The following is a 144179-nucleotide window of genomic DNA, read 5'->3' as shown; positions in this document are numbered from 1 at the left end:
GAAGTGAAGAACATATGAAGAGTTTGACTTTTATTTATCCCACACATCATTTGTTGGCCTACTTTGAAAAAAATGGTCATTATGGTATATAATTACAAAACTTCGATGTACTGAGAGAGTTTGATAACATTCAGATGTTGCTGTTTCAGATTCCTAATATTTCTCTCATATGTTAACTTTGTTAACTTAGACTAAAAGTCCAATAAAAGTCCAATATATAGAACCAAAGCATTTCAGTGGTGTTTAGTGTAGTGGTGTAGACAATGTAGAGGCTAGTCTGTTCACTTTTTTGTCCATGACATCCAAGGTTGGAATCCCAGCTAGATCTCTAGTGCGTTATTTCGTTTTATTTTTTTCCGTTCATACAGTATTTGTCGTATTGTTGTCAGCAATATCCATTATTTTGTCTCACTTGCAAACACTTCGTGAAAATGTGAGCCTCTGGCACTCGAGGGGCGGAGGCAGAGCAGAACGCAGGGCAGGGCCTTCTTGAATATTCACTGATTTTATGCAAATATCACCAGTTAACATGATCACCAGCTAAACTGGCACACCGGCGTCCTGGAGCTCTATAGCAGCTAAATACAACCAGCAACTGCTGCTCTGATTTTATCCTTCTATGGCACTATAGACTGTTCACGTTACAGTGCTTTACTTAGTTTAAAATACTTCTACTGTAGGTATATAATGGTCTATTGGTGAAGTAGATGATCACTTTGAGGGGGGGGATACATTTTGTCCCCACCGGGGATAAAAATAATTCAACATGTAGACCAGAAAGCTGGGGGAAATCCCACGCATCCCCCCCCGGCAAATCGCACCCTGGTACTACCTGTTTACACCTCTGTATATCAGAGTTTCTGCAGGTTTCACCAAGTCAAATTTCAGACTTTTTAAGACCTTTTTAAGATTATTATAAATGAAATTTAAGACCTATATCACAACATAAAAAAATTAAATAAAAAAAACGTCAGATGTTAGTGTGAAAACATCGTCTGAGACATTTCCCCAATTTCATGATTCGCATTGCAGGACTGGTGTCTATTCACCGTGTGGAGGAGCCAGAGGAGTTACAGGAGTTGCGGAGCTGTGTGGGTCTGGCCCAGGCAGTGTGGAGGTATTGCCTGGAGCTGCCAGATACATGGCAGAACTGGCTGTCATTAGCTGGAGACCCTCCACAGCAGTCAGATGTTTCTCACTTTTTGCGTGAGACCCTAGTACCTGTTAACCTACTGTTCCTAGGTGAACTGCTTTCTTGCATAAGAAGCAGCAGGCTTCAAATACCTTGTTAGCAACTGGCCTCAACTGAGCCCTACATTTAGTTTTTAAAAGCCAATTATCGTTAAACTTGCACTTTCCCAAAGCTGAAGAATAAAATCTGTTTTATGTCTGTGGTACAATCCCAAAGAGACTCGCGCCAATAACACAAAAGCTGATTGGCTGCAATATAAGTCACATGTTGGTCTCATTTGTAGTCGTAATACAGCAAATTATATTTGGACTAGCGGAGGAAAGAACTACAACACCGCTACAACACTACAACAACTACAACACCACAGAATACAAAAAAATATATATTCTAAAGCTCTGTGGGAGCATTTCAATGAGCATTAGTGGTAGTGTTACATGGACGTAGGAAAATTAAGACCTGTTTAAAATGATTTAAGACCTAGAACACAATACAATACACACAATACTCTCCAATGTTTCTCAGTTAGCCTTTTAAAATATTAGATTCGTAAACAGAATGGGCCTTTGGAACATTGGATGAATGGTTGCTGATAATGGGCAATGTAGATATTGCGTTAAAGATCAGCCACTTCTGTCTACATCAGTCGAGAACTCTTTTGCAATTATGTAAGCACATGATGTAATCTGAAAACTGCTGCCCTGATTAAAAAAAACAATGCAACTGATAGCTGGTATTCTGTCTGGAATGGAAATTTATAAGTGACCCCAAACTTTTGACCGGTAGTGTATATTAGATACATATATTAGATACATTGTGTTGACTTCGGGTCACACTGACCCGTTTTAAATTTTAGTAGAAATTATTATTATTTTTAGAAAATATGGGACGTAGTAAAATTTAAAACAATGGAAAAGGCAAAAACAAACTGTGAAAAAAAGGCGTCAAAAACGTTGAAAAAAAGTTATTTTTTTCAAGGTTGAAGGGAAGACAACACAAGGGTTAATATGTGTGCGTGCGTGTGTGCGTGTGCGTGTGCGTGTGCGTGTGTGTGTGTGTGTGTGTGTGTGCGTGCGTGCGTGCGTGCGTGTGTATGTGTGTTTGTGTTGTCTCTCCAGAAGCAGACCACCTTGCCACTGAGTGAAACCAGGGTCCAAAGACAATCTGAACGCTACAGTAAAGCCGTTCCTCAGCTGGCTGCGCTTGTAATTTGGGCTGAGGAAAGAACAAAGTCAACACCGTGTGTTTACCAGGACTTCAGCTCTGAGTCTGAGAGAGAAAAAGAGACACCAAAAGATGTGAATCCCTCCACCCTCATGCCAAGCCAGCATTATCGCAGAGCAGCAGCCTTCTGCGACTTTTACACCACTACTATTGCTATTACACAGGCTTATGCTGGCTCACACACACACACACACACACACACACACACACACACACACACACACACACACACTTTACACATTACTGTTCAATCAATATTGAGATCAGGATTATCTATCATGATTATTAATTTATTTTAGGGACATCATATTTTTATTACACTTTATCACATTTAAATAAACAGAGATCTGCTTTCGCTTCCATGTTGTGCTACATTCCTGCTAATGTTCAAATCTTTGCATCAATATAAGACTGGTCCTTATTCACAGTGTATCTCTTCGAAGGAAAATATAAATATTGCACCAAAACCTTTTACCCAGAATTCAATCAACAGAGCACTGTCACTCATTGCTTGTTTGCGTGTACTTCACTAGAAACACTATGATGTAGCAGGTTCAACCAATGAAAAACTGTAAACCCTGCAAACTGTACCTCAGTAGTTCACAGCAATTGAAAAATACTACTGCTGGAGCAGGGACTTTTCAGGGACCATGATGCATGGCACAGGAACTAAAAATGGAACGAATAATTAAGTTCCTAAAAAGATTCCTGTGTTCCTAGAAAAAAACAGGCAATACCTCCTTAAATACCGCATAGTAACAAATGTGTGTGAGAATCCTGTAAATTTCCCCTTCATTTTAAGTTTCAACATAACATTACCACAAATTAGTTAGAAATGTAATCACATACATAAAGATGTACTTTATGATGTACTTAACATGTCACTCAAAAAAAGTGCCAGTCAATGAAACAAAAGCGCATGCAGGGAGATGCACACTCAAACACACACACACACACACACACACACACACACACAATGCAAATCCCCAAGCATGCAGTGTTTCAGTATGTTATCAGCTGGACCAGCCCAGTGGCAGCAGGCTAAATCCAGTACATTCCAGGTCAGTTTACACAGCAGGGAGGCTTCCAAAACATCTGGACCTGGCTTCGACGTGGTCAGATTCACACATAAGGGCATGCACACACACTTATGCAAATGGGGAGAAACACACAAATGCTTTCACACACACACACACACACACACACACACACACACACACACCAGGGCTCAACGCTAACTTTTTAAAGTGGTTGCCGGCTTGGCAACCAGGCATCAGCTTTTGGTTGCCGAAATTACTGTCTATATTTGGAGCAATTAATTTTGAAACTATACCACACATTTTCATAATGAAACAATGAGATAATGGCTTGCAATGTAATTTCCCATCCCTCTCAAATAGGGGTGCAACGGATCACAAAAAAACTAACAGTTCGGATCACGGTTTTGAGTCACGGATCGGATCAATTTTTGGATCAGCACAAAAAAGTGGGGGATTTAATAATTCATTATTAAAAATGTTATAACAATAACTTTTAACAATAATTACTTCTTTCACCAGTAAATTGCTGTTAAACAACAAAAACAGATGAGAAAAGTGTATTTTACAATAACTTTGAATGCATCACGAGGTTTACCAGTTTACCAGTAAACGCAACATTTAGTCCTGTCTGTTGTTTTTCAGACAACAGCAGTGACCAGTGCTAATTTGTGTCTTTTAGCTCTTAGCTGCAGACTGTTCCCGCTGTGGGAATCCTCTACAGTGAAATACAGTCACACTACACCGTTTTAACCGTGTTTAATCCAGTTACTACAGTAGGTAGGCTAACCTAACCTGCTGCCAAGTGTAACGTGTTATTAGTGTTTACTAGCGTGACATGCTCCCTCTCTCTCGCTCTCTCAAAGCCAGAACACAGCTTTTAGTTTTGGCTGTAAATTGTGACTGTAATACTGGCTTCAAGCCCAAGGATAGTGCCCCCCCCCTACACACACACAAGCACACGCACACACGCACACACGCACACGCACACGCACACACACACACACACACACACACACACACACACACACACACACACACACAGTGCCATTCCCACTCCTCACTCCCTACTACGACTCTGCAGACAGGGGGAAGCTATTTATCAGCCTTACAGCAACATGTGGACACAATGAGATGGCTAACACTGAAACATTTGGGATGAATATGGAGAGTTCCATTTGTTTAGACTGTGAAGAGTGCAGCATTAAAGACCCACATTGATGTGTGTTTCACTTATTTACATAGATGTCCATACATCACCGCTGACCATTTTCCAAAGCCTACCTCTTTTTTGATTGATGAATGTAAGTTTCCTTCCTTGAAGGCAGCAATTGGTTTCTAAAATGTCAGGACTTAGTGAACATCAACTGACAGAGATTTGAAATGTGCTGCAGATGGATAATCCATCACATTTACTTGCCTCTAGGTTTTATCAATTCATTTTTTGAACATGTTAAGACATGCAAAAGCAGAACGGGATAAAACAATTAAGCTACTGAAGCAATTGGCATTTACACTGGCATATAATTGTAATACTCCTCCTAATGCACACGTTTTCTTTTTTCAATTTCACAGCATAAAAGATGCTTTTCAGTTTGATAGCCTGTTTTGACCTGTTGCCGTGTGTGTGTGTGTGTGTGTGTGTGTGTGTGTGTGTGTGTGTGTGTGTGTGTGTGTGTGTGTGTGTGTGTGTGATATCAGCCCAGACACAGAGCAGGGGAGAGGCTGCAGCGTGATGATAAATACTACAGTTTTTGCCTCGGGGCCCATTTAATACCGTGTTTCGGTACCCTTTACTAAATAAAATGATTTTCTTTATTCATGATTTACAGAGAGCTATCAAAGCCACTAAGAGACAAAACATGGTGCATGTGGGAGGGACTGCAGCCAATTACGGACTATAAATCTAAGACCAACTTGGTAACCAACACCTCTGCCTCGCTCACAGACAAACTTTACAGTTTTTATGCCTCCTTTGAATGCTCACAACTGTGTACTGTGTACCCCAAACTCAAGTGTAAAACTGGATACCACATGGATCGAAATACAACTCCACATATACAATAAAAAGGACAGAGTCCTCTTATCTCAGCTACTGTATTTGTGAAAACAGTTTCAGAAACAAATTATCTTTGGTGGCAGTGGGCAGCTAAATATAAAGCTAAGCATTTCTTAAAAACGGTGCTCGCTCAGTGAACCATTGCCAAATAAATCAAGATAAGAAAAAAACAAAAAACAAAAACAAAAACAAAACAAAAAACTCTGTGCTTACTGGATGAGAGGCTTGCAGCACAGCACCAGAGCGTCGTAGAGCATGCACACTCCGAACACGGTGATGCCTGTCTCCTTGACCAGCATGGCGCAGGTGCCCAGCAACAAACTGACGAGCAGACACCCTGCTGACACCGTGGAGGGCAGAGAGTCCTCAGAGACACACACACCCACACTCCTGAAACAGAGAGACAGAGACAGACGGTGATTTATAATGACAGATAATAACAGGCCTCAGTCCAGTCACAGCGAGAGGATGGCAGGAGGACAAGACACTTACTGTTCATTAGTATAATTGCCATGTTGTAGGATGATAAAATAAGTAAAATGAATTGCTTCATTAAGTTAATTAAGATCTGGGTCTAGGCTACAAATAAGAAATGTCACATTGAAATGTTCATATTCAGGGATCAGACAAAGTAACATAAGTACAATACAAGAAACCTAATCAGATACAAGCACTGCTACAAAGGTAGTCATATTAGGTCGAATGCCAATTAGCAGCAATTGTCAGAAATAAAAGAGGTCTAAGAGCTCTTTGATTACATGACTGCAGCTGTAACTTCTATTAAAACTATTAATTAACCTCATCAGTCCAACTACAATGTCGTCGTTCCAATTTATTGAAGACAATTTGCCGACATCCAAACTTTTACATCTGCTTGACATTTAACCAGACAGGACAGATCAGAAGGACTATTGGGTTTTATGGGGAGATATAACAGGGTATCACCAGTGTAACAATGAAATGCAACACCATGTCTACGCATGATGTGACCAAGGGGAAATAAGACTGGTCCTAAAATTGCACCCTGGGGCACTCCAAATGTTACTGGTGCTATAGAGAAGACTGTAGAAACAAAAAAACAATGGTCTGACAAACATGATAAAAACCACTGCAAGGCTGTATCAGATCAGGTTGTCCCCATTACTGTTCATACATATACCTACGAAAAGTAATACACTGTAAAAGCCATGCTCTACCACACCCTTCCCATGCACACACACACGCCGGCCCAGCTATTCTCTTAAAGAGATCGACGCACACAGCAACGCACAAGTATAAACTTCAGTCCACTTACGTAGGCTACGGCGAAAGCACCATAAATCAAACTTAATTTTTATGTAAGCCCCACATCACCATTTGTTGTAAGGCAGCGACTTCTAGTGTCTGTAGTAATTATGACCGGAGCAAAGAAGAAAATCAGGTGACATTATAAATAAATACATTTTCTCTTCACCTCCAACCTCGAAACTGTTGCTCATATAAAAGCCAAATTTTGAAATAATAAATGTCTTTCACCCTGGCTCAATGAAAACATCAGCAAGCTTAAGAGGTTGCTGACATCACATATTAAGCTGGTTAAGAATGTGCGAGAAAAATATCTTTCAGATTTAAGCACTGTCCCAGAACTATTTTTTAGTATTGTTGATTGTTCTTTATAACCCAATAACTTACAATCTAGTGATGAGTTTTGTAACTTTTTAAGCCCTTTTTACTGACAAAATTCAGGGTATCAGGTCCAAGATTTCTACTCCTGTTTCCGTCATAGACAGTTCCTGCCCCAATCGTCCTATGTTCACCCATTTCACCCCAATTTTTGTTAACAAACTAGTTGACATTTTGCTTACTTGAAACCCTGTTCTGGTCCTGCTGATATCAGAGAGCTCAACACACAGGGTGAAAAGAGGAGCTGCAGTAATGTGCAGTACAACAAAAATATGGTGGTTTTTGAAAATTAAACCACATAAAGCTATTCTGGTACAACCTCTAAATACAATTATGAACCTGAAAATGAGCATAATATGAGCACTTTAAGTCAGACTCAGTGGTGAGTCAAACCGAAGCAGAGGGACAGACACAGAGCTGTAGCCGAGACAAAGTAGAACACTTTTTAATTCATTAACTTGATCGGATATCAGGCAAATAAAAAGCCGATACAGATAATCTGCAAACTGCAAAAAAAACAGCCCGATAATCGACGAGGGACGATAATCGGTCTATCCCTAGTCAAAATCCCCACCGAAATTCATTCCAACGGATTTTTGATTGTCGAATCTTTGTATTGAACAGTCAAATCCTAAATATTATCATAAAAATGATAAGACAGTACATACTCACTGTAGTACAACAACAACAACAACAACAACACGATTTCACAACATTAAGACACATGAAGTGTGAAGTTGGTACATGATTGGCACACTTGAATTATTTATTAGTGTCAATTTCAGCAGATCTGGTTTCAGAGACGGTGGCCGAGAAAACAAAAGAACATTTCACAGCTGTTTTCTCATTAAAAATGCGAGAGGGGGGGGCGCCTTGGTAGGTCACCAGGTAGAGCACGCACCCATATACAGAGGCTCAGTCCTTGACGCAGCGGCCGCGGGTTCGATCACACCTGCGGCCCTTTGCTATTTAAAAAAAATGCTAGAGTGCACTAACAAGAGTAATTTGAAACAAAAAGATCAATTAAGTTGTTTGAGCGAACAGCCGAACCATGTGTAAACACTACTGTAAGTCAAGAGTGTGACCAGGGTTATGTGTTGGACCCAAAGTCAAGTCGAATTAATCTGTAATACACTGGAATTCAGAGAGATTCAGCCAGACGGTGAAAAAGTTAACCTCTTGATTGCTATTTGTTAAAATTTCAGAAAATAAAAACTGGAGAAACTGGACCAGAAAATGTTTGGCATTTTTGCTTAAACAATAAATAAAAACAATTATGACTCGATTAGCAGAATTGCGGTTAATTAATTTTCTACTGCTTGAGTAATTATTAGACTAAGACTATGAGGAAAATATGTGATACACGATAGCATTGCTGAATATCGCGATAACGATATTACTTGCGATAAATAAACAGATACTAAAGTGTGTTCAGTTCTGCATTTCTGCTGCTTTCAGTATTCTGCTTTAGTACAACAATCTGCTTGTTGAGTTTAAAACAAATGAAAGGAAATCAGTTCCAACATGTTTTTATTAGACAAATTGAACACTGAATTGAACATAAAGGCAGCACTAAAACAAGAACGAACCATTTAACGATTTTAAAGTGCAGTTTTCTAATGATATTTTCTTTCAACTAACACATAAAATATCTTAATGTCTTTCGCGATATGTCGCAGCCTTTTGCGATATGTATTTTGCGACAGATGATATAGCGATGACGATAAAAACAAAACGATAGTCGCATTATCCCCCCCAGCCCTTTGTCAGCCATTTTCGGCATTTCGTCTGACGCTGACCATCCACCAAAACATCTCTGCTAGCTTGGAGATTTATCCTGCTGGACCGGAAGCTTTCCAGCCCCCCCCCCCCCACCCCCCTTTACACACAACCGTTGGATTAGAGAGGTGCTCGACAATCTGAAGCTCGAGAAGCTTAGATCATCTTTGAAAGGCTCTATCTCAACATTCCTAGAGATATGGAACCCTTTCCTAGAACTCGTTGACCCCTCAGCTTATCTCCTGACTCGGAGGACTGAGCTCCTTCTGGACTACTCCATTTGACGCCAGCTGCCCCTTTTTTTTTGGTTCTCTCTCCTCTCTATCTCTTTTAATTTGTCTACCTTTTTTACTTTTATCTTTTGGATGTTGTGTGTGTGTGATGCTGTGTTTGTCAGTGTGTGTGGGTCTGTGTTGTGTGTCCCCGTGTCCCCCCCCCCGTAGGGGACTGGAGGGGAAGTGACATGCTGTTTTAACTATGCTTTGTTCACTCTGGCCTATGTTGTATGTCATTTATTGTTAAAATATAAATAAAAAAACAACTATATATTGTGCAGCCCTAATTATTACACTAAATGATAATCTGTTTTTTTGTCATCTTTTGTAACAACTTGGGTCTTTATTTTCGTAGTTTTGTCCATCATTTCTACCAGTGATAAGATTGTGGCAGGGAACACTGCAACATAAAATAAAGTCCAATGAGACAACAAACACAAAAAGTCAAATAATCACACCAAACCACTTAACCAGGAGGAAAAACTGAAAGTGAGCACACGTGACATTAATAATTCCTCATTTCACAGGAAAACTGTGTACACAACTACGAGAGTTCAGAGTAGGGGCAGGAAGTGGATCTGTAAACTGCCATTAATGTACACAACCACAGATTGGGTTGTAATTTCACCATTAACCTTCATTTTCTCTTCCAAATAAATTTGGCTAATCTGTTGGTTTGTTTAAAGCATGTCTCATTGTGTGACTGCTTGTGTTTATTGATCCGTCAAATGTATTGTTTTTTTAACAATCTCACCGTGCTCCCAGATCTCACTTATTACTTTGTTGAGTCTAATGTTCATTGTTACAGATACAAAGGATGCAAATAAGACCCAAGTAGTAATAAAGCAGAATTATCCTTTAATACAAAACAAAACCATGGCTTACTGTAAACCTGTACAACTATTTATATCTAGCTTCATTTGACAAACAGTTAGAACTAATAGGGACACAATGTTAAGTGTGCACTAAAGAGATGTTCTGATACCGATGGCAGTATCAGAAAAGCCTCCGAGACTGCCTAAAATGCTGGAGTATATCCACCGATACGATTTTATCTGCAATTTAGTCCTGAAGAATGTCTACTTTAAAAAAAAGTTTGTTCTTTTTCCATTATGACTGACATCAAAATGGATAATAAAACAAAGTTATATGGCATTCATTGTTTACATTTGTTCATGTTTCACAAAGAGTTTAACCTAAGCCAGGCCATCCAACAATGATATAAATCATATCACATCCATACAGGGATAGTAGTATACAGCTGTTAAAACATAGTAATATATATGACACACTAGATACGCAAGTTCAGGTTTCGGAATCGGTATCGGGAATCTTTAATTTTCTGTACTGTTGGATTTTGCCTTACATTTGCACTATTTAGAATGTATTACTGTTCAGTTGCTCTGTAGTATAGTAGTATGTCTGGCACATATTGCAGAATTGTCAATAAAGTTGACTTGACTTGAAGCAAACAACGATATCAGACCATCTCTAGTTGCTAACTTACACCTAATCTTATATGACCATCCTTTGTAGTTAAAGCTGTGTTCATAAAAAGTATATTGTTGTGTGTGTGTGTGTGTGTGTGTGTGTGTGTGTGTGTGTGTGTGTGTGTGTGTGTTATTAGTGTTTACTAGCGTGACATGCTCCCTCTCTCTCGCTCTCTCAAAGCCAGAACACAGCTTTTAGTTTTGGCTGTAAATTGTGACTGTAATACTGGCTTCAAGCCCAAGGATAGTGCCCCGCTTCACACACACACACGCACACACACACACACACACACACACACACACACACAGTGCCATTCCCACTCCTCACTCCCCACTACGACTCTGCAGACAGGGGGAAGCTATTTATCAGCCTTACAGCAACATGTGGACACAATGAGATGGCTAACACTGAAACATTTGGGATGAATATGGAGAGTTCCATTTGTTTAGACTGTGAAGAGTGCAGCATTAAAGACCCACATTGATGTGTGTTTCACTTATTTACATAGATGTCCATACATCACCGCTGACCATTTTCCAAAGCCTACCTCTTTTTTGATTGATGAATGTAAGTTTCCTTCCTTGAAGGCAGCAATTGGTTTCTAAAATGTCAGGACTTAGTGAACATCAACTGACAGAGATTTGAAATGTGCTGCAGATGGATAATCCATCACATTTACTTGCCTCTAGGTTTTATCAATTCATTTTTTGAACATGTTAAGACATGCAAAAGCAGAACGGGATAAAACAATTAAGCTACTGAAGCAATTGGCATTTACACTGGCATATAATTGTAATACTCCTCCTAATGCACACGTTTTCTTTTTTCAATTTCACAGCATAAAAGATGCTTTTCAGTTTGATAGCCTGTTTTGACCTGTTGCCATGTGTGTGTGTGTGTGTGTGTGTGTGTGTGTGTGTGTGTGTGTGTGCGTGCGTGCGTGCATGTGTGTGTGGTGCAGAGTCATATTACCTGATGTAGGAGAGGAACGTCAGCAAGAACAGCAGACAGGCCAAGACATCAGCCCTGCCCACGATACCAGACACCTGCAAAACACACACACACACACACACACACAGACACACACACACACACACACACACACACACACACACACACACACACACACACACACACACACAGATTTTAGAGATTACTCATGGGTCGGACAGCCCTGGTGAGGAAACAGTGCTGGATGTACCAAAACCTGATAGCAGAATTACTGTGATTATGGCTCAGACAGACATTATCACAGCCAAGAATCAGTATTTAAGCTTTTCTATGATGACTGTCCATGCATGTGCACTGTTTGGGTTGAAGTTTTTCTTTGAAGTTGAGTATGCATATCAATTGAAACTGGGAAAGAACATATGTAGATATCTGTTTACAGAGATTAGGCCAAATGCTGCTTGGCTCTGGCTGCCTGCTATGTGGGTCTGCTCTACCAGCCACCTTAGCAGCTGGGACATATTAGGATGTATTGCAGACTGTTGGGGAAAGTGGACAAAACTGTTAGCCTCCTGTCTGGCGAGTAATATACAGTATGTGTTGTATATCTTCTTTAATGCTGTGGTGTTTCTCCATAAAGTTGACCTACAGTAAGAGCCACAGGTCCATTCGGTGTTTTTTTGTGTATGGTGGAGCAGCAGTCAGCCAAAGCCTGGCAGGGGAGCAGTCAACATGTCGAGCAGACACTGATAAAGAGCAGGCTGGGAGGGGCATGAGGATGGAGGGCAGTGAACAGGAGACGAACATGGCAAGGAGAGAGGGAGGAGCAGGGGGGACTTTCATGTGATATCTGATTTAAAAAACAAAACAAAGGAACCTCAGCAGCTCGCACGCACACACACACACACACACACACACACACACACACACTGTGGCCCAAGGAGGGGGAAACAAAAGAACAGGCAAGACATATTAAACCACAACAGGGTCAAATTAGGCCTGGCTAGAATACTCAAAAGCCTTCATTGCCAAGGTGTTTAATGCCAAAATCTGTTGAACATGTAATTGGACATAACGTATTATGCATATGCGGAGCAGCTTCCACTTTATTCAATGAAACTAGCTACACCGGTTTGGCTGTCCTGCCGCCTGCGTGGCTGACGTACTGGCGTGCAGCGGTATAAGTTCCGTCATCTCCAGTTGATGCGTCTGTGTTGCTGACAGGGTCTTGCTTTGGTAGCTTGACGCAATTAATTTTGTCATGTTCTTCATAACAGCGGCTAATTGTCCTCTTTACATTTAAACCCACACTAGTTCACTCAAGCACTCTTAGCTCTCTCCTTCTTTAAGCGACTTTCACACTAATCCCACAGTTGTCTCACGCAATTCAGTTCTGTTAGCTACTTTAGCTTAGCCGTTGCAGTGGCTTCTCCCTCTCACTCTCTGGCTCTCTGTTGATCGACATGTTATATGTTTAGCTCTTCCTCTGCCTCCCAATGTGATAACTGCACATGTAATAACTGTTTCTTTGCCGTGCTGGAGGCGAGGCTCCGCATCAGGGAAACTCAATCGTTAACGTTAGCCACCGGTAGTCGGTGCTAAGCTAATGTAGCTCCTGTTAGCCGTCCTCTGGCAGCAGTCGGGAAGCCAGGGAGGCTGAGTGACTGTCCGAAAGAAGCATAGACCATTAGGGCTGTACAATATATCGTTTTATCGCAATATCAGCTGGTGCAATATACACATCGCAAAAGGCTGTGACACATCATGGAAGACACACAGATTTTTTTGTGTTAGTTGAATGAATCGGTAGAAAACTCTTTTAGTGGTGCCTTTTATATTTAATTTCATGTTCAGTTTGTTCCATAAAAGAATGCCTGCAAGTTATGTTAGTTCGTCTGCTGTTAACAGCGCTAGACCTTCCTCCACAACGCTGCGGAGGAGGGTCTGGCTAGTCCACACAGCATTCCTGGATGGGAGAAAAACGTGCTCTGGTTTATTGGCATTTCTTTAAACCAATCACAATAGTCTTGGGCGGCGCTGAGTGGAGCCACGGTGCCTCTGCAAAAATAGTCTCGGGAAGGAACTTGTTTTGGTGGAACATGTGTACGTTCAAAAGTAGTTTTAGTCGTGCAACAGCAAACTCAGATTGGACAGATAGTCTAGCTAGCTGTCTGGATTTACCCTGCAGAGATCTGAGGAGCAGTTAACCATAGTCCTCAGAAATCCACCGGCGTTTAAAATGTCTCCGGCCTAATTGAGTGAAATCCGACGGAATTTCCGTCGGCAATGGAGCAATCCCAAAAGGGGGACGTCGTGGATATAGACTAGCTGTGCTGTAGCTGCTGTACCAAACCAACAATCAATCGTGTAGACCATTGACCCATATAAAAAACATTTAAAAAAGAGCAAAAAATTACGAGCGCTATTTCGTATAGCGAAAGGCACTTGTTTACTTTGTTTGGTTTTGTGCTACCTCTACAAACATTTGAGATGCTTTCTTGGCAGGAGTTTACACTGAATATGTTGCTTTTAAGTAGTTATAGGTTGTTTACAAAATTAAAAGAAATTTAGCCAAAACTGGCTACTTGTTTGCACTTGTTGATTGAACGTTGAACGTAATTGTAAGATGACTCTGATTGAGGAAAACAGTGCTACTCTTAGTTTTCTTTTGCCAGTAAAAGAAAACAGTAGTTGCTGTGTTGACCAGTGGGGCATCTCATAATGTGTAATTGTAATGTGAGATCACAACAAAAACATTGTGCTGAATGTGCGGCATGATTTTTTTGTTATTTTATATGTTAATAAACTGTATTCTAAAGTGTAACTAAACCTCTGGTTTCTTCAGGCTTCAGTCAGGACCCACTTTGATTGAGCAGTATCAACAAAATCAATGTCAATATCAAAATGATATTGTGATAAATATCCCATAATAATAGTAGTTCCCATAAAAAATGGGAAAATATATCATGATTATATTTTTTGCCATATCGCCCCGTCCTAGTTGAATGTTGGGTTGTAGATGGATGTAGATGTGTGTGTGTGTGTGTGTGTGTGTGTGTGTGTGTGTGTGTGTGTGTGTGTGTGTGTGTGTGTGTGTGTGTGTGTGTGTCTATGTAAGTATGTGTGTTGCAAAATTAGTGTGTCTATTCTTAAGGGGCACACACACACACACTGTCTTAAACCTCTTGGAAGCAGTGAGATGAAAGGAGATTATTTACATCCTTAAGAAGTTGGTAGAGTGTAGAGTTGGAAGTGGTGTGTGTGTGTGTGTGTGTGTGTGTGTGTGTGTGTGTGTGTGTGTGTGTGTGTACTGAAAACACATTGCTTAGTCACCCACAAATACTTTGAGGGGCCGGGTTGGTCGGAGATGAAAGGGAGGAGAACAGAGTAGGAAATGAGGGATGAAGAGTGATCAAATGAGAGGTAGAGAGGTGCAAGATTAAAGGATGAGTTGGGGTGTGAGAGAGAGGACAGGGGAGACTTGTCTTTCTCTGCATGAATAAAATATTGGTGTGTGAAGACTCTCTCTCGATACACACACACACTAATAAAAAATAATAACTACCATGTTTGAAAAGAAAGCAGCGGTAAACAGATTACTTTGCCTAAAGCTAAGGAAGAAGAGCGGTGGTCAGAGTTGCTCTGTCCAGTTAGATACTGCACACTAGGGGTGTAAATCTTGTGGAATCTCACAATTCAACACAATTTCTTGGGGTCACAATTTGATTCAAAATCGATTCTCGATTCAGTACACAGGGGTGCTAATTTCAGGATCTACTGTAGTCCACTGTGCGTTAATAAAGGCGGTATGGCAAAGAAATGATGGCATGAAAGCAGAGTTAATTGAGTATACAATTATGGAGTTTTTAAATTTGAAAAGGTTAAGATTAAAGGTAAGGAGGAGGTGGTCTGGTCAATCTGATTGCATCATAGTTGCATTGTGTATCCGGATGAAATATCCAGATAAAGATCACACGTCAAAATGCAGGGTTGCTAACTATTTCCAATATACACTTTTTTATAGATAATTTGAAATTGTCTTTACACCCTGACAGCATCAAACAACTTATGGGCTCTGAAAAAGGAGTGAAAAAGATCCGTCATCTGTAGCTGCTGTAATCCTGTAAAAACGCCCATCAGTCACTGCCTTGCGGTCCGCTTGGAAAAGAACCAATGAAATGCCTCCTTGCCCCGCTCTGTGTACTCTACCCCTCCAGTGCACAAGCCTGAGCTCATTGCACGTCGTCGCTGTATAGCTTACAGTAGTCATGTTTGTTTTAAACATTGGGAATGATAACATTAGAGGTTTGCTAGTCTATATCCACAAGGTTCCACTTCCGGGATTGCTCTTGTTCTGCCGGAAATTCTGCTGGATGTCACTCTTGTCCGTTTTCGGATGCCCGTCCCCTTCCTCTTCCTTTCTGTTGGTGTTCTAACCTCTGGTGGATTTGTGAGGACTATGGTTAACTGCTCCTCAGATCTCTGCAGGGTAAATCCAGACAGCTAGCTAGACTATCTGTCCAATCTGAGTTTTCTGTTGCACGACTAAAACTACTTTTGAACGTACACATGTTCCACCAAAACAAGTTCCTTCCTGAGACTATTTTTGCAGAGACACCGTGGCTCCGCTCAGCGCCGCCCAAGACGATTGTGATTGGTTTAAAGAAATGCCAATAAAACTCCCATCCAGGAATGCTGTGTGGACTCGCCAGACCTTCCTTCGCAACGCTGTGGAGGAAGGATCCGGCAATGCAAGACTAGGGGTTTGCCTACCGGTGAATGAAGTCAAATCCTTTCTCCGCTCTGCTCTGAAGCAGCAACGCAGTGATGCTCGTGCACATCTGTGTGTGGGCGGAGCCCCGAGGGCAGGGGGAGGGGTTAGACGGAGCCCTGAGGAGATGCTGCTTTCAAATCTTGCTAGCTTTTCAACATTACCAACCCTGCCTCTAATACAAACAGTTTATTTTTTTTATTTTATTATTATTTATTTAGAGAAACAGGGACAGCGTACAATAAACATTAACCTCAAGAGGAGAGATGCATAGTACCAGGTTTTAGCTCAAGAGCTAATTTTCACCCGTAGTCCCTGGGCAGGCTGATCGTAGCTAAAATACATAATACATCATACATACATGAATAGTGAGATTTACATTGACCAAATAAATAATATAAAAAAGGTCATATTCAAACCTTTCATGTACTCAAATCTACTCTTTTAGACCTCAGAACACACACTTACACATACACATACACACACATACATATATCCGGTCACATGTGGGTACAAATTTGATTTGACAAAAGCCATGTCTTTGCCTGTCTTGCAAACGTGTAAAAGTTTGTGCTTCTTATCAGCTCTGTAGGCAACATATTCCACTGACGAGCGGCCACACAAGAAAAAGCATTTATTCCAAATGTTGTCCTGCGTTTAGAGATCCTACATTCACCTCGCACTGTAGATCTAGTTGCTCGAGTCGTTATTTCAGAGCCCAAAGATATGTATTCTTTTAGTGGGGAGCAGCGGTGTCATGAAGGATTTTATACATCAAGCACAGATTTGTGTGGATTATCAGATTTTCAAAGCTAAGAAATTTGTATTTTACAAGAATATGACAGTGATGGAATTGTCTGCCTTTCTTATCATGAATCTTTAGAGAGCTTTTATATAATGACCCAAGTGGCCTGAGGGCAGTTTTAGTAGCCTGTGACCAACTTGTCATACAGTAACGAAAATGTGAAACAATCATTGCATTTAGATAGGCCCCTGAGGCCTCAATTGTAAGGGAATTTCGAATGTATCTAAACTGTGCCATATTAAATCTAATTGTATTTGATAACTTTTTTATGTGTTTTTTAAAACCTAAAGTTGGTTCCAATATGACACCTAAATATTTTACCTGTTCTGGATTTGAAATTATTTGTCCATCAATTAAGATCTTAGGGCAATTTTGGTGAGAGTTCCTTCAATTTATGCATTAAAACAGTGTAATAATAATAATTATATGTGCATGATGGGGGTACACCAGGGGATACACAAGGCCAGCAGTCCTTCTTCCAGATCTCAATAGAAAGAAAAAGCTGTTACCCGGGTGTTTTGGATCTTTAATGATTCTCTAATGCTGTTGGGTGCACAATGGGAAGTGTAGTATCAACTGTTTTTTTATTTTTGACTTATACTAGGGACTAAAAGTCAGGATATCTCTGCTTTTGCTGCATAGATTTGGACCATTGTTCTTTTATCTATGCTCTTATTCTTGTATTATTATCATTATTCATAATGTGCACAGCTTATTTTTGCATTTACGCGTTAAACAAGTATAATGTGTATGGCTTATCCGTGCACTTTTCCAAGTATTTTTAAAATGTTACTGTATTTATTGTACTACATTACATCACATTATATGTCATTTAGCTGACGCTTTTATCCAAAGCTACTTCCAATTGCTATATATGTCAGAGGCTGCATGCCTCTGGAGCAACTAGGGGTTAAGTGTCTTGCTCAGGGACACATTGGTTGATGTATCGCAGTGGGAATTGAACCCAGATCTCCCACACCAAAGGCATGTGTCATATCCACTGCACCATCACCACCACTACTCTACATGCCTCTGCAAATTACAAATTGGATTGCACTTTCCCAGCTTTATAGAAGTGCAATAACATGTTCATTGGAATACCCCTTTAATTGTAATTCAGCTGCTTGTTTCATTATTAGTAGAATAAATGGCTCCATATGGATGTAGGCAGTGTGACAACGAGAGGAGGAGGAGGAGAGAAACATACCTATTTGTCTAACCCCTCTCTCTGTCTCTGTCTCTCTCTCTCGCTCTCTCTCTCTCTAATTTGGGTCTATTACATAATTATTCAGGAATCTGAGCTAGGCTGCAGCTGCGTCTCTGCATCCAAACCCCAGCACAGGGGGAGAGGAAGTGTGAAAGTACAGGCCGCTTAAACACAACCAAACACAAATACGGAGTGAGCGTGACTTTTTGCAAAAAGACTGTCAGAGTTGTGTGTCTCGAGTCTCCTATTCCTTTGCTTCATCCCAAGACAGCTTTGTGTGTGTGTGTGTGTGTGTGTGTGTGTGTGTGTGTGTGTGTGTGTGTGTGTGTGTGTGTGTGTGTGTGTGTAGCACACATATGGCTGACGGTGTCCACACGTGGTCAGCGGGCTATCAGCAGAGAGAGGACAGGAGATATGGATGAATGGAGGCTTTTCAGCTCGGAAAAAGGAGCCTCATTGACTGACTGCCAGACAGTGTAGACTGTCTGAAACCAGAGACACACTGATCCAGGTTCTATTTGCAACTTAACAACGATGAACGGAGGGGAAAAGGTGACATCAAACTGTGATGCTGAAGACCTTTCTTTCTGATGCTGCCTTTCTTTAAATAATTGTTCATTTCTCTTACTGCACTGTAACATTTATTCTCGTATTATATACGTTTTTATATTTTGAACTGTTTTGAACTGCTCTTTAATGTTTAATGTAGAGCACTTTGAATTGCCTTGTTGCTGAAATGTTCTATACAAATTAGGAATCGACCAATGATCGGATGATTATCGGGGCCGATATTTGGCAATTTGCAGATTATCTGTATCGGTGTTTTATTTGGCCGATAACCAATAAAGTTAATTAATTAAAAAGTTTGCTACTTTGGCTCCGCTACAGTCTGCAACACCTGCAAACAAACTGTTAGCACGTTACAACTTCAGGAAGCTATTTTTGATTTTATTTATTCATTTTTTGACTGTGTATTAAGTTTAAAGTTTCAGTTTTATTAAGCAATTGCTTAGAGTATTTAAACTAACTTTTGTGTTGGAGTTTGTAACATTCCAAATTGTTAATTTGGACTAAAATATTTTCTTTTTGTAAATGCATATCGGTTCCAAATATCGGTTTCATTAACTACTAATAATCTGTATTGGCCTTGAAAAACCAGTATCAGTTGAGCCCTAATACCAACAAAGCTGCCTTGCCTTGTGATACAAACAGCCCCAGGGGTCTTTGGAAGAAGAAGAGAAGAAGAAAAAAATTCCCTTGGGAAACTTCCAATCCAAAACCCAAAGATATTCAGTTTACTATGATATTACAACAAGTAAAAGTTGAGAGGCATTTGAGAGGCTGAAGCCATCCACTGTTTAGCATTTTCAGTTGTTAAATTACTTAAACCCTAAATCGATAAGTGGTTGCAGATTAATTTATTGTCGATAGACCTATCGTTGCAGCTCCACTCGGAATATTAGTTTCAGCTTTCTCAAAGAGGGAACAAACATGCTTCTCTGGGCTGCACATCAAACATGTGTGGCTGCCTGAGGTGTGTGTGTGAAACAACAGAATACAATGATTTGCAAATCTGTTTTCAACCAATTTCAAACCTCATTTTGATGCAAAACGTTCCAAAAAATCTGGGACAGGCGCATGTTTATCACTGTGTTACATCACCTTTCCTTTTAACAACACTCACTAAGCGTTTGGGAACTGAGGACACTAATTGTTGAAGATTTGTAAGTGGAATTATTTCCCATTCTTGGTCGACTTCAGTTGATCAACAGTCCGGGGTCTCCTTTGTCGTATTTTGCGCTTCATAATGCGCCACACATTTTCAATGGGAGACAGGTCTAGTACCTCTAGTACCTATACTATACTATACTATATATATATATATATATATATATATATATATATATATATATATATATATATATACACACACACATATACACACACACACACACACACTATCTGGACTGCAGGCAGGCCAGTCTAGTACCTATACTATACTATATATATATATATATATATATATATATATATATATATATATACACACATATACACACACACACACTATCTGGACTGCAGGCAGGCCAGTCTAGCACCTACACTCTTTTACTATGAAGCCACGCTGTTGTAACACGTGCAGAATGTGGCTTGGCATTGTCTTGCTGAAACAAACAGGGACGTCCCTGAAAAAGACATTGCTTGGATGGCAGCATATGTTACTCCAAAACCTGTATGTACCTTTCAGCATTAATGGTGCCTTCACAGATGTGCAAGTTACCCATGCCATGGGCACTAACACACCCCCACACCAGTCTTTTGTTGCCCCTGTCCCACCTTTTTTGGAACGTGTTGCAGGCATAAAATTCAAAATGAGTGAATATTCGCAAAAAAATTTTAGTTTATCAGTTTGAACATTAAATATCTTGTCTTTGTAGTGTTTCCAATTCGATATAGGTTGAAAAGGATTAGCAAATCATTGTATTCTGTTTTTATTTACGTTTTACACAACGTCCCAACTTCATTGGAATTGGGGTTTGTATATTGTATAAGAATTTAGTTTCATATTAACATGGGCCAAATGGATGGAAGGATATTTATACAGTCCTCCACAGCGTTGCGGAGGAGGGTCTGGCTAGTCCTCACAGCATTCCGGGATGGGAGAAAAACGTGCTCTGGTTTATTGGCATTTCTTTAAACCAATCACAATCGTCTTGGGCGGTGCTAAGCGCCGGACGAGGCCACAGTGCCTCTGCTAAATAGCCTCGGGAAGGAACTTGTTTAGGTGGAACGTGTATGTTCAAAAGTTGTTTTAGTCGTGGAACAGAAAACTCAGATTGGACAGATAGTCTAGCTAGCTGTCTGGATTTACCCTGCAGAGAATTTCCGGCGGCACTGGAGCAATCCCGGATATAGACTAAGAAATGTATAACCAAAACAAAAATGCTGAAAACCATGCCTAAATAGACTTGAATTTCATAAGTGGATTAATAAAATGCTTATAAACAGAAAGTAAACGTGACTCGTTTGAGGGTGTGTACACAAAGCCAGTAGCCAGCTCTCACTCCTCTCTCCCAGTCACATCCAGTCCCAAGTGTTTCTGCCTGTATTCTGGCAGTTTGATTGGCATGCTGGGAGATGAGCAGGGAAATCAAACTCTCTCCTACACCAGCCTGGAGACTTTGAGACCTTATTTCTGCCTCCTTCACGCTTCCTGCTCTCACTTTCTTTTCTGTCTCGTCGTCTTGCTTCCCTCACTCCCAGCTCGCTCTCTCTCCCTCTCTTCTGAACCTTCCCTTTGCTCTCTCCTCTCCTCCTCTTTGTGCCTTGGCGTCTCTCTGTGCAGGGAGTCAGTGGAGCGCCCTGGCAGGAGACCTGTCCTGCTACAACCCCTGCTGCTCTCTATTCATCTCTTCCTCGCTCGCTCCCTTTCTTCCTCCCTCTCCGCCTGCCCCTCGTTTCCTTTCATCGCCCTTCACCATATCTCATGCGTCTCTCTTTCTGCGCTCAACTCTTTCTCCATGCTGCACACACTCCTCTGATCCATTCATCTCCTGCCCTCCCCCTTGTGCACATTCCCATTCCAATTTCTGTACAGCGCTCGAGTAGTGAACATCTGAGCCTTGTATTGTCACCTTACCTGTTGGAGCAGGGAGAGGAATAATGATCTATCTGCCTAGTCACAGATGCCACAACTTGCACAACTTGACTCACCACCTTTCAGAGTCAGCTAACAGGAAACGTTTCCCCTATGGGAATCATATGGAAAGTAAAGCAGAGGTTCTAAATGGAAAGAGGTGTGTGAGAGCTAAATTACCTGACATATGGGAACACAGAGTAGTCACCCAGTTGTGGTATGTAACTAAGTACATTAACTCAAGTACTGTACTTAAGTCCAAATGTTGAGGTACTTGTACTTTACTTGAGTCTTTTCTTTTCATGCCACTTTCTACTTCTACTCCGCTACATTTCAGAGAGAAATATTGTACTTTTTACTCCACTACATTCATCTGACAGCTTAAGTTACTAGTTACTTTACACATTCAGATTTCTGCACACTAAACACAAATTTAGTTTATAAAATCTGATGTTTTATTATAAATTAATCTTCCCAACAATATAACTGCCTAAAAGTCCAGCTGAAATGATTAGCTGATAAAAACACTTAGTTGAACAGAACAGTTTGGAACGTTTCCAGTTTCTAAAATGTGAGAATTTAGTGTAGATTTTAGAGTAGTACTTTTATGTTTAATACTTTAAGTAGTTTGTCCTGATGATACTTACATACTTTTACTTAAGTAACATTTTCAATGCAGGACTTTTACTTGTAACAGAGTATTTTAGTTATGTTGACCGACAAATGGTGACTGTCCTGCAGCAACAACGGTTACATTTAGACACCAAAGCGACGATGGAGAATTTCAGTAGCAACACCCGCTAGCCATCGGACGTAAAAGTTATCCCATGGATGTAGACGTGTCCTCGGCCGCTGTGTACCTCCGATGCCGAGGCTTGGCCAGCCCCGAAGATACTCGGCGGCCAGCCCAAGCCGCGAAGTAGATATCGAATCAAGAAAACGTAATTATGTGGGTAAACTGCAGCTATTTTTTCAGAATGACATGAATAACAGTTACTAAACGTAACGTGGACAAAACTGTCCATCTGGGAACAGATATATTTTAATCGGCAATTGTGTTAAACAATGAAAACTCCCATAATCCCACGCCACTTCACGACGTCATCAAAAGTCCGTTTTTACATTCATTGTTTTGACTGAGAGACCCCTAGCGGCAGAAAATTACATATTGTACATTTAAGTTACTTTAAAAATTGTATTATATATAAACATATATTATATCATTATTGTTATATATTTTTTGTTTATGTATTTCTTAAGCTCGTTTAACTTTGTATGTTCAAGTTGAAAAATGCACATTTCAAAATTTGAGTATTTTTGTGCATTTTCCTATCAAAATCAAGCAAGTTGACCATCATGATACCATTACATCGCAATGTGACTCTATCTCAAAATGTGCAGCCCTAGTACACAAGCTTGTACCTTTGACTTTTTATTTAAGATCCAGCTATTTTCTAACACAGCTGAGTTTCATGCCAATCCAAGATGTAGAAGAGCTCCAACTGGGAGTCACGTGGCATTGTGAATACAAAAGATGAATGGGACTTCTGCTTTCCAGAACCGGAATTCCGGAATGTCTGCTTTTCTACATTTTTTGTAAGGGTTAATGCCCGACATTAACGGCATTAACCCCCTTATACCATGGTCATTTGCCAAATGATATTTTTTAACCATTAATTTATATTTTAATTTGTTTTATAATCAAAATCTTTAGGTTACTTAACGTAACCCCGGTTATTTGATAACAGAGTGAGGTGTTTCACTATGGGAATCGCCCCGGCGTGACCAACTAAGGAAGCTCCAATGACATCACATCTGTCCGTGACAGACAGGTCGAACTGTGCTAGGGCCACGCCCCCTCATATAATCACAGTCGACCAGCTCCTTACAAACCATTCTCGCTTTCTTCCCGTGAAGTAGAGTTTAGATTCTCGGCCCAAGCCCGAGCCCGAGCCCGACCCGAGCGGACCTCGGGTCGGGCTCAGGCCATTATTTTCCGCCGCATCCTCGGGCCGGGCCCAGGCCGGACCCTTGATCAAGCAATTTTTTTTTTTTTATCCATTACCTTATTATCCTATTTGGGTGGGGAGATAGCTATGCCATAATCAGAAATATTATAAATATATATAGGCTATATAAAAGTAACAAATGTGTACAAAAGTTAGGCTGCAGTTACAAAATGCAGCACTTCATGCGCGGAGTCTCCTCCTCTCACACGCATCACACTGGGAGCTTGAAGATGTAAAGAAAAAAAGAAAAACAGGAGAAGTGTGGAGGAAAGTCGGAGGTATGGAAGCAGTTTAAACAAGTCGTGGGCAGTGACAACAATATGTTGTTCATCATTGTTTCTCTTTTTTTTACGTTTCTTCATTCGGATCCACTTGCGATCTGTTCCATTCTAAACTAACAGCAGTTTACAGCTTCGTCCTTGTTGTATTCTTCTAAACAGATTTTGGCAGTTCAAACAACTCTGAATTTTAGTTGAGAACATCAGTTATAACGGCCCACGTATTAAAACATTGTCGGGTTTAAATCGGGCTCAGGCTCATAATTACAGTTAATGTGTCGGGCCGGGCTCGGACGCAACGTGCTCGGGCTCGGGCAGGTTCGGGCTTGATTTTTTGGGCCGATCTAAGCTCTACCGTGAAGAAACTATACTAAGCTCCCTCAGCCTTGACGCGGACACTGCTTCCACTGTGTAACCACAAGGTAAAAACTTCTTTCGAAGTACCTACTCAGCGAATCCAGACTGGGTCGGGAACTGCGTTCGGCAACGTAGTCCTTAACGGTCCGTCTGTGAACTGTAGCCAACCAAGCTAGCCCAGAAGCACAGAGGGAGCTTAGTATAGTTTCTTCACGGGAAGAAAGCGAGAATGGTTTGTAAGGAGCTGGTCGACTGTGATTATATGAGGGGGCGTGGCCCTAGCACAGTTCGACACCGGTGTCATTGGAGCGTCCTTAGTTGGTCACGCCGGGGCGATTCCCATAGTGAAACACCGAACGGAGTTAGAAAAAGAACAAGAAAAGAAAGTTAGAAAAGAAAAGTTTCCCTGGTTACACCTGAGAATTTGACTAATACCTGGAATAATCATTCCCATCCCATAAGGTTCTTGTGCAATGCAAACGTTCACTGCTCCAGGTAATAGGACGGACCTTAGATACGACTTGCCACGCTTAGCAACGGGAGATATTTGTAGTTAGTTAATCATTGTAAACTGAATGTCTTTCAGCTTTTGGAGTGTTGGTTGGACAAAACAAGATATTTGAAGACGACACCTTGGGCTTCAGAAAATTGTAATAGGCCATTACTTCACTCTTTTTATAGATCAAATTTTCAAAATGATTGGCTTGATAAAGAAACTAGTCTGCATTGTAATGGTTAGTGAGAATAATCCTTATTTGCAGCTATAGTGGATGTTTTCCAAGCACGTGAGACTAAATACACAGTTTGGTCACGACTAGTTAGGGAGGTACTTTTCCTTTTTTAATTTTGATAGAACTCCTCACAGTCACAGAAAAGAACTGCTGAATAGGTATGAGGTGGTCATGTTTTTCCAATAGGAAGCAGCAGCACAAGATAGTCAACTGGGACAGAACAAGCAGACCCCAAGGGGAATGTCGTCTGTTTTTAGGCTCTGAATAAATTCTGAATCAGCTTGAGCATAAATTCAGCCCCTGACTCTGCATCCCATTTGGCTGTCTTGCAGGAGGCTGCATTTTAAATAGAACAAATGATAAATAACTATAATTTATTAATAAAAAAGGAAATTTAATTCATAAACAAATCAGCAAGAGCATTTCCATGGCCAATCAATTTGCTCAAACATTATTCCACAATTCTTTTAACCAATCAGCCAACCACATGCTACAGGCTCCAGGATACATTACTGAATGTAATTATGCTCTAGTGAATTACAAAGGGTTTTCTGTTGGTTTCCACTGACTCCAGCTGAACTGAATTAATGAGACCTGGAGAGATGTTCCACTTCAATGGCTTTCCATTTAGACATGTAAAGGTTAGGTGCAACATAGACCTTTTTCACAGCAGACATGTTGACTTGTCATAGTAAGAAAAGCAATTGCGATAGCTCAGTTTCAATACAGCTATAGTGCATAGTTTCTGTCTCCCCCATGAGGATTTTTTAAGTAATGACAACAACACTGTGATGATCCACGTGATACAAGCCTTCCGTGATCACCCCCCTCACCCCTCCTCCATGCAGTTGCTAGTAGCCAAGGAGGACACGGAGGATTAAAAAAACCTGATGGACTCTTCAGAAGAGGTCATTATCTTCACTCGAGTTTCTGCGTGGGAAAGTCACCGGACACCACAATCTTCCGAACATAGCCATACTGAGTCTTAATTAGCTTTGTAGCAACTCATTTGGCAATGGCTTGAATGTAACAGACGTTCATTAATATAACATAAAAGGGTATTGTTTTAGCACTAGTATTGGAAAAAAAAACAAATGATACCCAACCCTGGACATGATGCAGTAGGCTTCATTAAGAATAAAAAGAACAAGTAACAAGTAAACACCAAGTTATTTGAAGGATAAACTAAATAACACAATATACTGACTTCATTTGAAATTGTGGGGCTCCTTTCTGCAGATCTGATCGACATGATGTGTGGTTCACTGTAGCTAAGGTTAGCCCAGCTGGACGGACAACAATACTGTTGCTCCGACTTTATCTCTCCATTTACTGCAACCGCTAAAATACATTTATACTCGGAGAAGGTGAGCGTCGTTAATACAGTTCATCAATCATTGACATATTACTTGGCATAAAGACTGGAAACAGGAAAGTGCTGTCCCACCTCAATTTGAAGGTAACAAAATCTGCCTACCATCACGTCTTGTTTCACAAGTTAGTAATTAACATAAGCAGTTTGCGGTTCAACTGGGGGTTGTGTGACAGACTATTTCTTGGCTGGGACCAGTTCTCAGGAAAAAGGGAAGAAACTCCAGGAAGTTATTGGTCCCAGCCAAGAAATAGTCCGGCATATAACTATTTCCCAAAACGTTGAAGTATCCCTTTGAAGTGCTCCTCAGGACCCGAGGTTGCTGGATGAGGGATTAGAGCTTGCAAAAGGGCTGGCAGTGCTGGTAAAGGTCAATGCTCTTATAGTAGCTATTTCAATGAAATGGGACATTGTGTGAAAGGTCAAAGTTTCAAATTAGATTGAGAAAATGTAAACCAATTTGTAATGTGTTCAAGATGTCAAGGTAGAACCCCGAGGGTTCAACTCTTGCATGAACTCCGCCCGGTTGTTGAAAGTCTGTGTGTCGCGTACTCACGGCCTCGGTGTGGACGGGGTGCACAGCGAAGAGCAGTGCTGTGACAAAGGCCAGGCGCCAGTCTTCAAACACGCAGCGCTCACACGTGTACATGAGCAGGCAGGTTACAGAGCAGTGCAAACACACGTTGATGATGTGGAAATAGAGAGGTGTCATGCCGCCCAGCAGGATGTTCAACCTGACAGACAGAGAGAGAAATATTCAGCACTGTGAGATGAGATGGGAGCTGTACTTGTGTTATCTCTGGCTGTGTGAAAGTTCATGCGTAAAAGATATCAGATGTGATTAAAACTCAAACAAAAAAAAACAGATACAGAGTGATGGATAAATAAGTACAGTCAATGCCATTCATTTTTCCATAAACCCTAACCACATACAGACAAAAAAATGGTCATCCTTCGCTCAGCGTTATACCGCAGTGGGATTATGGAGGGTATCTCCAAGGTAAATTAGCTTTTACATTTCCTGGATGAAGTGATTGTCTTATTATCCTGAACAGAATCTCAATCCATTTTCTGCAGTGCCATGAATTTCAAATAAAAGCATTGCTTGGAGAAAGACCAAATCACACCCTGCTTAAGAACTTCCAGCAGCTAATCCATCAGTGAAGAATAACAGTGAGATGCAATTTTCACTTGGTTTACCATAATTGGTATTACACTGTGACAATTCCCTTTCCACCCAACAGAATATCAACAACCTGATAAAAGCAAACTCTGAAAGCACTGCAGCGGTTTAGGATCCAGCACCATTCCATGATATTAGATTTTATTTTCTATCATATTAATATCATTTTATTTGATCAGTGAAGTAGGAGACATTTAAACTTCAGAAACAATATGTATGTACATATTCATAGATTGTGGATTTTCCAAGTGGGACAAGGAGTAGATAGATGTTAAGAATATTTACCCAGGTAATTGAAGGAGCAACATTTTTTGTTCAAAACCACAGCTTTATTTTAAACCCTAGTAGTGATCCCAAAGATGAATATCAAACTCAGGTTGAACACCACACAGCTTCAATGAGGAGTTAGACCAGGATTAGTCTATATGGAAGACATTTCATTTACGGGATGGTTCCGGAGGTTCTGCCGGATGGCCGTCACTAGGGATGGGTATCGGTAAGATTTTAATTATATTATTACTACTCTTACCAATACTGCTTATCGATACGGTACTTTAACTTGATTCTTATCAGTACATTTTTTAAGGAAAAAAGAAAGAAATTAACAACAGAATTGACGCTTCTTTATTTTCTCATATGTACTGTATATCAATTAACATTGTTGAGTAGCGAACTACAAAAGCATTGTTTTGAGCAGATTATAGAAACGTAAAATAAATAAAACAAACATTTTTACAGCAAAGGAAACAGCATTTTTTTAAACAAATCGTTATTTGACTCGGGTGAGACATGCAGATAGGCTGCAAAGAACTAACAGTTCTTAGCTGTTCTTCTGGAGAAAAGATCAACATGTTTGCCTTCTCTGGCTGAAGTCGGGACCTCTCCTGTCTTAGTGTTTCCTGCAGCTCGCTACCATTACACTTTCTGACCATTTCAGACTGAATTTATGAACGCGCCCACATTTTGCCCACAATTATAGTAAAGTGTAACCACACTTCTGAATGTTTAGTTCTCTCCACGCCATCACTAAATCAGGTTTTCGTGTGTGTATATGTGCACGCGCAGCACCGTGTGTAAGTGAGAGCTCAGCTGCCCCCGCCCCTCACACACGGGTTCTGAGAGAGGTAGAGATCTTTCTTTTGGATTGGGAATAGCAAAAATGCATTATAGACGAACGTCGTAAATCTAAATGAAATTGGAGTTGTGAGGAAATTATTATTGTTTTTATGTAGCAACAAATACATTTTTTTTTTCTCTCCGCAGCACTGTGGAGGAAGGTCTGGCAATGCAAGACTAGAACAAGATAAAAAAAAAACATGTCATACTGACAGAGTGGAATATGATTTTTCCTACCTTAACGCTACTGACAAGGGAAAAGGGCGAGCTGAACAGAGTAGGGCTTCACATCTGAACTCCTTATTTCTGATTGTAATCAGTTCTAATGGGGTCCTCTGTGAGCCCTCGTCCAGTGTATTATGTGATGAAGGAGACTCTGGCCTCCACTATCCCTCTTTTATTCATAATTCAATGAGGATGATATAAAAAGCTGCTTGAGCTTGCAGAGAGCACATTAACCCTCACCATTATCTCACCCTGCCCTTAGCTGATGCTGATCAGCTCTAATGCTGATGCTGAGATGAGTGTGGAGCAAGTGAAGGGCTCGGAGATAAATTTCCCAGAGGGCCGGCCAGGGTCTTCGACCATGTGAACGCTTCAGAGGAATTCAAATTTCTCATTTGAGGCATTTAGCTGATGTGCTTATCCAAAGAGTGTTACAATAAGGGCGCAGGTCAGGGTCCAGTGTCCCGCTCAAGGACATTTTGACGGGCTGCTGGAGGGATCTAATATGTGTTTTAGTGATGGGTCTGTATAACCACTTCTCTCAAACATGAATAACAATGAGCCTGACTGGGCCTGAATGATGATAATACACCTTATCATTAGGGATGGAACCGTTTGGTCCGCCAGTCACGGTTCGGGGTATGTATGTATTGTTCGGTTCATTTTAGCCTCACAGATTTCAGTCAAAAAGGCTTGTTCAGAATTCTTTTTCAAATGAAGTTACTGGGGTAAAAAAAAAAAAAAAAAGCCATAGTGAAACTGCAAAATATAAAAATCAAATAGGGATCCAGCCCTATTTCATTGTATTTGAGTCTGGTGCTGGTTGAGCTTATGCTTTACTTTAAGTTGATGACCTTGGTCTACGTATAATGTGGCCATGTTTAAATGAAACTAACAAAGCTGCATTTTTGTTTGTTTGGCCACCGCCAAACAAACAAAAATGCAGCTTTGTTAGCTTTGTTACTATATATATATATATATATATATATATATATATAATTTTTTTTAGATTATTAAATATTCTGGAGAGCATTACATCAGCAGTTAACAGATCCCTGCAATTTCAAATAAGCTGAATAAAACACTGCAGGCAGAGAGAGCAGACAACTGAGGGTAAAATGCTTAGATAAGTTTTGAATATGGGATAAACAAAGTCCATTTTCTGAAATAAAGGTTGGCACATTATGGGCGCCCAGATAGCTCAGTTGGTAGAGCGGGCGCCCATATATAGAGGTTTACTCCTTGACGCAGCGAGCCCGGGTTAGACTCCAACCTGCGGCCCTTTGCTGCATGTCATTGGTTGGCATAGTATATTTAAACGTCCTAGCTGACAGAATCACACCACGTCCCTAACTGGATCCTTGAACTTTAGGTAATAACTTTTTTTCTTCTGAAAGATATTAACAGCTTTTGGGAAATGAAGCTCTGGCATCATCTGAATCAGCTTCTCTCGGACTCCAACGCCACCGTCCATCACTTCCCTAACCTTCTTCTTTGTCACTTCTTATTTCTCACTCTTCATCTCCTACTCTTGTCTCTTTCTATTATCTGCTGTGTCCCTCTCCTCCTCCTCCTCCTACTCCTCTCCTCATTTATCAGAAGAGCATCCGTCACGTCTTCTTCCTTCCCTGTCTTGTGTCATCTGTCCTTGTGACTCTATTTTAATCACATGGCCTCTTGCTATCTCTATCTCTCGCCATTTATTTATTTCTCTCTCCCTATCTCCCTTGTTTTCTCACCACAATCACTGCTCAGTTCAGGACTCAGCTAGAAAAAAAGTGCCTTGAGGATGTGAGGATGTGTGTGTGTGTGTGTGTGTGTGTGTGTGTGTGTGTGTGTGTGTGTGTGTGTGTGTATTTAGAAATGTTGTGTGTCCTTCACCTTCATAGCATCCCAAAAGCCCTGCAGTGTTCACTGACGCGGAAAAGGCAATGCTGGCTACTCATTGGGTTCAGTTTGGTTCAGTATTGACTTAATCTCAGGTATGACCACGCCTTTCCTGCTGCGGCCCTTACACTGTCGAGCTGAAATGTTTTTAAATGTGCTTTATAAATAAATTTGACATGACATTCCCCATAGGTTTACCGCAGTAACATTTTATTATCATTTCTGACTCCTCGCTGCTTCGGTTTGCTGCTGGCTGGTGAGTGGTTAGTTACTAAAAGGAGAAAAGCTGGTCCACCTTAAGTAAGCTTAAGATTTTAAGATTTCTTGTTGGCATTTTTAGGCCTTTATTATTGACAGGACAACCCAGACCTGAAGGGGGAGAGAGAGGGGAAATGATATGCAGCAAAGTGCCGCAGGTCGGAAGCAAACCGCGGCCACTGCGGAGAGTACCGAGCCTCCATACCTGGGCGCGCGCTCCACCAAGTGAGCTACCCAGGCGCCCCTAACCCCATTACTTCAATCAGCAGGTGTAACTTGGCTTGGGTCTTGGAGTTGAAGGATTATTTTTTTTTTTGGACAAGCCTACTGCTTACTTCATACTCACCATGTCTCTCTCTCTCTCTCTCTCTCTCTCTCTCTCTCTCTCTCTCTCTCTCTCTCTCTCTCTCTTTAACTTTACACACAGCCTATGCACTGGCTTATTCTTCCTTAAAAGAGTTTGCTACTTGTATGAGACATTTTTTGTTCAGAAAAAAACATTTTAAAAATGCATTTAAAAAATTTCCTGATGGCCCACTGTGACTTTGACTTAGACCCAGTTTGCAGTACACCCTGCTGCACATGCTGTATATAAACACAGAGACAGACCTGCTTAATGTCAGGCCAATGAAAAAGTTTTGCGGCACGTTGACATATTTGGAGCCCTGAGATTCCTGGAATCTTTGCGTTCTATTTGCGTTTAACACAAGGCTTTTCATACTGTGAGGCACACCTCCCCAAGGGGCTGTGCAGGAGAGTTGAAGGGGAGGGGGCAGAGGGACAGACATGAGGACACTGTTTACTCTGCTGTCTGCATCCGTTTTGAAGTACATCAGAGCCTTATGTGATTAAGTTAAGCACTGAGCCTTTCTCAGTAGGTCTACTGAACTGACTCCAGTCTGTGATACAAAGCCAAAAATCTTCTTTATTTCCTCACATCCTTCTCACGCCCCGTTCCAGCTCCTTCCCTCGGGGAGGCACTACAGGTCACCGTCCACTAAAACCAAACAAGCAGTTGTCTTCCCTTAGCCATCAGGACTGTGAACTCTTTCCTGTAGCCCTCTGCTCACATAACACTGATGCATTCCCCTGATTGTCTCATGTTGTTCATACATGTATCTTGCTTATAGACTGTAAAGATGGTGGCGGTAGCAGCAGTGACGTCACCCATTGGTTTGTGGACTGCTGTTTAAGACTGGAGTTTGGCAATTTGGCCGTCGCCATCTTGGTTTTTTGAAACCGGACATGACGATTTTTAGACGAGAGGATAGAACTGGGGAGGATGACGTGCCTAAGCCAGTGGGGTTTATGGTTTCAATGGCACTGTGCTAAGCTAAACACTAAAAAGGGAAAGTTGTTTATTTTTAAGCAGATGAAGCGAGACACATGGCAGAGTTGTACCGGCGGGTAAACGCGGACCTCCGGGTACTGTCGCCATTCATCTTCATGTATGGCACTACACAGAAAACGTTGCTAATAAAACTATCTATACGAATAATAAACTATCTATCATTTTCTGTAATTTCTAAAAGTAATCATACATCATGCTGAAACAGCTGCAGCATAGAAAATGCCTGTGAGGGGATTTTTACTGAAACTTGGTATTCAAAAAGCAAAACTTGTCCTTACTATGACAGATGCAAAATATTACACATTAGCAAAACCATGTTGTCTGTCTTCAAAATGGCCTGGCCTTATCAATTATTTTCATATTTTCCATTTAATAAGCGGTGTCTGTTAATACTTTTAATATGCAAGTCTTGATAGCAGTTAGAGTTGAACTAGTCTATATCCACAACGTTCCACTTCTGGGATTGCTCCGTTGCCGACAGAAATCCCGGCGGATTTCACTCATTTAGGCCGGATATCCGCTGCCTTGGGCCTCCTTTGTGTTGGCGTTCTAACCTCTGGTGGATTTGTGAGGACTATGGTTAACTGCTCCTCAGATCTCTGCAGGGTAAATCCAGACAGCTAGCTAGACTATCTGTCCAATCTGAGTTTTCTGTTGCATGACTAAAACTACTTTTGAACGTACACATGTTCCACCAAAACAAGTTCCTTCCCGAGGGTATTTAGCAGAGGCATCATTGCTCCGTACAGCGCTTAACAGCCCGAGACGATTGTGATTGGTTTAAAGAAATGCCAATAAACCAGAGCAGGTTTTTCTCCCATCCCGGAATGCTGTGAGGACTAGCCAGACCCTCCTCCGCAGTGCTGTGGAGGAAGGTCTGGCAATGCGAGACTAGAGTTGAACAAATGCTGGTAAATTTCCACAAGGAGAGAAAGAGTGGAGAAAAAGGGCCTGGCATTCCCTGTGACCCGAATCACCCTTTCATCATTTCTTCACAGATCAAAGTGGAAATGCCTTTTCTCAGCTACACGGCAGCTGTGGCAGGTGAGAGTAAAGGATTGAAGTCTAAAGGCTATCTCACCAGATGAGGAAAAGAGTGTAGCTACACATCCATCCCCCAGGAGGGTCTGCCATGTGAACCAGCATCCTTCACATGACAAACTAACAAAGATGCAGTGGAGAAGCTGACTGCCAATCAGCCCTGGAAGCTACAACCCAAAGCATTGAACACCCTCCCCCCCCCCCGAATGAGCAATAGGGATAGACCGATTATCGGCCCTGGTCGATTATGGGCCTGTTTTTTTGCAGATCTGTATCAGTGTTTTATTTGCCTGATAACCGATCAAGTGAATGAATTAAAAAGTGTTGTACTTTGGCTCGGCTACAGCTCTGTGTCTGTCCCTCTGCTTCGGTTTGACTCACCACTGAGTCTGACTTCATGTCCCCCCCACAACTCTATCTGACTATCTGTTACTGGGGATTATGTTGAAAGTTTCTCATTTATTAAATAATTGCTTAAAGCATCTAAACAAAGTTTGTAACATTCCAAAATCTTAATTTTGAATAATAGATGGGCTGAACAATATATTGTTTTTGTTATTGTCATCGCAATATCAACTGGCACAATAACCATATCACGATAGGCTGCGACATATCGCGAAAGACACTTTCAAGGACAAGATTTTTGTGTTGGTTGAAAGAAAATATCAGCGGAAAACTGCACTTTAAAATGGAACTTTTATATTCAATTGAATCTTCAATTTGTTTAATAAAAGAATGTTGGAAATGATATTTCATTTGTTTTAAATTCAACAAGTAGTTTGTTGTATTTTAGCAGAATACTGAAAGCAGCAGAGCTGAGTAACTTTAAGTACACTGTTTATGTATCGCAAGTAATCGTTATCGCAACATTCAAAAACCTTATCGCATATTTTCCTCATATCGTACAGCCCTAATATTCTTAATAACCTCTTTGTTATCGGTTATAATCTGTATCGGCCTTAAAAAAACAGTATTGGTCGATCCCTAATGAGCAATGAGGCAACACCTGTCACTCCTAAAAGATCATCTTCCCCTCCATTGTATCTGGATAATACTGTAACTTAGGGCTGGGCAATAATTCAATATGATAATTTATCGTCTTTAATGGAATCGTGTCATTAACAAATCATATATTGAGATATCGTGACATACAATTACGTTGTCTAAATTGATAATAACAAAACATTTTGAGGGAATATCATTTGAAGAACTGAAGATGTGTTTTGACATCCCACTATTTTTGTCTATAATTTCACTTGAAACTGTTTACCACATTATTAAGGATTATTTATCTAAAATCTCACTGTAATAATTTTTTTATGAAAGCATCAATTGTCAACCCTGCAATATTGTCACAAAATCGACATTGATGTATTTGGTCAAGAATATCGTGATATCTGATATCTGATCTCTCACTCATCGTGTACTGCTGTTTATGTGTGTGTTTCTGAGAGCAGATGCTCCTGCAAAGCCGCAAGTCACACCGTCTGCTCTCAGGAGAAGCATTAAGGCGCCAATATCTCCTTCAACCACTGCCAGACGGAGGACTGGCGAGCAGCTGCTTGAGGGGTTTTACGCTGTTGGGTAATTAGACTGACATCATCAAACAGTGAAACCATCCTGCTGCCTGACCACACAAACACCAGGGTACCCACACTCATAGTCACACACTCGCAGTTTTAGTTTTCTTAAGTGCAGAGTGTGCTGATAGAGCTCCGCCTGGGGACACATTATGTGTGTCACGAGGGCAGCCATTCACATTCCACAACACTCTTCTAGGTTTCCCCCAAATGAATTCCCCTGAAAACTATTCCCAGAGCCAAAGTGGACAGAGCTGCAGGGTCTGGTTGTCGTTTTCTTAACATTAAAAGGAACAGTTCCAATCTGTAATAGATTTACTGTATTAAATCCAAAAATGACCACAATATGTCATCAGATATTAAGGAAACATGCTTTTCTGACAACAATGCTAAAGCCAGTATTTTTTACTCATTTAATTCTGTGACGGAATATCTGTTTGTTTGGGCCTGTGTGTTGTTGTTGTTAGGGATGTCACAATACCAAAAATCTAGTAGTCGGTACCGATGCCACCAGAAGTACACAATACTCGATACCAAAGTAGAAGAAAAAAAAAGTCATTGATTACACTACCAGTGAAATTTCATGATTATTGATAGCCAACTGGATTCTACTGTACATGTTTTATTATAATCAGTGTTTCCCATACATAGGTTCTGCTTAGTAGATAAAATCCAGAATTAAACTTTTTTCCAGTCAGCGATGTATTTTTATAGTGCACACAGACCAGCAGCCTCCAGCCCTTCCCCCTCGTAAAATGTTGCCCATGAGTGACACAGCGTCAACACCGACAACACGATTCACTTCAGGCTCAGAAGATGGTAGTAGCGCACACTGCTTGTGTTGTTGTGGCATGCCGTGGGATTAGTGTCCCGTTGCCGCTGGAAATTCAGCCGCATGTTTCCATAACCTAACGCTTCCTTTGTGTTGGTGTTCTAACCTCTGGTGGATTTGTGAGGACTATGGTTAACTGCTCCTCAGATCTCTGCAGGGTAAATCCAGACAGCTAGCTAGACTATCTGTCCAATCTGAACTAAACTAAACTAAAACTACTTTTGAACGTACACATGTTCCACCAAAACAAGTTCCTTCCTGAGACTATTTAGCAGAGGCACTGTGCCTCCGTCCAGCTCTTAGCACCACCCATGACGATTGTGATTGGTTTAAATAAATGCCAATAAACCAGAGCACGTTTTTCTCCCATTACCGAATGCTGTGTGGACTAGCCAGACCTTCCTCCGCAGCACTGTGGAGGAAGGTCTGGCAAAGCGGGACTACTGTGGGATTAACTGTGAAAGCGCCCCGAATGTCATTTATCAGAGTCTAGTTGTTCCCCGTAGCAGTGTGCTCCGCCAGTCGTTGTAATGGAGTTAACTGGAGCTAACGGTTGACCGGAGCTCACTGCTAACCGAGCCTGTTTTCGTTCTCTGTCTCCATGCCCGTACCCATTAAATGTATTATGGATCTGAGCCTGAATAAAAGCCTACATTTTATTAAGTTGGCTGTTATTACAAAAGTTTTAAACTACAATACAGAGTTGTCTGAATGAAAGAAATCTGTTCAGATGAGATGTAATATTAAGATCCTCACACTTTTAAAAATGTAGACAGTGTTTGAGCTCTTTTGTAATCCAAGGCTTGTTATTACCAAAGAGCAGTGCTTAATTTGTGGGAGGTCCCGGAGCGCAGAGGGGGGGTGGATCCGGCGACTTAAAACGGGGGTCGGAGGTAACGGAACAAAAAAAAAAATGACACTACCTACCTCTGACTAAAAAAACCTAAACAACGCTGTGTGTACATCAGGGTAATGTTTATTTTTATTTTAGAACGTGCACTGCATCGGTGAGAAATGTAAAAAAAATAAATAAATAGGCTACACTGCAACAATCGTTTTCACAAGCAGTAATTATCCATCGGACTATTAAATTAACCAAAAACCCACCGTGGTCTCCACATTCTTGATCGGCAGAAACGGTTTTTGCTTGTTTGGGATCCGACTGGCCAGCGTATTTGAAAAAGTTAAGCAAACTTTATTGTCTTTTTGACATTTTCCCCTGAAGCGCTTGTGTCACTTGCAGTGCAGCGCCGCGCTGTTGAAGTGCCTCCCCTCCCTCCCTCCCTCTCCCCCTCCGTCTTACCCTGAAAATTCACCTCAAAACGCATCGAAATTGCAAACATAAGATTTTTTTGGATCTTCAATGGGGAATAAAGACTAACAAGACAGACAATAACATTGAACACTACACCAAGTTTTTTTTTTTTTTTTCATTTAGGCGATTCATTTTTCATAGTGACACAGGAGGTGCCGGATCCAATAAAAAAGGTTCCGGATCCAACGTTGGAGGTGCCGGAACATGTTCCGGCGTGTTCCGGCTCAAATTAAGCCCTGCCAAAGAGCTTGACTTGTTTAGATGGAATCTGCACAGAATGATACATAAGAGCAGATGGACTCATTAAGTTTGTTCAAGTCACCATTGCAGGCCTCAAAGAACATTTCCCAGTCTGTGAGCTCAAAGCATCCCCTCAGCCTTTCTACAGATTCAGTATTGCAGACTTGGATGGTTTTTGTCTGAATCTTCTGTGTTTTTAATTGCTGTCTCAGGGCTCGACATTAAGGCTTGTCCGCTTGTCCGGGACAAGTGGATTTTTTGTAGGGCAAGTGGAAGAGAAATTTACTTGCCCTACTGGACAAGTTAAAACTCAAACTAAATAAAATGCCATGTTACTTCACGTTATGTGCCACTCATTACGTCTATGTTACCGATTTGAAACGATACATTTTTTCCCCCACAATCCGCGGCAGCGGACCCAGCGGTAGCCGGTCAGCGGGCCGCTAACGACCCAGCCAGAGTGATAGAGAAAGACAGAGAGGCGACACTCCCATTGGACTCCGTTGTACGCTTTTTGCCGCCTACTTCCGGGGTATGGAGTCTTGCATAGTTCCAAACAATCCATCGTTCATTTTCATTGCTGGCCGTCGAGTAACTTCTGAGATAAGTTGCTTAAATAGCTACCTCTTTTGAATTGTCAACTGTCTATATTTTATCAGAGGCCCTTTATGATACATATACTGATATTTATTTGTATGTGTGCACAGCGTAATTATATATATTTTTATCTTGGTAGCCGACCGATTGCCTGCTACTTTGTTAGCTCGTTAGCTTGATTATTAATGTTGATTAAGGACGGATTTTATTTAGGTTTTATCTGCTGAACCTGACGGTGTTAGCTACTACTACTGTGTGTCTAGAAATAAGGTTGCATTTGTTTAATTATACCCTTGAAAGGGCTGTTAGATTACATGTATGAATACAAATTATTCCACACAAAAAATATCATTAAGTGACATGACAATGACATAAGTTTAAATATGAAAAAGTATTAAGGCAAATTTCACAGTTGTGTTTTTTTTTTTACTGCTGATTTTCTTTAACTTTTTCCACTGTTTTTAAGTTCAATAATTGCAACATCTTTCCAGAAGTCAACGAGTAATCGTGTTAAATTATCGTGATTTCAATATTGACCGAAATAATTATGATCATATTTCTTTCCATATTCGAGCAGCCCTAGCTGGTGCTGGCGACGGCTGCTGGTGGCTGCTGGTGGTGGCTGCTGGTGGTGGCTGCTGGCTGCTGAAATAAGAGGCGACTGGAGGCTGCAGACGGTGTGCCGGGGATGGAGAGGCCAAATACATCCATGGCAACCAGTAAGGTGTTTGGCAGTGGACTAGATGTTATGACCTTAGGTGAGGAAGTCTGCTGGGTTGAAATTGCCTTCTTAGTCTGACTCTTGCTGCCAAGGTACCCCTTATCATGGTTGTTTACCTTCCTCTCAGCCCTGATGCACTTTGATTGAATCCTTAACCTCAGCCTGATATATGTGGAGGATATTTTTTGTTAATTAATCACTTATACTATTCCCCCCTGTTCCTTCACTTTGTTGTTGTTTTTCAAGTAAGATACACAGCACACCTGTTCACACATTTGTTGTTCTTTTTCCACTCATGACTAACATTTTTTTATTTATTGATACCCCCTGGCTCTACTTTGTTGCTCTTATTCATACTTGTTCCCACTTGTTTTTTATTCCACAAACCTCAGCCTGATATATGTGGAGAGGATTTGTTTTATTAAACACTCAGCATCTCAAACACTAACCCCCAAAACTCCTGGCTCCAGCTGTACATGCTGCATCCTCCTTTGCAGCGTGCGGATGTTAGGCAGAAGAATCTGCATTTGCTGAAGATTTTATAACCAGTGGTGCCAGCGGTAAATCTAATTGGTATTGCTTTTTTTTTAATTGTCTCCTTTCCCCACTGTATTCCTTTTTTTCTGTACTTGTTCTTGTTGTGTCACTCATTGTTTAATAAAAAATACATTTCATTTATTCATCCAAGTGTAATGAGTTGTTATTCTTTAATATATGTGATACTTTGTGTATGGCTTAGTCTTAAAATGATCATGGTTGTGTGGTCAACTTCTGCCTCATCAGAAGAAGTGGGCTGGACACTAAATGCTGAATGGACTGTTGCTCCTCTGCTTTCTCAATCGCTCTCTGACCACGGGTAGGTGAATCGGAATTACAAGCAAAATCAAGGAAAATACAATAGTCCAGATGTGCAAAAAAGAACATCTTGAATCATCTTTGATTTAAAAAAGAAAAAAAAAGATGTAGTAAGGTTAAGGTTAACCCTTGTGTTGTCCTTCGGGTCAGGTTTTTGCATTGGCCTGGCGTTGAGCTTCAGGTCCCCCGGTGACCCTTGCATACTATGTGATGTCATTTAACGTGAACTGGCACGGGGGGGGGGTCCCCAGACATGTCAGAACAAACGCGTTTGGACAGGCTAATACAAAATGTAAATAAACTAAACAAGCCCCCGTGACGAAGGATAATACAAGACAGTAGCCTAGTGCTACCCATGCTAACACGGACGTGAAGCTTTCCCTCCAAAACTTAAAAACGTATCTATACATAGCTTTCAGTTGTCACCCTACCACTCCAAATGTAAAACTGACATTTACAAATATGCAATAACAATCAAACAAGTACATGGGTATGTGTTTTTATTAGAGCCGTCAGCATTAACGCGTTAATTGCGATGCGATTAAGGGCCAAGCATAATGCGTTAATTTTTTTTAATCGTATTAATCGCATGCTGCCATTTATTAATTTATTTTCACTTCACTCGGCTTTGCGTCGTGCCTTACAGGCTACTATTTTTTGAGTGTCGCAACTCTTATTATCTCTATGGCTCTGGACCCAGCCCGCTGTTCAGACATTCTCTGTAAGCAATGCAGCCTGAAAGCACAGCGAGCCAGCCGGTGTTAGTTAGCTAACGTTAGCTTGCTAACTCCGCCTTACCGTTACCTCCTCGCCACATCGTTCACAGAAAACGAGCCAAATAAAGCTGTTACTCGTGGAGATAGCAATGTGCTTTGTGTGGATGAAGCATGAAGTTAATTTGACTGATTTAGCGGCTGGCTCTCTGCCTCGTAACGTTACTACTCCGCTGCTCGTTTGTCCGTCAGTTATTGTAAAACCTCAGCTCCGCGACTTGCCGGATTAAATATCAGCTAATAATCAACTGTATAGTAGCTACACCTTTTAAAGGATCCCTTGGTAAATCAGCCTCTGCCGGGTAGAAAGTGAAATAAAACAAAGTTAACACTAACATTTAGTGGCAAAATCCATTTTGTCTACAAAATTATTTTAGATATAGTACAAGTTCAAGTCACCACTACCTCTGGTCAAAATATTGACTTAGAATCTCAATATATTGGCTTAGTATCTCAATATATTGGCTTAGTATCTCAATATATTGACTTAGTATCTCAAAATATTGGCTCAGTATCTCAACATATTGACTAAGAATCTCAAAGCAATGAGAACATTTAAAATACTGACTTACAATCTCAATATATTGACTCAATATCTCAAAGTATCTCAATATATTGACTTAGTAACTTAGAATATTGACTAGGAATCTGAAAGTAATGAGAAACTTTAAAATAGTGACTTAGAATCTCAATATATTAACTTCTGCACACCGGCATGCAAAGTATAATTTGTATTATGGAGTCTGGAGATCCTTTTTTCTTGTTGAAGGGGAAATCTATTGTTGGGACACGTTTGTTTCTACTGTTTCAACTGAATTTTATTAATGTTGATAGAGTTTGGATGCGTTCAACGGTTTGTTCGAATTCTGCATTAGCAAGACACAATTTGTATTATAAAATGATAAATCTTTACCCGGACAAGTGAATTTTGTGCGTGGACAAGTGAAACGTAAATGTACTTGTCCAAAGGACAAGTGCCTCAAAAAGTTAATGTCAAGCCCTGCTGTCTGTATTTAGGCAGTAGTAATATCACATTATGATCTGACAGACCAAGGGCAGGACGGGGCTCGGATACATATGCACCTGGAATGTTTCCAAAACATAAATCCAGCATACTATCCAATCGCGTTGCTGATGTCACATACTGCTCTAATTGGGGGAGTAATGGGGTGACATCACAGCTGTTGAAGTCCCCAAACAAAAACACGGGCTGATCAGATGCCCTGGAGACGGCATTGTTGTGGCATTCTGAAATGCCACAACATTTCCTGCAAGTTCGTTGTCAGGGCCAGGTACATAAACAAGGATCACAGTTATTTGTTGGAATTCACGGGGTAGATAGTGGGGACGAAACGACACCACCATAATTTCATAGTGACGAGAGCAGTGCCTCTCACGAACAGTGTAGTTTGTTGCCCACCTGTCATTAACAGCCATGCAAAGACCGACCCCGAATGATTTCTCTGTTCTCTCCGTGTCCCGATCATAGCAAATTAATGTGAACCCATTAAGGTTTAGTGCAATGTCCACAGACAACCACGTTTCAGTGAAACAAAATAAAGTTGTGTTTCGATCTGAATCAAGCTTAACCAGTTCAGAAAGTTAATCCATCTTATTGCGCAGGAATCGCACATTGGACAGAGTGAAAGCAGGTAATGGGAGCTTACTTCCTCGTCTTCTTAACCTGTTCCTAATTCCTCCTCTCGACCCTCGTTTCCTCCTTATCCTTTTCCTCAACAGGATTTTCAGTATAAGATCCAGTTGGCCTGTTGTTACTGACTGGCAGGGTTGTAGCTTCAGAAGGTCCGCTCTGGCATAGATGCGTCTCGGTGATTTTTCGATTGAGATGGTCCCATCAAAACTCTCATAACTTGAGGCAGATTGGGTTTTAGCGTCTGCAAACGCATATTTGCAATTCTCCATATGCAATAGGCAATACAGTGTATCAGTGCTGGTTCCTCTAGATGCATGGAGACCAGCACCTCGCCTGCACAGCCCCACTTCTTACACAAGTCCTGGAGAATGGCCTTGTCAAGGTTTTGAAAGATTTTCCAGCTGGTACCAAAATCTACACCCTCAACTTCAGCCCACGTTCTTTCAAACAGACGGCTAATGGTGGCCTCTGGGTTTCCAATTGTCCATCTCACTTTTTCTTTTGTTAATATTCGCGAAACCAGCTTCTCTGTGAACACCTTGACGTACATTTTTCTAATGCTATCCTGTGCTGTTGCAACCTGTGTAGGTTCGCTACGTGTCTCCTCACATTCTGAGAGAGATGCTGCAGCAGTTACCACGGGCTCCTTGACGACATGGACCTCTGGTAACTGTGGGGTTGCCAGGGACTGATTTTTTAATATGGTGTTTAACACCTTTTCACTGTGGCTGTCGATCTGGGTGTTCAGCCACCACCCCATCAGTCCCAGGAAATTCCACACTTTGTTCTTTATGTCAGCGTACATGTCAGCATGTGAATGAGGATGAGTACATGCCTGTACCAATTAACTGTATTATGGATCTGAGCCTGAATAAAAGCCTACATTTTATTAAGTTGGCTGTTTTTATAAACGTTTTAAACTACAATCCAGAGTTGTCTGAATGACAGAAATCTGTTCAGATGAGATGTAATGAGTGCAACATGAACACATGAAAACAGTGTTTATTAAGATCCTAACACATTTAAAAAGCACAATGATCTAAAACAAAATAAACAAGAATTAACTTTGGCTAGCCTTAGTATAAAATGATTTAACAGTAGTTAGGAGGAGACATGCACATAGGGCTGGGATTGTTACCGCATTACCGCAATACCGCAGTCACGTGACGCCTACCGCGGGTCTGAGCACACTGCTGCGTCTGCCCTCAGTATTGTCGGCAAACTTCTTTTTTTTTTTTTTACTTTATTGACAAATTCTCAAGTTTCCAATTGACTGAAGAAATAATGTTGTTAATTAATGTTTTAAATTTGACAACGTAGTGTGGTACATTGCGAATAAAGATCAGATATTATATTGCATAAAAGTCTAGTCTAAAAATGAAATAGCAACCTGTGCTTTAAAAAAAAAAAAAGAAGTAAAAATCGAGAATCAAATCGAACCGTGACCTTAGAATCAAAAATGTAATCGAATCGAGGATTTGGAGAATCGTGACACCCTTACTGCCAAGTCGCCCTCTATGCTCTCCGTCTGCTCAGCTGCTAGACCGCTGTGCTGCGAAGTGTCTGCACTCGCCATTGTCAGCAAACAATTTCTTTTTTTTTTAACTTTATTGACAATAGAGCTTTCTGAACTGTCTGTGGAATAGATCAACGGAGAGGAGAGAAAGCAGAGGGCCGTAAATGACAGCAAGACACAGTAAAGACTCTCACATTGAGAGTCTATGACTGCAATATATTTTGTATGGTTTAAGCCGATGCTTTTTCAGGGTTGCGGTTAACCGCCACATACCACGGTGATATGTTGCTTCGTCACCACAGTAAGAAAAAAACTATACCATTACAGCCCTACATGCACAGTGATGATATTTATAATAACATGTAACTTTCTGTATGGATCATAGTATGGGTTTAAGTTAAGTTGTATATAACATGTGGGCTCGGGTAATCAGGTATTATATCTGCTTAACTAAACTTAGCACAAAAAGTAAGGAAATTTGTGTTTGGTAGATTATTTCTCTGTGGTAATAATGCTTTTTGGCAATAAATCTTATACCGTTGGTACCGTTTAATTCCCTTACAAATGGTGCCCCATTTGTAAGGAACATGCATTTGTGGGATGAGCAGCAGCGCTGAGTATGTGGGTTGCGCCCATGAACAATCTGCCAAATCTTCTCTGCCAATGCCAAACAGGTTATTTTGCTGTTGCTATTGAGACTTGTTTTGAGCTTCTGGTACCCCCAGGTGCTGCCAATCAGGTGCCTGATTGGCAGCACCTGTGAGCATGGGCCCTACTACTGTAAGTACAGCTACAGTCAGTAAGTGTCTGCTCCAAGAATCGGCATGCCGCGTTTGACTGATCTGGATAGGGCCCTTGCGATAGGGCAACTTCAAGCTAGTGTTCCGCAAAACCAAGTTGCGGCATTATTTGGAGTGAGCCCTAGTACCATCTCCGCAAAGTTGTCGTCCCAAGAAGACGACACCCCAAGAAGACCATTTCCTCACCCTGTCAGTACTTAGGTGCCGTAGGCTGTCTTCTACAGATTTGCAGTCAAGGTGTGCAGGACGATATGGCCGACAACTCTCTGCCCAGACAATCCGGAACAGACTGCACGCAGCCAATCTCCGGTCTCATAGGGCTGCCAGGAGTCCTGCCATGACTGCCCTTCACCGTCAGGCCCGTTTGCGCTGGTGTCGGCAACACGTGCACTGGAACCTGAACATGTGGAGGAACGTTATGTTCAGTGATGATTCCAGATTTTGCCTACGGCAGTTGGATCATAGGATCAAAGTGTGGAGAACATGCGGAGAACGCTATGCTGAGTGCTGCACCGATAGAGTAACACCTTTTGGTGGAGGCAGTGTGATGGTGTGGGGCGTCATCTCCCTCACTGGAAAAACGAGGCTTGTCATCATTGGAGGCAATCTCAATGCAGAGAGATATAGAGATGAGATTCTGCAACCAGTGGCAATCCCATATCTCCACAGTCTGGGACCGAACTCTATCCTCCAAGATGACAACGCTCGCCCCCACAGGGCGGGGTTTATCAGAGACTACCTCCAGAATGTGGGAGTGGAGAAGATGGAATGGCCTGCCAGCAGTCCTGACCTCAACCCCATTGAACACTTGTAGGATCAGCTTGGGCGTGCTGTTGGTGCCAGAATGACCAACACAACCACGTTGGCTGACTTGCGACAAATGCTGATTGAAGACACCAAACACCAAACCAGTCAATGGCAGAATAAGCTGTTTGGCATTGGCAAATTTTTCATGGGCGCAACCCACATACTCAGCGCTGCTGCTCATCCCACAAATGCATGTTCCTTACAATGGGGCACCATTTGAAATTGGTTGTATCGTTGTATCGCTCACGGTGTTTCCACACGGATGATTATTACTGTCACACAACAGGCTGACGCTACTGGCGGCACATGCCAGCGTAAATAGTGAGGGGCTAAGAGAAGAGACAGGCTGGAGAAAACGACAGAAAGTGTCCTAAGTTTGGAATCAGATCAAACGTAATTAAAACGAAAACTCTGTACAGTGTGTCTACTTGCAAAATGGAACTAGTTTACCACAATAATAGCACAACGTCAATGCTTCAGCATCACAACAGAAAACACTGAGTCTAACTTAATCATCCATTCCACGAAGCGGACCCGACAAAAGTAAATCACAGAGTCGTATGGACGATAAAACTACAAAAAACACACCAACTACCAAAAACAAAGACAAGAAAATACGTAGTGGTGACCAAAATTTGATCTAAAGAGCTGACTTGTTGACTACTATATTATTGCTCTTCAATAAAACAAAAGTATTTCTTATCCAATTACTCGATTAATCGATGGAATAATCAGTAGAATACTCGATTACTAAAATAATCGATAGCTGCAGCCCTAGTTACCACAGAGAAATAATCTACCAAACACAAATTTCCTTACTTTTTGTGCTAAGTTTATCCACAAGTTTCCAACGTCCCATGATGCTTTGCGTCAAAAGTGGGCGCGACTTCCGCTTTGATAGACGGCAGTAAACAAGCGGGAAGTGTTACTCATTCATTCATTTAAGAAATACCGATGAAACTTGCTAATGATGTGGGAACACAACCATAACGAGCTTAAAAAGGGTGAAACATCAGTACCTTTACCCTCTGCGGTAGATGGTTGGGAGGATGACGTGAAGAAGTGGCCTCGTATCACTTACGGTAGCATTTTTAGCTATTTTGTGGCTTCAGTAGCCTGTGATGGTATAGCGATGAGCAATTTGAAAAGCTCAGAGGCGTATCAATATCTTCACAGTGATAAAGTCGGTCGGGTGTTGTTTAAAGATGTCGGAAACGACCTGGTTTATCTAAAAGCGGACATTGAACCGAGCCAGAGCCTACACGTAGCACATCATAAGGCTTGGGTGCTAGCATCAGTGACAGGTGAAGTACAGACAGCAGGTTGCTCATGTATTGCAGGGCCAGGACGATCTTGTAGTCATGCAGCAGCACTTTTGTGGAAGGTCAGTAAAGTATGGACTATTAGGGGCACAGACATTGTTTATTGTATTGTGATATTAATAATAAATGTTACGTTACTAAACTGAAATGTTTACTGTGTCATTCATGTTCTGCATGTTGTTTCACTGTAGCCTTCAGTCAAATTCTTGAGTCTAAGATTGTAGGATGATGAGATTTAATTTCATTGGATTTAGGTCGAAAATGCAGTGAGGCAGGGCAAGACAGGGATGGCAAGCACTGATGTGCAAAGAAAGTGGAATTCTGGTGTAAAGAAGAATGTAGGTCTGAAGAAGGTTAAGCACATTAATTTTAACCATCACAGACCTAGCCACATATATCCAGGCCCATCACTACGTTCAATGCAAGAATTAACAACCTCCCCACAACTTTTTAAGAACCATAGAGAGTTCATAGCCCACAGCAATTCATCCGTGATGGCCCCACTGTTTAAGCTCCAGACAAATGGTCTTCTTCAGTTGAGTTACAGAGCAGATGTAGACAGCAGCAAGGCAGGCCTCAGCAAACATGATCTAGCCCACAATAACACACTCTGTCATACTGAACACAGCACAACCCTCACCTGTCCAAAGTGCACCAAGTTTTATGAGGACTGCATCAAAGTGTCCCATGTACAAGCAGATACACTGATGGAAGAAACCAGGATGCAAAGTTCTTCACAGTTATGGCATGATGCTAGAAAGCTGCGTATAACAGCCAGCACAGCAAAAAAAGTCCCAAAAAGGAGCACCACTGATCCCAGAAAATTTCTAAATGAGCATCTGTACCCAATGTTCACCGGCAATACAGCAACGCAGCATGGCAAAGAAAATGAGATCAAGGTCATCACACTCATGGAGAGCAGAGGGCATACTGTGGAGAAGAGAGGCCTGGTTGTGCACCCTGTCTATCCTTGGTTGGGAGCCAGTCCAGATGGGATCCTTGATTCAACACAGCTCGTTGAGATCAAGTGCCCCTTCAAGAGTTGCATGTCACTGACAGAATTTCTGGGACGGCCAAATGGTGACATCAAAAGATTAGGTGATGAACAGTACCTGATCCTTCCCAAAGGAAAGGATGGATACTACCTGCAGGTAAATAAAATGTTTTCAAGTAGATTAGCTCTATTATTAGCCAAACAATGTTTTTTATATCTATTTCAATGTTTGTTTTTTTCACCAACATGCACTAACAATCCTTATTTCAGACACAATTGACCATGATGTGTCTGGGCCTACAGAGCTGCAAGCTGGTCATCTGGACACCAAGTAAGGACATTGAAATGGACATTCCATTTGACAAAAACTACACAGATGCACAAGTTCAACAACTGCAGAATTTCTACTTTTCACACATGCTACCTAGATTGGCTGATGATTTTGCGGACAAGAAGATAAATCTCTGCCCAACATACCTGCAGATCTTTAATGAGTAGTTGAGGCAGGGTTTACACTGTATAATCAGTTTTATTGGTTGCATATTCTGAAGAAATATACCTACACAAAGACAGTGTAATGCTGTTTCACTAGTTTAAATAGAAAACAAAAGAATTTTTCAGTTCATTGACAGTTCCACTTTTATTGAAAGTTTTAAGGTGAAAGCCAGTTGTTTGAGCTGACAAAATAATTAAATATATTAAAGTTAACAAATAGTTACCTGTATAAACATTGTAAATACATTTTTGTAAATTAACTCAATTATATGAAATAACTTGTACATGTTAGTTAATTATAAGAATACATTAATGTGTCATTTGAATTTTTCTCTTCCACTTAGCGTTTCTACACATGACGTGACCTGCAGCACTCCCACAGACTGTTAATATTAAGCACTCCACACTCCACCGTTCTCTTAATACAGCCATGCACTCCACTTGAGGAGCAGTCGGCTCGGCAGCTCTCAAAATCTTTTAAACTGACCTTTGTCGATCAAAAAACAGACAGATTCAGCAACTGCATGGCCTATTTCTCTCTTAAAATGTTTTCAGAAACATGTTTTGGTGAACTATCTTCGTAAAATACGAGACCGTTTTCAGTAAGTGGTTATTACACATTAGCAGTGTACTGACGAAAAAAGTGTTTTTCCAACAAACAAACCATAAAACACTCATATCTCATAGTAGCAGCTAGATTCACCGATTATAATTTGGGTGGCTCAAACATGCCACCCATAAAAATTCCTGCATTCAAAAAGATGCTCCGCAAAATTATTGTTATTGTGTCTATTTGCTTGAAATAAGCTCCCCTCGCAGATTTACAAGTGCTGCACAGATCTTTAGTATTTTGTCAATTTTAGTGACAAAATGAATAGGCACAGTTTGTGAGAGGATCTTGTACACCTTAAGACGCCTGATAGCTCGCTCAATGTGTATGCGGACATTAGCAATGCGCCTTGTGCGAGTGACCTGCTCATTTGTCAGCTGGCTTTTCTTACGCGTAAAGGCTGGCGTGATCAAACGAACATTCCGTTCCTCCAGCAAATCCCTGATGGTGAAGCCACGGTCCCCCATCACTTCATCTCCAGCACGCAGATGGTCGAGAAACCCAGAGTTCTGTGTGATGAATCTATCACTACATTTGCCACCATAAGCTTCTGAAATGTACATAACAATTCCAGATGGAGCAGTTGCTACTAGGTACTTGACAGTATTGCTAGCATAGTAGTGACTATAAGATTCAGTTCGTGAGTCTAGATTTTTAGCCTTCTGAAGGACACTTTCTGTGCAGTCAATTATGCAGGTTGTGTTTGGAAAACTGTCCATAAAAGCCTTCGCAAAGTGGCCTTTATTGTTTCACGAGGCAGCCATGGAATGAGATCCTGGGTGTGCTCAGCAATCACATCTATCCAGAATTTCAGTGTTTCACTGACTTGACCAGGTGACATTTTGAAGCGTTTTGCTAAATCCGCAATAACAAAGTTCTGTCTAAGCTTCATCAATGTCAACAGGATTTGGTCCTCTGTTGGCAATGTTGATGATTTGGGGGCAAAATGTTGCAAGCAAGACACAAGTGTTTTAAATTCAAGTAGCGGAATCCCTGTGTACAGCAAACAGTCTGCATCATCTTTCAATGTTAACTCTGCAACAGGCAGCGAATCAGAAGACGGGGCAGTTGTCACACCACATGTGATAGTAGGTCCTTTGGAGTAGATGTGGTCCTCCATTGCTGGGTCTGACCACTGTGTTTGGGCATCATGGAAGGTCTGTGAAGTAGGGCCTGGCTCCCCAGAAACCTCCATCACATCAGGCTCATCTGCAGGGAATACATTAATTACATATTTATGTTACAACATGAGATTTATAACTGCAGTAGTATCAGTTCAGGTATATGGAAAGTACATAAGGATTGACTTAAATTAAATGTACAAATTTGAACCACAGTATTTAAATAAATTGATATTCATGTTTAGATTGTGATATTCTTTGTGAAGTACACAGAAAAGCATAACAAGAACTACTAACGTTACTACTTTTAAAAACATTAACGTGTCTGTGCCTTATTTGTTGCTGTTCTCAGACTTTTTTCCACTGCAAAATAAGCACTCTGGCTTAGTGACATCTAGACACATAGAGTGCGTTTAATAATCTCAAAACAGATATTCTGTAAATGTTAACTAAAAGAGGGAACGAAATTAACACCTGCCACAGTGTGCCAAGTGCAGGATAAAACTTTGTGCTAGGTTAAAATATCAGGCCATCTGTCTACCACCATGGCAGACAGTTTTTCTTATATTAATTTTAAGCATTTCAAGAACAGTTAAGGTATTAAAAAAACTGTATACGGAAAACTAACAAGCTAACGTTAGTGGACCTACCTGTGACATGTGGAGTCCTGGGTCGGCGTCTCTTCTCCGGTGGCTTCTCGTAACCGAGAAAAAGCGTTGGGTACGGGTTATCCTGTGTTGGCTTCTTGTCAATGAAGTGAAACGAGCACACAAACAGATGTTTGGGGGGTTCTTTTAGGTTTAAGTTCTTAAGCCATGTTCGTTTTGGTTCATCTTCTTGTGGGAGGCGATGAAAACTGTACCACCGTTGGCATGGACACTCGGCTTTAGTTTTTGGCTTGTGTTCATAACACTCACGTTTAAGCCACTGACTTAATTTTGTGCGGTTATTTGTACAACCCCGAACAGCACATGTTGTTCCTGAGCTCCTTAACGACATCTCAACCACTTTACAATAATAGTAAACGATCCGAAAACACCTAAAATATACTTAGCCTCTTTGCTAATTAGCTGACTCACAACCGTTGGAATGCTACTTCCGCTGTCTCACCGGAAGTTTCACCCACATTCTTTTTTACATTAGTGCCCCCCGGAAACAGGTGGATATAGGGTTGGGCATCGTTTGGATTTTAACAATTGTGATTCCAATTCCGATTCTTCCTTTCGATTCCGGTTCTTATCGATTCTTGATTCTGATTCTTTAAGGGTTTGAGTTGAAATGGGTCACATTTCCATAAGAGGAAAGCTTTATTTTGATTCAATGGTGGTTTGCAGTTTTACCGGGCTTTTTCAACGGAAAATAAAGCCACACTAGAGCGCTGCTTACTGTGCTCCAAGGCTGCAACACAACAAGAGCCTGGCCGCTTCGGAAACCAAAACTTGCGCTTATTAAATTGGGAAGCGATGATCGGATTTGAAACCAAATCCTCCAAACGATTCCAAACGATTCCAATAAAGAAACAATTCCACTGGAATCGTAATTTTTTAAACGATTCCAAGTAGGAATCGGTTCTCCATGCCCAATCCTAAATTTATAACGTTTATTTGACAAACCAACCACATTTAACCGACCAAAAACATCATACACTCCATCTGTATCTGTATCATCTTCTAGTCTAGTTTGTTTAATATGTAAATAGTTATTACTTTTTAAATGCGCCGTCACATCCTGTGCCACCCACTGCCACAAGTAAATTCTCAACCTGTGGGAAACACTGATAATATCTATAAGGACATGCTCTACAAATGCAAAGAAAAGAAAATGTCCAGACAGCATTACTTTTCTTAATTGATTACAGAAAATATAAATAATTCTAAGTTTCTGTTTAGCACAATTGATTAACTGGTTAATCCCCTTAGACCAATACCTGCCTAGCTCCACACTTGAGAGAAATGTAATGAATTTGCCTCTTTCTTTAATGACAAAATTTACAATATTAGGAATAATATTGTGGCTTCCTCTGCTGGTGGATGTAACCATTCCTCCTCCACTCAGTGCCATGTTGCTAGTACTCTCTCCAACTCCACCCCTATACAACACAGCAAGCTACAAGAAGTGATGCAGCAGTTGTTTTCAAAACAGTATAACATTTAGTATCTTCTATTAAAAAAAAAGAAGAAGAAAAAAGCCTAACAACAGCGTGGGTTGTCCCCCAGTACCGGGAATTGCAATTGCATGCAAAAAGCATAAAGAGATCCTCAAGTTTATATAAACAATACAGATGGCCAAAATACACAGAGCGACCTATAATTCAGAAGTCATATACAAAATGAGTACGTAGTTCCACTTACAGTTGAGTAGGTGTTCCCTAATGTGGCCCAGGACACATTAACCTACACACTGCTATAAGAATGTGGCCATATGCTTCCCATACCACCTCTGAATGTGGTCTGAGCGATCAGATCTCAATGTGTCCTCAATGTGCCCTGTGCGCGTTCACACTAGGGCTGCACGATATGAGGAAAATATGCAATATGCGTTGTTGAATATCGCGACAACGATAATAATGTGGTAAATAAAGAGAAGTGTACTAATTTCTGCTGCTTTCAGTATTGCTAAAATACAGCAAACTGTTCAAAAACAAATTAAAGGAAATCAGTTCTAACATTCTTCTATTGAACAATTAGAACATTGAATTGAATATAAAAGGCACCACTTAAAAAAGAATGAGAGATACATTTTAAAGTGCAGTTTTCTACTGATATTTTGAGTGTCTATTGCAATATGTTGCAGCCTTTTGCATTGTGTATATTGCACCAGTTGATACTGTGATGATGATTAAAAAACAATATATTGTGCAGCCCTAGTTCACACCTGTACTTAGAGCTGTCCCCTTGTGATCCGATCACTCAGGACGGATTTTAATGCCAGGTGTGAACAAGGCCATAGTCACAGCAATGCTTTGGGCATGTTCTGACCTGGTATTCAAAATCCGATCTGAGTGATCTGATCACAAGTGGACAGCTCTAGGTACGTGTGTTTTTCATCTCTAGAATGTGACTCCAAATGCTCAGTGACCACTTATGATCAGATCTTACTTCCCCGCCCTATATGCAAATAAACACGTACATCATTCCCGTTTGCATATAGGCTGGTTGTGTGTTTATAATGTCAGTTGTTACTTTCACATTAATCAAGTGAAAAAGAAAAAGTGCTGCCTACAGTTTGTGTGCCGACCATAGACTGTAGCATATATATATATATATATATATATATATATATATATATATATATATATATATATATATATATATTAGGGCTGCAACTAACAATTATTTTCATAGTCAATTAATCTGTTGATTATTTTCTCGATTAATCAATTAGTTGTTTGATCTATAAAAATGTCAAAACATGGTGAAAAATGTGGATCAGTGTTTCCCAAAGCCTAAGAGGACGTCCTCAAATGTCTTGTTTTGTCCAAAACTCAAAGATATTTAGTTTACTGTCACAAAGGAGAGAATAAACTAGAATATATTCACATTTAACAAGCTGGAATCAGAGAAATCTTATTTTTTTTTAATAAAAAAATGACTCAAACGATGAATCGATTATCAAAATAGTTGGTGATTAATTTAATAGTTGACAACTAATCGATTAATCGATTCATCGTTGCACCTCTAATGTATATATATATATATATATATATGTCACTAACCTTGACACTTTCTCTGTAGTCTACCGTTAGCTAGCTATCGTAAATGTAGGCTACTTTTTAAATGGCATATTTTCCCTCTGGGCTCACCAAAACGGACGTAAAGGCATATTAACCATTCACTGAACGTGATCGCTAGTAAACATATTATGCTCTGCTAGTCTATCGTTCAGGACAAGACCCTGTAGCCTGGTGGTATTGTCTGCCCTTTCAAACTCATACCCGTGTGTACAGGCCTCTTGGACACCACCTGAGAGAGTTTTCTCCTGTGCAGGACCTGCCATAAGTCAGGAGAGGTGTAGTATCTCACCAGAGAAGCAAATATGGTCATTTTTCTGCAAAAGAACTGCTAAAGTTTGAAGCTGGTTGGCATACCAACTCAACAACATTTATTTAGTTCTTACTTGTTAATAGTGTAACTGGTATTTGTTAAATTATTGTAGTTATGTGTTAGGTGTTGTAATTTCCCCTTGCGGGATTAATAAATCTCCTCTCCTGGAACCATCACCTTATCGTGGTGGAGAGGTTTGTGTGTCCCTATGAACCTGAGGGCTGTGTTGTCTGGAGCTTTGTGCTCCTGGTAGGGTCTCCCAAGGCAAAGTGGTCTCAGGGGAGGGGCCAGACAAAGAATGGTTCAAAAACCCTATGAAAAAACGAGGTAGAGATGGAGTGACCCTGCCCGGAGGAAGCCCGGGGCCCCCGTCTGGAGCCAGGCCCAGATGGAGGGCCTGTCAGCGAGCGCCTGGTGGCCGGGTTTGCCACGGAGCCCGGCCGGGCACAGCCCGAAAAAGCTACGTGGCACCTCTCTCTCCAACCCATGGGCCCACCACCTGTGGGAGGAACCGCTGGGGTCGGGTGCGCTGCCACATGGGTGGCAGTGAAGGTCAGGGGCCTTGACGGACCAGACCCGGGCAGCAGACGCTGGCTCTGGGGACATGGAACGTCACCTCTCTGTGGGGGAAGGAGCCGGAACTTGTGCGGGAGGTGGAGCGCTACCAGTTGGATCTGGTGGGGCTTACCTCTACGCACAGTCTCGGTTCTGGAACCATACTCCTGGATAGGGGTTGGACTCTTTTCTTCTCCGGAGTTGCCCAGGGTGTGAGGCGCCGGGCGGGTGTGGGGATACTCACAAGCCCCCGGCTGAGCGCCGCTACGTTGGAGTTTACCCCGGTGGACGAGAGGGTCGCCTCCCTACGCCTGCAGGTTGTGGGGGGAAAACTCTGACTGTTGTTTGTGCGTATGCACCAAACAAGAGCTCGGAGTATTCGGCCTTCTTGGAGACCTTGAATGGAGTCCTGTATGGGGCTCCAGTGGGGGACTCCATAGTTCTGCTGGGGGACTTCAACGCGCACGTGGGAAATGAATTTCCGGGATATGTTATCCCAGAGGACTCCGGAGGCAGTTGCAAGGTACCGAAGGGCCCGAAGGGCTGCAGCCTCTGCCGTGAAAGAGGCAAAGCAGCGGGTGTGGGAGAAGTTCGGAGAAGACATGGAGAAGGACTTTCGGTCGGCACCAAGGTGCTTCTGGAAAACCGTTCGCCACCTCAGGAGGGGGAAGCGGGGAACCATCCAAGCTATGTACAGTAAGGATGGGACGCTGTTGACCTCAACTGAGGAGGTAATAGGGCGGTGGAAGGAGCACTTTGAGGAACTCCTAAATCCGACTAATACGCCCTCTATGGTAGAGGCAGAGCTGGAGGATGATGGGGGATTGTCGTCAATTTCCCTGGTGGAAGTTGCTGAGGTAGTTAAACAACTCCACAGTGGCAAAGCCCCAGGGATTGATGAGATCCGTCCAGAAATGCTTAAAGCTCTGGGTGTGGAGGGGTTGTCTTGGTTGACACGCCTCTTCAACATTGCGTGGAAGTCAGGGACGGTGCCTAAGGAGTGGCAGACCGGGGTGGTGGTTCCCCTTTTCAAAAAGGGGGACCAGAGGGGGTGTGCCAATTACAGGGGTATCACACTTCTCAGCCTCCCTGGTAAAGTCTACTCCAAGGTGCTGGAAAGGAGGGTTCGGTCGATAGTCGAACCTCAGGTTGAAGAGGAACAATGCGGATTCCGTCCTGGTCGTGGAACAACGGACCAGATCTTTACTCTCGCAAGGATCCTGGAGGGAGCCTGGGAGTATGCCCAACCGGTCTACATGTGCTTTGTGGATCTGGAGAAGGCGTATGACCGGGTCCCCCGGGAGATACTGTGGGAGGTGCTGCGGGAGTATGGGGTGAGGGGGTCCCTTCTCAGGGCCATCCAATCTCTGTACGACCAAAGCGAGAGCTGTGTCCGGGTTCTCGGCAGTAAGTCGGACTCGTTTCAGGTGAGAGTTGGCCTCCGCCAGGGCTGCGCTTTGTCACCAATCCTGTTTGTAGTATTTATGGACAGGATATCGAGGCGTAGTCGGGGTGGAGAGGGGTTGCAGTTTGGTGAGCTGGGGATCTCATCGCTGCTTTTTGCGGATGATGTGGTCCTGATGGCATCGTCGGCCTGTGACCTTCAGCACTCACTGGATCAGTTCGCAGCCGAGTGTGAAGCGGCTGGGATGAGGATCAGCACCTCTAAATCTGAGGCTATGGTTCTCAGCAGGAAACCGATGTAGTGCCTTCTCCAGGTAGGGAATGAGTCTTTACCCCAAGTGAAGGAGTTCAAGTACCTTGGGGTATTGTTCGCGAGTGAGGGGACAATGGAGCGGGAGATTGGTCGGGAGATTGGTCGGAGACCGTTGTGACGAAAAGAGAGCTGAGCCAGAAGGCAAAGCTCTCAATCTACCGGTCAGTTTTCGTTCCTACCCTCACCTATGGTCATGAAGGCTGGGTCATGACCGAAAGAACAAGATCCAGGGTACAAGCGGCCGAAATGGGTTTCCTCAGGAGGGTGGCTGGCGTCTCCCTTAGAGATAGGGTGAGAAGCTCAGTCATCCGTGAGGAGCTCGGAGTAGAGCCGCTGCTCCTTCGCGTCGAAAGGAGCCAGTTGAGGTGGTTCGGGCATCTGGTAAGGATGCCCCCTGGGCGCCTCCCTAGGGAGGTGTTCCAGGCACGTCCAGCTGGGAGGAGGCCTCGGGGAAGACCCAGGACTAGGTGGAGGGATTATATCTCCAACCTGGCCTGGGAACGCCTCGGGATCCCCCAGTCGGAGCTGGTTAATGTGGCTCGGGAAAGGGAAGTTTGGGGTCCCCTGCTGGAGCTGCTACCCCCGCGACCCGTTACCGGATAAGCGGAAGAAGATGGATGGATGGATGGATGGATGGATGGATGGATGGATGGGATTAATAAAGTATACATTATTATTATTATTATTATTAGGTGACTTAGGTTTAATTATTATATATTTAAGTACTTTAAAACGTTAATGTATTGTTAAATTTAAATACTCCATAAAAGAGCCTTTCTTTGATGTCATTTTTCAGTTTTTCAAGAATCAGTTTAGGAATCGGTTAGGAATCGGAATCGTTTTAAAAGTACCGGTTTGGCATCGGAATCGTAAAAATCCAAACGGTACCCAACCCTAGACAGGACGTCATCACTCGTGAAGTCATGGCAACCAAATAAACAACAGGGCGAGTACTACTTGTCACTCAATCTTAGGCAAAGTGACAAACAGCGACGAAAGCCGCGACATGAAATCCGTACTCACGTGGGTCCCGTGAAATATGACAGCTACAGTTTATTAGAAAATAGCATTGTGGAATTTTATGAATTTACTGTTTATCAGACCCCAGATGAAGCTAACGTTAATGAACGCTGCGGTGACGGTCCCTCTGCCTTTGACTCCCCGCTGCAGGAGACGCTGTATTCCTCCGACACGCTGTATTAACGCAGGGCTCAACATAAAAAAAAAATCCCCACTGGCCCCCGGAGCCAGTAGATCAGAGTTTTGCTGGCCCCTTCTACATTTTTACTGGCCCTGAAAGAAATATCATAGGTGTGATTGGCAAAGGACAAAAAAGCAGGAAAATATACGCCGCAACAGCAGTTTGGCTACCTTAGGTTAGTCAATCCTACATTTTTCAATTTAGGAGCAAAACGTACTCCTTGGATAAAAAAATAAAGACGTTTTCAAGTCTTTGACGATCAAAATTTCCTGGGGGAGGATACCCAGACCCCCCCCCACACTTAATTTGTGTCCCCCCAAAGTCCCATTGTGAGCCAGGAAAAATCCTGTAAACATACCGCTTTTTATTTTTTTATTATACAATTGAAATGAAAAAAGGAAAGCTGACAATCCGTGTTTTTAATCTGTTTCAATGGTCTCTTGCATCAGGAAAGGATCACTCTGGCTCATTTCCCCTCATTTAGGAACACAGTGTGGGCTGCCCTCTTTTTCTCATGCAATCAGTGCAACATAATATCATTTATAACACAATCCCACCCTGTTCTGGATGCTCGCCTGGTTCCTTTGACAGAATTCCAGCGCCAAGCTGAGTGCAACCGATCCACCCTCCTGCAGCACAGCACAGACCGTGTTTTCCCATCCTCAGCCGCTGTTTCAGAACTTTTACATAACCTTCTTACATCCTTACCCACACTGCATCTCAAACTCCACTACCATGAAAGTGAAAGTCATACATAGCTGCCAACAACTTCCACATTAACTCTTTCTCTGTATTTCTGGCTCAGTGTCATCTGAATTCCATTAATCCTTAAACCTGAAGTGGCATTAAACCAGTGTTGTTGGCAGGAGGGCTGGGATGTGCTGGGACAAGTTAAATGTGAAACTAGCCAGTGGAGCTACTCTCTCTGCTCTAATTCATAATATAAATATTTAGAATGGGAGCAGAGGTTTGAAGGATGGAAATCTAATATTTAGGCTATATCATGCCCTTAATAAAGCTAAAAAGTCCTATAGGATTCCATAAGGAATTCCCTACTTGATTTTGGAAACACTCCTTTAGGATATAGTCCTATAGGACTCCTATTGGACTTCATCCTATAGGATATCTATATATGATTACCACTACAGAAATCGTACACAGTTTTCCTATCGGATTAAAAATCCAAACCCTAACTTCCTAGAATTCTAGGAAGTTTACATCCACCATCTTATATATATGGAGCCAGTACAACAAAGTGTTAAGGTTTAGCTTGTATTCTAAAGTTAACTACGAGGCTGCAACAGCTTCTTTCCATTATGGGACAGTTGTGTGACGTCAGCTTTAATAACATGTTTATATAGCTTTCATCCGTTAGTTAGCTAAATGATTCACACCTCGGGTTACTATCAATAACACTGTTAAACTAGCATACAGTGTTTGTTTTAAGAGCTCCAGGTGAGGGGGAAACAGCGGAGTTGAAGAGCCGGGAGAACTTACTTGAAGGTAAGGATGCATAGCGGTCTGTAAGACTTGTGGCTCGTGTTGTCCGCCATCCTCTTGCCCCAGAAGTCGTTGCTGAAGATGTTTCTGAGGCTGGAGCCCGGTCGGACGTCCGGGTTGTTAATGATAGCCCACACATCGTCGTGTACCAACTCCCCGTGGAGAGAGTTGCCGTAGCACAGGACGCACAGAGCGGCCAGCACTGCGTAGCGACCCGCAGCCCAAACCGCCTCGGGCCGGACGGTCAACCGCCGCTGCTGGCGGGCTTTCTTCTCCCGTCCCGGCGCTGTCATGTCGGGCCTGGCTTCTCCCGCGGCTTCGCTGCGCTGAGGATGAAGCGGGGAGCACTGGAGGATACTTCCATTCCGCCTTGCAGGTAGCGGCTGTGTGTGCTGTGGAGTGCGGAGACAGTGGTTGTGTTGTGCCGCCTTCAGGTGCAGTCGGTGAACGTCATACTCACGGCTTACTGGAGAGCACCGGTGTCTTATGTTACAGCCTACTGTTTTTCTTTCTATGTAAATAGAAAATGAGACATTTATTCTTCTTAACTGTATTTTATAATAACTGTATTTTTTTTTTTTTTATTTGGAATAGCCTATTATTTAACATGAATTGGTTTATTAAACAGATTAATTGGTTAACTTATATTTATTATTTAACACAGCCTAATCTTTTTTTGGCCTTAAAATACAAAATTATATGTGCGTGAAAGCTCATTCTTGAGCTCGAAAACAGTCGTTTAGAAAGAAAAACATCTGAACTCAATGTCCACTTGTCAGCTTTCTCAGATAGAAGAGCCAGTGGCTTTCTTTGGGGGAAAAAAGAAAAGATTCAAGAAAAAAGTTCTGGGGAAAAAAAACAGATATGATTGGATGGAATGGAAAGGGTGATTGTTTTCTTCTCAACCTAATGGGATGTGGCTAGATTACACATGACAGGCACAGAGGCATGCACAGAGGCATGCAAAACAAAGAACAGCAGAGATGAAAGACAATTAGGAACAGTTAACTTTTTGTGGGTGTCAGCAGACAGGTGGGAAGTAAATTGTATTGTATCTTAATAGCAGTGACATAGCTTTATGACACAAAAACTATAGAGTAAGAATAAATAGCTGCAAAAACATTGTTCTGAAGAAGGAAAATACAACTGAATAGCTCCAATTATGTTGTCTGTGAGTAGACACTTGACATAAAAAAGTCTAATGAAACTCCCACTTATGATTGGCACACATTTAAATACACTGGTATATAGGCTATGACTGGAAAATGTCTAATTATTTTAAGGCAAGCCCCTTGGAGTTTATGTGGGAATAATGAAAGGAAGGGAGGGGCGAATGTTTGTAGCAGGCTGTATAATAATATTTTAAATAGTATAGTGGACAAAAGGCATGGTTGAGCCACCAGTCTTGAATGTACGAGCTTATGTGGAGTTAAAGAACGCATCAGCACCGAGAGCCCGCCTCTGGACGCATGCGCACGAGGACGTTGCCTCGCAGACAGATACATCAGCTGCAGAAAAATCATTGAAGCTCAGCGGAAACTGTACGAGCGCATGATTGCAATGGCACACATCTTTCCTCCGCAGTCCGCGCACCACCAGACTCAGTATTTAACTATATATAGTAGTATAATATACAGTATATATAATAGTGACCGCAGAGCAAGGAGACACATTACAGGATGTTCCTGCAGGAGAGGTGCGAATATTAGAAATCCTTAGTTCATCTCTCAAAAGTAAATATCTGTGTCAATGAACATGTCAGTGCCATCATAATGACAAGTCCTTGTGTCATTGTGTACGGATAAGACAGTCAAATTGCTCAGTCATGTTGTCAGTATAACAGTGTACTCTGGAGGGATGTTCTGATGTAAACTATGGCTAAAGTTTTGATGACAATTATTGTAAATTGTAGTTTACACCTTAGTGTATGTGGGAGTTTGATTGCAAGAGACTGGACAAGATTCACATTTACACTTTTACTGTTTGTACTGTAATTTGTTGACAGACCATGTCATTGCGATACAGAAAGGAAAAGACAGCACTGCATAGCACAAAGAAAAAAAACAAAAAAACAAAAGTAGAAATGTGAACAGAGGACATCTCCTTAGGGAAAACTGTACATGCATTGCTGTAGGAATTACAGTGCAGTCTTCCTACACCTCCTGAGGTTCATTGTAACATTGTGTTGTGCTCCGGCTATATATATACTTGCCAGTTGATGGTTCGTGAGATGCACCTTTGTTAGAGAAAGTCAAGGTTCACCTGGGAGCAATTTACCAATTCAGGACAGATTTAGAAAAAAAGTCTAATGGAAATGTATAGAAATATGCTTGACATATTATGACAACTTGTGCAACCATTTTGCATGTAAAGACTTATGCTATGAACTAATGCCAAAATGTTGTGGGGGATGAGACTAACAGAGACCCATTATAATACATTTTGATCAACATACATAAGAAATTGTAGGAAACAGCAGAGAATTGTACATAATCATTTGCATGGATGTACCAAAGCATTTGCAACTTGTTCAAAGAAATGTGAAACTGCTTTTTTGATGTGCACAAGTGAGACAATTATGTGAAGATTGAACAGGTAATTTTGAGAATTTCAATTCTGATCTGAGAAATGTACCAAAGCGACTGAGAAAAACTGTAAAACTACCATCTTGCTTTTGCAGACGGGGTCTCAAAGGATCCGTGATTGTGGGCAAATCATTGTGATTGTGCAAAATCATAGCATTCCTTGAGAATGACTTATTTGAGACAGTGAAAGCTATTGCTTATCCTTGATTTGACCCAGTTTTCATTGCCCCCTGTGCCGTCTGTTATGTAGGAAATACTGCCTATGCATTACGCATTAGCCACTTTTGGTTACCAGGAAAAATGTAATGTATGCTCATCTTTACATAAAGTGATGTGGTAATGGATGGATGGATGGATGGACTAACCGACAGACAGAGACAGAGACAGACAGACAGATAGCTAGCTAGATAGATAGATAGATAGACAGACAGACAGACAGACAGATAGATAGATGCAGCTCCACTCAATTAGAGCACGCTACTTGGTCATCACAGTCATACTAAATATAATTATTTCTTAATCTATAATCTTCTGTCACAAAAGCCAATATCTCCTGTGCATTAGCCCACTACTTTGACTGGTCGATTGAAAATACCTGGAAAAGAGACATGACTAATAAAAATGAATACAAAGAGAGGAATATGTTTTGGAAAATGAACCCATCACGATATAATTATTAGGGTGGGAAATAAACGTGTTAATAACAAGTTAACGCAAATTCGCCAGTCATTTCTTTGACGTGCGATTGACGCACGTGCATTCTGTGATTTGGGCCTCGGACCGTTGCGTAGTTTGGGAAGTCATTAAGCGTTGCAGCAGTAACGTTGTGGATGGCTAGCAGGAAAACATGATGTGCTCCGTGATAACATCCAGAGGATCACTAAACCCGCCATGTGGCTCGCCGCGGTGGAGTGAAGCGCATCTCCAGTCTGATCTACGAGGAGACCCGCGGTGTGCTGAAGGTGTTCCTGGAGAATGTGTAAACGAGATGCCGTCACCTAACACCCAGCACGCCAAGAAGAAGGCGGTGAGCGCCATGGATGTGGTGTACGCTCTGAAGAGGCAGGCCGCACCCTGAACGGCTTCAGAGGTTAAATCTGATCCTGAATCACAAATAAAAGACTCTTTTAAGAGCCACACACTTCATCTAAAGAGAGACTACCCGCTCTGATAACAGGATTTTTAACTAAATCAATGATCATTTAAAAAAAAGCTCAAGACCCCCCAAAAAAGAGAGAGACTAAAGGGATAAAGGCGGAATTAGATTTTTCATAATATAAGATAATATCGCGTACATAGGAGAAAAACTTTGGTTTTGGCCAATATTTCTCAAAAAAACAAAAAAAAACACATTGCCGCTCAGGGCTTCCGTAATTCTGCCTAATTAAAAAATAGTAATATTTAAAAAGTTTAACTGCTGGACAGAACACGTCTTCTGCTTTTGGGAAAAGCCCATTCAGTGGAGATTTCAAGTTTCCTCACACCTGTAAGTTACATACTGGATCTTGATTAGCTCCAAACTAGATTTAAAGGTGAGCACAGAGAAACTCTCCCCCCTCAGCAGATGAATGGGAAATCAGCCCTCTGCAGGCCCACATACATCACTGTGAACAATGAAGCTCAAACAAGAAGCAAAACATATTTTGCCACTAGGAACTATAGCAGAAGAACTGTCATGCCATTTGAAATTATTTTAAAATTGATGCACTATTAATTATATAAAAGTGGTCATTGTTACTATATATTTGTCTTACAATTAAATGGTCAGTGTTTAGGTCCGTTTGGTGAATTTGGCAGTGATACTGTGCTACCACTTGCAGTGGCAGAAACTTGATGTTTCAACCATTTATACCATTTACATTTATGACTATTACTATCACTGTTAGACATGTCCAAAGGTTTTTACCATAACTTACTGTATTACTTACATACAGTACAGAACTGTATATTCCTTTTACAGTAACTAAGTGTTACCGTAATTTATATTACAGCAACTAAGTGTTACTGTAACATCACTGTAAAAACCTAGGTTAACTGTACAATACTGTAATTTATAAAATTATTATTTAATTTCAGATTTCTTTTTCAGACAAAATATCTCTTTCCACAACTCCTAATGCATTTTTGTTTTCCTGGGAATTGCAATTTTTTTAAGAGAGAGACAGAGAAAAAGTGTGTGTGTGTGTGAGAGAGAGAGCGAGAGAGAGAGAGAGAGAGAGAGAGAGAGAGAATGAGAGAGAACCTGAGGGCAGACAGCAGAGATTCAGTCAACAACATGCTGAACATCTGGTGTGTCCCCTTGCGGCCTGACCAACTCATTGCAATTCCTGTTGCGTGGTGGCCAGCTGGTCATTGAGCACTCAGCCTCCTGCTCTGAAACAGAGCTCGTTTGGCACTACAGCACACTGCAACAGGTACTCACACTGAAAACAAATTGACCTTCTTTCTTACAGCGGACCGACAGATGAAAGTGAGGCCAGTCTGTCATGGTGCATGTTAACACAGCTCCCAATTACCTGCATCTCTGACTGTTTGACTATGACTAGCCCTATATTGTAGAGCTTCTTTGCCTCTTTTACACTAACTTAACACTGATCACTGACACTGAACTGACCACCAATGCAGCTAAAGTCAGGACGGCAAAAATGGTTAGGTTTTTTTAGTCAGAGAAGCTACGTAGGTAGTGTAATTCTTTTTTTGTTCCGTTACCTCCAACCCCTGTTTTGAGTCACCAGATCCACCCCCCCTCTGCGCTCAGGGACCTCCCACTTCACAAATTAAGCACTGGTTGTGCTGTGTTAAACTGACTCACCCAGCCACTGTTTAATTTGTGTCCCGGAGCCGGCCCTGCTAGCTTCGGTGTCTACGCTGTAGGGAGCGACCTCTGCTCCGGGTCCGCTTTCCAGCGTTGTCGGTCGGCATCGGGACTCTGCAAGCCCGCTCTCCGTGTTGAAGTTTAGGTTTTAAAAGGTGTTTTTACAAAAAGTGGTGTGTTAAACAAATAGTCTCTTTCTTTCAGCATGTGGTTTGCAGCTCTCGTGTGTCTTGCCTGCTTGAAGCCTCGAGCTTCTCCTTTTTTTCCTCCTAAATGAATCCCCAATGAATCTCTCCCACCTGCCGCTTGGCCCGGATTAAATCACGCAAACATGCCCCCTCATGTGTCATATTTAATATCAGTTGACCCTTATCAAAAGGCTAACCATACCTACCCCCATAAAAGATCTAGACTGATATCATAACACTAAGTAGACCTGCCTGTGTGTATGTGTGTGTGTGTGTGTGTGTGTGTGTGTGTGTGTGTGTGGAGTCCCCCTGTGGATTAAAGCACGGTAATTCTTCTTTTTCTTCAAACAAATGTACCAACTGTGCAGGTGTTAGTTGCAGCTAGCTAGAATTACAACTGAGCCTTGGGATAAGCACAGTCTTGGGTAAAGTTAAAATATTTGCAACTTGCACAGAAGCGTATTTGCCTGCAGTTGTTTCTTTCCAATGACCTCTTAATACAATCAAGATCAGTGGTGTAACGAGTCAACACCGGGCCCCTAAACAGGATTATCAAGGCTGGCCCCCCTACTACAGCACGTGATGACGGCGCAATGTCCAGGAGTAGGCTACCATCAATAGGACAGGATAGGATCATAGAGACACAGCATATAAGAGATGAGATGACTGACAAAATCAGGAGTAGCCTACACGCACCACAACAACAAAAAAACACTGTTGAATGCACACCATAACACATGAAAAAACACACAAGGGCAGTCCCTCCAGTATTTTGTGGCCTTTTTTTGAGATTGTTGCGGCCCAAAATGCCTGATTTAGCGGGAGCTTTTGTAAAAAATTGCGATAAAAGTTGCGATGTCTTTTGTATGTTTGTTGCAATGAAGTTGCAGAAGACAGTGAAAGTTGCAAAAAAAGTTGAGTTTTTTTTGGTATAGTTCTTTAAAAATAAAAAGGAAACTTGTTTTGGGGAGAATAATAATTATTACTATTAATTAATTACCCTGGGCTGAGATTTCCTAGGAACCTTACCAAAAAGGCTCAGGGTGCTGCAAATGTTGGTATAATATGAAAATGGCTGGTGGATTTAAGACAGAAAAAATTATAATTTATTTATAAATTTTAACATATGTGTCACTGTCAGTGGCTTGTTGATCTTTACATTGTTAGTTCATTTCCTATCCTGGGCTGGGACACACATTCATACGGTTTAATAAAGTACTTATTGGACTTTAACTTATCATTGCACTTACAATATCGAGCGTAACTGTCCTCAATTTAGGTCATCCTGTACGTCTCATCTGCGTTTTTTCCTGCATCCACCGTGTGTGATTGTGTGTGTTTGTGTGTGTGTGTGTGCGCGCGCGCGTCAGTCGGCGGGGGAATGGAGCAGCAGCTTTCAGTGACTTTAGAGTGAAAAATCGTTACAGCATACATTGATGTTAAAATGTATACAGGTTGGCAGGACGGTCTGAAATGTTTTACACGGTCTTTTGCTGTACGTTTTGTTGGTAAATGTGAGATGTTCGAGTCACACACGTCTCGTCCGTGGATGTATTAAGAGAACGGTCTCGTTTTCATATCAGAAACAAGGAAATTAATTTGACCCGTTCTCACTCCCGCTTGGTCAGTGGCTCTCAGAGTGCATGTGGGACTGCTGGGATTGTCACGGATAATGAAAATGCGATAGGTTGCCCCGGCTGTCGATCAATATCTTCGAGTCAGGCGGTCCCCTGATTGGTCCGGGCCCGTAAGCAACCGCGTACCCTGCTTACCGATAGTTACGCGTCTGATCAAGATGCTGGTAAAATGACCTTGTGTTCAATCAAAACACATTTCTGGAAAAGGTCAACACAAGTTATTTTAAGTGTTTAAACAAATGACAGGGGCTGTCATTTTTCTCATGAGGACAGGTCCAAAGCTAGACAAGGGCTTAATCAAAGTGTTATCTTAAAATGGATGTTACAAGTAATGGAGCTATGTAGTTAGGTAACTGGTCTTAGGTAAGGTAGGGTTAGGCCTACCCTATCAGGGTAGGTAGTGTTAGGTAGGCTAGTAGTAGGTGTACAAGGAAGGAGAGAGGAAGACTTTTTTTTCGGGGGGAAGTCAGACAGAATGCTCTGATGAAAGAGCAGGAGACAGAGACCGGGTGGAGGAAGAAATGAAAGTGCAGACCAAAAGCCTTCAACACTCTTCTCCCCTCCTTTCATCTCCTTTCACTTCCCCCATCTGGCCTGTAGCACTCTTCCCAGCTTTCCTCATCAGCATCATCATTAGAGAAACCCTGCTCTTCTTCTGTTTGGCACTGCTTCCTCCCAGGGTTGGTCAGCCTTGCATTTCCCTTCAGCTGGCGGAGAGATACACCTGTAGCCAGGTAGCCCCGCGAGTCCTTATCAAGCTCTCGTCTGTACTCACAGCCTCTGTAATCACCACATCAGCTATTCAACGCTCTGTATGAATCATCAGAGGATAATAAAACACCTGCTCCCTCCATCTCCACCTCTCTTCTCTGCTCTCACAGCTTCCTGCTGATCTACAAGGGAAACTACCAGGAGGTATTATTCACCATAAGCTGTTTGAAATATGGGTGTCCCGCCGGAGCTGATTCCTGCATTTGTTGAGAGAGTTTGTACTTTGAATATCCCGTGTGCTGTTTGTTATAGCAGCTAAACACTGCCAGAAACTAGAAGAACACGCTCTGTTTGTTTTCTGAAGGATGACAATATTGTTAACAAATGCCTCATTTGTAAAAGTTATTCTACTTGACATTCTGAACATTAATAAAGCGGGAAACAAATATTTGCTATGTACAGATATAGGCTTCTCTGTTCTTTGTTCTCATAGCTGGTGAGGCTTTGCGTGCATTTTAGTGCATGTGAGTGCACATAAGATGCCGAGGGCCATGACAAATGTCGAAAGTTGTGGAACGGTTTGTGAGAGCCGTGTGGAGGCAATTCCACCCCTTTTTTTCCAGTATTTCGAGTACAGCTCCTTCAAGTTCTTTAAACTCTTTTTTTCACAAACCATTCGTACATAAAGCTATGAAAAGTAATGCACTGTAATTCGTATGCATTCTACATATTTTTTCTGTATACACCACATTGACAGCTGCTGTATTGGAACTCTGTGGACTCTGTTGGATGGGGAGTGTTTTAATCCAAACCACGATCTTTTTCCTAAACTTAACTAGTGGTTTTGGTGCCTAAACTTAACTGTTGTCACTGCATGACGCTCACTTTTTGTGGGCTAAACTCAACTGTAATGTCCGCTGATACGAGCGACAGCTCACGGAGCTCTGTAGCCGGCGTCACGTGACCAGCTGGCGGTCGCCTAATTTTGTAGGATATCATACGAATTGGTGTCCATAAATATTCATACGATATCATACGAACCCGTTCATGTTTGGTCATATGCACAACAACTTCAGTGAATTAGTTGTTGGCAATGGAGTTCTTTGTTCTCAGGCTCCCTCCAACAATGCTCATACATCATATGTATGAAAAAGGAAATCACGTAAGTAAAAATGACCAACCAACCCATGAAGATAAACTTAACAATAAAAATGTAGTAATAATATAGACTATATATAAAATAGAATAAAATTATATTAAACATAGTACTGCGGTAGCCTGGTGTACAGTAGTGATAGAATGAAAAAACTGTAGGCCTAATGTATACAGGTTGTGCAGTAATGTAGTAAATGTATATGAGTAATGACAACAGATTATGGGCAGTTAAGAACAGGTAATGCATATATATTGTTACAAACAGCTGAAGGTAACCTGGACTTGTTAAACAACAAACACTTAAGGTTAACCCAGCCGGTAACACTAATCCCCCCGTCTCACTCTCCCTATGTGTTGCATTCAACGTGGTGTATATTGGTTTGTTTAAAGAATCTGTGTTTGCCAAAGACAAAGAGCAGTGGGCCGACGATATATGGACTAAGCCAAAATTGCGTATTTTTGTGATGATAAAACCTGAATATGGCACAGAGAATTATGTTGTATATAATTTGTCTAAAAGCTAAAGATCTCTATGTGCTCCTTTGAGATCTGGTGTTTTACCTTTGACTATTGAAACAGGCTGTGGTTAAATTGGGCCAGGGCTCTCCGGGGCTCAGCCCCGCCACATAAGCCTGCTCGTTTGTGTCCAGATGTGTCTGCTTGCAGTCAGTTGCCTACTGGAAATATGTCACATACAATTTGATGAAAGTGATGCTTTTGAAAACATGATATTTCTGACAATAAATGAAAGATTTTTGAAATGGCATGTCTATTTTGTCTCGACGGAGATGAGATGAGAACAATCGGAACAATACAATACAATACAATATGTAATGAAGTGATGACTGATTAACAGTAATGTAAATGCTAAATGCCCTAATACCTGTTGATATTACAACAGTGTAAAGTATAGGCTCTTAACCTTGCAGTTTTGCACATATCATGTAAGACTCAATTTCTCCATTTCTTTGCACAAAACTCTCTAGAAAGTCCCATTTCATGGTTTATTTTTCAAGAAAACTTTGCGGACCCCTCTAGGGAGAGCCCCTCCACATAACAAATCCCAATTTAACCCCTGGAAACAGGGCGATATGTTAATGTAGATTATGACCATATTCTGGATATTATTTAACATGACATACAGAGAAATCAGGTTATTCATATCTCCGTACATGCTCACTGACAGCTGTCTGCTCTGAGCGCATCCACCTCTCTCTTGTCTACAACAAACTCATAATTATCCGTGCCTTGTTGTAAATTCGGCAAACGTAATACGTTAAGTTATTTCAGAGTGTTCGCTGCTGAGATGCCGCACAACACGCCGTTATCACTGACAGTTTGGGAAACACTGCTCTAGCCTATATCTTCTATTTTCATGCAGTTCTTTTGAATAAAACAGCTTTCATGGACACAATATATTGGTATAATTAGTAACTACAGATGTGTCTCCTACGTCTCACTACTTCCTTCTCCATAAGCATAAAAACAATAATCTGTAGCCTAGCAGGGTTTTACAAAATGCTTCCGCACAATATTTTCATGACCTGATCATCATGCTTTCATAAAAGTATGCTCTGTTGCACACTCTTTCATACATTAACTATGATAAAAACAGCTGAATTCAGTTTTGGCAGATTTCCGTCAGTAAACCGCTTCATCTACCTAATCACTGCTCCCCTTGGTTTGAGAAATACAATGTTTTGTTACATAAAACACAGAACTTGAGACATTAGTGGAATCAAATATTGTCATACTGAATAGCATTCAGGGGTCCGCTTGTCATTGCTCCTATAATTTGGCTATGTGAGAAAATATGGACTTACCATTTTGAATTAGTGCTGGGGCTGAAGTGGATACTTATACCATGGTTTGCAGTGTTTTCATTATCAGAAAAAACAACGTGTCTTCTGTGTAGAGAAAACGTAAAGAAAGAAGACTATCCGTATATATGTTTCAACCCTTGTACAAACCTGCTGGGAACTACGCAAAAATACTAGCTGTGTTTCCTTAGAGACCTAATTTGTGAATTTTGTCAAGGCCCAATAGGCTATTCATTCACCTCATCATCTTAAGTCATAAGAACCCATGATTGTAAGTTCTGAAATGGGTCTAAAAATGATATCTAGAACTTTAACCATACTGTTGTCCTCGGGTCAAATTTGACCCATTTAAAACATTTATATATATTAGAAATGTGTTTCTTTCAACCAAATTACCCAAACATAACATGGATGGTTCCAGGCAACGTTCTTTGCAGGTGAAATTAAGGATCACTTTCATTGAACTTGGGGTGTTTTATTCAATTTTATATAGCATTTGAAAAAAAACAATGAAATTGTTTCAAAACAGTATCCTGACTAAACTTTGACATAAGCCAGTGATTATCCACTCAACATCCTCTGATCTTAACTATTTGTCAAAACTCAAGATGTAGATATAATTTCATACAAATGAGGTTTATTGACCATGAATTTCAAAAATAAGTGTAAAACTAGTGGTAAGAAGTTGGTGTTAGTGGTGTATATACTGGAGGTAGTGGGTAAAAAAGTGCCAAAACCATTGAAAAAAACGATACAAACGTTGAAAAAAAGCATGAAAAACTTAGAAAAAAGCAACAGAAATGTAAAAAAAAAAATTCCATTTTCAAATTTGACAAGTTGCATAGTCGACGGTAAGACAACACAAGGGTCAAAAAGGTTATTTGACTTGAAATGACTAGGTACTAATGTATTGTCCTAAATGTGTCCGACTCCGGAGCAGTACTCGGTGTGTGAGTATTGAAATCTATTGAAAGCTGTTACCTCCTGCACCGATCAGTCTCTCCAATAAACACTCAGATGTTATTGCTTTTGCTTAACTCATTGCCCATAGACGTATTTTGTTACACTGGAAAAGTCACAAGTCTCCTCCTACCACATCCTGGCTGTCTGATTGGTCTTTTCAGGCATTAGAAAAGGTTAAATATAACCTGAAAGGCTCATCTGCTCAATTCTACATAAGATGACAGCCTGTCATTTCCTATGTTAACGCTCTTACCGCAACCAAGTTTTTTGAAGCACACATCCTAACTATCCTCTCTACGGTGTCCGTTTCAACTTTTTTTAAAAACATTCTCTGTATTTTTACTTGATTTTATATTTCTCATTTCTGTTCTGTTTTGTTTTATCTCTCTGGGGTTCGTGGCTGTTGTAAGGTGGTGTTATGTTCTATGTTCTACCACACCACAAAATGGCTGGCGGGGGGGGCCGATGCAAAAAACTACAATAACAAAAGCACTGGAACCTACTGTTAATCTGTACTGTGTATTCATATTTGTGCATCTCTGGTTTCCAATAAAATATACATATAAAAAAAAATGTCCCAATGTCTGGTGAGATTTGTAATCGTCTTCACTTATATATTTTTATAGTTCAAATACACATTTTGGAATCAAATTTTTTTTCAAACAATACTCAGTCCTAATTCACTGAATTCCAATATTACAGTGCAGCACTGCCTCAAGAGGGTCTTTCACTTCTAATGGTAAGGTACAGTACCACTAATCTTTGTAAATTTAGAGGCATCCTCATGGGGTGTAATAGATGCCCTCTGCTCCATTGATATTCGTCTGTCACAGTTAAATGGGACTCAAGGATGGATCAAACTTTCAAAGACTCCACATATCACCCAGACCAACATGTTTAGAGCGGCAGTGGAGCTGCAAATCAACCCAACCCTGGTCTATGTGACCTTCAACTTTGGAGATTGCTCCGTTGCTGCTGGAAATTCTGCCAGATGTCACTCTTCTCGCTGATGTCCGTCCCCTTCCTCTTCCTTTGTGTTGGCATTCTAACCTCTGGTGGATTTGTGAGGACTATGGTTAACTGCTCCTCAGATCTCTGCAGGGTAAATCCAGACAGCTAGCTAGACTATCTGTCCAATCTGAGTTTTCTGTTGCATGACTAAAACTACTCTTGAACGTACACGTTCCACCAAAACAAGTTCCTTCCTGAGACTATTTAGCAGAGACACCGTGGCTCCGTCCAGAGCTTAGCACCGCCCAAGACGATTGTGATTGGTTTAAAGAAATGCCAATAAACCAGAGCAGGTTTTTTTTTCATCCCAGAATGCTGTGTGGACTAGCTACCCTCCTCCACAGCGCTGTGGAGGAAGGTCTGGCGATGCAAGACTAACCCAACCCCTACAGTGGTGATTTTTCACTGCTCTTTACTTTCCCCTCTGCAAATCTCTTCTTGATAACAGCTCCTGTGTTTCTCCCTCCAGTTGTCTTCTCCTGGCGTGGAAATGCTCATTACTGCTGCAGCAGCATCCTCGGTTGGCCTAGATACGTCAGCCAAAAAACATCTTCCACCAGCCGCACTGTCATTCACATGCAGGACAAATTATTTTTAAGAGAGTGAGAGAGAGATGGGGAGGCAGAGATGGATTCTATACATTAATAGAACACTTTGACTGAACAGTTTGTAGTGTTCTCTGTTATTAATTAACATATGAATTCTTGAGTTAAAGGGTAACTACCTTTTTTTTTTAACCTGGACCCTATTTTCCTGTTTTTGTATCTAAGTGGCTGATGGGAACAACAATCTTTGACATTGGTCCAGTATTAAGGAAAATTGCTGCAGTCGGCAGCGGAGAAACAAGCTACAATGTAAGTTAATAGGTCAATTGTCCAGCTGTATTTACCTTCACAAAGTGCTCGCTTTGCCACGGACAGGCTCAGATTAATATTCTAAGTGTCTGACAACATTATGGAAAGGATTTCTAAGGAGGACGACTTTTCTGTTAAAGAGTAAGATCCTTTTTTTAAACATAAAAACAGCTGCAAAATTGCGTTCGCTAAACCCACCAGACTCCATGTAAATAAACAGTAATTTTAGCATTGTAAAACACTTAATTCAAAATCGACAGAAACAAAACTATGAAAAGCCGTTTTGGGTTGTCTTTCCACTGTTCCAACCATCACAACTCGGTTGAAATTTCACTTTTGGTTGAAATAAACACATAGTTTACCGATTTACATGTGAAAATATGTTGGCTCTATACACGCTAAAAGTATTGTTTTTTTAAATGGAGTCTGGTGGGTTTAGCGCTAGTGACTTCAGAGCTGTTTCTGGTTAAACAGAAAGGTCTTAAAGAGGTTTTAAAGGTCTATCTCTGAAGGGATCCTTTCTATAATGTTGTCAGACACTTAGAATAATAATCTGAGTCTGTCAGTGGCAAAACGAGAACTTTTGTGAAGGTAAATACAAGCTGGACAATTGACCTATTAACTTACATTGTAGCTTGTTTCTCCACTGCAGACTGCAGCGTTCTTGCTTAATACTGGACCAATCTCAAAGATTGTTGTTCCCATCAGTCACTTAGACACAAAAAACATAGGAAAATAGGGTTGAAAAAAAAACAGTAGTTACCCTTTTTTTTTATTTTTTTTTTAAAGATTATAATTTTCGGGCATTTTAGGCCTTTATTTCCACAGGACAGATAAAGACATGAAAGGGGAGAGAGCATGCAGCAAAGGGCTGCAAGTCGGAGTCTAACCCGCGGCCACTGCGTCGAGGAGCAAACCTCTATATATGTGCACCTGCTCCACCAACTGAGCTAACCGGGCCACCAGTAGTTACCCTTTAAGGCCAAAATTGTTTTGGGAGGTCAGAGTGAGATTGACCTATGACCACCAAAATCTAATCAGGTCATCCTTAAATCCAAGTGGACGTCTGTGCCAAATTTAAAAAAGTTCCCTCAAGATATTCCTGAGATATCGCATTCACGAGAATGGAATGGACAGACTGACCATAGACTATATATAAAGATGGACGTCTCATCTCCACTTCCTCCCACTTTAAAAAAATAAAGAAAATCCCGGATACGGGCGCCGTCATCTTGCGCAGGTGGCGTCATTTTGAGCCAGAGTCTGCATAGTAATGATTGGAGTTGGAGCCGGGGTAACGAAGTCCCGCCCATATACCCGCTGGACTAAATCGCCTGTCAATCATGACGTGACATTCTCTTTATAGCATCAAACAACTAATTAAAACCAAACGTATGAGAAAAATGTACACTTGAAAATACATCAGTGTGATAAGAACTACTTAAAATGACAGAAACCGTCTTGGGGGGAATGTATTTGGGATTTTCTGTTTGAGAGTAATATAGTACAGGAATCAGGTAAGATTCTCTCACTGAAAGTTACCAAAGATCTACTGTAGGCCTCTTCATACTGAGCTTAACTTACCTACCCTCTTCCATTCCATTGTTTTCTGGACAGGGGCTACATGGTAGGTTTGGGTGTGAGGTAAAGGAATACACTCAGTGCGTTTACGTGCCCAGCAGTAACGGGGTATGGTCTTAGTGAATAACCGCATTATGCCAGTTCTCCCCGTTTACATGATCGGGGCAGAATGGGTAAGAATGGCGGGAGTAACTCTACCTCCAGTACAGTAGGTGGTGTTTTGCCAATGCACAACTGTTTTTTTTTTACCCGGCTGACCTTTGTCAAAATTACACCAACGGACCACTAAACTAGTAAAATGTACCAACTTAATGTTTTAATTTACACACTCTTGTCACAGCGTAGGAAAGCACAGTGCTCTTGCCAGATGACTGACAGCTTGTTCGGCTCATTATATCTGTAAAGTGTTGCACACTGTCGGGTGGAATAAGAAAGCTAACTTCATTAGCTAACATTAACCAGCGGCCTCAGCGGGGGCTGCTCTGTCCCTCCAGCGTTGACAGGCCCAGAGATGGACAATCTGTTTAGCTGATGTCTGCTGAGAGTCACGTAAAACAGATGGACCGTAGGCTCTTTGCTGCCATTGGCCCGTTGATTTGGGCAACACTGTTTTATTGTATGGTATCTTAGCAACGACTACAATTCACAGCGCTGACAGTTCAAAAACCACTTCAGCGGAGTGGGGAGGGGCAGTGGGGCATGCGCAGATGCTTAACCCGACCACACTCCAGTTGAGGTGTATACATGCAGGAATACCCCGGTCAGTGTTTTCATGGCATTTGAGAAATTGGAGTAATGCCTTAACCCGAATAGAATCGTTTTTTTAAACTGCATGTTAACGCACGGAGTGGCAGGATTTGGGGATTTAGCCAAAATCGTGAGCTGACAGTCATGGGCTATGCAAGGTTATTTTAGCATACATGGTGTTTTTTATTTTTTAATCTCTGTGAGTGTAAAGGGCACGGTGTTGTTTAATTCCAAATGTAATGGTAAAAATTGACATTATAAAAAGAAAAACAAGACTCAAGAGTTTACACAGTAGTTGCTCTGTGAGACTGTACTTAGGCACAGTGCTCCTTGGAGCTAAATGCTAACATTCCCATGCTAACATTCTCACAATTGAATGCTAATGTTCGGCAAGTACATCTGTTAACATTTGCCAGTAAGCATTAACACAGAGGAAAGACGTTTAGTTAAAGGTAGGAAGGAAGGAGTAAAGGAGGTTGGATAACAACTCAAATGTTACATGAACTTTTATGATTTCTTTTTTTTTAAATTAGTTCTGAAAACCCTTACAAAAACAAAACCCAGGGACAAAGAGAAAGACAAATAACTGCTTCTCCCGAGATCCCTCTCCCATTTCACATTTCATGTGTGACATCATAGCTGGAGGCCACAAGTCTTTGACCTTCTCGTCCATCCGCAGTCTGTACACAAGGCACCCAGACAGAAACCGGGCTCTTCCTGCTCCCCGTCGGCCCTCGCTTCATAAGATGATAAAAAGTGTTCAAACTACAGAGAGACTAGGACAAACGCACATTCTGTGGTTTTATTTCTTACAGTTCCTCAATATCTCACACACACACACACACACACACACACACACGCTGCACTGTACAAGAACTTAAACTACTTTTGCTGGTCAAGGACATTTATATTTATAATGCAGAGCCTTATCTGGAGTCCACACACACACACACACACACACACACACACACACACACACACACACACACACACACACACACACACACACACACACACACACACACACACACACACAGGTCCTGTCCTGGTCATAGGAATATTCCAGTAGGGGCTCTTTACAGTGCACCAGGTCCAAACTGATATAATGGCGACTCAGCCCCTGCTCCTCCATCCATTTCTGATGGCACCCTGGGACCTGGTTTGGGTTGGATCCAATAAATCTGACATGGTCTGATCTGGACTGATTTCATCCAGATTAGACTGAAATTCACTTCAGGTCAGGTCAGACCAGCTCCTTTCTTCTTTGCCCCCCCCTCCTCTGATTCTGCAGTCTGTCTTGTCTCCTCGGCGCTCTGAAAACCCAAGATTCAGTTTCACTCAAGACTAAACAATACAGGATGTGTTTAAAAGCTTCTCAAGTCATTCTAGATGTCTGCTACACAACCCCAGAAGAGAAGGAGGTTTGGAAAATCTTAAACGGGGGGAAAAAGTCTGATCCCACCAAAGTTTTGCAAGATCTTACAAGACCTCCCAAGATTGACTTCAGAATAAAAGCCCCAAGCAATCGTTTTTAAAATTTTTGTAATTCTGTCATTTGTTATTTAATGGGTATTAATCATACCTACTAAGTGAGAATACAAGTTGGTATCAGAAACGTAATGTATATACATGGGTCATTTTTAGCTGTAAATTCTAATGGACTGCCAATATAACTACATATTAAAATGTAAAGGTACTTAATACAGTAAAAGTACAGTACAGAGTGATCTAGGAAAACTATTCCTTTAATATTATATGTTTGTAATTTTATTTACGTGATATTTTGAATAGTTTTTTGCTAATATGTTTTCCTGATCCAAACCCTCTTTATTCGTGTGAATTGAAGTATTCTGGTCAGTTAACGTTTGAGGAGATGCTTTTATGTGCTTTAATCCTGAAGAGTTTTGAACCACAGGTCTTGTGTTGGTGCTCATTATGGGTCATAAGATAAATATTTCTCGGGATAACTGAAGTTTTTTTTTTCGTTGTCCTCCTATTTGAAATATTTTCTTCCATGTCCCTTCTGGGTCTTTGTTGTTTGAATGAATGGGTGAATGAATAATGTCCTCATGCGGCGTTCCAAAAAGTTGGAAATCTCCACCTCATACTATGAAAACTGACTGTGACATTTTCCCCTTCCACTGTTAATGTCTCTAGATCTCTCTTTCTCTTTCCAAACTTAAAACCATAGACTGTAAAAAACTGGACAAAGCATCCGGATCTGAAGAGTGAAGCCGATGCTGAAGTGACTTTAAGCTGCATTCTATCTAATATCCAGCAGGGGGCGACTCCACTGGCTCCGAAAAGAAGTCTCTTTCTATAGAAGTCTATGAGAAAATGAGCCTACTCCTCCCTTGATTTATTACTTCAGTAAACATTTTCATAATACGTTTATGGTTTCAATAGCTAGTTTCAAGTCTTCTTCAATATGGCATGATATTCATTTAGTAAATTATGGTCCCATTGATTTTAAATATGGATGATAAACCAGGGGATGCTTTAGGGGCGTGGCTACGCGCCGACCTGCCAATCAGGACAGAGGCTTAGCAATGCTAACCAAGCTAACACTGTGGACATTAAAATAGACCTCAACTGGTTTTTGAGTGTTGGCCGTGTTTTCATCTTAAACTTTGTCTCACTGTGTGTTTTTATTTCATCAAAGTTAACTGGAACATATGGGTCGCCTTAAAATGTCTTGTTCAGTGTTATGCTAACCAAGCTAGCAAGCTACCACTAGTGTTAGCTGGTTACTTGAGGGAAAGTCTGCTGATTTTCTGTTCTGCTGTATGCAGGTGAATGTCTCCAGTACCCAGAGGTCTGTGTTTACTGGCCGGTAAAACTCCGCTGGATGACTCGCTTCAGAAGGGTTGAAAATCTGCAGCTTTCCCCCGCGTTTAGCTTAGCACCATTGCAACCATTAACAACACTGGCTTGGCCGTGTCATCCTCCCCAGCTCCACCCTCTCGTCAAAAATTAGGGATGTCCAGATCTGATCACGTGATCGGAAATCGGGCCCGATCACGTGGTTTCAGACTCGATCGGAATCGGACGTTACCTCCCGATCAGGACTCGGATATATATGTATATATATTCTCATTATTTTTTAACACATCTATAGTTATGCGGTGGCACAGAGTTAGACACTTTTGACTCCACACAGAAACAGCAACGCGTGCGGCATGACATCACTTTGTTGCAGAGACGCTATTGGTTAAATGCCAGCAAAATAGAACACGGAAGCAGCTTGTAGCGGAAAGCGCGAGTATGTCTGCGGTCTGGAGGTATTATAAAGTTTAATTATTATAGAAGTATCGGATCGGGACTCGGTATAGGTAGATACTCTAAATCAAATGACTCGGACTCAAGGGCAAAAAAACCTGATCGGGACATCCCTATCAAAAATCGTTACATTTGCAAGAAACCAAGATGGCGAATCCTGTATCGCCCAACTCAAGGCTTCAGAACGGCAGTCAACAAACCAATAGGTGACGCACGGGTGCTTCTTCCATTATTTTTACAGTCTAAGCTTAAAACTCATCATTTTTGCCATAACTTTCAATTCATTGCTAATTCTGTGATTATTCGGCTGCCGGGTCGGTCTCAGTCTTGTGTGGCTCAGGTTTTATCTGTTTGGAGAAACCTGGAAAGTTGCTTCACATCCTCCTGGATGCATTTTTTAATTTATGCTAACAATATATCTATAGTTTTATCATCCTGATTGTTTATACTGTAATTTTATAATGTTGGTATGAGTAAGACCCCTAAGAAAAATTTGTGATATTGGGTTTAAATAAAACTGACCTGACCTCTCTCTCTCTCCCTATCTGTATTCTACAGTGTGTGTGTGTGTGTGTGTGTGTGTGTGTGTGTGTGTGTGTGTGTTGCCTCTCACCACTGGCCCTTGGCAGCGGTGCTCCTCCTCTGCTGTGAGATGCTGTAGATCTCCTGCAGCTGTTTCTTCTGTTCGTCGCTGAGCGGAGCTGTCAAACACTGGTACCAGGCTGCATCAGTGTTCTGGACCCCTAACACACACACACACACCCAGACAGACAGACAGACAGACAGACATTTTAATAATTTATTTATGGTTTATGGTTTAAATGGTTTGATATGTCTTTCACTATGAGGTCTACTATTCTGTCATGACGTGCTATGTACATTCCTTTGTAGGCATGGCAGCCCCCCCCCCCCCACACACACACACACACTAAGGTTATAATGTAAGCGTTTTCATGCAGCTAGAGTCAACATGAAAAGATTATTGGATAAACTGATTTTGTGATATTTTATATAAGGACACACAGCCCCATACCAGGTAGAGAAAGGTAGTGATGTCCAAATGAAGCTCCATGAAGCATTTTCTTAATATTCTGAGCCCACTAGATGGCACTCTGTTCAACTAAGGGTTGGAAGCCCACTGAATTGCATTCTCTGAGCTTTTTTCTTTAAATCAAGAGCGCCATCTAGTGGGATCAACAAATACAACTAATGGTTCATGAAGCTTTATTTGGATAGCACTAGAGAAAAGGATTCTTAAATTAGGATTTATACTGTGTTGACATACTAAAAGATCCCCTCCACTCATTTGTAAAGCAAGCAGTTGGTACGTCACAGATTTCGAAATCCAATCGCTGTCTAATATGCAAAAGCTTGAAAAGAAACCTGAAACCTCCAGCGGAGAGCAGTACAGAGAGTGAAAACACACCAACATCGTACTGTAGCTGTCAGCCACTGCCAGTTACAAGCTAAAAAGCTAAGAAGCTAACAACATAAAGGAGGGGAACTTTCAGAGCCCTCAGAGAGGACCTGCGATATTCATCTATCCATCGCCATCTGCTTATCCAGGGCAGCAGCTTCAGCAGGGGACCCCAAACTTCCCTTTCCCGAGTCACATTAACCAGCTCTGCCAGGGGGATCCCGAGGCGTTCCCAGGCCAGGGTGGAGATATAATCTATCCACTTAGTCCTGGTTGGGGTTCTTCCTCGAGGCCTTGTCCCAGCTGGACCTGCCTGAAAAACCTCCCTTGTCCAGGGGGCATCCTTACTAGATACCCGAACCACCTCAACTGGCTCCCTTCGACGCAAAGAAGCAGCTCTACTCAGAGTTCCTCATGGATGACTGAGCTTCTCTCCCTATCTCTAAAAGGATGGTCTGGCAAAGCGAGACTATTTCAGTCATGACCCAGCCTTCATGACCATAGATGAGGGTAGGAATGAGAGAGATTCAAATAAAATAAAAATGTATAAAGTCATCCGTTCTAATTTTATCTCATCAGTAATTTGACAATCAACAATGTTTTTGAGGAAATAAAACCCTTCACGTTAAGTTGTTAAGTGTTAAATTAACTGTCGACATATCAGAATTCTGCTGCCTGCTGGGAAGAAGAGGTTATGCTTTCAGCTCTATGATTGGTGGATCATAGAGAACTCAGACTTTTATATATTATTTATATATGCGCGTTCATGAGCTTCTCTGTCGTGTCTCTTACAAGTGGCGAACTCATGAACTCGCCGTTTTCATTGTCTAAAATATTCACTAACGTTAAACACTGTGTTTTCGTTGTTCCCGATCGTTTACATGCTTAGCTAAATAAACAATAGATGTATTTAGCTAGACAACCAAGGAGATTTAATAATTATGTTGTGCTACTAGCTAGCTACCTACTAACTAGCGCTAGCTAGCTGTTAGCCTGCAGTTTCGTGAACAGAGCTCATCCATGTTACAAGCTTTACAGCATACAGCCCTCGGATGTATCATAAGAGAGAACCAAGGAGATGTAATCACTATGTTTGTAGTAACGTTATGTAGGCATATAGCTAGCTATGCATAGATCTTAATACAGCCATGCTAGCTACCCCTGATATTAGCAACTAGCTAGCTAGCCGATAGCCCGCCAGTTTGGGAAACGCTAATGACGTTACATCCACGTAGCTAACAGGCTTTACAGCAGCTACATACATACATCCCTGGGATGTATCATGACTTCATAAGATAATACCATGGACGTATTAATAGAACACATGGTGAATTACAACCATTAGCTATATCCATTATTACAGCTAGCTACATGAGCTAGGGAGAACAGTCATGTGAGCGGGCGGGCGCAGTCCCGCGGCTCTGCTCGCGTCCACTATGCGCGTTCATCATGCCAAATTTAATAATTCTGGATTCGCTTCTAGTGAATGTTAAAAATGTTAAAAACGTAATGTTTTAAACAAGGACCCTTTCAGTGTTCGGGCTGGTAAGTTGATATACCCAGAAACAAATTATCCGCTGAAATATAGATGTTTCTTTCGCCATGCAAAGTCTTTCTGGGCCATGGGGTGCAGTACCACCGTTATCCACTAAGCCCATGGTGGCTTTTAGACTCGGCGCTCTTCCTGGGGGCTTGGACCAAATAAGTAAATAAGACTGACCAAACATTCAATGCCAACTTTTGATACTCAAAAAAGTGCATCTAAAGTAAATGCATTAGAAAATGCATCAGAAAATATGAATTGTGTGTCAATTGTTGATAAATATAACTACTTATATAGATACACAAGTGGATGCCAAGCTTTAGAGTTGTGAACAGCTCTGGCAAAAATAAACCATTATCTAATAGAACATAGATAAGAAAAGAACAAAAAAAAATAATTTAAGCTGACACCTGGTTGGATATTGGAACGATGACTTACGGAGCAGGGCAGAGGTGAAGAAGCGATACTCGTCCTCTCCGTTGTCATAGTCCAAAGGCGTGCTGTATTCCTCCAGGGGGGTTCCCTCAAAGCCGTCGTCATCCCAGTAGTCATCTTCGTCTTCATCATCATCCTCACTGGCCTGGCCCGTCGCCATGCTGGACTGCTGCTGCATGTCGCTATGGTTCTCGTTCACCTCATCCTCATCGCTGGGAATCTCCTCTGCCCATACACAGAGTAATACAGCCGTTAGGATCAAAGCCTTAATAATGTATTGTATTGCGTTACTGCCATACTACTTAGACATCACATTGCACAAACTGTTTATTGACTCTATATAAGAGAAGATAAAACTTTATTGTCTGTTCACACAGAAAATGTTCTTGCATCGTCTGCTCCAACAGTCAACAGGTAACATTAAAAAACACACAAACATAAAAACAAGCATCTGGATGTTCACCCAACAATGTCTGACACACCTTCAGTCGCGTGCGCGCACACACACACACACGCACGCACACGCACAAGAATGCTGCAGTCGGCAGTGGTGAAACAAGCTACAATGTAAGTTAATAGGGCAATTGTCCAGCTTATATTTACCTTCACAAAAGTGCTCGTTTTGCCGCTGACAGACTCAGATTATTATTCTAAGTGTCTGACAACATTATAGAAAGGATCCCTTCAGAGATAGACCTTTAAAACCTCTTTGAGACCTTTCTGTTTAACCAGAAACAGCTCTGAAGTCGCTAGCGCTAAACCCACCAGACTCCATTTAAAAAAATAATAGTGTTAAATTTTAGCGTGCATATTTTCACATGTAAATCAATAAACTATGCGTTTATTTCAACCAAAACTAGAGTTGTGTATTTTATTTTACTAAAATTACTGTTTATTTACATGGAGTCTGGTACAATTTTGCGGCTGTTTTTAAGTTTAAAAAAAGGATCTTACTCTTTAACAGAAAGGTCGACCTCCTTAGAAATCCTTTCCATAATGTTGTCAGACACTTAGAATATTAATCTGAGTCTGTCAGCGACAAAACGAGCACTTTTGTGAAGGTAAATACAAGCTGGACATAAGGAAAAAAAAACATAGGAAAATAGGGTGGGTCCAGATTGAAAAAAACGGTAGTTACCCTTTAAGTAAAAGCGCTAAAACCACACTGTAAAAAATACTCTGTTACAAGTAAAAATACTGAATTGAAAATGGTACTTAAGTAAAAGTCTGTAAGTAACATCAGGAAAATGTACTCAATGCAGGGGCGATTCCAGGATCAGGTAGAAAATCTGCTTAGAAATAAATGAAATATTGGATAGTATAGAACTTCTATCTTATAATTGATGGCCTAACACAGGGGTGGTGAACCAATCATTTAAAAAAAATAAAATAATTATACTGCAGTTTTGAGGACAGATCCTGCAACCCGAGGAAAATAAGCGACCGCAGAGCAACTTACTCATTAACCCTTTCACTGCTGAATTAGATTGTTTAAAAGCCCTTTCAGTGACAAATGATCCCAGTTGTAGATGACTGAACTTTCTAAGGATGAGAGAGGAAACCAAAGAGAAAACAGTTCCCACAGACAGATATCCCAATTTTAAAACAGGCTGAACTCAAGCTAATGCCAATGTATGCATCAACTTATGTCTGTGAATCAGTGTTTGTCAGAGTTGCTACAACCCAGTACGAGCCAGACATGAAAAGGATTGTGGATAACAAAGACTGTCAGGTTTCCCACTTAGTCAATCTAGGTAAGAAAAAAACTATGAAAACTGCTATGTATTAGGACTGTCATTACATCTGGAAGTCACTGCTGCTGTTGTAGTGTGGACGTGCATGTGTTGTGTGGCTCTTTGCTATGGTGCTCTTTATGCTGAGCTGGTTGGCCACCCCTGGCTTAGTCCATATATAAAAAACTATCGGTCTGTCTACTGATTTCAAGAAAACAAAACTTGCTATATTGAGATCTACAATAACTTTTCATACTGTATACGGTCTTACTTCATTAGTACTCTTAAGGTGAATTTAAAACAAATACCTACAACACTAAAGCTTGGTTAGTTGATATTTGCTCCGTAACATTGTCCTTTCATATCCTTGACTGAGAGCAGATTTAAAACCTGAACACGTTCAACATTCGCTGGAAAAAAAGTAAGATTTCCTTTCAAGAATACACCATTCTGAACAATTTAATGCAGTGAAATCAATGCATTTTAGATACCAGGCTGCAGGAGAAACTCTTAGCTGCCACCGTAGCGATAAGTTAATTCATCAGTCTGCCCCACAAGCAGTAGACAAGGTTTGGAAATCTAATTCCTTTACGCTTGACTGAAGCAAAGTAAGAGCCTGTGGGGGAGAGAACGTAAATGTGGTGCAGTTAATTTGAGCTCAGCTCAGAGCTGAATGAAGATTTGAGTAGTGGAAGATCTGATGTTGGCAAAAAATGAAGAATCTCATTTCATTATCTTCGCTAAGCCTATTTCTTTTCTTCTCTCAAATTTCTTTCTGTCCGTAGTCATTCTACATTAGTCCCTTTGCCTCTGTCCTGCAATCCATCTTCCCAACTTTTCTTTCGTTCTTTTTTTTTTTACTTTCCTAACATCGTCCTTGTTCTGCGCGTGCCTGATCTTTTCTCACCGTTCTGGTCTTCTTCCTGTGCCCCTGCATGGGCCAGCAGGTCCGGTTTGTTGACGAGTCGGGAGGCGTAGAGGTGTTTGAGGCCCAGGAACAGGAGCAGGATGGAGGGGACAATCTGGGCGGCGACTCCCTCCAGCACTGCCGGCCGACTGGGCAGCTCCATCAGCACGCTCAGGCCGATGATGCACATCTTACGGTCATGGAGCCTAGGGGAATGAAAGAATGAATTAATGAATGAGGGCAACTGAAGCTATGGAGTCTTAAAGTGCTCATATTATGCTTTTTGGCTTTTTCCCTTTCCTTTATAGTGTTATATGTTTTTTGTGCACGTTATAGGTTTGCAAAGTGAAAAAGCCCAAAGTCCCCCCCAAAGGGACTTACCATCTCCAACAGAAAACACTGTTCACAAACTGCTCCAAACAGCTCTATTGTAGTCCAGCCTTTACTTCAGAGACAAACGTGGTCACTTTGGAACACACGTTATAATGCTCACCTAGCTGCTAGCATGGCACGCCCTCATACTCTACTTCTGACTGGCTAGTAGTCCTTACCTAGGTACTGTCAGGGCACCACCTCATACTCTGCTTCTGACTGGCTAGTAGTCCTTACCTAGGTACTGTCAGGGCACGCCCTCATACTCTGCTTCTGACTGGCTAGTAGTCCTTACCTAGGCACTGTGCATGTGCGACTTCCAACGAAGATGGAACAGAAGTGAGAGGTCTCACTCTGTAGATAAAACAGAGAGCTCAACACACAGGGTGAAAAGAGGAGTACAACAATGTGCAGTACAACATAATGTGCAGTACAACATAAATATGGTGTTTTTTGAAAATTAAACCATGTAAACCTATTCTGATATAACCTCTAAATACAATTATGAACCTGAAAATGAGCATAATATGAGCACTTTAAGTATTAAGTCTTTTTAAAGATTCCACAAAACATTGAGTGCTTGCTAACACACTTGTAATTCACCTGGAACTGAATTCATGATGGATTTTAACAACCCAAAAAAAGACACAAATCTGGCAAAAGAAGCATATTACAAAATAAACACAGCTAATTAATAAGTAAGAGTTAATGCCCAATGAGGTAGAGCTGGGCTAGTGTATATCGACGATGATTCATTTAGGGGATTGCTCCGTTGCCGCTGGAAGATCTGCCGGATGTCCCTCTATTTGGGCCGGATGTCCATCTCCTTCCTCTTCCTTTGTGTTGGCGTTCTAACCTCTGGTGGATTTGTGAGGACTATGGTTAACTGCTCCTCAGATCTCTGCAGGGTAAATCCAGACAGCTAGCTAGACTATCTGTCCAATCTGAGTTTTCTGTTGCACGACTAAAACTACTTTTGAACGTACACATGTTCCACCAAAACAAGTTCCTTCCTGAGACTATTTTGCAGCGGCACCGTTATTGCGTCCGGAACTTAGCGCCGCCCAAGACGATTGTGATTGGTTTAAAGAAATACCAATAAACCAGATGCAAGACTAGGGCTGGGACGACTAGATATCGTCTTAGATTTTGGAAATCGTCATATGGTAAGTGTTGTCTTTTCCTGGTTTTAAAGACTGCATTACAGTCAAGTGATGTAATGTTCTGAACTTACCAGACTGTTCTAGCTGTTCTTATTTGCCTTTACCCACCTAGCCATTATATCCACATTACTGATGATTATTTATCTAAAATCTCATTGTGAAAATATTTTATGAAAGCATCAATTGTCAACCCTACAATATCGTCGCAGTATCAACATTGAGGTATTTGGTCAAGAATATCCTGATATTTGATTTTCTTTCTCCAAATCGTCCAGCCCTACAACAAGGTGTCCATTATCAGGAATTAATGGACGACGGGGAGGCCAGAAGTGACGGACGCAGACTGGAGCACGTTCCAGGACTCCAGTGTAGATGTCACCAATGACACCAATAGATCCACTCAGTCTGTGGTAGATTTCATTTGTAAAACCAGTATCCAACTGCAAACTGAATGCAGCTTCCAGTTTGTCGTTTCAATTTTCGTCATTTAAGCATCAAACAAGTTGTCAGGTACACTTCTTTTCCAATACTGGTAATTCTCTTTTAAGGCTACATTTACATTGCTACGTTTTGGTTTAAAAACAAATATCTTTTGCTAACCCCTAAACCGGAGACATTAGGAAACACTTCTGACCCGTTTTGGTTTGGAATCTGCGGGGTTGTGTTGCATTCTCAACAGCCGCAAACGGAGACCTTTGGCAACACCGACACTGACGCCAATATTTCGGTTTTGGTTTTATCGGTCACGACGTCTCATTCTCTGAGACTAAAGCCACATGGCAACTACCAGCAACGGGTGGAGTATACATGCTGCCTCCTGTTTATGCCCAGTATACCAGAATGTTGATGAGATGTGCGGTTTGGACGTGTTTAAAGTTTAAACAGAGATCAGTTCTTCTACCGGAGCTAAAAACACTTGGTTGCGCGGAGATCACTTTTGGCTGAAAACTCTGCTTGAAAACCAAAACGTAGCAATGTAAATGTAGCCTAATACTTGTGATTTCTACCCTAACGAGTTCAAAACAACAGAGGCCTCCACCCTTACCCCAGGAAGAACTCTGTGTCATTCATCCACTGGTTGATGAAGTGGGCGGTGATGGGCTGAGGGTTGAGCTGGAAGTGCATGTTTTCCAGAGTGTGAATGAGCAGGGCTGGGTTGTAGTAAAGAGCAGCTATGGCCACCTGCAGGCACATGGTCCTCAGCTCACTGGACTTCACCCCCCGCATCAAACGCTCCAAAACTGCTTCCACAAAAAGAGGGATGCACTGCACGTAGGAAAAAAAACAGAGAAATTTGGCTGTGGGTACTCCTAAACTAACGTTTGGTTTTCCTTTTACCTTCACAACACCACACATACATTCAGCACTGCAACCACCACTGAGTTACAGACTACAGATTCATGTATTATGTTGTTTTTGTCTTAGTTTCCAATTAAATATTGTTTAACTGACTTCAACTCGTGTGGTTTCCCGCTTTTTTGAGTTCAGTGAGCCTGGGCTGTGACACGTCACAAACAAGGGTTTGAGAGTTCAGAATTTTTATAAAGGAGTATAAGGATTGGTCATATGTTTACAATCTTTCATTTCCCTACCAAGTTTAGAACACATGAACATTTTGAGAATAAAGGAAGAATGTTTATATTAAAAAAGACCAAGATCTGTGTTTCAGTGTGGCTTTTTTTTGCCACATATATTTGAATGCCAGTGTATTCACCTGGATAAGATAACGATAACGGATAAGATAACGAGATTCAAATAAAATAAGTTGTACTTTGAGAGCTGGTTGTGCTGTAAAATGATTCTAATTTCAAATGATAATAAATAAGGAAACCATTACTAGGAGTGAATTAACACTGACATACAGTAATTAGCTGTTTTGATTACTCAAACATATTAATTTCTCATAATTGAAAACCAAATGATTGTCCCTTCATGAGTAAGAGTTTTCTTTGTTCCATTAACCTTAGGAAAGGAATACTTACACACGCCACTGTCACACTAATCGAGTAGTGTATTTTGAAAAATGGTCAACTTTAAAAGGCATTCATAACATTTGAGTCATTGGCGCCTGGAGGACATACAACACCGGTGGACAACAGTGAGAAGTAAGACCTTGGACTTCACTGAGGAGCAGATATCCGTTTCTGCATCGAAGGGTTTGCACTGTTTTCATTTAAACATTCGCAGCTTACTGCCAAAGATCACAGAGGTATGTGAGCTGGCCAGGAAAATTAAGGCAAGCATACTATGTTTCTCAGAGACATGGTTAGATTCTCATATCACTGAATCCGAAGTTGAAATTGAAAACTTTGTTATTGTTCGCAAAGACCGGAACAGACAAGGGGACATATTTGTGAGGTCGGATATTGATTTTAATTTAAGACAGGACCTGGACAATGTCAACCTTGAAGCTGTGTGGATTGATATTTTACTTCCAAAAAGCAAACCAATATTGTTTGGTGTTGTTTATAGACCTCCAAATCAGAATGACTTCATCCAAACCTTGGAATGCGTTTGTGCAGGTTGTCATGATTTTTTAAACCAGGAAGTCATCTTAATGGCAGATAATAATATTGATGTTGATGTTAATTAGTGTTCCAACCAGAATAACTGAACATAGCCAAACTGCTATTAACCATATCATGGTATCTGACACATGTAAAATCCTACAAAGTGGTGTCATTGTGTATGGAATTAGTGACCATTTTTTAACCTACTGTACCAGGAAAGTTAAGAGCGCTCCGATTAAATGTCACAAATCTGTGAAGAGCAGAAGTTTAATAAAAGGGTATGATGTTAACAACTTTCAGGACATACTTAATATCAACTGGATGGAAATTACCAACATATGTGATGTTGATACATCATGGGATGGCTTTCAATCTATTTTCTTGGAAGTACTTGAGACCCGGATTAAACAGAGATCTCAGCCTGGGATAAATAATGATATCTTGGACACCATTTACTTGAGGAATACAATTTTAAGTGAGTTTAAAAGAACCAAACTGCTTTTTAAAGAATATAAAATACTTAGAAATAAGGTACAGCAAATGGTGGATGAGGAAAAAAAGGATTTTTTTTTATGTCTAAAATTGAGGAGCATAAAAAGGATCCCAAGAAATTGTGGGCAACTCTTAGGCCTTTGGGGTCGAAAGAGAACCCTAAGCAAAAACAAGGTAAAATAGGCCTAGATATTAATGGGTCAATATTGAATGAGAAAAAAATTCAATATGGTGTTTTTAGTGATCCACAGAGGGTGCATACGTTTTATGAAGAAAATGGAATCCAGCCAAACATTTTTTATTTCAAACAAGTAACAGAGGAGCTGGTACTACAAAAACTCAAAGGCCTGAATCCTTCCAAGGCTACCGGTTTTGACAACACCCCTCCCAGATTTCCAAGGGATGCTGCTGAATAATCGCTCTTATTAATTTATCCATTGAAAATAACCATTTTTCAAATAAATTTAAGGTGGCAAGAGCAATACCTTTATATAAAAAAGGGGCCCAAATCTGATCCTGGAAATTCCCGCCCTGTATCTATCTTGTGTTCAATATCAAAAATTGTTGAAAGGATCATTTATGAGCAAATAGACAGTTATTTAGCATAGCAGAACCTTCTATTTGACTTCCAATCAGGCTTTAGAAAAGCTCATCCCACTGATACCTGTCTGCTTTATCTTTCAGACTTTATTAGGAAAGAGGTAGAAAACAGGAACTTTTGTGGCAGGGTGTTAATAGACCTTCAAAAGGCCTTTCATACGGTTCTGTATGATATCCTTTTGAACAAACTCAAAGCTCTGGGATTTTCTCGTACATCTCTTCAGTGGGTGAGGTCATACCTGGTTGGCAGAGAACAGGTGGTAAATGTGGAAGGGACGTTGTCCTCACCACTTAAATTAACTTGTGGCGTTCCCCAGGGGAGCATTTTAGATCCTCTCTTTTTTTGGTTATATGTCAATGACATGCCGTCAGCCATAAATTGTAATTTGTTTTTATTTGCAGATGATTCAGCTATTCTAGTCTCTCATTAAGAGAAATCAGAGGTGGAAAGGTTGCTGAGTTTAGAGCTCCTTAACCTCAATGCTTGGTTAACAGACAAGCTGTCTCTCCACCTTGGCAAAACAGAGTCGATTCTTTTTGGGTCCAGAGTTAAACTGAAAACGTCTATGGGATTTAGGGTAGTTGTAGGTGATGTTGAAATTACAGCCAAGGAAGCGGTCACTTACTTGGGCTGTATACTGGACAACAAACTATCAGGGGAGTTTATGGCCCAAAAAATAATCTCAAAAAGTAAGCCAAAGGACTAAGTTCCTGGCAAGAATATCCAGCCTCTTAGATAGTAACACTTTGAAAAAACGATGCTCTTGTTCATTGCCATCTTGACTATGCCTGTACATCTTGGTACATGGGCACTACTAAAGGCCTCAAAGACAAGCTACAGATCTGTCAAAATAAACTGATCAGAGTGATACTTAAACCCCATCCTAGAACTCATCTTCTTCCTGACCATTTCTCCAGTCAAAAATATATCTGAGGTGGCTCAGAGTGGAGGAAAGATTTTCCCAACTTAAACTGTGTTTACTTTATAAGATAAGAAATAACCTGGAACCCAAGTATTTATGCAATTACTTTTCTAAAATTAGTGATACGCACAGCTATTCCACCAGGGGGAGTTCCACAGATTACAGGCCCTGCTGTTTTAAGAGCTGTATGGGAAAGTATTCTTTCCTATACTCAGCAGCTGTCTTGTGGAATGGCTTACCTTCCAACCTTAAACTGTTGAGCTCCTCCTACTTTAATTTTAAATCTTCAATAAAATAATGGTTATCAAACCCATAAACAAAATCAAAAGATCCTTGAAGTACTAGGAATATTGTACTGTCTGTGTGTCTGCTTGTCTGTCTGGGAATTTAGCCCTTGTTTTCTATTGTGTTTTTGATCTGTTTTACTTGTTGTTTTGATTATTTGATTATTAAAGCTTATAGTTAGGGAGTGAGGAGATCCAGAAATGCTTGGTACTAACCTAGCTCTGGGGAGTTTACTACCCGGAGTCCTTAGGTTTTTTCCCAGCATATTTCCTTGGATTAGGATGGCACCAAGATCTTGGTTGCAGCTGTCGCCGTGGTCCTGCTTCACTACACCCTGCTACACTCTGCGGTGCGTCCTGCTGAACCCTGCTGTGTCCTGCTACGTCCAGCTATGCTCTGCTGTGCCACGCTACATACTGTAACACCCTGCAGTGCCCCACTATGACATGAACTACTACGACTACCATTTTTTAGTCACTGTTACATTATCTTTATTGTGACTATTATTGGTCACTGTTCATCATATCCCCAACCAAGAGCCTGGGTCTGCCGAGGTTTCTTCCTAAAAGGGAGTTTTTCCTCGCCACTGTCGCACTATGCTTGCTCTTAGGGGAATTATTGGAATTACTAGAATTGTTGAGACTTTATAAATTATAGAGTGTGGTCTAGACCTACTCTATCTGTAAAGTGTCTCGGGATAACTCTTGTTATGATTTGATACTATAAATAAAATTGAATTGAAAAATTATTCGTGGACCCCTTTCCCCTTTGTCCTCAATGTTTTAGTCCATGTGGTGTTTCTCCCCTTCCATCTTAAGGACCACAATGGAAACAAGTCTTTGGGCTTTATTCTGTTTTTATCCTTTTGAACACCTCTTGTTGATTGTTGTTCAATAAAGTTTTCAATTCAATTCAATAAAGACACAGAAACGATCGCAGTGCGCGGGCTGATGCGGCCGCTCCGCACCCAGTATGAACGGACAGAATGAAAATAACTGCGCTACGTGGTGTGTTTTCACTGTTAGGCCCCTTTACCCCGTTTCCACTGACTTCCAAAAGGAGACAGTCCTGGATCAAAACATTCACTTATCATGCTGCTGCCCAGATTCGCCAAATCTGTAGAGACACAGAGTTGAAGTACTCCTCTGCCTGAGACAGGTTATGTGGTTATGTTGGACACTGACCTGAATGAGACCTGGTGCAGGAGTTCGTAAGCTGGAAATTGTACACAAAGTGTACACATATCCTATACAAGTTTGGCTGTAAAAAATAAACATATATATATAAAAATATTTGTGTCCCCCTGTCTGATAGATTCACCAGAGTACGACTGATTCCATGGAAATGAAGGTCTGTAGTGTGTGGGGCTGTTTCTGACCTGGTCGATGCCTCTGCCTCTGCACTGTAAGATGATGACCTCCAACAGTTTGGCAGCGTGACACTCTGCGTCCTCACCTGCATCGATGGTCAGCACCTACAACAGGTCAAAGGTTATAACAGTTGACCAGTCAACACTCAGCAGCAGCACTGGAAAAAACAGGATCCTTGTTCACATTTGATGGATCTGAGAACAGCAGGTGAAGACATTTATAGCCTGACCTTTTTGCACATGCTGTAGATGACCTCTAAGTGTTTAGGGTTGGACAGGAGCATGTCTGTATCCACGGTAACATAGTTGTGCAAAAGAGGCATCATATCTGTAACACAAACACAGACCTTCATTAACATTACAGACATTTGTTTTGGTTGATGTATTAAAGGGTAACTTCAATATTTCTAAACCTGGACACTATTTTCATATGTTTTTGTGTCTAAGTGACTAATATGAACAAAGATCTTTTGAAATTGGTCCAGTATAGGATCCCTACAGAGATAGACCTTTTTGTTAGAGAGTAATATCCTTTTTGTGTAACATTAAACAGCCCCGAAATCACTATCACCAACCCCACCAGACTCCATGTAAATAAACAATACTTTTGTGTGTGTTTAGAGCCAGCATATTTCCACATGTAAATGGGTGAATTAATGGAGTATTTCAACCAAACCAGAGTGGTGATTGTTGGAACAGTGGAAAGATAAACCAAGATGGCTTTTGGTAGTTTTATTTTGTTTCCGTTGTTAGAATATATTTTGTGAAAGTGTTAAGAAAAGGTTTTAGAGTTCATGGTGCTGACCTCAGTGCCTCTGTTTCCCTGGGTTATGAGAGGCCATCTAGTTTTACAGTGATTAGACATTATAAAGGAAGGGTGAGAAAGATTCTCTCTGATCGGGGGAGGGAACGAGGCAACATTGGTCAGCACTTTGCAAGCGCAGGAATTGTGACATTGTATGGAAATGACCTGGCTCTCATGAAAACTCCTTAAAGTTTGCAGGAGATTAAAACACAGGTGTTCAAAATCCAACAATAGCGGCTTGTTTCTTCTGAGCTGAGAATTGGAAGTCAAGGTCATGTTTTTATACAGTGTTACAAATTAGTTAGGAGCCGGCTGGAGCCAGAAGATCTGGACTGGATCCAAACTGATGAGAGCACCACCAGGGATGGGACAGAAATGGATAAATAGACAGTATCTTAACTTAGCAGGCACGGATGCTAGGGGAAACTCTCTTGGTCCGTTAGGAGATAGACTCTGCCTTGTATCAGATCCATGTACATGTACTTGTATTCTGCAATATCATTCACTAAACTTGTTATTAACTTTAACTGGACGAATTCTGGTCTTGATTTGATTCCTGAGTTTTATTTCTCTGATCTACTAGTAAACAAACACAAAATAGTGACCAAAGAATTGGAGTCAGATTAAGTCTGGCCTTTTTAGGGCCAGACCGGTCAAATCGGTCACATTTTAGATCAAAATCCTTCACCGTCGACCTTGAATGAAGAGTGTTTTATGATGATAAAATTACTGATTATTTACATGGAGTCTGGTGGGTTTGGGGAAAGCGATTTTGGAGACGTTTCATGTTAAACAAAAAGTTTATATTATATATTTATATATAAATAATGTCAGATAGAATAATAATAATCTGAGCATAATTTGCTTGGAGCAGGCAATGACCACTTGTGGTGACTTGGTTGCCTACTTGTAATGTGTAATATCTACTTGTGCCTCAGGAATTTAATTGCTTTGCTTGGGGCACCCGGTGACCACTTGGAGTAACTTGTGATCACATTATAATGCCTTTATTGTGAGGAGTTATGAATGCTTGTAGGTTGCAGCTTTAAAAAACAAAATTTTGTGAATTTGAAGCCAAATGCAGGTGCCTTATGTTAATCGACTCTCGCGGCTGAGATGACCATCCCAACAATCGCTGGGATAGTTTTATCAGCTGTGGGGAGGTGGTTTTTCAAACTCCATCGGAATGTTGCCAGTGTAGAAACCTACCACAGTGTGCTGGTGTTGCCTAGCAACAGTTGCTTAGCTGCAGTTGTTGTTGTTGGGTGGGTGGAGCTTTGATCTCTGACATCAGATTCTAAAAGGCTTTGATCCTTTGTGATGTAATACACATTTCTTTATCTATAGGACTCTAAAAGTAAAGTCATTCCATTTCAATTCATTAGAGCTGGAAAAAGGTTCTCATCATTCTCTCATCTTTCGAAAACGCTACAAAAGCCGTAAAAGAGTCCTTGGCACAGAAAACAGCATACTTTTTTTACGCAAAGTGCTGGTACATTAAAAGTCACAAAACAAAAACCAACAAGTTGGATTTTACAATTATCATGTCTACAACAGAAATATTACAGACAGAAGAAATGCCGGAGGTTTCAAAAGATACCGTTCGCCCACTGATCGAATCCTTTTTCAAAAGGATGACAGCAGAACAGTGGGAATCATTGAAATCCTGCACCCCCGATGATGCCACTAAAATCATGATGGCTGACCTGCTTTTGGACATCATAACAGCCTTGTCAAAAGTCTGGTTGAAGACTCTTTGGAGCGAAAATGTTTTAGCGTCTGAGGAATGTTTTGTTTCTGAGGAGCGTGTTCTGTCCAGTCTGCAAGACATACTTTATCGGAGTTTCGCAGGAGCTCTGAACGCTGAGGACCAAGTCGAGTGTGTCAGCTCACAGCGCTTGACAGGCTTAGTTGTTAAAGAGGTTGCACAAAATGTCAACTCGGCTCTCTCCACTACTATGTCCACTAGAGAGCCTGTAATTATTCAGCGCGTCACTTGCCCTCGCAGACTTAATGCTATGCTTCGTCAAGCCTTCAAAATGTTAAAAGCTTTCCCAGCAAAGGTGAAAATTGTGTGCCTTACTCAAACACGTAAGTGGACAACAAGTCAAACCAGACGTAGGCAGACAACCGGTCAGATCCCCTCCCAGGAAGAACTGACAGGACATATGGAGCCGGAAGACACTGAAGATCAGAGAAAACATGAGACAGAAGATATAGAGCCAGAAGAAACTGATGACTGCACTCACTCACCAGTCCCAAGTGTGGAAGTAGAAATTCCAGGGAACATCTCATCACAGGACAGTGTTATTGAGATTTCAACATTAACAGCTGTCGAAGAAATAATCATGGAGGAGGTGACTACGACCATCAATCCTCTTTTGGATGAAGTGCCAGACTCTAAGTATGAGCTGCTGCAAAGTGAATGCAATCGGGATATTGAAAATGTTGCAGAAGACATTTCTCGGTCAATTACCCAAATTAAGAGTTTGGGTGGGACACCATGTCAAAAGAAGCTCAAAGAGTTCATAAAAGCAATAGAGAGCAAGATCAAGATCTTTTTTGCAATGCGCTTGGCCAAAACATGGTTTCATCGTATATTGGAGGATCTGAAGACCAAATTCAACAAGGACTCCAATATTGAAAGCAAGCAGTCAATGCAAGAAGCCATAAAGAGCTTTGACGCTCTGCTTCAGACAATGGACAGTAAAAAACCACAAGTTGGAGATATGGTTAATGTGATTCCAAAGTTCAAGAATGTGTCCCTCGGTAAAAGGATGTTATTCACACAGAAACTTACCGATATCCTCTACAAGGACCTCATCCATGGGATGGCACCCGAGATGATTCCAGAACCAATAAGAAGGTCATGCAGTAGCGTGATTGTTCCTCATTCACATGCTGACATGTACGCTGACATAAAGAACAAAGTGTGGAATTTCCTGGGACTGATGGGGTGGTGGCTGAACACCCAGATCGACAGCCACAGTGAAAAGGTGTTAAACACCATATTAAAAAATCAGTCCCTGGCAACCCCACAGTTACCAGAGGTCCATGTCGTCAAGGAGCCCGTGGTAACTGCTGCAGCATCTCTCTCAGAATGTGAGGAGACACGTAGCAAACCTACACAGGTTGCAACAGCACAGGATAGCATTAGAAAAATGTACGTCAAGGTGTTCACAGAGAAGCTGGTTTCGCGAATATTAACAAAAGAAAAAGTGAGATGGACAATTGGAAACCCAGAGGCCACCATTAGCCGTCTGTTTGAAAGAACGTGGGCTGAAGTTGAGGGTGTAGATTTTGGTACCAGCTGGAAAATCTTTCAAAACCTTGACAAGGCCATTCCCCAGGACTTGTGTAAGAAGTGGGGCTGTGCAGGCGAGGTGCTGGTCTCCATGCATCTAGAGGAACCAGCACTGATACACTGTATTGCCTCCTTAGTCAAAGATCACCTGATGACACCACCAAAAAAGTTTAGCACCATCTCCAGGTTCTTCTCATCTGTGGGCAAAGCCATCTCCAACATCAGATGTAGAACCAGGTTTGGTTTTATTTAAGTGAAACGTGGTGTGTCTGCTACGTTATGGTTTTCTCCGGGCGCTCCGAGTATTTCTCCCACATTCAGTAAATGTAAAAAAACAACATTAGCAGTAAAGGGCTCCAGTCCTGCCTCACATCCATGTTACCGTCTCCTCCACCGGCCCCTGTCCTTAAAGGCACAGAGATCAATGGAGCAGGAGGCCACCTAGATGGGGGGCAGGACCCGAGCTCTCAGGGCCACCTCAGTGGTCAACAGCGTGAGCTCACAGCTAGAAGGCGAGGGTTCGGTGATCGGGCCTGAGCCTTTCTGAGTTTGTGTCTTGTCTACTGTGGCGGTATGTTTGGGTTTACCCCGGGTGCTCCGGTTTTCTCCCACATTCAGTCCATATAACATCAAATAACTAATTCAATAAAATATAAAAAGAAAATAAATACAATTGGTTTATGTCTTTTATCATTTGCTGTTTGAGCTGTAAATATTCAACTCAGAATGAAATTCTGCTGATTCTGTTAAATATATGAATTTCAAATACCATCCAATAAAAATCATGTTACATTTAAGTTTCACACACCAAATAAAATGGATGGATGGATGGATGGATGGACACCAAATAAAATAAAAAAATACTGCAGCAGACTTTATGTACCATCACTTTACATTTCCAGAAACCAACAGAGGGCATCTCCTGGACTACTGAGAGAGTCCATACGTGTTTGCACATTCATGTAAACAGACCTGTGAAGTAGTCGAAGCAGTCGTGCTGGAAGACCTCGTACAAGACGCCCAGAAGCTGCCACATCTGGGGGGAGATGGTCTGACAGGTGAGGCCGAACGCCAGCGACAAGATCTCCTCGTAGAACTCTGCAGAGGACGGGAAAGGAGAATATATTTTACATTTTTAATTATTTTTTATTTTTATTTTATTTAATTTTTCACTTTTGGAGCAAGGTGTGTGAATGGACTGCTTGACATGAAAAAGAAAGAAGAAAAAAAAAACGCTTTGAACCCTCAAAAAGAACAAAGATTTCCACTAAAGCAGAGATTTGCTGCAGGGGGGTCTAAAAATATACATTAACATGAATCCAACATATTAGTGAAGATAAATTTCTTTTCAATGTACAATGATGATAGTCTTGCTGGCCTATAGCTAAGGTAGCCATAAGGTAGCCATCCAAAAGACAGTTAAAAAATGGTGCCACATTTTAACATTAAAACATAATGTATGAATCTATTAATATGTCAATAATTATTATTTTAAAAGCATAATATTGTAGTATTGTATGATCACTTATAATCAGATGGAAATAAAAAGAATTACAAATCAACAAATCAAAGGCAGTTGTACTTTGTTCACCTTAAGTTGTATTGTTGTATTCTGACACTGAAGAGAGAAACCAGGATAAGAACAGTGTTTACTGCCCTCTACGGGTTGAAGATTTTAGTCTTTCACTGCCAGATCTGTCCCCACGCTACACTCTGTCAGCACAGGAGCAACAAACAGCTCAAAGAGGAGATACACACTGGTAGCAGTTGTGAATGAGTTGTAAAACCAGAGGAAGGTCTTAGTGTGGTTATGAAGGCTGCACTGATGTGTTCAGTCTAGGGCTGCATGATATTGAAAAAAAAAAATTACATTGCAACGCGTCACTCGCGTAGGGAAAAGTCCAACACAATTCAACTCTTGCAGCGTGTGCGTATGACGAGCACGAACCGGACAGTTTCACGGGATTGCGCCCGCTTGTCCTGAAGTGTAATTTGCTTGACATTTCTATCATTTAATTTGTTCATTATGACCCTCTCTTGCTGCTGTATCTGCCTCTGCCTGAACACAGCTTTCAGTTCTGCCAGCAGGAGATTATCAGTTAATCCATTCATTGACAAAGTGGGAAGGATGCAATCCTCTGCAAGGCAAACCGCTCCAATTACCAGGATTACACCCATACTTTACATGCCTCATCAACTCTCATTTCTTTCTTACATACACAAATTAGAGCATGCACTTTCTGTATACTGGCTATGTTACAGCAGTGTGCGTGTGTATGGGTGTAAGTGAGTGTGTTCATGTAAAAACACTGGACTGCCCGCTCACACACACCTGCCATACCTATGATGGGCTTCTGCAAGACCAGACCAATCACCTGCAAACAGATACCCTCCAGCTGCTGAGTGATCTGAGAGGCAGAATGCAAAAATATATAATATCAAACATCACAAACAATACAATACAGTGACAGCATGTTCAAGTATTTTCTGTGATGGCTGTGTGTGTCTGTGTGACCTCCTTGTGGTCCTCCATTACAGTGAGGATGGTGTCGATGGTGCTGAGGATGCCCAGGGCCATGACGGTCTTGTCCTCGCTCTCCTCGTACTCCTCACTCTGAAGGACCCTGGTGAAAATCTCCGCCTGACACACACACACACACACACACACACACACACACACACACACACACACACACACACACACACACACGATGTGCATGTTTGAAAAAACATTATTATTAACATGGATGAGTGTGTTATTATGGAACCCACACAACGTCTAGGCAAGACCCACCTTCAATAGCATTCACACGCTACTATTGGCCAGGTGTCCATGCTTACGCAAGGTAACTGAACAATTTTGTTGCCTAGAGGTTGCGTGGGATCCACAATAATGCAGATATGGTTACTGAACAGAGAGAGACATCCTGTTCCTTTCACTCGGCCACAACAAGGCAATAATGCATCTGCAAGTTTTAGTGAGCCAAATGAAGACGTTTTAAGGCTTTGCCAGACATTAAATTGTCAGAAATGCGTTAATGTGTTTTGTTCTCACCAGGTTCTGCGTCATGTCCACAGCGATGGCGGCCACCTCCTGGTTGTACTCGCAGATCATCTTCTGAATGACGTTGGTCAGGTCGTCGTTCTCCGTCTCTTTCACCACGTGCAGCAGCTCCTGCATGATGGGCCGGATGTACGGCCTGATGTACAGCTTGGCTACACACACACACAAACACAGAGCAAGCATGTGTGTAAAATCCTCCATCACAGCCATTTTATATCACATTATTACATGGCTAGGATTGGTCAATCACAGCATTCTACAGTCTGTTATTACTGTACAACAGACCGTTGCCATGGACAGAGATCTGATCATTATCTCTGACGGACTATTTTTAAATATCAGAAATCGTTTTCAAACTAAAAATGTGTGCTCACACGGAGCTCATACTGCTGATCGGCAGATCCCAAAGGGAGAGAGAGGGTGGAGGAAACAGGGAGCGCTAACAGCGCTAATGGCTACAGTGCAAACAGAGCATTAGTTAGCTCTATGTTAGCTCACTCACCGGTAAGGTTAACCTGTCACAACACGGCTCTGGGTTTTTAGTTGTCTCTCTCTTTTTCTGTTTTCAGTGTGTGTGTGTGTGTGTGTGTGTGTGTGTGTGTGTGTGTGTGTGTCTGTCTGTCTTTCGGGGTTGTAATTGGCAACAATGACCATACTTATATACAGTGTAAAAGTCATAATATTGACATATGGCCACACTTACCACACAGACATTAGATTGAAATCATTCGTCTCATCTTACTTTTGGAAAGCAAGAAAACAAGGGCTACGATGCAATGATAAAACCATTATCGATGCATCAAAGTTTTTGATTTCTATACATGATTTGTTTTTACTCACTGTGTGACTACTAGCTCATTTGAATGATTGATTCATAATTAAAATACAGTACATAGATGAATTTACTTTCATTATCTTTTAGTTTAGTTCTACACAACTTGCATTAGGGCTGTAAATGCACAGAATATATACATTTCTCCATTCAAAAAAGTGGCTCCATTCAAAAAAGCATCAAACTTCGAATAAAGTAATAAAAACTTTGAAAAAACAGACAAACTTGGAAAGAAAGACAGTAGAAAAAAGGAAAAGGCAAGAATAGGTCGGACAAAAAAGACAAAAACTTTAAAAAAAAGTGACAAACTTCAAAAAAAGCGACAAAAACTTCACAAAAAGCAACAAACTTGTAAAAACAAACGGTAGAAGGAAGGAAGACAAGAATCGGTCCATAGAAGGCGACTTCTCTGCATTGAGACATATGACACATCGTTCAAGAGAAAGAAAGGTACTTTTATCATCACATACACATACATGTAGCGAAATTCATCCTCTGCACTTTAACCCATCCCTCAAGGGAGCAGTGGGCAGCCACTTACAGCGCCCGGGGACCAACTCCAGATCTGGAGAACCTAGTCTACAGGTTTTGATGGTGGGGGGGAAGCAGAGCACCCGGAGGAAACCCACAAACTCCACACAGAAAGGAAGACGGGGATTCAAACCCAGAACCTTCTTGCTGTGAGGCCCAGTGGATAGCACTGCCCATGTGCTGCCCATCGATGCAATGTATCCCCCCCCCACCCCCACCTTTGAGTGCATATGCATTTCATGGTCATATTTGCACTTTTTGCATTCGCCATATTTCATCCATTAGTTTGCATCATCCTTTTGTTCTGTCATCTGTTTTTCTAACCGTAGTATCAGCTGACTGAAGTTAGAAAGTATTTCATTTTGGTGTGTCCTACCTTGTTCCTGGTTGCTGACCAGTGTCTGCAGAGCAATGGCGGCTTCCACCTTGACAGGCATCTCTTTGTCGTCGATCAGATCCTGTTTGACCAATTCCACGGCGTTCCTCAGCACCAGCTCGTCGTGGAAACGCAGAGGGCTGAAGCAGTGCAGCACCCAGCACGACTGCCACAATACAGAAGCACAGGTCAATACAACAGCAAGGCAAGTTTGAGCTTAGTCCATCCACAGTGTTCTTAGATCTCACAAACCACCGCTACAAGGCAGGGCTGTGAACCTTCTACTTCACTGGTCACTCACCCTGGCTCGCAGGTAACCCATAGCAGAGTTGAGCAGAGGGAAGACATAGTTTTGCAGCATCAGCTCCATCTGCTCCCTGTACATCCGCTTCTATAGGATGAGACATAATAAGTGTTGTTTTTTATGTTTTGGCATTTTAGGCTTTTATTCGATGAAAAGGACATGAAAGGGGAGAGAGAGAGGGGGACATGCAGCAAAGGGCCGAAGAACCAAACCCGCGGCCACTGCGGCGTGGACTGAGCCTCTGCATATATGGGCACTATACTCTACCAGGTGAGCTTCCCAGGCACCCATAATACATGTTTTTGATACAGCACCTTTTACAGACAAAGTCACAAAGTGCTTCACATGATACAACTGCTGAAATAAGACCCATAACAGTAAATTGAGCTGACAAAAAATACATAAAATACCAATGGAAATAAAAATTAAAAAGACTTAAAAACACAAAATTGCATGCATACACACATCCCAGCCTGGAGAAGATTAAAACACACGAGAGGCAGCAAGAGGATTAAAATAACTTTAAACCTTAAAAGGCTCTATCCGATCAGTTTGACCCGAAAATAAATGAAGTCACACACAGAGGCGTATCTGTATCTGTGGATGAGTGTACCTTCAGTAAGAGCTCGGCCAGAGCTCCGATGCAGTGCAGTGCCCCGTCCTTCCTGCGGGGGTCAGCGGAGGGGTCCATTAGTATCTGGTGGCAGAACTCCATCATCTGAGGAAGAACCTGCCAAGAAGAAAAACACAAAGGTTATACGTAGAAAACGTTGATGCGGAAATTAAAACTCATTGTCACTGTTTCAGTTGATTCACTGCTTATGCAACATACAGGGGTTTTTGGCGGCCCCAAAAGAGGTTTTAGCCAGCAAGGAAAATCACCAGCACCAAAATGATAAGTGACTGATGGGAACAACAACCTTTGAGATTGGTTCAGTATTAAGCGAGATCGCTGCAGTCGGCAGCGGAGAAACAAGCTACAATGTAAGTTAATAGGACAATTGTCCAGCTTGTATTTACCTTCACAAAAGTGCTTGTTTTGCCGCTGACAGACTCAGATTAATATTCTAAGTGTCTGATAACATTATGGAAAGGATCCCTACAGAGATAGACCTTTAAAACCTCTTTAAGACCTTTCTGTTTAACCAGAAACAGCTCTGAGGTCGCTAGCGCTAAACCCACCAGACTCCATTTAAAAAAGGAATACTTTTAGCGTGTATAGAGCCAACATATTTTCACATGTAAATCAGTAAACTATGTGTTTATTTCAACCAAAACTAGAGTTATGATTGTTGGAAAAGTGGAAAGACGACCCAAAATGGCTTTTCATAGTTTTATTTTGTTTCTATCGACTTTGAATGAAGTGTATTTTACGACGCTAAAATTACTGTTTATTTACATGGAGTCTGGTGGGTTTAGCAAATGCAATTTCGCGGCTGTTTTAAGGTTTAAAAAAAGGATCTTACTCTTTAACAGAAAGGTCGACCTCCTTAGAAATCCTACCCATAATGTTGTCAGACACTTCAGCCTGCCAGTGGCAAAACGAGCACTTTTGTGAAGGTAAATACAAGCTGGACAATTGTCCTATTAACTTACATTGTAGCTTGTTTCCGACTGCAGTGATCTCGCTTAATACTGGACCAATATCAAAGATTGTTGTTCCCATCAGTCACTTAGACACAAAAACAAAGGAAAATAGGGTCCAGGTTGAAAAAGACGATAGTTACCCTTCAAGAGCAATTTACCAAATGTTGAACAAGCAGAACAAAAAGCGCCAATCTCAGTTTTATCTCCAGAGTTAGGCTGTACCAGAGTCTCTTGAATATTAATATTATTTTTTTAACCAGTCTTGTTAATTGGGGCTTTATTTACTCTAGAATAATATACAGTTTGGTTTATCGATTTGTCAGAAATAACAGGTAAGTGCATAGATTTATTTCAAGGAAGGTAACACAGACTCATTTACTGTACGCGTAGCATGCTTACTGCCGTGCGTGGCATTAAAAGTAAAGAACAGCCCTGAGGCACAAGGTAATATCTTTGCTGTGATTTACATGTAAAATCACACACCCACCAGCAACAACAGCCATCAGACAAACTGTAGTGGAGTAAAAGTATAGTCACATAAAATTGATGTATTCATGCAAAGAGCAGGTGCCTAGAAACTGTGAAGAAGTGCCCTAGTTGAGTAAATGTACTCAGTTCCTCTTCTAAAATGCTCCTCCTTACCTCCTTCCTCTTGCGGGCAGCTTTACACAGGACGCTCTGGGCAGCGGTGGCTGGTAGGGCGTGGTCATCATAGAGGTCTGCAACAGAGACAAACACACACTCACTCATACAAAGATTGGGATCAAACAACATGGCGGAAACCCTTCCTCCACCACTTATTACAATCAAAGATTCTCTATTAGTGGTATGAAACGGTACACACTTCCTGTCTCCTAAATGGGCGTGGCCTCATTTGAAAGTGTAGTGAAAGTCGTGTGGATGGATGAAAAGTTATATTTGTATAATTTATCAATATTTTCCTTTGCTAACATTAGATATTTACACAGCTCAAAGACATATTTAGCATCACAGAGATTAGTTTTGTTAGGGCGTTCACCAACGTTAGCTGACGTTAGCTTCCCTGTGCTGCCAGATCTGGAGAGACTTTGGTCCTGAGACAGAAACAGGTCTCAAACTAAGTTAACTTTCTCCTGCCCCCTGAACACACCGTGAAAAAGCCTGGTCTCGGGAGACAACACAGGGGTCGTAAACGTCAAACAAGCACTAGAGGCACAGGCTGTGCACCAAAATACAACAAACCACGTTCCAGACAATCACCGACCAGATGGTTGGGGGAGGGGGTGGGGGTTAGTGTGCATGCACATAATTGGGGCAGTGAGAAGAGTTGATTGAGTAGCGCGAGTTGTATCTGAGATTAGCTACTGGAACGTGGTTTGTTGTATTTTAGTGCCTATCCTGTGCCTCTAGTGATTGTTTGACGTTTACGACCCCTGTGTTGTCTCCTGAGACCGGGCTTTTTCACGGTGTGTTCAGGGGGCAGGCATCTAGCGGATCAAGGAGAGATGACTACGATTTGAGACAAAAATGAAATTGCACTGAAACCATACAGGAACTCATAGTGCACCTTCAAAGATCACAACTACAAAGTGTGGTTCATTAACAAAAGCCCACTCACTTCCTGTGAGTTTTCCTGTGCTCTAATCATGTATTGTACATGACTGTCTAACAACTGCATGGTAATTAAAATCAACAGCATTTACAAAATGCTACCAAGACCTTTCTCCTACCAAGACATTTGCTGGCAGATATGGTGTGTTATCTGTTAGCCAACTGACAACCATCAAGTAGGCGAGATCTGGCTGAGCGAGTTTAGTGATTACCCGAGTGTTTGAGTACTCACTGAACTTCATGCGGATGTACTCATAAGGGTCTTCCTGCCAGAGCTTCTCATCCTCATCTTTGTAACACATGAGAGGGAAGATGACTTCCTGGCATATGGTCTGTAAAAGAGGATAGTTCTCATAAGCTCAGGAGGAGGAATACAGTGGCTCAAAACAACAATCAATGAGGAGGAAAGAAATGTAACACTAGTGATAGAGGAAACTTTGCATCCCTCTAAAGCCCACCTTTCAGGAACTGTGGACAGAGTGATGAAATTACGAAATGACTTGTCTGATCAGGTCTGGTTCTTTAGTACATAAAAAGAACAACTTTTAATCAACACTTTATTATACCTTTTGTTTTATTGGGATGGCATGGTGGCTCAGTGGTTGCCACTTTTGCTTGGGTTTGACTCCTATGCATATGTGCCTATGATAGACATGTGACCTGTCCAGGCTCTAACCCACAGACTGTATGACTGACTGTAATATTGGACTAAGCTCCTGGACCTGAAAAGTGAACAAAGAAGGCGGAAGGAAACGGAAAATACATGCATCCGGCGGAATTTCCAGCAGCACCGGAGCAATCCCGGAAGTGGAACACAAAGGATATAGACTAATGCCGAAGTGACTTTAAGCTGCATTCTATCTAATTTGCAGCAGGGGGCGACTCCACTGGCTCCAAAAAGAAGTTGTTTCTATAGAAGTCTATGAGAAAATGAGCCTACTTCTAACTTGATTTATTATCTCTGTAAACATTTTCATGACGAGTTTATGTTCTCAATCTCTAGTTTCAAGTCTTCTTTAATACAGCATGATGGTCCTTTTGTATTGTCCCATTTATTTCATTAAATTGAAATTAAATTGACGATAAACCAGGGGATGCTTTAGGGGCTTGGCTACATGCCGACCTGCCAATCAGGACAGAGGCTTAGCAATGCTAACCATGCTAACACTGTGGACATTAAAGCAGTTTTCATCTTAAACTTTGACCCTCTCAATGTGCATTTCAACATTTGATCGCCTAAAAATGTCTTGTTTAACGTTATGACAACCGAGCTAGCTAGCTACTGCTGCTAGTGTTAGCTGGTTACTTAAGGGAAAGATGGTAAATTTTCTGTGTACTGCCGTACATGGTGCCAGTACCCAGAGGTCGGCGTTTACCTGCCAATAAATCTCCGCTGAATAACTCGCTTCGGAAGGGTTAAAAAATAGGCAACTTTCCCTTTTTAGCGTTTAGCTTTGCTCCAGCGCCATTGCAACCATAAACACCACTGGCCTGGCCGCGTTATCCTCCCCAGCTCCACCCTCTCGTCAAAAGTCTTCACGTCTGGTTGCAAAAAACCAAGATGGCGACGCCCGTATTGCCAAATTCTTGGCTTCAAAACAGCAGTCCACATGGTCTACCCTTGTCCGTTGACAACATAATAAGTGGTTTAGAGAATAATGGATGTATTTTGTTTTCTATGAAGAAGCCATTTTCCCTTTGTGTACTCTCCAAATCCAACCTCAACCAAGTAGCTTAAAACCGGGCCTAAGCCTAAATCATTTCCATGCCTAAAAGGCAACCTTTGAAATGTTGGACTAAGTGCAATGGAGCAATGGAGATGATGAACACATGAGCAAATGCAAAACACATATTGCTGGTTTCACTCTATTACACTGCTTGGCAGAACAAAAACAGCAGCACAGGCAGGGAAGACAGCAAGCTAGTAGACACGGTGTAAACAATGCACAATTGTAATATTCTAAAAATTTGGCTTTGCAAATGTTTTGTGAACACAGTACTTAATTGACTGATCATTTCAGCAATAAAGGTTGCTTCATTGTGCAATCCTTATTTGCAAAAAATGCATTAATGAGTCCTACTTATAGAAAACAGAACTTCCACTTGCCACCAAACAGATATGACGATAAACTCAAAGAGTAACTTAAATACGACAGAAGCGGAGGTTTTAAATGCAATTTGAAGTAATACATTTGAATCACATTAAAAAGGTACCTAAAACTGTTCCATTTTAACACAACTTAATACAATAAATATATTGCAAATAGCTTAAAATTTAACTTAAAGTTGCAATCTCGAAGATCTTCGTTTAGTTTCCTTTGGCGGCACCTATGGCGATAAGCGGTAATTACAGGTGTGTTTTTGGATCTCGCTTCCCAGAGATCCAAACCGTGTTGCCTTAGTCAGTTGGCAGTTATTCTCACATTGCCAGACCTTCCTCCACGCGCTGCGGAGGAGGGTCTGGCTAGTCCACACAGCATTCCTGGATGGGAGAAAAACATGCTCTGGTTTATTGGCATTTCTTTAAACCAATCACAATCGTCTTTGGCGTGTTAAGTGCTGGACAGAGCAACGGTGCTTCTGCAAAATTGCCTCGGGAAGGAACATGTTTTGGTGGAACGTGTGCGTTCAAAAGTAGTTTTAGTCGTGCAACAGAAAACTCCGATTGGACAGATAGTCTAGTTAGCCGTCTGGATTTACCCTGCAGAGATCTGACCATATCCTCAGAAATCCACCAGAGGTTAGAACGCCAACACAAAGAAAGAGGAAGGTAACGAACATCCGGCTGAAAAGAGTGACATTCGGCAGAATTTCCGGCGGCATCAGAGCAATCCTAGAAGTGGAACGTCCTGGATATAGACTAGTTGGCAGTTGATGAGTGAGTCTGTCTGTTAGCTCCACCTACTCTCTCTGGCAAACCAACCACTGCTGTGTGACGGAAACTGTGCGCCGCCTGTGATTTTTCCCGAGAAGGACGCCCCAGACACTCAGTTCATAATACTGCTAATGCAAGGGCCTCATTCGTCGATAGATAGTGGCTTAACAGACCTTATCAAAATGAAAATCTCAGTGGTTAATACTTCAAGCTTATGCACTTCTAGTATAATTAAAATGTGATAAGTACATCTAAAAAAAAAGCACAACTTTTCTTTTTCACCTGGGGCAGGTGAAAAAGAAAAGGTTCTTCAAAAGGTTCTTGGACCTCTAGGAAAGTTCCCATGATAGAAACGCAACAAACAGTCGATAAACCCTGACCTGATGTGAGAGAACTAGAACCCTACCAAACCTGAACCCATTAGGTCTGGTCTGATCAGGTTTCGGACTAAGAATCAAAGATCTAGCCAGAACAGACTGCAGAGCTATACAGTATATCTATTTATGTGGCAGCAGCTAATGGTAAAATGCTTACCATGGAAAATCTAAAGTGAATGCGGATACTTAGATGCAAAATGTTAAGTATCCGGCTAATGTTAAAGCCATCTACACACTCACTCTGCATCAAACTCCTCCATGACTGTCCTACCTGCATATGTGGCTTCATCTGTTTCCAGGTCAGTGAGTGGGACAGGCCCTGGTTGAGGTAGTTGAGGCACTGCTGCAGGACGCGAGGAGTTACATACTGCTTCTGTCGGTGCTGGTCCAACACCTTCAGCAGGACCTGGACAGACAACACATCACACACAAAGACAGTCAAACCAAAACCATCAGAGCCTTAGCAACAAGTAAACAGGATAATCTAAACCTGGGATCAGCAACCTATGACACACAGGACAGCGTGGACATGCAAAGCCATTGTCAGTGGCACATGAGAAAGCAAATAAGTATACTACAAGACTGACATATGTCACTACTAGGGCTGCACGATATTTTGTTTGTTGTTAGTCCGACGGGGTGACAGTAGTGACTTGTTATGGGAAGTGAGGCTCTCTCGTGAGTAGAAAAGTACGGTAAGCGGCAGCTGCCGCTGACACAGTGATGCACATGCTTCTCCATGGGTAGTGAAGCTCCAGTAGTCAGTGTTTTATGTTCGATGCAAAGACAAACTAAATCACCTGATTAATGCAACGTCATCACGACATATACCGGCCATTTTTCACCGCAGAAAGCTGCTACCAGCCAGGCTAAAGCTAACATAGTTAGCCTAAAGAAACAAGGCGTCTGTCCCAACTAACGTTATAGTTCGGCGCTGCGATGCTGGAAACGTAACACTAATCTACAACAGCAGTCTGTTTCTGATATAACGTAATTTACACTGATTTAAGTGCTCTTGGATACAGTTTGTTGCTAGTGTGTGACATGCAGGCTCTGCATGCACAGCAAACCAACAATCATGATCAATTTTAATCAATTTATCAAACAACCAAAGCAGGCCCCGCTAGTCGACCACAACCTGAAATTTAGAGGAAGCAACATGCATGCATTATTAATATCATTCACTTTAGCCTGGATTGATATTATATGAATACAATGGTGTCATGTCAGTCAACCAGTGTATTTCTTTCTAATTTCCCTCTCCAAAATCACTTCAGAAGAGTAATCACAGCGCTTACTTGCTGTGGTTTTTGTAAAGCATTAAAGTTCAAAGACTGGTTCACATAAGAAAATTTCCTTTATTTTCTTTGTAGATGCACTCCCCTACAAAATCACCCCAGTAGTTGAGAATGATTTAGTATTTCTAAATGGGGCTATTTATGTCCTCCTTTTCATATCGCAATATATATCGCAGGGAGAAAAAAATATCGCAATGTAAGTTTTTTTCAATATCGTGCAGGCCTAGTCACTACTATGTTAAATATATCCTTAGTGCGGTCCCATGATTACAAATTGCTAAGCTACAACTCTATTGTTAGAAACAAGGTCAAACTTCCAATAATAATGTAACTAACTATCAGTGCATACATTGAAAATGTATTTCAAAAAAAAGGTTGCCGATCCCTGATCTAAACCAACATCCTCAAGTCTCAGTGACCCATGCTTACCTGCTGTATGCCCATTGCATATGTCTTCAGGAAAAAGTCTGCAAACTCGTAATACTCCTTTGTCACATTGCCAGGGCTTCCATATCTGTAATTCAAACCACAAGCATGTGAATGGAGGCTACCATCCCTCTGCTAACTACAAATATCTGCTTAGTCGTGGTGTAAGAGCAGCTCTGGACTCACCGTTCAAACAGTCTGGTGATGATGCGTAACGCCCACTTCTTACACTTCCACCACGCCAGCTCAGGACGGTCGTCCTCATCAACCTCCAACGTCTCCTGACACACACACACACACACACACACACACACACACACACACACACACACACACACACACACACACACACACACACACACACACACACACACACACACACACACACACACACACACACACTTTATGTTCAGTTTTTAGTAGGGCTGGGTATCGTTCAAAAAGTTTTAATACTGGTACCGATACCAATACCGTAACTTCGATACCGGAAATTACAATATTACTCATTAGTGAACAAATCTTTTTATTTATTTTTCAGCTTCTTCTACTCAAGCATAACGTAGAGTTTTTCCTGCGTGTTTCTACGACGTGTAACATTAGACAGCCAATCACAGACATTATTAGATCTTGGTAGAAGCATGCTGCATGCTGATTGGCTCACTGACGCTGATGAGATTTACTCCTTATGTACTGAAATTGGGTATTGAATGACAAGGCATTTTTTTCAATACTCGATGACATTGTGGATATCTGAAATTGAAAGCCCCATACACATGAATGGGAAAGGTGATGTCATTTGTACTAGTAAGAATGACGTTGTGGAATTCTGAAATGACAATTATAGATAGGAAGAATGTTGTTGTGGATATCTGAATTGTTCTTTTTGACTAGGAAGAGTTGAATGATGGATAACTGCAATACATATCCAGTCTAGCTATTAAATGTTCAAATGGCTTGCCATAGTAGCATATTGCTGGTGGTCTTGCAATGGGATTAACTGTACTAATAAAACCGTAGAAACAACGCGGCCATGCCGCTGTGAAAGCTCCCTGAACGTCATTTATCAGAGTCTGGTTGTTACCCCGAGCTGGCTAACCGGAGCTAACTGGAGCTAATGGTTGCTAACCGAGCCTTCAGTTCTTTGTGCCTGTATCCATTAACTGGATTTATGGACTCGAGCCCAAATAAAACCCTTAATTCTATTAAATTGTCTGTAAAAGTTTTAAACTACAACTCAGAGGTGTTTGAATGACATAATACTGCTCAGATGAGATCTAAATGAGTGCAACATGAACACATGTATAGTATAGTACAGAACAGCGTGTTTAAGATCCCCAAATCACAGATTAATACACTTCAAAAAATGAACAATGATCTAACCATCAAAATGAATAAGAATTCACTTTAGATAGCCGTAGTCTTATATGATTTAACAGGAGTTAGAAGGGAACAGTGTTGAGATTAATGATAACATAAAACACTTCTGCGAACAAGCATTTCTGACTGACCTGAACCTTGTAGCCTGGGAGAGCATTAACCTCATTCCGACAATGGAAGATGCCTGGATGTCATTCAAAACCGATTTCCTCTCTGTCCTAAATAAGCACGCCCCATTTAAAAGAGTTCAGAAACAAAAGTAGATATAGCCCCTGGTTCACCCAAGAGTTGACCGCCCTCAACCAACATAAAAATATCCTGTGGCGAACCGCATTAGCTTCAAGCAACCCCCATAATATGCAACTCTTTTAAGAAGCCAGGAACCGGTACACTCAGGCAGTTCGGGTAGCTAAGCCTCGCTATTTCAAATTGAAATTTGGCTCTTGCAGTACCAACTCAAAAAAGTTCTGGGACACTGTAAAAACTATGGAGAAGAAGAACACCTCCTCCCAGCTGCCCACTGCCTTGAAATCAGGTAATACTATCACTACCGACAAGCTTACGATCTTAGAAAACTTCAATAAGCACTTTGCTGAAGCAGGGCTCAACATTAAAAAAAAATCCCCACTGGCCCCTGGAGCCAGTAGATCAGAGTTTTCTACATTTTTACTGGCCCTGAAAGAAATATCATAGGTGTGATTGGCAAAGGACAAAAAAGCAGGAAAATACTGTATACGCCGCACCTACCATAAAGCTTCAGAAAATGGTTCTAACCCAGCTAGCCACTGCCACTGGATGTTGTGCCATTAGCAGTAAAGCTAGACCAGGGGTCATCAACTACATTTTTCCAAGGGCCAGAATTATTTTAAGCAGACACTCCGGGGGCCGGACTTTCAAATAAAGAAAATAAAATGTATTTATACCTAATACGCATATTCTTGTTTGATATTTCACTTTATTACTAAATTAATGCTATATATTTTTTTACATGTATTAGTGTAAGCAAACTCCTAAAAAACATGGAAAATCCATAATGATAACTAGATAGGCTACTTAACTAGAAAATGATTTTAGATTAGAGGGCAGTTCACTGAGGAGTGATGGTTCAAGTCTGTGATTAATTAAACGTTGTTGTGCAGTGTCCTGATTGGTGAATAATGCTTGCAGAAGGAAAGGCCTGTTGTCAGGTAAAAATGTCACTGTCAAAGAGCCTGAAGCAAAAAGTTGTGGAAAACAGCAGCTTTAATGATGAATTGACTGATAAGCAGGCTAGCACCTGTCCTGTATGCCTCATTTGAAATAAGACAATGCTGTTGCAAAAGAATACAACCAGCAACATCAAGAGTGAAGAACGCGGACATGATGATGGCGTCATTCACGTGCATATAAGTAGCCGCATGTATCTGTTTTGGTCTTATAATACATCCATAGGTTTACTGCTCCAGCGGAGAGGATGGTTCGTTAAGACAGCAGTTAAGTTTACAAGTTACAAGTTCCCAGTTATGTCATCATTTTGACTCATTTTATTGATGTAATGTAACCTGTCTGAATGTGTGCTAATGTGTTTCTTGTTTTATATTGTATATTGTTATATTCTTTTGTGTTGCATGATCTTGCATGTTATCGTTTTCCTGCCTCGGGACTACAGGTGAAAATTAGCATTTATGCTATGACCTGGCTCATTTACAGTCTGTACAGAAATGTTAGATTGTTCATTAATGTGCACTGTCCCGAATAAATAAATAAATAAATAAATAAATAAATAAATAAAAAAACAAGAGTTTGTCCAAAGTTCAAGATTCGTTGCAAACTAAGATAAACAGTTAGACTACAAACTGACATCTTTGATTTTAGCTTGTTAGCTGTGTTTGCACAGCATGGTGGACAAGAGGGGACAGTGCAGACAGAGCAGACTGAAATATTAGTTTCTACATGTTTAAGCCTGTAGAACAGGTAGGTGGGTATTGATAAGTATTGACTTTTTAATCATGGAGGTTTTATTGTAGGCTACTTACAGTAACCAGTGTAGCATTAGTTAATCTGTGCCAGTGGCAGTAAATAATCCTTGGTATTGTTTCCAGTCAGTTACATGTGCTGCGTGAAGTAACGCACACACCTCAGCTCTGCTGTGTGTGTGTGTGTGTGTGTGTGTGCGTGCGTGCGTGCGTGCGTGCGTGGGGGGGAACCATAGCAGAGGGACAGACAAGCAGCTACACATCCACACCCCCACCACGCTTCTCCTTCACCCCAATCCTGACTGCGGATGTGCTGAGGGAGTTGCAAAATCTGGACCCTTACAAATCAGCTGGGCTAGACAATCTAGACCTCTATTTCCTAAAATTATCTGCAAGTATTATTGCTTCCCCCATTACCAACCTGTTTCACCAATCTCTCGCATCTTCAGAAATTCCTGGAGATTGGAAATCTGCCGCAGTCATCCCTCTCTTCAAAAGGGGGAGACACCCTTGACCCAAACTGCTAAAGACCCATGTCTATCTTGCCCTGTCTCTCAAAAGTTTTCGAAAGCTTGGTCAATAAACAGATTACCAACCATCTCGAATCCCACTGTGTCCTTTCCGCTATGCAATCTGGCTTCCGTGCTGGTCACAGCTGTACCACCGCCACCCTCAAGGTCATAAACGACATCACGGTCCCCACTGACAAAAAGCATTACTGTGGAGCCATCTACATTGATCTGTCCAAGGCCTTTGACTCTGTTAACCATCATATTCTCATCGACAGACTCAATAACCTTGGGTTTTCCCATGACATTACTGGTTCAGTAACTACTTTTCTGACAGGGTCCAGTGTGTTAAATCTGAGGGCCTGTTGTCTGGACAAGGCTTGATTCTCGGGCCGACACTTTTCTCTCTTTACATCAATGACATGGCTCTTGCTGCCAGGCCCTCACAAATCCACCTCTACGCAGACGACACCATCCTGTACACATCCGGCCCCTCATTAGATAATGTGCTATCAAACCTCCAGGAGAGCTTCTATGCTATTCAGCACTCCTTCCGAAACCTCCAATTACTTCTAAACTCCGGCAAAACCAAGTTCATGCTTTTCAACCGATCACTGCCTACCCCTGCCCATCCGATCAGCATCACCACGCTCAATGGGCTGGAATTAGAAAATGTGACAGTATACAAATACTTAGGTGTCTGGCTAGACAGCTCCCTCACCTTGCAGCAACACATAATCCACCTTCAATCTAAAGTTAAGACCAGGATCGGTTTTCTACTCCGGAACAGGGCCTCCTTCAATCACGCTGCCAAATTCGCTTTGGTGAAAATGACAATTTTACAAATTCCATACGTTTTGTGATCAGAGCCCCTCTTAACACCCACCACTGCAGCCTCTATGCATTAGTTGGCTGGCCCTCACTACACACTCGACGCCTAACTCACTGGCACCAACTCATTTACAAGTCCGTGCTTGGCAAAGTCCCGCCATACCTAAGCTCACTGGTCACAATAGCCCTACCCACCTCCGCTCAAGTAGTTACATCTCCTTGGTCACCCCAAAAGCACACACCACCTTTGGCCGCCACTCCTTCCAGTTCTCAGCTGCAAATGACTGGAATGAACTACAAAAAACCCTGAAGCTCAAAACCCTTATCCCACTAACTACCTTTAAAGCATGTCTGACCAAGCTCCTGTCCGATCACTGCATCGCTAATTGTTCACAAGCCCCTTTGCACATTTGCATATATCTGTTTAGGCGCTTTTGCACTTCGCACCTCGCACTTGCATGCAAAACTGTATTTCTCCCCACCACTGTTGCAACACCTTATTGTCACACAATCTTTTTCTTTTTTGCACATCTACTACTCATTTCTACACCTACTTTGCTATTCAGACCACAACCTGCACTAACTATATATTGACTCTTCACTACATTTCAGAATTTAAATATTTGTCTATTTATATATATTGTGCTATGCTTGTTCAACATCACTATCTAGTCCACACTTTGCACATACTGTACATTGACTCTCTACTTCACATCTACATACATACTACATCTCTGCATTTAACATTCATATAGACTGTCTTTTCATGTATACTGTGTTATTCATGTTTCTATCTCACTACCTAGACAAATATTTGCACTAACTGTATATTGCCTTTTTACTATATTCAGCATTTTGACAGACTGTCTGTTCATGTTTACCGTGTTATTACTGATCCACATCACTAACTTGACTACATCTTGCAATAACTGTATATTGACTTCACTACTTCTCAGCATTCATATAGACTATCTATTTCTATATACGGCGTTATAACTGATCACTGGATCCACATCACTATCTTGCCCACAATTTAATTTTGCACTAACTGTATTCTGACTCTTTACTACATCTCAGCAATGTTGTAGATTGTCTATTTCATGTATATTATGTTATCACCATACCACTTTCGCATATTCATCGACTTACTTACACCTCACTTTGTGCCGGCTTGAACTGCCTACTTAATCTGTACCTTTGTAGCCTATTTTATTTTGTTTTCTTGTACTATGTTGACTGTGAAACTATATGTTGTCTTGTACACTTATGCTTTTCTTGGCCAGGTTGCCGTTGTAAATGAGAACCTGTTCTCAACGGCCTACCTTGTTAAATAAAGGTTAAATCTTTTTTTTTTTTTTTTTTTTTAAACATGTAACTTTCTGTATGGATCATAGTACAGTATTACAGGTATTTTATCTGCTGAACCATTAACATTTAGCACAAAAAAAACAGATTTAATTGACAAAGCACAACATGGCTACACTTTTTTGTCATTTGTATAAAATTTAACAAGCAATTTGTTGTAAAGCAGAAGAAATACAGAAATGAGTAGGCTAAATTTTAATATCTGTTTATTTATCACAAGTTATATCATATTATCACGATATTCAACAACGTTAGGGCATATCGCATATTTTCCTCATATCGTGCAGCCTTAATAACAACTATCTTAAAATTGTGTCAAATGCCGCATAGTGTCGCAATATTTTCATCTGTATCATCTTTTAGTCTAATTTGTTTAATATGTAAATATTTTTTTCTTTCTAAATTATCTGATAATGTTATATAGTCATTGTTTTAACCTTAGTTTGACTAGTTTATAACTGAATCCATTATTACTAAACCCAGCCATTATGCTCCGCGCCGTCACATCCTGTGCCACCCACCACCACAAGTAAATTCTCAACCTGGGGGAGACACTGAATATAACAGCCTACAAGTCCAGCTGAAATGATTAGACCATTAAACACTTGACAGAACTGTTTCCAGTTTCTAAAATGTGAGGATTGTTCTGCATTGAGTACTTTTACTGTTATTTCTTTTAATTCAAATTCAAATTTAGTACATTTTCCTGATGATACTTGTATACCTTTACTTACAGTAAGTAACATTTTCAATGCAGGACATTTACTTGTAACAGAGCATTATTACAGTATGGTATTAATACTTTTAATACCTTCTCGTTATTTTACAAAGCTGATGTATCTCGTCAAAACAGACATTTGTCTGTGGTCCGGCGGAGATGTAGGGGTGATGGTAGTGGTGGAGTGGCGTTACTTGGCACTGAATATTTTAGGTTATTCTGTTAGCTACATACATAGAAACATAGGCATATAGCCTCATCAGAGCACCTCCACACAGAACCCATACAGTACAGATATTCCTTTATTACTGGTTTGTTTAAGGGTTCAATTGTTGTATGAGGTATGAACTAATTGTGGCACATTTCATCTGATGTATTTGTGGAAGTCAGTGTAATTAATTGACAAGTCCAAGAAAATCATGCAAATCAGTGTGTGTGTGTGTGTGTGTGTGTGTGTGTGTGTGTGTGTGTGTGTGTGTGTGTGTGTGTGTGTGTGTGTGTGTGTGTGTGTGTGTGTGTGTGTGTGTGTGTGTGTGTGTGCGCGTCTCTTACAGCTGGGACGTCTCGGTCCATTATAGCTCTGAGGATTTCCATCCACTGAGTCATCACTGTGTTGTTGATCAGCTGGAGAGGCAGCGAGTACTGCAGGACAACGATAAGTTCAAAGCTGTCACCATCCTCATCATCATCACAGTCACTTCCGTAGTACATTTTCGTATACGTTATATATTTATTAATACAAGTTATCTGCAGGGTATTTCTTATGTCCCAGATGAAGGCAACAAGCTGACATGCGTCGGTCTGACAAAGTTGTTGTTTTAAAATTTCTGAATCCTGTGGTCACTGGCTTTTTAACACACAGACACAGACACACACACACACACACACACACACACACACACACACACCTGTACGAGAGCGTGGAAGATCTTGAGGATCTGTTTCTGGATGAGGACAGAGAAGATGGTGGCGTCGGGCAGCAGCTGGCTGATGAGCTGCTGAATCTTGGGCATGAAGATCTGCATGGCTGCCAGCAACGGCTCCCTCTCATCTGCCTTCCTGTACCTGAAGCACAACACATACCCATGAAGCCGGGTTAGAAATGGAATATCACAAAAACACACCCCCTCTCAACTACATACTAAGTTTGGCAATCAGGCAGAAATAAAAATACCACAGTATTTCAGGCGTAGTCATAGTTTACACCGGCTCACATGCAAAACACTCAGGAGTTGGTTTTGTGCAATCCTGCAATGGTGTTTATGCAGGTAAATGTGACCGGTCCTCCTAATTACAAGGATGTTTGTATGTGGAGTTTGAGGCTTGATGTGTACTAGGGATCAACCGATACTGGCTTTTCAAGGACGATACCGATATTGTTTATTAGTAGTTAATAAAAATGATATCCTATATTTAGAACGGATATGCATTTACAGAGAAAATGAAAATCTTTAAGTCAAAATTAAGATTTTGGAATGTTACAAACAGAAAACATAGTTAAAATGCTTTAAGCAATTATAGTCAGATAGTGTTGTGTGTGCGTGTGTGTGTGTGTGTGTGTGTGTGTGTGTGTGTGTGTGTGTGTGTGTGTGTGTGTGTGTGTGCGTGCGTGCGTGCGTGAACCATAGTAGAGGGACAGACACAGAGCTGTAGCCGAGCCAAAGTAGAACACTTTTTAATTCATCAACTTGATCGGTTATCAGGCACATAAAACGCTGATACAGATAATCTGCAAACAACATGCCCATAATTGGCCAGGGCCGATAATCGGTCTATCCCTAATTTGACTCAGGGTTTGCTTCCCGGAATTGATTCTTTTTGCTGTGTGTGGAAAATAACAGTGGGAGCCTACCAACCAGTCTGAACACTTTTTGTGGAAACATTGCAGGGATTTAAATACTGAGTTCAGAGTTATTCTCTCAGTCTTGTGTTTGTCTAGTAATAAGCCTTATGAAGTTTATCATTGAACCACCCTTATTGTAAATCTGTAGTCGTAATGTTCAGACAGTGAAGTGGAACCTGAACCGGTTACTCACTCGTATGTTTTGACCAGCTGGTAGAGAGCCAGCAGGCTGCCGTACCAGCTGCCGCTGTTCTGAGACTGCAGGTACATGCCAATCTTGTCCACTATGGCGGTCCAGCGGCCGGGGAAGTCATGCTTGATGATGGCTCGCAGACACATGGTCAGCTGGGCGCTACGGACAATACAAAAACATATAGAGTCATTTATTGTATCAGTCAGTAAGCAAGGTTATTCATTCAGTGTCTGCATACTAGGGATGGAACGGTTCAAGACAGTTTGGTCCACTAGTCACGGTACGGGGCATGCACTGTATGTATTGTTTGGTTCATTTTAAAGCTATAGTGCGTAGTTTCTGTCTCCCCCATGAGGAATTCTAAGTAATGACAACAACACTGTCGGCATGTCCACATGATACAAGCCTTCCATGATTGCACACCCCCCCCACCCCTCCTCCATCCAGTTGCTAGTAGCCAAGGAGGAAACGGAAGATTAAAAAAAAACATGATGGACTCTTCAGAAGAGGTCATTATCTTCACTCTAGTTTCTGCGCACAACATAATCTTTAGAACATAGTCATACTGAGAAATCCAGAGAGAGTTGTGTGGAGCTGATAGTCTTAATTAGCTTTGTAGCAACTCATTTGCCAATGGCTTGAATGTAACGGGCGTTTATTAATATCAAAAAGTTACGCACTAAAGCTTTAACCTCACCGATTTCAGTCAAAAAAGATTGTGCAGAAAAAAAAACTTTAAATTAAAAAAAAGGTATTGGGGCAAAAAAAAGCCCCGCAGTGAAACCGCAGTTGGCACGGACAAAGTGCAGCTGTCAGTCTCTGTCTGCTGTATGGGAGCATTTCGGATTTAGTGATAGCTGACAATGACGGAAAAAAAGTGATGGATAAAGCAGCGACTGTGTAAGAGCACTGTGCAACACGTGTTGCCTACGATAGCAGCAATACTTCCAATATGACGGTGCTTTTACGGAGGACAGACAAGGAGGAGAGAGTGGGGTAGGACAGAGCAACCCCTTCTTACACGTTTAAACAGCCTATCCATGCAGATTCAGACGGGACAATCCCATCCAGAACTAAAGCATTGGGCAGGTTAAAGCCATGCAGTCGTGGAGGACACAGGGTTTCAGCATTTGATTAAAGTAACAGTACTTGAGCCACTCACTATAATATCTGCTGACATTTGAGTAACACAGTGAATCCCTAACGGTATTTTGCTTGCAGGGGAACATGAAATAGAATGAACAGAGCAGTGTTGTTTCAAAGTGTACACTGTGTGTTTGGGTTATGTTGCACTAAATGTGTTTTTTTTTTTGGTTTGTTATTTAAATAACACCGTGGCAATTTTCCCTTTTGATCAAAACAATCTAGCCATATTCCTTTCATTGAATTTCAAATACTGCACTTTAATTTAAGTGGGAAATCTAATATTTCCATTAAGAACCGACATATTATAGGCTACTATTGTTTAAATAGGCCAGTGGCTTATGTTCATGGCCTTGGTCTATTATGTGGCCATTTTTTATATAAAAATCAATTTTTTTGATTGCACTAATTAGAAAACCTATTCTTTTAATACAGATTTGACAATGAAGACACGTTTATGTTCCTTATGTTCATAGCCTGAATTTTGTTATGGCAAATAAATGAAAAGCATGTTGATATTGGCAATGCCCCCCCCTCTGTACCAAATACGTACCACACTGAACCGAAAAACGTGACAAACCGTGATATGAACCGAACCTACTGCATATCCTTCAGGGTCCATAAAATATATAGGAAAGTTGAAAAACTTTGTCAATTGTCCTTTACATTTTAAAATATGGAGGTGTAAACAGGGACAGTAAAACAAGAGTTGCAGCAATTAGAGATGGAAACAGTTTGTGTAATCAGTATATGTACCGTATGGACTCTGGACAGCGGATGATGCCTTCCACTATGTGGTCTCTGATCTGCTGCCGGTCGTTCTCGTGGATGTTGAAGGGAAAGACCACCTCGCCCAGAGACGGCTCCCTGTCCTGCCAGTACTGACTCACCATGTTCTTCAAGTAGATGGCCGCTACACACAGGGAGTCACATACAGACATCATGTTGAACTTTATCTATCCAGTTGATCTTCAAATCACAGAGACTGGATTCAAAAGATAATTCTGGTGATATTTTATATTTCTGTTATCGTCAACATGCTCCATTGTTGTTAAAAACACATCACACACATCAAGGAGCCACACTGTTGCACTTGGGTGACATGTTACACACACACACACACACACACACACACACACACACACACTTAAATGAGGCGACAGCAAATGATGTCATCAATGCATGAAAATACATGCATGGCATGAAACACACCTCATATATTTTAAACACACTTGACTGAGTATGTTTCCATGCACACTAATATTCCACTACTATTCCGAATATGACAATATTCAAAAAAATCATATTTTGCACGGCTGCATGTAAATGGGAATATTCACTTTCATTAGCCATGTAAACAGCTTATTCTTTTTCAGAATACTCGGAATATGGAAACATACTCATTGATACCGTCAAGCAAGAAAGTACATAAAGTCTACAACCTGAGTGCTGAATTTTGTATTTTGCATTTTTTGATATTCAACTATACAGACTGATATAGCAATAAAAACTAAACTAAAGCTTTGAATCTGTGTCAGCATTACTTTTGTGTGAGCTAGACCCCTTCTATAAAATTCTTCTGGGATTTACACTGAGGTGTAATCTTGATATAATTTCCCTCGGTTTGTTGACATTCATAAAATGTATGAATGCCAGAAAACCTTCAAACTGACCACACAAGACAAGAATGAGCTTGATAAATAACTTTCCTCCTGAACAGGACCAAGGAGTGATTTCTTTGTAAACATTACTCAAAATTAATATTACATAGTGTAATTTACTTTGGCCAAAGCTATGTCAGTATTATCTTCATAACTACAGAACAATGTTTCAGACATTATACTAGGGGGGTAAATCACACGTTTTATCATGTACGGTATTATATTAATTCTTTGGACAACATACAATATTTACTGATATCTCAAAGTCTGCCATGATAAGATTTTGATCTTTCTAATTCAGGGGGCCTGCGACCAATACGAGATACATAAGCCCACTTAACACAATCAGTTACATATTAATATACATTTTAAAAAAAAAACTAACATATGATTTGACATTTTCATTGCTAGGCTCTTCAGGACATTTAACTTAAAAAACAAACTACTCTTTTTAATAAAAAGAATAAATACAAAGTGTGAATTTCAAAATAAAAGGCGCATATTTTTGTAACTACTGTTTTTTTTCAACCTTGTCCCTATGTTCCTATGTTTTTGTGTCTAAGTGACTGATGGGAACAACAATCTTTGACATTGGTCCAGTATTAAGAGAGATCGCTGCAGTCGGCAGTGGAGAAACAAGCTACAATGTAAGTTAATAGGACAATAGGACTTGTGTTTACCTTCACAAAAGTGCTTGTTTTGCCGCTGACAGACTCAGATTAATATTCTAAGTGTCTGACAACATTATAGAAAGGATCCCTTCAGAGATAGACCTTTAAAACCTCTGAGACCTTTCTGTTTAACCAGAAACAGCTCTGAGGTCGCTAGCACTAAACCCACCAGACTCCATTTAAAAAAGACAATACTTTTAGCGTGTATAGAGCCAACATATTTTCACATGTAAATCTGTAAACTATGTGTTTATTTCAATCAAAATTAGAGTTGTGATGGTTGGAAAAGTGGAAAGACGACCCAAAACGGCTTTTCATAGTTTAATTTTGCTTCTGTCGACTTTGAATGAAGTGTATTTTACGATGCTAAAATTACTGTTTATTTACATGGAGTCTGGTGGGTTTAGCAAACGTAATTTCGCAGATGTTTTTATGTTTAAAAAAAAGGATCTTACTCTTTAACAGAAAGGTCGACCTCCTTAGAAATCCTTTCCATAATGTTGTCAGACACTTAATATTAATCTGAGTTGTCAATGGAAAAACGAGCACTTTTGTGAAGGTAAATACAAGCTGGACAATTGTCCTATTAACTTACATAGTAGCTTGTTTCGCCACTGCAGACTGCAGCGATCTCGCTTAATACTGGACAAAAAAACGGTAGTTACCCTTTAAAGATGACGATATGTATCGATATTTTCACTTTGTATGGACGATATTGGATAGCTGAGGATTGGATCAATACGTCGATCCAGATTGATGTATCGTTACACCTGTACATTACACCAAAAAAAAAAAAAATGTCCGCAGTGAGCAAAGCAACAGTTGAGAGTCCTACCTGCCTGACGAACAGGGAACTCCACCTGCTCCGACACAATGATCTGAAGCAGCGTCGGAGCGAAGTTGATGATCTTGTACGACTGAAACACAGCAGACTCAGCATCAAACAACCAGCAGAGGACAGATGGACAGTTTATTAACAGTTTATTTTCCATTTGTGTGTGCATGATGTGACAAAAATACAAATTTCCATCGATTACCTCGTGTGCACAACATAGTAACCTGTGTTAAGGACCTAAAGAGAAAACATCAGTCACACTGCTTTTTTTTTTTTTTATAATAAATGTATAATTTGCATTCATGTAAATGTCAAATCAGAGAATCTGCTGTCTAGACACCAGAATTAGCACAATTATATAATTTTTTTCAATATACATCTTTCTCCACTAAGGTAATGTCTTTCCCACTGAGAGCACTTTCAGACAAAGAGATAATAATTGCACCTGTGGTATTTTTATGAACGCAACAACAATGAATTGATTATAAAAAATAGTTGCCAACAGATTTTTATCCTCGATTAGTTGGGTCTCAGAGTCAGATCTCATTTCAGCTAATTAGCGTTAGCTAAATCTGCCAGATTTGTGTCCCTTCTGATTAATTCAAAAGCAAACACAGACATAAATACATTCCCTCTCCGTTACATGATGGATCACTGTTGCGGTCCATTATTTAACCAGTACATTTTTTAGCGTTAGCTGACATGAGGTCAGAGAGATACTTGAGTATAACGTAACTTAACGTTATGGAGTTTTTGGAATATTTCACACCATTAACGTTACTCAGGGAGTTCTTTATTTCTTCACAACAGAAACTTCCGCAATATCTGATCAAATATGTATGAATAATGCCTGTCATTATTATGAATTGAACCCCTTCAGGGTAGTCTCGCTGTGCCAGACCCTCCTCCACAGCGCTGTGGAGGAGGGTCTGGCTAGTCCACACAGCATTCCTGGATGGGAGAACAACGGGCTCTGGTTTATTGGCATTTCTTTAAAGGAATACGCCACCGTTTGTTGAAAGGGTTATTCACCGTCTCCTCTATATTTATATAGGTGAGCAAACGCATTTTTGTCTCAGAGAATGCATTGTCTTACCTATATAAATATAGAGGAGACAGTGAATAACCCTATTTCAACAAACGGTGGCGTATTCCTTTGACCGGAGCTATCCCGCAAGTGGAACTTCCTGGATATAGACTACCTTCAGGGTGATGCAGGGCCCCCTCCCTACGTGTTCATGTCTCACTGGCTATGCCAGGCAGACACACAGCATGGTGCTCAGAGCAGCACAGTCCACGGGCCATGGCTCTTCTGCCAACAGCACGGGGTCTTTGTCCCTCTACTCAGCCAACACAACCACTAAGCTTAATGCAACTGATACGCGATGACGTCACTCGCAGATATGCAAATGAGTGTGTCACGTCACCTAACGACTTTTGGAGCTAGTGCTAGCTACTTTAATTGGAAAAGAGTTGGCAACACTGCGCTGTGGACTTGTGTCGGTCGCACAAGCGGTTCCAGGAAAGTGTCGGCATGTGTCCACGACATGCACGGAACATCGTGGCTGTGCGACCGGTACAACTCTGCAGCTGTCCATGGACAGTATGTCCGAGCCTCCCGGACAGGTGAAGTGGGACTTTGTCACCTGCTTCTCGGTTAACAGTTAGCAGTTAATGCACGAGAGTTGGCTATCAGTCGGCTATCGGTCAGAAAACAAACAAAAAAATCTAAATTGGCCTCCCTAGTTGTCGATGTTGGTATTGGCACTGGTAAAAGAGGAACTTAAAACATTTTTTCCAAAGTAAAACTATTAATACTGGGCTAAAACTATTGATACCACACAGTAAAAGTCATTCAAATGTTTACTTCAAGTGAAAGAGAGGCATTTTATCAGCACAATGTACTTATTAACGTCTGTTCAAACTTTCAACTCCAATATAATGAATAATAATTGCATCATATTTTAATTGTGATATTTTGTGAATAAAATCTGAATCTGCAATGTAACCACTAACGTTTCTCTGTCAGGTAAATGTAGTAGAAGAAGAAAGAGGTTGCCATTTAAAAGTGTGGAGACCAAGAGAGGAACGTGTCTGTACACACTGCCACCAGGACATCCAAACAGAATTGCATTTCTTATGTACTTGTCCCAAATATGAAGACTTAAGAATCAAATATTTTCAATAATTAAAAAAACACATACCAGGCTTCACTACCTACAGAGGACAAAAAGCTTCCTTTTTTATTAGGGGAAGATAAAAGCATGGCATGGCTAGCAGCTAAATCTGTCTTCTCCTGCCACAATATAAGGCTAAATAAGTGGAGAATTATATTATAATTATTATTATTATTTTGTGTTTTTTTCTCTTTTTTTGTAAATATTGTTTCAACATACCCTTTGAGGAGCATTCACAGAATGTGTTAATTATCTGCAATGATGTCATAATTATCCTGTTTACTTGTATTATTATATCAGATGTATTTACTCCTTGTTGTTGTTTATATGTATGTTTGTTCTTATGCTTTCGCAACCCAGATGTATTGGTTTTGTCATGGCAATAAAGCAAACTGAAATTGAAAATTGTAGCAGTATAATGTTTTCCTCTGAAGTAGAAGTACACAGTCAGTAGTATACAGTTGGGTTGCTTTGGGGTCCTTCTGTAAGTTATTTCTGAGTACAATGGAGAAAGCAGCAAGCAGCAATACCACAGGCCAAGCAATCTGGCTGCAGTAGGTCAACCTAATCTCTAACCTCTTATTTGAAAGGGAGATGGCATTACATTTGGATTGTTTACAGATGTCAAACTTACAGAACCATATTGCTGCCATGCCAGAAAAACAAATCAATTAGGTATTTAATCCCAATCGCGATGTCACTCTGTGCGATTACATAAGCGCAATAATTGTGCGATTAGGCTAAGGAAACAAAAAGATGTGCGTGACACTCTAGTCTCTGTGTGCACTGCAGTCGCCACGTTGTAACACCCTTCACTCTACCAACAGTATTAACAACAGATGTCAATGTCAATTTTATTACACGTAAACCCAAAGCGCTTTACATTTAGAACAAAGCATGAGAAATAGAAATAAGAATACACAACAAGACCACACACACACACACACACACACACACACTAAACAAATGCCTGAGAAAATAAGGTTTTGAATGTGGACACAGTAGTGATGGCCCTCAGATCATCAGGCAGCTTGTTCCAGAGACCACAGTAACTGAAGGCCCCCTCACCTGACTTGGATCTAATTCTTTGTACAGCTACAGTAGAAGGCCTCTGCCTGATGACCTGAGAGGCCTGATGGGGTTGTGATCAGTGAGCAAGTCAGACATATACTGAGGCGATAAACCATTCAGTTGCTTTACAGACTATAAGCAGGATTTTGAAAGTGATTCTGTATTGTACCGGGAGCCAATGAAGTGATTTGAGTACCTGAGTAATGTGTTCAAAAGTAAATGTAGGCTACAGCAGATGGCGACTACATCATCTGTTCCAGCAAAACAGAGCAAAAGCAGAAAATGCTGAAAATCCATATTACTTCTTTACAAATGAAATAAATGTCAGACTGACTGACTTCTGATATGCATTCTTTTTAGAAAAACAATTAGTTTTTAGAAATGTCTCATGATATATTGTCTCTAGAAGTGTATTATTCAACTTTAGTTTTTGTTAAAGAAATGAAAATCGCAATAGAAATCAAATCGGCACCCATGTATCATGAAAGAATCGAATCAAAGCATAGATAGATAGATAGATAGACAGATAGATAGATAGATATTGTCTGGATACATAATTCAGCAGCAGGGCTCTATTAAAGTGTTTGTGTGAACTCCAGTGTTGACGTGAGAAAGTTTGGATAGCCACCATAGCTCCTGATGGTTGGTGATGGCTGTCAGATCTGACTCCTATTGTTCGTCGACAACAGTCGTGTGTGTAGGGAGAACTACAGTCTGTGGTGGGGAACAGTTATTCCAGGCCTGATATAACCCCCCTTAATGCAGGGTTAAAGAATCACCAGGCCAAAGCCGAGCTCAATCACCAAAACACGGCCTTCCATCCTCCAAACACTGGCATCATTTCCTTGCCACAACGGTCCGCTCTCTAATGCAATGTCCCTCTGAAAAAACAAAACAAAAACCAACCGACTACTTTAGCTCACCCACCTGATTGAGTTCATTCTCCGCCGCTATCCTCAAATTGGGGTCGATAGTCCCTTTCAGAGCCTGGATTATGCGGTTAGGATCCATATGTGTTCAATTCCACGGTTCCTTCTGTGTTGTTAGTATCACATACATGTAGTTAGCTTACCTTTCTGCCTTATATTTAAGCTAACGTTAAGCGTTCACTGTGGCCAAAACAGGGTCAAACCTCCGAGTTACATATACAAGTCCCGGTCACTATACATTCAAAATAAATGGCTCATCAGCGGAAGACTCCAAATGTCTTTTAAACAGCGGTGGTGCGTTTATTCTGAAGGCAGAATTGCTTTTCTTTCTGTAAAACTCTGGCTAGCTTGACAGAGAACGATGGCCCTGCCCCGTTTTACCGGCAACAACCCGTGGACGTAAAGCAAAGTAAACAGACAATTTACGGGCTTCCTCCTCTTCTCTGTCAGCGGTACGTTGGGACTGTTGCTGCCACCCTGAGTGCTGGCGCTGTTGTTGCCAGAAACTAGCAAGGAATACGTTGTTTTTGTTTTGTTTTTTTTTTGTTTTTTTTTGGGGGGGGGGGGCCCCCCCCGGGCGTATAACGACTAACGCCTTTGTCCATGTGCCCAATGGTTGGCGTAGAGGGTGGGAGAGGGTTGTTCTTGTTCAATTGTGTTTGTCTGTTCTGTATGTTTTAAAAATATAAAACCAATAAAAAATTGATCTTAAAAAAAATAAAAACAACTTAATCAGTCTATATCTGAATCTAAATGTATTTCATCCATATATAAGTTTTTAAGTTACGTTTCTAAGCATGACAGAGTGTTGGAGAAGACTTCGGTTACACAGAGCAGTTGACGAGTTTTGGTGTTAGCTTCACACGCTAACGGCGAAGCTAACAGCTAACGACGGAGCTAACAGCTAATAGCAGAGCTAACAGCTAATAGCAGAGCAAAGCAAAGGGCCTGGAGGCATAGACAGTATACAATAGTTATATACAGCCTATGCGTATAACGTGCATTGCCGCCACCTTCAGTTTTGGAGTGTGTTTCAGGGATTATATCATATCCGCTAATCTTGTTTCTATGAGAAAATTATGAATACAAAAAGATGCACTGGTTGCTCCAGTTGGCACGTTTTCAGTAAAAAAGTATGACTCCAGCCTTTTTTTAGATCTTCTTGCATCCTTGCCTTAGATTGATGAGCTATGGCGTTATATTTGTGCCCCATTCCTGATCGAGCAATTGTATATTTTGAGCACAGAGAAATATATTTTGCAAGCACAAACATTACAGTTTGATGATAAATTATAGACTAAACAAGCAAAATATAATTCCGTCTGAGCAAAAAAAAAATGTATTCCGTGCTCAATAATTTTATTTGCATGTTTGCTAGGCTACTATCCATATTAAAGGGTAACTACTGTTTTTTCAACCTGGAAGCAAGAATGCTGCAGTCGGCAGCGGCAAAACAAGCTACAATGTAAGTTAATAGGGCAATTGTCCAGCTTGTATTTACCTTCACAAAAGTGCTCGTTTTGCCACTGACAGGCTCAGATTAATATTCTAAGTGTCTGACATTATGGAAAGGATCCCTTCAGAGATAGACCTTTAAAACCTCTTTAAGACCTTTCTGTTTAACCAGAAACAGCTCTGAAGTCGCGAGCACTAAACCCACCAGACTCCATTTAAAAAAGCAATACTTTTAGCGTGTAGAGAGCCAACATATAAACATGTAAATCGATAAACTATGTGTTTATTTCAACCAAAACTAGAGTTGTGATAGTTGTAAAAGTGGAAACACGACCCAAAATGGCTTTTTTTATATATAGATATTTTATTTCTGTCGATGTAGAATGAAGTGTATTTTATGATGCTAAAATTACTGTTTATTTACATGGAGTATGATGGGTTTAGCGAACGCAATTTTGCGACTGTTTTGCTGCAGCGATCTTGGAATCGGAATTTCATTTTATTCAACATCAAATAATAAATACATAAATTAAAAATATGCTTATGAACCAGGGACAAGGACTACAGATTAGCCAACGGCTAGAAGTCCCACATACTTTTCATCGGTTGCACTTTAGATGTAACATATGTATTGTCCCAGAAATAAACTAATAAAATAAAATAAAAAAAATACACCCTGAAATAAATAAAAGAGGCAATAAATAAATAAATCAATGTAAATATACATACATAAACTGGATAATATAGTCCAATAAATAAATAGATTTTTTATTTTAAAAAGCCTGTTTTTCAAATTATTTATTTATTTCAGGGGACTTTAATTTCATAAGTAGCCTACACATTTATTTATTTCAGGGGACTTTTATTTTATTAGTCCTCACGTAGTCGAATCACGAGCGCTGTGTTTGAGCTATGTTATTGGTTACTGGTTGCATGGCATTCGTGGTTCGACTGCTCATGACTGTTTTCCAAGATGGCGGCCGAATGTAAACATGAACGCTACATATATTTATCTATCTTTATAATCTATCTTTTTAATAAACTGTCTATACACTTACAAAGTTATCAATGCTTCGGTTTGCATGTAGGGATCCTCATTATGCTACCGTTTAAGTGTGGTGCTATTTTGAGCCTTGTTAGTGGTATAAAATAGTGATTTACCAAGTGCCCTGAAAGCTAGCATTAGCAGCTAACCACCTGTTTTACGGTAGCTTGTTAAAAGCTAGAGACGCATTTGATTAGCATGAAAACAGATCCCAGAGAACGTTCGACTCGGTACACGTGTTATTAACACTTTCATTTTACGCCGGTATTGTCCTTTAAAGTAGCTAGCACTAGCTCCAAAAGCCGGTAAAAGCCATCAGATGACATCATACACTCATTTTCATATTGGTCACATCATCATTTGCATTAAAGCTTGGCGGCTGGGTCAGGTGATTGCTTGATGCCCCCGGTGCTAGAGGAGAGAGAGAGAGAGAGAGAGAGAGAGAGAGAGAGAGAGAGACCCCGTGCTGTAGAGCTCAACAGTGTGGTTCCGGAAGTGAAAATCCCATTAATTTTCTCTATAAGGATTTAGATTATCAGCCATAATGTCTAAACCATCCGAGGTAGACTGACCACGAGCTCCGAGGTTTCGCTGGATTTCACTCATTTAGGGCAGATATCCAGTTAACTGCTCCTCAGATCTCTGCAGGGTAAATCCAGACAGCTAGCTAGACTATCTGTCCAATCTGAGATTTCTGTTGCACGACTAAAACTACTTTTGAAGGTACACATGTTCCACCAAAACAAGTTCCTTCATGAGACTATTTTGCAGAGACACCGTTGCTCCGTCCAGTTCTTAGCACCCCCAAGACGATTGTGATTGGTTGAACCCTTGTGTTGTCCTTCGTGTCACAGGGACTTGTTTAGTTTATGTAATGTCCTACTACCCTGGCATTGTGCTTCGGGTCCCCGGGACCCTTTTCGTGTGTGTGTGTGTGTGTGTGTGTGTGTGTGTGTGTGCGTGTGTGTGTGTGTGTAACATCATCTCACATCTCACACAGCAGACACATGCCAAAGGGTTTTTATTCAAAAGATTTTCAACAGTGTTGTTCATGTTACTTTGTTACACCTGTTCACATCTCAATAGTGTTCATCTGCTCGTTGTTGTGCAGAGCAAAGCCCAAGCCCAAACCGGCGCCGTCCGAGCCAAGAGGCTACAGTCCGCGCACACATTCCGTGCAGTAGAGCTGCGTGCATCTCCCGCAGATGTATCTCTTGCAGGCCCCGCACACGGTGTATGTCTTGCGGTCCTTTGTCTTTGGACAGAGCTGACACCTCTTCCTCCTGCTGGCCACTCTGGGCGCGGTCGGTTCCGCATCGTTGTCAACCTCTCTGTGCTCGCGAGCGGCCGCGGCCCTGCTCGGGAGACGCGAGCGTGTCTTGATGAGCGGAGTCACGAGCGCCCTGCCCAGCTGTTCCAGGAACACGCGCCTCCTGTAGAGCTTGCCGCGCATCCATTGGGGCCTGAGCTCTCGCCAGAGCACAAAGGCGTTGTAGGCGGACACGTCAAGGATGTTGTGGAACACGGCGAGGGGCCGGGCCAGCTCGTAGGAGGTGAAAAAGTTGTCGCACGTCACGTTGCGCGGACCCTGCAGGCCCTTGGTCACGTCCAGCACCACCCGCGCGCCCAGATTCCTCTCGGGCTCGCCGCTCGCCGACTTGCCCGTGTACATCTGCATGTTCCATGCATAGCTGGACGCGGCGTCGCAGGCCACCCAGGACTTGAGTCCGTACCTGGCGGGCTTGCTGGGCATGTACTGACGGAAGGATCATCGACCTTGGGTGGACGACGAGAATGGGAAAAGAGTGAAGATGACACAAAAATGACAAAAACACACACACACGCACACACGCACACACACACACACACACACACACACACACACACACACACACACACACACACACACACACACACACACACACACACAGCGAAAGGGAACCAGCTGCTCGTCCACAGTCACGTCGTGGCCCGGGTTGTAGAGGCGAGGCAGCCGCTGCGCCCAGGAGTCCCACACGTCTCGTATGGCGGCGAGTTTGTCCGTGGCTCGTCTGGCGGCTCTCGTCTCGCGGTCGTCGAATCGCAGCAGTCGCGAGAACGCGTGGAACCGCTTGAGCAGCATCGTGGCGCGGAAAATGGCCCTGCTGCTCTCCTTGTGCCACAGGCTCTCCAGGGCCTCGTTTCGGGACCTGTACATGCCGGCGAGGAGCAGCAGCCCGAGGTAGCCGTGCTGGTCCGTGGCGTCCATCGGTTTCCAGGAATTGCCGCACTTCCTTAGGCCCTCGATGTTCGTGGCGGTCACAAAGATCTCTTCTATGTGCCGCGTGACAAACAGCTCGAACGCGGAGAGTATATCGCGAACGCGGAGAGTATATCGCGGACGCGGAGAGTATATCGCGGACGCGTGTAGCCGCGTACTCTGTGGGTCCTGGGCTCTGCGGAGCGGTGGCGCGTCTGGCCGGGTCTTGTTGTTGCTGTTCGTCTTGGTCGTGTTGGTCGTGTTGTTCGTCTTCGTCTCGGTCACGTTGGTCTCATTCGTCGTCGTCGTCGTCCAGTTGTTGTTCCTCGTCCTCTTTGTATTCGGCACGACGGCGGCGAGGTCCAGGGCGACGAGAGAAAATTTTCAGTTGGGGGCCACTGTGCTCCTAGTGAAAAAAGTTAGTCTGGAGCCCTGCATGCAGGGGTGTATACATATGCAGTGTTATTCATTGTTTATATGTCTGTATGTCTCTCCAGTCTAAAGACGAGCAGAGTTCCATGGAGGAGAAATACCGCAATGAGCTCAACGCTCATATCAAGTTGTCTTCCCTCTACAAGGTAAGAATCACTGCAAGGCGCCTGGGATAAATAGATTCTCTAAATAAAAAGGCATTAGCTCTACATTGTCCTGCCAGGCTATTCCCTGTGTATAGTCAGTAAGTGATGTCTTTGTTCTCCCTGTAGGGGTCAGTGACAGACATGGAGACAAAGAATCAAGAACTGAGCAGAGCATTGGAAGAGCTCAGCAAGCTGGTTAAAGAAACTGGGGAAGGTATTGCAACAGTTTTTGAGTTGTCTTCCAGAAAAGTCTTGCACACATGCAAATTGTATGCTCGGGTAAATCCATGTGATAAATTGAATCACTGTTTTGTCCTGGGTACTCTTGTCAGCTTGACACAGAATTTCTAAATGGCCGTTGTTCACACTAATCATCTGTGGAACTATTAGCCTGACAAAATGTGTCCCATCCTTACCATTGTTAGCGATTTGGCTTACTGATAATTGTAATATTAAACATTGTAGGTAAGGAAACACCAGACTCTGAATCAGGAAACCACTTAGGGCCTTGTTTTTGTGTGTGTGTGAAGTGTTAATTTCCATCTAATAAGTGTTAATGTTGCCCTGACCTGTGTGACTGATGTCACTGTCTGTCTTTGCAGCCAATAAGGCTCTAGAAAAGAAGGTGTCGGAGGGAGAACTGAAGAAGCGGCTTGAAGCAGAGCTTGGAGAGAAGGTCAATAAAATGGAGAAAGAGCTCGAAAATGCCAAACACTGCTGTAAGAACACATTTTGTTATTTTTAGGGCTGTCAGCATTAACGCATTAATCGCGATGCGTGTAAAGTTTGACTGTATTTCACTGTAGAGGATTCAACAGCGGGATGTAACAATCTGCAGCTGCTGTTGTCGGAAAAACACAGACGGTGCGTTCAATGAAACTGGTAATTTACAGCCTTGTGGTGCATTCAAAGTTGTTGTTAAATGCCCTTTTTCCATCTGGTGGTTGTTTTTGTCATTCAACAGCTATTTACTAGTGAAATAAGTTATTGTTATAGTGATTACATTATTATTAAACATTTAGTTTTGACGATATGGCCTTAGCAATAAACAAGCCATTCTTTAATGTTGCCAACTTTTTAGTACCTTTCTTTTTTTTAACTTTCTTAAAAAGTATCAGTTCAGGCACTGTTGAGGCACCGGTACCGTTTTAAATGTACCACTTTAGCACCGGTATCCAAACCAAACAATACCCAACCCTAATATTGACTCTAGATTCAAATGTGTGACTAGATTAAATATATAATAAACAAATACAAATCTTAAAATCAAGTTCGTAAAGTCATTTTCTTTGCATTCATTTGATTCCCAATCAAGATACACTGGTAAGAATTGCTTTCCACTGTTAATATGTACTTAAAAACAGTTCTGAAATTGCAAAATAATAGAATTAATTAATTAATCATGTGATAAAACATGCGATTAATCGTGATTAACTATAGAAATTCAACGATTAATCGCGATTAAGAAAATGTAATCGTTTGAAAGCCCTAGTTATTTTATAATCAATATATAATATAATCAATTTAATACTGACAGACGACTGCGCAGACCGACAGCAGCCGGAGCTCCGGCAGATGGAGAGCTCTGCGTCCAACAGCAGCAGTTTCTCATTGCGCTGCTGGTCCCCAGAGCAACATGGTCACCTGGAGAGTCCGGTACAGTCTGACTCTGCAAACGCTGGCAGCTGAAAATCAGACGTTTTGGCGCTCGTGATATTCCTCTGGCGCTGGCTAAAACCTCTTTAAGGGGCGCCAAAACTTTCTCTATGCAGTATAACCCCTGAATAAATACCGGTAATAACTTCATAATACTAACCATCAAACTCTGGATCGACTCTAGCTGTCTTCTCTGCGGGGAAAAAGATCAATGTCAGTCGATGTCTTCTTCTGTGTGTTAATTAGTGGATCACAAACCAAGTTTAAGGCTCATACCGCCACCTACATAATCAATGGCATTAATTAATCGTGGCAGTCAACATTGATTGTGTGGCGGTCCGCCACAAATATATTAATGTACGGGAAACACTGATAACTGACTCCACTAGTGGCAGATGCTTTTGCCCAAAGCAACATACAAATAATGTAAAGATCCAAGCCCCAGTAGATATACTGGGGCAGTTCCAAATTCCACCTAACTCAAGTGCCAGAAGAGTGTAGGTACATGAAGTAAGTATTAAGTGCATTTGAAAATACACTTAATTTCATCGATTTTTAATGGGATAGACAGTGCAAGAGCATGGTAGGCAAGTTGATACACTCATCATCACTTATTTTCTTAACAATCAAGTATCAAAAACTGAGGAGGATACGCTGTTGGATGCTGTCCTCCTCTCCTACTCTTTCTTCTATGCCTAACATCTATCTCTCTCTCTCTCTCTCCCTGACCCTGTCTTTCACTGGTTGAAGCCTGAAAATATTGTAAACAAATTAATAACATAACTAATTCCACTGGTCGGACTGTTGAGCTCTGTTTCAGACCGATACCTCCGGTTCAGGCTGGTCCTCATCCTCAACACGGGCCTTTTTCAGTCGCCGAAAATACTTTTCAATACTCATCTGGATTGAAGCAGCAAACATTCAGTGTAAGAGTAAAAAATTACATAACATTATTTATAATACGTTTATTTGATTCACAGCTGCTACATATAGTGTTTTGACCTCGACAATCCAACTGCATTTTACCGCAAACTTGCGACTAGTTAACTTTCTAAAGCAGGCGCAATCGCTTGTTTGCTAAGAGTCGGGTCAGTGATTGTGAATGTGTGATTGTGTAAAGGTGTTCACGAGATAGATGCCATCGTAGAGACATCCATAGGTTCAGACAGCAGGCCCTCAGATTTAACGTGCTGGATCCTATCAGAAAAATAGTTACTGAACCACGCGAGGCAGTTATGAGAGAACCCAAGGTAGTTGAGTCTGTCGATGAGCATACAATGGTTAACAGAGTCAAAGGCCTTGGACAGATCAATGTAGACGGCTGCACAGTAATGCTTTTTGTCAATGGCGACGGTGATGTCATTTACAACCTTGAGGGTAGCTGTGGTACAGCCATGACCGGCACGGAAGCCAGATTGTGTAGCAGAAAGGATACGGTGGAATTAGAGGTGGTTGGTAATCTCTTTGACCAAGGTTTCGAAGACTTTCGAAGACAATACATGTTGGATTTGAGGGAAATTTGTAAAAAAAATAAATAAAAAACAATGCTGGTGTCAACTGCTGTATTGAAAAAAAAAAAAATTGAACACACTGACAGGTTGTTGTAGTCTCTGTGGCGCCAGCTTTGGTGTAGTTGGTTAGCACGTTTGGCTGTTAACTAAAAGGATGGTGGTTTGAGCCCACCCAAGGATGAGTTGTTTTGCACCTTCAATAGAGCTCAACAGTGACCGCCCACTTTTTTTCGGCTCTGTCTCCGGAAGTGTTTTTCCCCATTCAATTTTTTTAATTCACGTTTCGAAAATTGCTGATATATAGAGTTTTAAGTCTGGAACCGAGCCAACCAGCTACGAGATGAATAGTGAGCATAACACATTTGATTCGGCGCAAAAAAACATTTTGAAAACGGCAAAAAAGGCAAAGGTACAAGACCGTGTACAGAAACTATCATAGACTTCAATGGTAGAAGCTTGCTCTAGCCGTTCGCGGTTTCGCGGGTAAGGTAAACGTTTCTATGGTAACAGCGAGTTTGACCAATCAGAGACGTTGCTGTTACGCTTAGGGTTGTGGGTAGTGTAGTCTTTCTCCATTAAATCGCAGATAAAAGATGTTTTTCTTAAAACAAGGTTGATTTCATACAGACTTCTAGCTTCTACAGGAGCAGAAACCTTCGTTTCACAACCACATAGCTCGGCATCAGTCTACCTCAGATGGTTTAGACATTATGACTAGAGATGCACCAATAGACCGGCCGGTGACCGGAATTGGCCGGTTTTCACGTGCTCGGCCATGACCGGTGACCGGTCAGTCTTACATATGCCGATTTCATGCCGGTCAATGCTACAATTAACTGACAACATAAGTTATACCAGTTACAGTTCTCAAGGACACACGCACACACGGACGCGACAGCACAGTCACTTTTTCCTTTCTCTCAACTTTTCCGCCGTGTGTCGCGCGTACCCGCTCGCGGTGTGAAGCGCGTATCTGTGCTATTCTCGCACATGTAGGGAACCTCGTAAATTAACCTGCAACATGTCAGCTGTTTGGGAATTCTTCAGCGTGTGTGCAGAAGATAACAAATTTGCAATATGCAACACCTGCAAGGAAAGAGTAGGGCGTGGAGGGACGACACCAAAAACCCAAATCACATTTTTTTTTAGTTGGATATTGGATATGAAAAGAAGGAAATGGTTCTAACATTGCACTTTAGATGTGTGTGAATTTCCCACACCAGGAGTAATTTATATAGTTGTGATATTGGATCGATTTAAACTGCACTGTGAGACAGGATTACGCATTGAGTATACAAGTTAAATATTTCATCTTCTACATAATTACCAACTTGTTAAACACCAGGAGATGCAAACACGTTCTTGACTGAAACAGAAATAGGACATGAGATCCCCATAAGAGCGTGGCCAATCATCACTGCCCCGTGTTTAAATCTTTGCAATAATGGAGCCTTTGCTCCTGTTGTAAAGTGTGACTTCAATATCAATCAATTTATTTGTCATGTAAAATGATATAAAATACAATTTCAGATTAATGTAATGTTTTGAGAATCTGTTTGGCATGTACATACCTCCTTTTAGTGAAAACCCACCACCCAAACTGATTAGATCTCCCTTGCCCTGTGAACAACCAGCCTGCAAAATTTAATTCAGATCCATTCATTACCGTTTAAAAAATTCTGCCCTGCTGTCTTTTCCGTCTACTTTTCAATTAATACCTAATTGGTTTATTTTCCCCTCTGTGTCTGTAGGTGCGAGTGGAGAACTTGACTAAAGAGAGAGACATGTTGAGACAAGCAGAGAGTCGACTCAGTCGAGAAAAGGAAGCCATGCTGGCTGAGCAACGTAACCAGAACCTGCTGCTCACCAATCTCAAGACTATACAGGTACCATATCATACAACACTGTTTTTATTCTCAGTTGAACAATTGAAAACATCTCACTTCTTTTTCTCATTTCATGCATTAAGCCTTCCTTCATAAGAAGCAGTCCTGCTGTGATGCAATAACATTGTAGTAATATAATAAAATCTTCCTGTTTTCTGGCAGAAAGTGTCATGAAGCGGCTATTTTTCATCAAAACTAGATATTGGCTACCCAAATAAATAGTATCATGACTTGTTTAACCACAATTAAAGGTGAAATAGATGTCCTGCGTCATCTAATTGCATCCACTTTGATTTACTTGCTTCTACAAGTTACCAAATATTTTTGTCCACCTCTCTTATAATGGCCTAGTTGACTATGGAGCGTACAGAGACAGAGACTCGCCTGCAGCTGAACAACAAGATAGAGCATCTGGAGGCAGAACTGTCTTCAATGAAGACCAGGCTGGACCAGGAAGTAACACAGAGATATGCCCTTGAACGCACCATGGATGTATGTAGAATATATCAATCAATCAATTTTTTTTTTCACATGAAATTGTACCACGTGCTGATTGGAAATGTTATCCAATCAGCTCCTTTCAACTCGTGCATGATTCATCATAAAGCAGAATGAGGCACACAGAAAAAGAGTCACCCGGTTTAATATACATTTAAATCTAAGTCTAATACAAGTCTTTGATGCTTTTACGTTGTGGAAAGTCATCTTTACAAATATATGTTATTTTGTATGAAGGGTTTCTTTTGTACATGGAGAACCAAAATTGTACAATAGTTCAACCAGACTTAAAGGTCCAGTGTGTAACGTGTTTAGTTGTTCATAGCTCAAAGAGAGGCCGGAGTCGCTTTGAGCTTTGAGCTTTGAGCTTTGAACTTTGAGCTTCATTTTGGCTCTTTAGATACCTATATGTTTTATACAGTCTACAGGCACGTTTGTACCTTGGCGCATTGCTATTATAATAGCGGATTGGCACCGTAATATTTGTTATTTGTAATCTTTTATATGTTTGTGTGCTGCTGTGCTTCCCTGTGTGTGTGTGTGTGTGTGTGTGTGTGTGTGTGTGTGTGTGTAACAAGCATAGTGTGTGCACTCGGTGCACGAGCCTAGGCACATTTTACTAATTTGCTGTTAAAATAACAATGAAATGCTGGGCTATTGACTTTAGACCAGGTTGTTGTTGGTCAATGGCGCGAACACTTTCCGCTGCCTCAAGCAAAAGCCGGCTACCGCTACCACTGCGACTGCCTCTTCACTGACCGACCGTGATACAAACAATACGTGTGTGCACGTTCATAGAGGAACATGATTTGTCATTAATGATGGCCACTGTGTAAAAGCTACTGAAGCCCAAACTGCCCTGACGCTGTCTGTTTGGAATTAGCATGGCAGGTATTTACGTCCCAGAGTTTAGACGTCTAGCTATATGAAAAGATAAACAATGCGACATTTTTAATAATGTACATAAAGCAGCTAATATCAACATGGACAAAATCATGAATGTACTAATTCTCTTTTTTGATGATGACATGGCCAAAGTAACCACACATCTAAAAAGTTTAGTTTTCACAATGATTCATTGTAGGATTATGATATTATTGCAATATGTATGTAATATGATTCTTAATTTAACATATAGTTGGAAGAAGTAAAAATTGATCCAAAACTTTTTAGTTTGTAAAAATTATGACTTTTATTAGTGTAATGTAAGGGCTTTAACTGTTTTGCCAGTCAAATTCACTTTAATGAGTGCATATTGAAATATTACACTGTGACACACTCCCCCGGCATATTCAGCTCCACCTGAATGTCCTCCAAGCGTGAATACGCAAGGGGCGAGTGCTTGAAGTGACCGACTATTTTTCTGCTGATAGCCAATACATCACTTACACTACGCTGTGATAGCAGTCCCTCGTTCACAATAAGTTGGAGGGTGCGTGCGAAGCATCCCAAGCTAATCACTCCAAGACGATCCATTGCTTTTACCATGTTGCTGGCATTGTCTCTTAAAATGACATGGACTTTGTTCTTCTCAATTTTCCATGCATTTAGCATCTCTTCTGTTGCTGTAGCTATGGAGTCTCCTGTATGTGAGCCACAGAACTGCTTAGCCTGCAGCACTGCTTTTTGCAAAGCAAAACTTGAGTCTATCCACTGTGCGGTCAGACTTAGTAATGATATTGGGCACACGTCTGAGCTCCAGATGTCCGTTGTGAAACTAATCACGGCAACGTTTTCCAAGCATTTCAAAATTAATTTGCTTACTTGTTTGTACTTATTGGGGATAGCCGTTTCGGAGATGAAATGTCGGTTCGGCAACATGTAGCGAGGCTCCAAATGTTCCATTAAGCGTCTAAAACCCACATTTCCTACCACAGAAAGTGGCTGGTCATCCAGCACAATGAATTCGGCGACTTTATCCGTTATCAGCTTTGCTTTGTTGCTGCCTGGAGGGAGTTTCTCAAGCTTCTGAATTGTTTCAATCAGTGTTGGTTGTTGCGGCGCACTTTTTTTCTTGGCACTCGTTGCCTGTATAAATTCGGAATACTCTTTTCCGTGATGCTTCTTTAAGTGTTTAATCAAGTTCATGGTGTTGAAGTTTCCAACGCTGATGCCACCCCTCGAAACACTCGCTTTGCATAAATTGCACTCAGCTGTTTTGCTTTTTTCCCCATTGAGCTTGAAATAATTCCATACAGCTGACATGATGTTGACAGGTCTCACTCGTTTTGCTTTGCTAATTGCTAGCTCCCTGCCATCCGTGCATCAGGCACGTGACATGCTGCTCATCTGTTACTTTGTTACTTGTCGTAACACGTCTTTTTACGGCATGTCGCTCAACGTTTAATTTAGACAAATGGATCGGATTATACTCCCCCCTCACCTCAGATATCCGATCCATTAATTTAGTAGTCACATAGTCACCCTGCAACCGGCAACTCTTCTTGAGCTACAAGATATGGGGACGAGGTCCTCACTTCTTGCAGCAGAGAAATGATCTCCACATGCCGCAGCTTGGCCTCCAGAGCTGTACACTTCAGTCTCCACTCAGTTCTTCTTCCTACTTTTTGAGCCTGACCTTGTGTGATGCCGAGGTTGCTGATTCTGGGGGCTGGGGAAACCTGCTGTCTAAAATAACATGATGGAAAAAACGTTTTTCTCTTTAAAAAAAAAAAAATACATTCAGCAATTTGGCTTCCCTTAGGTTAATACACACATAGTACAGTGTATCATAATGAATTCCCTACAATGATTAAGTTATGCTACCTTCTCCCCGCGGCCTGGTTGGGACGGGCACTCGCTGCATCGGCCCTCCAAACATCACATGATTGTTTCTGGGGAATAACGAGAACTCTGTGTGATGTTGAAAACTGCCTTCAAAGGGGGGTGTTTTAAAATCCACATCCAAACACACAATGGTCCCACAAGGGCTCACCTACATCCAACGGGTCAAAACGCACCCTTCTATGTTTCCCGTGGCGGTGACTTTGACTTTGGGGCAGACAACTCCGCGTTCTGCCAACAGATGCCGGACTAAAGCAGGCCCTTCAGCTGACTGTCCATCTCTTTCCTGAAGCATATTTTTATTTTATTTCCCGCGACGTGGGTGGGATGGCCACTGGCTGGATCGGCCCTCCAAACGTCACATGATTGTGTCTGGGGACCAGGTTGGAGGCGGAGACGCCTCGGATTACCACCTGCTCGACAAACAAACGTTTCATTACAAAACAAATCAGGACAACTACTGAATCCAAGCTTGTAGTTACTGCAATTTGGAATCATAGTCACCCTTTCAACCGGCAACTCTTCTTGAGCTACAAGAAATGGGGACAAGGTCCTCACTTCTTGCAGCAGAGAAATGATCTCCACATCCCTTCTTGCAACATGATGGTGTGTTCCATCAGTACGCCCTTCAGCTCTCGCAGACTCTGTCCGTCTATTTCCTGAAGCATATTTTTATTTTATTATTTTTTGTATTTGATTTTTTTCCAACTTTAAAAAAAATATATTTTTCAAACATACGAACAAGGCATGAAACCGACAGTCCACGTCCTCAAGAATGTCGAAATGGAGCCCTTCAGAGATGATCTAAGTTTCTATCGTTTCAGGTTGTTGAGCACCTCTTTAATCCAACGGTCATGTGTGTGGGGAGGGGGGCGGGAGAGCTTCCAGTTAAGGCCCTGACACACGGACCAGACAGCCGACCGTTGGCAGAAAAGGCAAAACTAGGGCAGAATTACACGGAGCACAAACGTGACACATCTGCCGCAGCATGTCGACAGCAGAGCGCGTCCATTATAAACCTGAAGCTGCACAGACTACGGACGGAAGGCGCGCTGCTCATCTCTGTTTTTACAGCGAGAGTGGACACTAAGCGACGCACAGGTCTGCGTCAGAGCTCCGTGTATTTGGGAAAAGTGCTTTATTTGTGATTTAAATAATGGTGCTGATGATTTTTAGAGACCCCCACAGGTGTATGATTTTACTGCTTTCATGGGAGCTCATCCTCTCTCTATGGGAGAGCTCTCAGCTCCCACTGGCTCCACGTAATTCAAACCCTGACCGCAGTGGAAGGCGTGAGCTCGCCCGCTCCAAATGTACCTAAACAGTGAGGCACAGTCGTAGCTCATCCAGTAAAAAAGTTTCTGCAGGTTAGCTGCCCAATAATATCGTCTGAAGTTAGGGAGTTTATCGTTAGGAGCTCGCTTTTCTGGTAGTTGAGCTTATATTTTATTATTTTAACAATTGCTGTGGACCTCATATGAGCTGTCAGAGTTTCCATGAAATCCAGTGCGTACCTGTACAGAAGCTTCAGATGATTGGTGGACATTATCCAGTTTCAACTGCAGCTCCATTGTTAATTTGCTGGTCTCTGCCAGCTTTTCATTCAGACGCCTCACATCACACACACACACACACACACACACACACACACACACACACAAAGAACTTAAAACCTGAATCGGGGGTTTAAGGATAGAGGGTGTTGTATGCTGTACAGATTGTAAAGCCTGTTGAGGCATATTTGTGATATTGGGATCAAAGATGGGAGTAGGTCACACATGGGCAAGTCACAAACAAGTCTCAAGTCTTAACCTTCAAGTCTCAAGCAAGTCCAAGTCATTTTATGTGACAATCAAGCAAGTCACAATTCAAGTCAAACAAAAGTTTCCATTTTTAAACAAGCTAAAGACAGTGGTTATGAACTGCTGGAGTTTTATATATTTATTACTAAATATTCAAAAGACATTGCGTCCAAGCCACATAGGGGGGGAGGAAGAGTTAGTATGGGAGTGAATGTGTATGTTGTACTGTAATGTCTTGTCCTTTGTACTGTCCAGTCCTACCGAGGACCCTCTCGAAAATGAGATGACACATCACCAGACTTTTTACCGTTTTTTCACGATTGTTTTTTAACGTTTCTTTACATTAAATTTAAGGTTTAACTGTAAAAAAACAGAAAGATGCCTCAATTTCACACGCAGTAAAATTATGGTTATTTTTTTGTCTTTCTACATAAAATTCAATGTAATTTAACTTTCAAGACCATAAAGTAATGGAATTATCCTGTTAAACTATATTATCTCATTATATCAATTTACAGACTAAAACCTTTATTTAATGGTTTTTTTTAAATAAAAGTATTTTTATGTATTTTTTATGTGAATTCCAGTGAAATAACTTTTCTTTTTTTTTACAGTGTACTGTATCGTGAACTTTTAGAGAAATAATGTATTTTGGTCTCTCATTTGAATTGTAGGCCTATATAATTGTTTATTCATCCCCTTCTACATACATTTTTTTTATTTACACTATTTTTATTTATTTGAAGTCATATTATTGTTTCTCTGGATCATTATCTTGAGTATGTGTCTGAAATGCTGTATATTTGAATGTTTTTTTCCCCCCAATAAAGTTGTGAAAAAAATACAGAATTCATGTTCTACAGCAACAAATACAGCAATTTGAGTTCAGTCATTGCAAAACTGTCATGGCATCCTGGCTACAGTAACTTCAGCCTGTTTTCACTTAGCGGTCTGGTGTGCTTTATTTTGAAAGTTTGGAGTGGATATCCTGCTTTTGAAGAGTGTGGCTTGATGCTTTCTTGGTTCTTAGTTCTTAGAGCTGTTGTGTCTTGGAGTTGCAATGTAACAACAACAAAATGTCCAATGATATACTGCAATGAAGATGAGACACAGCAGCATCTCTTAATGGACTGTCACAGAGCAAAATAAGTCTGGGACAAGTTAAAAGTGCATGGTGTAAATTTTGACCTTTCATATAAATCTGTAATGTATTGTATTATTGATGAGATTCTACTAGGGAAACACAAGGAACTGATACAAATAATAATATGTATTGTATACTTCAAATTATGGAAGACAAGGTGCTGTATGGTCATTCAACATTTTTAAGCAGTGATGATGTGTGCAAACAAGTGCTCACTGAGCTAAGGAGAAGAGGAACTCTAGACAAAAAACAGCTCCTTCCTTGGAACATTTTTACCTTGTAATATACTGCACTTTATGAAAGACTCTTTGTACTGGATGCACTTTATTAGCCCATTTTTGAACTGGTACTTTCATTAGTTAAACGTGTTATTTTTATCAATTATGTTTGCTTTGTTTTTTTTGTTTTGTTTTTCCCTGATATGCGATGTAGCCTACTGTTCATAACTTGTATTTTGTAAAGACTTTAATAAAGCTCTTAAAAAAAAAAGTAAATATTTGTAGCTTTTGGTCACACCCAAGCCCTCCCTCCACCCCTACTCTGATAATTAATGAACAGTCCATATTCTTTAAGCAGTTACAGACATTTATGGCATCTTTCCATGGACCCTGAAGTGAAGGTGTACTCTGGATGACCCCAGTTGCTCTCAATCTGCAACTTCACAAAACTGAAGACAACTTTTTTATGACCCTGATGAAA

The 144179-nt window shown here is 41.3% G+C and overlaps 2 protein-coding genes and 2 long non-coding RNA genes across 7 annotated transcripts in view; 2 read left to right on the top strand and 2 right to left on the bottom strand.

Annotated features, from left to right (window-relative positions):
• Positions 1-59594, bottom strand: part of tmtc1 (transmembrane O-mannosyltransferase targeting cadherins 1) — a 177747-nt gene extending 118153 nt beyond the window's left edge. Inside the window, exons 1-4 of one of the 2 annotated variants that reach the window (XM_031288168.2) lie at positions 59138-59594; positions 27388-27565; positions 11689-11762; positions 5723-5899 (exon numbers count right to left, since the gene is read on the bottom strand). In XM_031288168.2, coding sequence (XP_031144028.1) covers positions 5723-5899; positions 11689-11762; positions 27388-27565; positions 59138-59433 — 725 coding nt within the window. In that variant the 5' untranslated portion in view covers positions 59434-59594. The remainder of the gene's footprint in view (positions 1-5722; positions 5900-11688; positions 11763-27387; positions 27566-59137) is intronic. The other variant, XM_031288169.2, reaches the window with a different exon arrangement.
• Positions 22605-41906, top strand: LOC118493994. The gene is made up of 3 exons (XR_004896051.1): positions 22605-22615; positions 39866-39873; positions 41728-41906. It is a non-coding gene; the product is annotated as an uncharacterized LOC118493994 (long non-coding RNA).
• A 15780-nt stretch (positions 59595-75374) lies between the features above and the next one.
• ipo8 (importin 8) lies at positions 75375-127323 on the bottom strand. 3 transcript variants are annotated; one of them, XR_004896041.1, is made up of 25 exons: positions 126881-127323; positions 122706-122787; positions 120295-120451; positions 118396-118554; positions 117268-117424; positions 116912-117001; positions 109791-109885; positions 109608-109692; positions 108152-108286; positions 104861-104960; positions 103681-103757; positions 102065-102181; positions 101449-101538; positions 101148-101313; positions 99400-99560; positions 98860-98985; positions 98677-98752; positions 97317-97442; positions 92466-92563; positions 92245-92340; positions 87102-87322; positions 84522-84727; positions 81885-82106; positions 79100-79221; positions 75375-76520 (listed from the first exon to the last, which is right to left on the bottom strand). XR_004896041.1 is itself a non-coding variant. In XM_031288188.2 (25 exons), coding segments are annotated over exons 1-25 (3057 nt in total). In that variant the 5' UTR covers positions 126965-127322; the 3' UTR covers positions 75375-76519. The 3 variants fall into 3 exon arrangements, 2 of the variants coding, with proteins under 2 accessions (XP_031144048.1, XP_031144049.1); XM_031288188.2 differs by having other exon boundaries at positions 79100-79229; positions 126881-127322; XM_031288189.2 differs by having other exon boundaries at positions 79100-79229; positions 98686-98752; positions 126881-127321.
• Positions 127324-132115: 4792 nt separating this feature from the next.
• LOC116042129 lies at positions 132116-132862 on the top strand. Its single transcript, XR_004103115.1, has 3 exons — positions 132116-132199; positions 132326-132413; positions 132802-132862. It is a non-coding gene; the product is annotated as an uncharacterized LOC116042129 (long non-coding RNA).
• Positions 132863-144179: the final 11317 nt, after the last annotated feature.

Source organism: Sander lucioperca, chromosome 20 (assembly GCF_008315115.2).
Source record: "Sander lucioperca isolate FBNREF2018 chromosome 20, SLUC_FBN_1.2, whole genome shotgun sequence".
Lineage (NCBI taxonomy): Eukaryota > Metazoa > Chordata > Actinopteri > Perciformes > Percidae > Sander > Sander lucioperca.
The sequence above is the reverse complement of the archived record's forward strand: the minus strand, read 5'-3'. Positions and strand labels throughout refer to the sequence as shown.

Coding starts and splice junctions, on each gene's coding strand:
- ipo8 (XM_031288188.2), bottom strand. CDS start 126,964: ATGGATCCTAACCGCATAATCCAGGCTCTGAAAGGGACTATCGACCCC. Junction 104,961..108,151: donor AGATGAAGCCACATATGCAG/GTAGGACAGTCA, acceptor CCTCTTTTACAG/ACCATATGCCAGGAAGTCAT. Junction 98,753..98,859: donor TAATGGAGGACCACAAGGAG/GTCACACAGACA, acceptor TCTGCCTCTCAG/ATCACTCAGCAGCTGGAGGG.